Source organism: Camarhynchus parvulus, chromosome Z, assembly GCF_901933205.1.
Source record: "Camarhynchus parvulus chromosome Z, STF_HiC, whole genome shotgun sequence".
Lineage (NCBI taxonomy): Eukaryota > Metazoa > Chordata > Aves > Passeriformes > Thraupidae > Camarhynchus > Camarhynchus parvulus.
Window position 1 is genome coordinate 4,241,700 of NC_044601.1, and position 143,029 is coordinate 4,384,728.

The 143,029-nt window shown below is 42.0% G+C and overlaps 4 protein-coding genes across 9 annotated transcripts; 2 read left to right on the plus strand and 2 right to left on the minus strand.

The window, feature by feature from the left end:
- The first annotated feature begins 2,313 nt into the window (after positions 1-2,313).
- On the plus strand, positions 2,314-11,589 carry PHAX (phosphorylated adaptor for RNA export). Its single transcript, XM_030969121.1, has 5 exons — positions 2,314-2,443; positions 4,470-5,089; positions 6,870-6,990; positions 8,579-8,662; positions 9,695-11,589. Exons 1-5 carry the CDS (start codon positions 2,348-2,350, stop codon positions 9,962-9,964), a joined length of 1,191 nt encoding a protein of 396 aa, XP_030824981.1. The 5' UTR covers positions 2,314-2,347; the 3' UTR covers positions 9,965-11,589.
- Positions 11,590-30,374: 18,785 nt separating this feature from the next.
- LMNB1 (lamin B1) lies at positions 30,375-52,718 on the plus strand. Its single transcript, XM_030968715.1, has 11 exons — positions 30,375-30,917; positions 39,385-39,541; positions 40,260-40,385; positions 41,395-41,565; positions 42,940-43,065; positions 45,525-45,745; positions 47,112-47,337; positions 49,314-49,418; positions 49,851-49,970; positions 50,675-50,788; positions 51,933-52,718. Exons 1-11 carry the CDS (start codon positions 30,568-30,570, stop codon positions 51,972-51,974), a joined length of 1,758 nt encoding a protein of 585 aa, XP_030824575.1. The 5' UTR covers positions 30,375-30,567; the 3' UTR covers positions 51,975-52,718.
- A 5,624-nt stretch (positions 52,719-58,342) lies between these two features.
- MARCHF3 (membrane associated ring-CH-type finger 3) lies at positions 58,343-116,052 on the minus strand. Of its 3 annotated transcripts, none has more exons than XM_030968739.1 (6): positions 115,939-116,052; positions 114,563-114,712; positions 79,510-79,723; positions 77,742-77,949; positions 64,430-64,639; positions 58,343-59,393 (listed from the first exon to the last, which is right to left on the minus strand). In XM_030968739.1, the coding sequence occupies exons 3-6, from the start codon at positions 79,698-79,700 to the stop codon at positions 59,235-59,237; spliced, it is 768 nt and encodes a 255-aa protein (XP_030824599.1). In that variant the 5' UTR covers positions 79,701-79,723; positions 114,563-114,712; positions 115,939-116,052; the 3' UTR covers positions 58,343-59,234. The 3 variants fall into 3 exon arrangements, with proteins under 3 accessions (XP_030824599.1, XP_030824598.1, XP_030824600.1); XM_030968738.1 differs by having other exon boundaries at positions 79,510-79,769; XM_030968740.1 differs by lacking the exon at positions 58,343-59,393 and adding an exon at positions 64,097-64,254 and having other exon boundaries at positions 79,510-79,769.
- A 3,503-nt stretch (positions 116,053-119,555) lies between these two features.
- CZH5orf63 (chromosome Z C5orf63 homolog) lies at positions 119,556-130,363 on the minus strand. Of its 4 annotated transcripts, none has more exons than XM_030968885.1 (7): positions 130,303-130,363; positions 127,772-127,900; positions 127,060-127,149; positions 124,982-125,102; positions 122,228-122,284; positions 121,276-121,489; positions 119,556-119,989 (listed from the first exon to the last, which is right to left on the minus strand). In XM_030968885.1, exons 4-6 carry the CDS (start codon positions 125,099-125,101, stop codon positions 121,310-121,312), a joined length of 357 nt encoding a protein of 118 aa, XP_030824745.1. In that variant the 5' UTR covers position 125,102; positions 127,060-127,149; positions 127,772-127,900; positions 130,303-130,363; the 3' UTR covers positions 119,556-119,989; positions 121,276-121,309. The 4 variants fall into 4 exon arrangements, with proteins under 4 accessions (XP_030824745.1, XP_030824746.1, XP_030824743.1 ...); XM_030968886.1 differs by lacking the exon at positions 119,556-119,989 and adding an exon at positions 120,788-120,938; XM_030968883.1 differs by lacking the exon at positions 119,556-119,989 and having other exon boundaries at positions 120,788-121,489.
- Between the last annotated feature and the right edge of the window lie 12,666 nt (positions 130,364-143,029).

Consider the following 143,029-nt stretch of genomic DNA (forward strand, 5'->3'; position numbering starts at 1 on the left):
GAACTGCCTTGGACACATTTATACACACTAATTAATTCCTTCATAGCCTTGTCTTCTCCTCACCTTTATTTACCACACCCTTCAAGCTTGTCAGTTCCAGGATGCCCCTGACTACAGGATGCATCCTCTGCCCATGCCACTGACAAGAATGAACCTCCTTTCTTCTGATCTGGCTTGAAAGCACATTGATGTGACAAACGCCAATCACTTGCTGTTAAAATTTTAGAAGTTTAATAGTGTGAAAAACGCCAATCACTTGTTTTCAAAATTTTAAAAGTTTAATAGTAACAAAATGGTTATAAAAATAGTAATACAATTAGAGTAATAATAATTTGGACAATTTGAATTAGGACAATATGAGACAACAAAAACAAAGAGTTATGGACGTCCGGGTACCTTTTTCTGGGCAGCACGAGCCCGAAAAAGGACCCACGTTAACAGAGGATTAACCCTTAAAAACATTAGCCCGTTGCATATTCAATACAACTCATACATGATGCATAAATTCCATTCAAACACAGGATTCTGTCTGGTCATTGTCAGCTTCTTCCTCTGAATCCTAATGGCGTCATCCTGGCTGAGCGAGGTGGGAAGAAGTTTTTTCTTCTGATAATGGGGCAATAAATTCTCTTTCTCTGGAAGATTTAGGTGTCCTGTGGCTGCTATCTCAGTGCGAGTCCTTTCTTTAGAAAAAAAGTATTTTACATAGCACAGTTTCTATTTTAACCTTTTGTTATAAGCTAAATCTATATTTACCACACTATTTAAAGAGAATTAATACACCATTACTAACACAACACATACAATATTCATTTTAACATTAGCGAAAAGCCAATCACAAAATATGCGTTTTTCACACCGAGATTCCACCCCAAAGAACACTCGCCTTGAGGCAAACTCGCCACATCCCACACCCTGCAACACTTGTGCCAAGCACCCCAGAGCCCCACCAGCAGCCTGGGGTACGCCGTAAGGCTGATAACACCCTGCCTCCTTCCACCATGAGGTGTGGGAATCCACAAAATCAGAGGGTTTTGGGAAAGCTGCAGAAGGCAGGCCTCAGAGGCAGTAGAACTGTGATTGGAGCTAAGCAGCAGCCATGAGATAGGTCGGCAGAAAAATTATTTAAAAAGTACAACAGCAAGGACAAATAGAACAATGGTCTGTGTATTAACACTTGTCTAGAATAACTCCCTAAGCTACAGAAAAGTTTATCTAGCAAGGTATTAGGAAGTTCTAAGCTTAATAATGGAGCTCTGTGCATTGTGTTTTAAGGCTCACAAGCAGGTATTGTATTTGAAATAAGCAGACATTGTTTAACCAAAGGTACCTGTGCTTATAGTGGTTGGATAGAACTACTGTCAATGCGCTTTTGCTTTGTGTGATTGGTCAAAAAACTTTTAAAGTAAGTTGTAACATTAAGTTCTGGGTCTGCTGCCTGAGATGTGAGCTGCTGGCATCTTCCCATTGTCATAACCATGGAATGAGACTGATGCTGGAAAATAAAACAGCTCAAGGCACGTTCCACAGCAGCCCCATCCCGTTTGTGATTTGTACATAGACCCTGGTCGGTGATGAGGCACTTCTGTAAGAGCCAAAATGAGAGATGTGGGACTCCAGGGGCTCTCCAAAATGCAGTTTATTCCATCCAAGAGGTTACAGCAGTCCAGGGTGGTGGGTGACAGAGCTGTGCCCACAGCTGTCAGCTCCAGCTGCAGGCAGGCCTGGAGACCCTTTGGGTTTGGTTACAGTGCATTACAGACTTTTATTTTCTGAGCATCTTAATACAGTAGAACCAATCTATACCTTAACTTTTATCTCTAGCCTATCATAACTCCTATAATTACCATATTCATGTTACTGTTCTCCAATCACTAAAAGTCAGTACATTACAGTTTAAGCCAGAAGTTGTTTTTCAGTTTTCTTGCAGTGGGAAATTCTGAGACCTTTTTTCTACTTGCAACTTTGCTGACTTGTTTGTCTGTGCTATCTTTCTGCTTGGTAAAAAGATCTTCTTGTTTGAGGCGGGTTTATCCTTTGCTCTAAGCCATAAAAACCCCTTCTAACTAACACACCCTTTGCCTCCTTGGTTAGCCAGTAAGACTGGCTCAGCAATTCTTCTCTTCCATATCAAAACTTGCTTCCATCTCTATATTCCTTCATCAGACTCCACATTTAAAAATCTTTCTGCCAGGCATACATATCTGTGAGACTTTCTTGTCAAACTCTCATCCTTCCCAACACACTTCCACAGGGCAGGAGCCGGGCAGGAGGAGCCGCGGCCGGCCCGGCCCCGGATGGACGCGCTGTCCCGCCCCGCCGCCGCGCTCCTCCCTTCCGCCGGGATATGGCGCAGGAGCTGCGGGGCATGGACGGCGACGTGGAGGACGGCGAGCTCTCGGGCTCCGACTCGGACATGCCCGGCGCCGGCTCCCCTGGACAGGTGAGGGCGGGCAGCGGCCGGAGCGCCGGGCCGGGGAGCGCCGGGCCGGGGGGCTGCGGGGCGGGAAGGCCGCGGAGGCCGCGCCTCAGGGGGTTTTGCCGGCGTGGGGCGCTCGTTCCTGAGCCCGTGGCTTCTCCCGGGGCTTGGTGGCCTCTCCAGGAGCTGCTGGCTTGGCTGTCGCTGTGTTGGTGGCTGTCCCCGCGTTGGTGGCTGTCCCTCCCAGTACCGCCGGGGCCTCCCCGCGTGGTGCGCGGGAACAATGGGCGCAGCGGCGACCGTGAGGGCGAGCGGCCGGGTGACCGCGCAGCAGAGCCCCGAGAGCTGCCGGCTGCCAGCACCAGCACCCCGCGGCTCTCCGTGTCTGGGTAGAGAGGCCAGCGCTGTCCCCGTGTCTCTCTGTGTCCACTTATGTCCCCTCCCTCCGAAGTCCCCAGCCCAGCAAGGAGCTGGAGCTGCTGCAGCCAGGCCACAGGAGGCTCCAGCATGGGCACAGGCATGGAGCAGCTCTGCTGGCAGCAAAGGCTGCCACAGCTGCCATTGCTCACCTGGGCAGGAGAAGCTTTGGCCTGAGCTCAGGGTGGCCTTGCGGGGCCTCAAGGGGCTGCAGCAAAGATGGACACAGACAATTGCCAAGGGCTGCGGGGACAGCAGCCAGGGAATGGCTGCCAGTGCCAGAGGGCAGGGCTGGCTGGGATCTTGGCAATGAGGAATTGTTCCCTGGCAGGGTGGGCAGGCCCTGGCACAGGGTGCCCAGAACAGCTGGGGCTGCCCCTGCATCCCTGGCAGTGCCCAAGGCCAGGCTGCACACTGGCACAGTGGGAGGTGTCCCTGCCATGGCTGGGGTGACACTGAATGGGATTTAAGGTCCCTTCCCACCCAAACCCGTCTGTGATTCTCAGAGGATATGAGAAACTTATTCTGTGAGGAATTTGTAATGAGAGTATGAGGTATTCACAGACCAAGCAGTGTACAGACCAAGGAAGATTTCAAAGATCAGTGTGTGACACTGTATGTGTAACGAGTTTTATTTTCTCCAGTAATTTTGATCTTTGCAGTATAGTTCTGAGAAATGAAGCGCAAAAGAAGTTTTTTACAGAAATGTTCAGTCTTTTAGTATTTATACTGTGTTTGGGGTTTTTGCATTACACTTGAAGTTAAAAGTTTGTGTTTCATAATGTGGTAAGTTGAATACTTCCCTTTTCTGTGTGGAGAAAAGAAACAGCACCATGTCGATGAAAACAGTAAGACTAAAGAAAAAATTTTCATTTCACCTGAATGTGAAGGAAGAGACCTTATTTTTAAAGATAATGGGACAGCATATATGATAGGAAATCAGTCACAGAATAACTGGAATTAGGAGTAAAAACATTTCTTCAGTATTTGTATATCAGTGGAATGATTTTTTTGTGTGTGGGGGGGGTATTCTAATTCATTAGACATAGTTAATCCATGGTGTCTTGTTGGTTTAAAGGAGGGAAAATGGGTGGTTCTTTTAAGGTGATTCTGCTGTCCCCAAGCTGATCATGTGCTGTCCTGACTGAGCCAGGATCACAGTACACTCTTGGTCTGAGCACCGTCCCAGTTTTGTGGGTTTGGTTTTGGGGTTTATTTTTGGTCATTTGGTCTTCACACTTGAAACTGCAGAAAGATTATTAACTTCTCTGATGTTACACAAAGCTCCGGCAGGTTGCTGTGTTGTTCTGGTATTTTCCTGTTCTTAGAGCCTGCTGTGCATCTTGCCCAGTTCGTGCATATTTACCACTTTTCCACTTCTGTAATAATTTTTGCTCAGCAAAGGTTGCCCTAAGAGGAAGAGCACCTCCTGACATTTTTCTGTGTCAGCCATGCTCTACTTCATGCTCATACACTCAAAATGCAGGAGTTCCAAAGGTGCTGTGGCCCAGGAGATGCTCATGGAGATCTGCATGGGCACAAGGACCAGAATTATGTATTTTAGCTAATCAACGACTTGATAGCTCTTCTAATTTTCATTAATAATGGGTTTCAATTTGCTTTTTAATTGCAGAAGCTGCACGCTGGCAGTGATTCCTGCAGGCCCTTCCAGAGCAGCCTGTCATCCTGTGCTCCCAGTGTTCCTTACAGGACCACCAAGAGCCTGGACTCCAGCGAGGAGAGCTGCTCCGACTCCGACGACGACAGCTGCCTGTGGAAGAGAAAGAGGCAGAAATGCTTCAACTTCTCCCCTGCCAAACCTGAGCCCTTCCAGCTCAGCCAGAGCCACCAAAAACAGACTGCTGTGCGCGGGAAGAAGGTCAACAACATCTGGGGCGCCGTGCTCCAGGAGCAGAACCAGGATGCGGTGGCGACTGAGCTTGGGATTCTGGGCATGGACGGTTCAATTGACAGGAGCAGGCAGTCTGAGACTTACAACTACCTGCTGGCTAAAAAGCTGATGAAGGAGGCCCAGCAGAAGGAGGCAGAGACTTTGGACAAGGAGCTGGATGAATACATGCACGATGACAAGAAGACATGTCCAGCAGAGGAGGAGAACGGGCAGGGCTTCCTCAAACGGAAGCGGCCTGTGAAAGACAGACTGGGGGAAAGGCAGGAGATGAAATACAAGGGAAGGTATGAGATCACAGAGGAAGATTCAGAGGAAAAAGTGGCAGATGAAATTGCTTATCGGTGAGTTTAATAATAGTGCATCTTCACTAAGCATTGGTGGTTGCTAGAAAGAAGTGGGGGGAAAGTTCCCCTGCTGCTAAATGAGGTGTCAAACCAGATTGATGCCTCAGGTTTTAGCTTTTATATTTTTCAGATTCTGTACTGCTTTAGTGTGTTCTTCTGAGCCTCATATTATGGGATGGTGAGCTCTCTGCACAGAGCAGGGAGACAAAACAATTCCTGCTCCAGCCGGGCACCAAGGACAAATGATCCAAATCTCAGCCCCAAGAGCACAAACAACGTGGGCTGGAGAGAGAAAAACAAGGATGAGTCTTCATGGACTAAAGCTGTAATTGGACAATCGCCTCTAATGTGCAAATGGAGCAGAGCTTATAAAAGTGAGAGACCCCATGACTGGTTGTCCATTTTTGTGACCATTTTGGGTTCACCTGGGGTGTGGCCCTGGCTGGGCTCTTGTGCTGCCCAAGGTGGATCCATGGAGGCCTTTTAATAAATCCCTACTTTATTCTTTAGTTCTGTCTAGACTCTCTTCTAGGTCAGCCTTTTCAAGGCATAAAGATGACAAAACGCATTTCCAGAATCCTGGGATAAAAATGCATCACTGTGGCTGGTGATCTTGCAGAAACATCCCAAAAATACTGCCTGTTTCTTCGAATTTCTATGTTTTTATTTACAGAGCCACTAGGGTAGTTTGTTGTTTGGGAACAGGGCAAGGAAAAATAGTGCTTCTCGTTATACAGATTTAGTAGTGGCTTCTTTTGGGAAATACCCAGTGGTTGTTTTTAGTTTGACACTAATGCACACATGCTGTGGTCACCACAAAAATCTGTTCTAAACCTTTGAAACTGTAGATAACTTGGACAGTGCAGTGTTTTGGATGGAGTTAAACTGCCACACTCCTCTTTAAGTGGTGCAAGGAAAGAAAATTATGTTAAATGGGAAACAAGGCTTAGAAGACTTACTGGCACTTAGCTTGGCATTTAAATAAAACTTGAGTTTGTTGGTCATGGATGTTTTTACACGTGGTATTACTTCATAATCTGGTAATACTACAGCAATTGGTTATTAATGCTGCTAATAGTTCTGGGTACTTCCTCATTTGTTAATTTGAAAAGTTTAAACATATTTCTTGCAATAAACTCATTTTTGTTTTATTAAGCTTCATTGAAATAGACCAAAATTTTTCTTCTGCAAATAGAAAATTAGAATTGTTCTAATTGTAGCGGCAGTGGCACTGAGCTGTATCAGTAGGGTTCTGGTTGTAGTGTATAATTTTTTTGTTGTTTTGTTTGCTTTTTATAGACTATCATAGATCAGTCAATAAACCGATTTCTTCTTTTTTATGTAGGTTTGACTGAAATGGCACATGATACAGGGGAGCTTTTATACTTCCTGTTTTCTCCAGTTGCTGCTTTAACTGTAAAAAGTTAATATTAACTGTTAAATGCACAAGAAGCTTTTATATTTTGATTTCAGAGGTTTATGCAGGTCTTTGCAGTTTCGTATTTGGTTTGATATTTCACACACCAATAGAAGGAAAATAACCATTCAAGGCATTTTCATTGAAACAAGCTTTCAAAATGCATGCTTCAGGGAAAAAAAATGCTTCAGAAGCTCAGTATTTTGAAATCTGATTCAGTAAACCATTTAAACACATTTGAACGCATAGACTCTTCAGCACAAAATGAATTATTCATTGTGGAACTTCCACTCTCAGTTATACTCAAGGAATTATCCTGACAATAAATGTTCCTCTTTTTTTTCCCCCCTCTCTGTTCAGACTTTGTGAGCCAAAGAAAGACTTAATTGCTCGAGTAGTGAAAATAATTGGGAAGAGAAAAGCCATCGAGCTGCTGATGGAAACAGCTGAAGTAGAGCAGAATGGTGGACTGTTCATCGTGGTAAGGAAAATGTCATCCTGTGGGTTTGCCAGGGATGGGCAACTGCTCTTTTCTTGCAGAATTTTCACACAAGTCTCTCATGCTGGACTTGTTCTCCTGGAGTTTTATGGCCTTCCCTTGCTGTGAGACTCCCCTAATAAATATAAAAAAATAATCTGTGTAACCCCTAAAAAATGATCTGTGTAACCTTCCAGCAGGATAACTCCCAAAAGGAAAATTGTTAGCTTTATTAGGGAACCACTGGCTTGTGTACCAGCAGAGCAAAACTGAGCACTGATTTCTGTTAAAAATAACGTTAAAAAACCCTCTATTCCTTGGTTAGATTGTACATTTTTGGTCTGTTATTGTTCTTGTTAAATAATGATCCTCAGTGCAAAAAACTCAGTGGGTGAGGAAAAAGTGGGTGAGAATGAGGAATTGCTTTCACTTGATTACAATTTTTAAGTACCATCACCTGGAAGTAGAGAGTAGGCAAAAAACAAGTAGGGGAACACAATCTAAAATAAAAAAAAAACCCAAATAAATTAAAAAAACAAAACCCTCCTTCAAAGAAGAAAAGGCATCAAATTCCAGCTAGCTAGTTGTGTTAGAAGCATTCTGTTGTCTTGAAATTAAAAAGTGTTTAACAGAGGAGATGAAGAGACATAGCTGCTGGTGGCAGAGGTTGCTCTGGGAGCAGATCAGGGTACACTCTTTGAAAGAAGGCAGATCACAAAAGGCACCATGAAATGCAAGTGATAAAAAAATGTTCACATGTGCTGTTTCAAAAGCCTACTTAAAACCTGACCATCCCTCTTCTTGGAATTTTTAGATTATAAGTACATTATTTATCAGAAAAGTATCACACTTTGCACCAGTATCATCCAGTTTTTACTGGAGTAACAGTAGTGTTTTGTATACTGCAAATTTTAATTGAATAATAATAATAATAATTAGCACTTGTAATTTACAGAGGTTTCAAAGCTGAGTCCCTTCCATGCACTGCTGTTGGTGCACTGAAAACTTCTGGGTCAAACGTGGTGGGGTGGAATTTTAAAGTACAGGTTGTGTTTCCTGTCCTTTCAACAGAAATGCAAAATCCTGCAGAATTTTGAAAGTTGTAGCATTTCTGAGCACAGAAAATTATAAAAAAATTATAAAAAAAAAGGGATGAACATAATTTTGTTAGATTTGTTTTAGACATTTTATTGAGCTTATGTGTTAGGAATGCTCTTAGTGTTTAAACTAGTGCATAACTTGTTGCAGAGAGCTGTGAGAGTAGTTAAGATATTATTTGTATTTTGTTTCTTCTCTGCCAAAATCAGGTTTAGTGTGTAGTTTTAACAACTGAATATTATATTCTAAGGGAATTCTTTTTGTAACTTCATTATTTTCCTGTCCAGATTTAGCAGGCTGATTGTTGACCTTCATATGACTAATTCAGTCACAAATAAGAAACAGCCAAGGTTATTTTCATTTGGTATTTGACACACCAGAACTTAAATTGGCTTTATTTTGCCTCAACACTGAGTGTTGCCTTAGAGGCTATTTTTTTTCCTAACACTTAGCATTAAGCTTGCTATTCCTAATTTCCTCTCTCCCTGTTAAGAATGGCACCAGGAGAAGAACACCTGGGGGTGTTTATTTAAACCTGCTGAAGAACACACCGAGCATCAAAGAAGAAAAAATCAAGGTAAAAATGTCAGGAGTTCAAATGTACATTCTCATTTGGGTTTTTTCTTCCTACTAGAAATGTCATGACTGAAAGTCTCTAACTTCTAACAAATGTAACTGTGTATTCCATTAAAACCAGGCTTTCACATTCAAAAGACAGGCAAAAGACAAAAGACCTACCCAAAAATTATTGAATTGCCATTAACTCTAAGCAGAGAGAACTCACTTTTGCGTGTTGGCAGTCACAAAAACCTCTTGAGGAATATGAGGTTGTATAGTCTGGCAGAGGTAAATGTTAGATTTTCCTGGTTTGTTGATTTGTATTCTTCACAGCAAAGCTGTCCACATTGTGTTTCTCCCCTTGGAGCTTTGTGTCATTGTGCATGGATTGAATGCAGGTCTCCCAGTAGAATATTTTTGTCCTGTATAGCTCCAGCTATGGCACCAGGCAGAATTTCTCATTAAAGCAGCTGATGGTCTGCATCTAATCTGAATTGCTCACTGGGCTCATCTGTGGTGCTCTTTAAATCAGTTTTGTAAGCTTGTAAATATTATTTCTCTGAGATCTTTTAACTTAGTGAAGAAAATACCAACTTTTTTTTGATGTCATATGCTACTTTATTAAAAAAGTTTTCATTGGAGTTTTTATTTTGCTTATAGGTGGGTACAGGTAATTCTGTAAATCCTTCTAGATTCTGGTACTGGGAATTGAGAAGAAAGTCAACTTTGTGTCAACATTGAGATTGTTTGAAGAAAAAAAAGAGGAAAATAAAACTCCAACATCCTTTCATAGCTTGCAGTGGTCAGAAAAAATTTTTAAAAGTTGCAAGGCTGATCACTTTACACTATTAGAAAGTAAATTTTCTGTTCTATTCCTCTTTGTTAAGTGCAGTCTTTTCTCATGGTTCTGCTCTCAATAACAAGTAGCTTAGTTAAATATTGACAGTATTTGTAGTATTTTCTTTTTATTACTTCACTTTTTTTTTTTTAAGGAAATACCAGTAAAATGAATATGTAATAATGTTTTGTTGTTTACTTGTTTTCTTTCAAGGAAATATTCTATCTGGAAAACCAGAAGGAGTATGAAAACAAGAAAGCTGCCAAGAAGAGGAGGATACAAGTTCTGGGGAAGAAGATGAAGAAGGCCATCAAGGGGCTTAACCTGCAGGAATATGATGATGCATCTCGTGAGACTTTTGCCAGTGACACAAACGAGGCTCTGGCTTCCCTGGAGGACCTGCAGGAAGGGCACCACGAGGCAAAGATGGAACCTGAGGATACTATTGAAATTGATAATGCTCACGATTTGGAGATCTTTTAGTCACTAAATATTCTTGATAGCAGAGTCTCTATAAAAACATGTTAAATGAGCCTTTCTTGTAATCCCGTGGCTTCTTGTTTTCAGAGCATGGGGAATACTTGATGCTGAAGAACAGGAGGTAATTCTTAGCTAAATTTAACAGCATGAAAGACTTTTAATTGTCCTGTTACTTGTTTGCTGAGTCCTCAGAGACTGTTAAGATTTTTCTAGATAAGAGCCCTACGTCACCTTAGGAAGTGTTTTTAGTCACATGTTAGTTTTAGGAGTTAAGGCTATGTTTTAACCAAATACTTCTCTTTTAATTTGCTGAAGTACACAAAGTCATCAGGTGAGCAATGCTCTTTACTGCAGATGAACAGAAAAAACAGAATAATTTTAGTCTTAATATAGATGATCATATAGTCTTAATGTGGCAGTGTATTGACAAAAACAGTATTTATAGGATTAAGACCTGTAAAAACAGATTGGTTTGTGAAATAATTTGAGTGGTCAGTGACCTTTGAATAATGACCTTGAGCAATGTATGCTTCAGAATTCTGCATTATTTTTAATCTTTTATTCCAATAGTGACTTGAGCTTCCAATCTGTTCTGTCTAAACATTTTCTGTTATTAGACACACACCTAAGTTCCACAGATCTCTTTGTTTGCAGACAAATGTAACTGAAAGCCTTCAGAGTAGTGAGATTTTACTGAGTTTTGTTCCCTCCAAGGGTCTGTAGATTGTACATGCAGATATAAACCTTTTACCTTGCAGTTCTTGTTTCTGTCCTCCTGTGTGCAGTGAGATAATGTGCAGCTTGCAGAAGATCTGGAGTTTTTCTGTGCTGACTCTTGCAGGGGATATTTTTTTTTTATTATTATTTACTTGATGCCGGAGACTGTTGTGTAGTTTGTTAGTTCAGCTGAAAACAATTTTTATGTTGAGTATTGTTTTTAATATAGCCGAAGAACATGTGCAGCACTGATATCTATGTCTAAAGTATTTTGTCACTAATAAGTTGTGGCTTTTTTTGTGAGTAGACACTATTCAGCCCAATTTTTGCCCATAAATTTTGTTCACTTTTGAGTCCTTGAGTTTTAGAAGGAAGGTGTGTCACTAAAACGCATAATCTGTTTATAAGATTGAACAATTCAGTACTGCCAAGAGCTGGCATTTGAAGGATTGCAGCATTTGAAGGAACATTTCTTACACATAACAGCACATTCCATTACCTGCCTTACTAAACCTGGGTTTTGACTTTTCTGCTTTTATCTGTTCACACGTCAGAGCTCCTAATTGTTAAAAAGTTAATCAGATGTGCAGCATGCCTTTGCTGGTAGTAGTTGCTCGTGCTGAAGTAACAAAAATTCTTATTTTTTCATTAATTTTCCTAACCAGTGATGGTCAGAGTAAACTGGTAACTCCTGTATGGGAAACAGAATTTTGTGCTGTTTAATTGCTTTGGGACTGTACCATTTCATCCTGGTTTTGGGAACTGCTTGGGGATATGTCTTAACTCTTTTCTGGATAGAATCAGCAAATTGTAACACTGGTTTAAGCAACTTTTTTATCATTATGTAATTTGCACTGTGTATTTTTTTAATGTTAATATTTCTAACGTTGATTTCCCAGGCAAGGGGTACTGAAATGGTGTGTAAAGTGTTGTCTTTAACAAAAGGGTGATCAGGGCATTAAGCAATTGGAGAGGGCAGTGAGGATGGGGAGGGGTCTGGAGAGGGGGCCTAGGGTCTGAGGGCACTTTGAGGGTCTGTTCAGCTGGAGGAGACTGAGGGGAAACTCATTGGGGTCTTCAAAGTCTTCAGGAGGGGAAGAGGAGGGGCAGGCACTGATCTTTTCACTCTGCTGACCAGTGACAGGACCTGAAGCCTGAAGCTGGTCAGGGTTTTCAGGTTTAGTTTGGGTGTCAGGAAAAGGTTCTTCCCCCAGAGTGTGGTTGGGCACTGGAAGAGGTTTCCCAGGGCAGTGGTAACAACACCAAACCTGACAGAGTTCAGGGAGTGTTTGGACACTGCTCTGGTCAGGCACAGGGTGGGATTGTTGGGGTCAGGAGCTGGACTGGATGGTCCCTTCCAATTCAGTAGATTCCATGGTGCAGTCACTGTTACCACTACTACATCTGCAGTTTATTTTCATGAGAATGCTATATTGTTGTCAATAAGAACTACTTTGAAGGAACATCAGGTTCCAGGACAGATAGAGAGCAGGAGGTCTTTTCCATGTGCCTCTGAAGAAGAAAAACAGATACTTTTATAACAACCTTTATTTAATCTTCTAGTTTAATGCTTATCAAGATGTGTCCAAGAGACACATCCAAGTGGCGTGATCAGATAAGACTGTACTGCAGGCATTTCTCAGGAGAGAGCCTCCAGCCCAGCCATGGTATATTCCTCAGATCCATGGCACTTTTCCATACCTGATTCCCACTCTTTCCATGACTGTTAGAATCATTCCACAGTGGAGTCCTTCCAAAAGCCAAGCCAGTTCAGAATGATGAGTAGCCAGGCTTGGTCCACCAGCAGTCTTGTGTTTGGTATCAAACAGGTTGCATTAAACAGCACCAGTTTCTGTGTGGTGCTGCAGTTGAGACAGAATTGCTCTCTCAGCTCCTAATTAATCACCTTCAGTCTTCCTGGGCTGATCCCTGCACAGGGACCTTGTTTTTTGTCTGGGAGCAGATCTGTGTAGATTTTGGTAGCTGATGTTCTGCAGGCAAAAATGCAAGCAACATTTGGGTTGGGGTTTGAGCTCTTCAGGTTTCTCTGATGAGCACAAGGTTGAGGCATTATTTTTTCTGGAAATAAAGACTCTGTACTGCTGGTATAGACATCACCCTCCATCCCATAAACTATACCAGCATAATGAGCCATCTCTGTTATACCCAAAGAAGATGCTGAAAAAATGAGGGAAATGTGCTTTGGTCTGAAAACACAAAGCTTGTTTATAACCAAAGACCTTTTCCTACCTTGCATCCAAAATTCCAGTGATTTTTGGTACGACTGGAAAAAATAGTTTATTAATGATTCAGTTTAACTGTGGATCTTGAAAGGATCATTTGAAGTATAATTGCAATTTTACAGATTCTCCTTCCCCTTCCAATTAGGTGATCTCATTAAGATGTTCTTGTGCTCTCTGGGCTTATTAACTGCTGTTCACCAAAATTCTCAACCAAGCATGGAATGACACAGTTCAGGGTATAAAGGTGATGGGAAAAGGAGATGATTGTATTAATTATGACATTTTGAATTTCTTGTATTTTTTCAGAGTAAAGATGAAGTCATAGACTGAGTAATAAAGACAGTTCTTGAGGGTTTTTTTTTTAAATTGGAGTTTTTATCAGTCATAAAACTTTAGTATGACAATGTTCATTATTTATCCCCTTAACTCAGACCATCCTATGACTCAGGCAAGTCTGTCACAGGCAATATTTTTAAAAAATACAGTCATTTCAATGTACAGAGGAGAATTTATGGCTCCAGTGCATAGAGGCTTACTTGGTGCCCTGCTCCTGCAGCATCTCAGAGATCCAAGCCTTTTTCTGAACCACTCTGGGGCTTCAGTGGATCTGGGAATATCCATCCACTCTTGGAGCTTTGGCATCACAATTTCCTCAAGGGATTCCAGGAATGTGGCAGAGACAACGAGTGCAATTTCCTGGCACCACCTTCTGGATTCAGCAGGCAGCTGGAAAACATGAGGCAACCTTTGCAACAGCTGTGACCTCTTGGTGATTCTGCACCTCATGCATCTCACCTTACTCGTGACCTGCCAGACCTAAGAATTTCTTGCAGGATTTCTTCTTTTATTTAAAAATTACAGATTTGAAGGTTTCTTGTCTCCCCATCTGCAATGCTGATGGACGCCACTTTTTCAGAGCTCTGAGAGGAACACTCAGCTGTGATACATTTAATATTGCCCAGCCAAATGCATTTCTAGAATCACAAACATCTGGACCTAAATACTGACAAAAATGAGGAATGTGTATCTGAAGGGAGCCTCTACACACAATATAGCTATTCTAGACACCTCTCTTGTTGTTTGGGTTCTTATGTCTTTTTTTGTTTGACCAGAAAGATTTATTTAGTTATTTAAAGAAACAAAAAAACCAAACCAACAATTTTGTATCATTAAATACATAGAGAAAAAAATCTTTATTTTGTAAACTTTTCCCCAAAATAGAATGCTTTATTAATTGAAAACTTACTAGTGACTCAGTATATCAGCATTGTTGTTTAAGACATAATCCCTTTGAAAGGTATTTGCACGTTTCTGCGGAAGTTGCACTTTTTTAGTTTGCCATCTGAATTTTTCATTGTTCTATTGCTGATTAATGGTGTTTGGGTTTTGGTTTTTTCCCCCAATGGACAGTACAGCTATTTACAGTCATTCTTTTACATTTGATGTTTAGTTACCACTGATGAGTTTTGTACTGATACCATTTCAGCCACTAAGATATCTTTATTCAACAAGCAGAACTGGAGGAAATACATCCTGGAAGACCATTCTGTCTTGGAGCCCCAGGAGAGACCTTGCCATGGAGATGAAAGAAATACCTCAAAAAAAAAATTTGAGAAGTTTTAATTAATATCCTCACTCATTCCCATTTCCAGATGTTGGGCAACTGTGATTGCTTTTCCATTTGGAAAACTCATGAGCTGCTTTTTCCTCTTAGAAAACAAACTGGGACAGAATAGTATGTAATGTTTAAAAGGCATACAAAACTGCACCAAACTGTTGTGTGGACTGCTTTCTTTATAAAGAAAAATAATTTTAAAACCCCACCAATTTGCTGTTATGTTGACACGCTTTCCTTTGTAAAGAATATGACAACCTAAAATATTTAGTACTCAGGGGTTTGGTGGAAAATCAGAATGTCTGTGTAGATGTACAGGAGCTATGTAGTCTTATTTTTCCCTAAGTAGTATCAAATCTAAAAAACAAGTTGCATTTACATTTACTTAGGAAAATATATAAAATTTATCTTGGACTTTGTTGCTCCTCCGTTAAGAACCTCTGTCATGGTGGATGAAGATCTATGGTTGACACAACCTTCTTTTCTACAGAATTTACTTACAATACTATTTCCATGCTTTAAGAACAGGTACCACCTTCTGGTGAACCTTATTTAATATATCAGCATTATTTGGTTTTTATTTTTCATCTTATTCCTCTGAGCTGTTTTGTGCAAACTGCCTGGTTTCTTACCCAGATACTCCCCAGTGAAAGGCACTGAAGATGAGTTTCTGTGCCAGAACATCCCCACTACCTCTCAAAGGACTGGAGCTTTTTGCAGGCTTGGATGTCCCAATTAAGCCAAAAGAATGTAGAGCAGATGAATTCCTGAGCACCACAGCTGGAAAGTGCAAAAAGCTGCAGTTTGAAGAATGATGGAATGAAAAGATCAGGGAGCAAAGCAGGTAAAGAAGGGTCTGGTCGTCAGGATTCCTTACCTTGAAGATTTATTTTCCTGGGTTTTGCCTGCCCTGACTGACTGCCTGAGCTCTCAGGAACACCCTGCTGAGCAGCCAGCTCTGGCAGTGACCTTCACCAGGAGTTTCCTGTAGATAGGTCCAGAAGCATTTATGGGATAAGCTCTATGCCAAGGGCCCTGGCCCCTCGGGACACCACTTCCTCTCCTCTCTCCCTTCCTCCCTGCTGCAGGTTTGTTTACTCCCTTCACAAATGAAAAGAGGGAGTGAGATGTGAACCTGCTGCAATTTTCTCAGCACAGCAACCCCTGCAGAGAATGGAGGGGTGTGTGCATGTCAGACAAGACATAAGATAATTCTTAGAGTCATCTCAGCTGTTATATGAGAAGTTAAACAGATGAGATTAAAGCAGGCATGAAAGAGGTTGTTCATGTAATTAACACATCACTCTGCTGCTATCTACAAAACCAAAGTCCCTGTCCAAGAGATAGCTAAGAGAGAAATCAACAGGTCCCTCCAGCAAGCCCTTTAAAAATGGGGAATTAGAATAGAAATAGAAATAACAGAAATAGAAAGAAATAGAAATAGAAATAGAAATAGAAATAGAAATAGAAATAGAAATAGAAATAGAAATAGAAATAGAAATAGAAATAGAAATAGAAATAGAAATAGAAATATTCCTATGAAAATCATCTAGTTCAACTGCCTGACCATTCCAGAGCTGAGAAAATTTAAAATCTTTTATTAAGGCTATTGTCCAGATAATTTGTTTTAAGGCAGGGTATCCATCACCTCTGTAGGAATTCTGTTCCTGAGCCTCCTCTGAAACAGCTCTGAGCCATTCCCACCCATCCTGTCACTGGATCCCAGGGAGTTCTGTACTCCCCCTCCACATCCCCTCCTCAGGAAGCCTCGGAGAACCACGAGGCCATCCCTCCAAGCAGGACAAACCCAAATTCCTCAGCTGTTCTTCATGGGACATGGAACTCTGGATGCATTCCAGTACCTTAATATGCTGCTTAAACTGTGCCCAGCACTACACACAGAAAACCCCACAATGCTCCTTTGGACTTTTGGGAGTGTTTAAGAGCTGCCAGTTTTATGTAGGGAAATTTAAGCCTCCCAGCAGTGAACAGGAATTTATAACGATGCTAAACCACCTCTGTGAAATTACTTGATTTCAGATATAAAGTAATAAAATAATTAGGATGGTTTTATTTTTAAGAGGAAATGAGAAGTAATTTCACTTGAGATATTTCACCCCTACTCAGGGCACGGGAAGAGGGTTTTAAGAGCAACATGTCAGAAAGTGTCACCTGTAATTTCCCTAATCCTTGCAAAGGGATTTCTGCATGCCCACAACTCCCTCCAAAATATTTCTTTTTAGCTCTGTGATTGTCCATAATTCCTCTTCCCCACGGAAGTACAGCAGAGCATTTGCCCCAGTTGTCTCTAAGGATGATCAGACTTCACGAGCAGCATGCAGACCCCTGGGCTATCCTAAATATTTCAAGGCTATCAGAGCAATGGTTTCTACACTGTTTATTGTGCAGTATTTTGGAGAAAGAGAGTTAGACCTTCCAGGAGGTGGAACTCAGCCTCACCTGGGAGTGAGCTTCCTCCCCATTACTGGAAAAAAGGGAAATTTTTGAAAATTGGAAATTTTTCAGAGATAGTTCAGGAGAACTGAGAGAAATTGGCTGAAAAGACAAATAGGAAAGAGTTATGTTCAGTGACTGGTGGTTCAAGCTGAAGATGTGGGAATGGCACCAAACTGAGCAGTTGCACCCCTGAAGGAAATCCTGTGCAGGTGCTGGATAATGTCTGTGAATCAGGAATGTGAGGGGAGGAAATCTGGTGTGCGCTGGGAGGACAGGCTCCCCCAGAGGAAGAGTAAATGAAGGAAACAGCAGTTTGAGAAGTTAAGGAGGTGTTATCAGCAGGATCTGGAGCCAAACTCAGCAAGCCCCATCATCTTAAGTCCTAAAATCCAAATGAAGGCACCCACCATATCCTTGCCTCAGCATGGGCAGGAAAAATAATTTTATTTGTACATATTTATTTAGTTATATCAAAAACTAATTTTAAAAAATTCTGACAAAGTGTGCCCTCTCTGCCTTCCTCTAAGTGTCGCTCCTGCCCAAGCATTCCCTAGAGGAGGACAGGCACTAAAATAGCTTTTTGTCAAAAGGAGCTGGCTGTGGGGTTGTTTGTGCTGCTTGAATGTGCTTATCAGAGACCAACAGTAGTTACTCTTAAGAATAATGATAATAAAAATGATAACACGTTACCACTGCTTTCTGTTTCCAAGCCACTTTGAAGGTAGTTTTATTATGTTTGTCTGTAGAGCTACAGTTGTCACCTTTATAGCTCAGCCAGGTAATTACAAAGAATTACCAGGGGAGGAGGAAGGAATAATGAATTTTCTATCCTAAAGCATGCAAACACTACTTCCAAGTGAAAAAGTTTATAGCAAATAAATCAACTGATTATTAAAGGAAAATATTAATTAGATTTTTTGTGAGTAGGATAGTCCTTTTCTACTTGGACTTGGCAGTTGATTCAGAGTGAAGCATGAAGTTTATCATGCCGGCTGGATAAAAAAATAAATTACTTCCTTATTCTTTCTTGGTTATTTCTATACCCTATATTTCTCCAGCAAAATATCCTTCCTTATTGGTACACGCAAGAGGAAGTGGTATTTTGACAGGGCACATTTAGGGGAAATCACAGGCAAGAAAAATTAGTTACATCCTGAAAAGAAAGGCAGGGCAGAAATAAACAGATTTTGTTGCTTTAAGTCTTTATCCCAGAACTTTGGAGATGACATCTTGCAAGTCCACTATTGCCTATCTGCATGCATATTTTCAGAACTAAGTAATCTCTGCAAGATGTTCAAGCAATCTTTGGCACGAGGCCTGAAATAATTATTCAGATATCTTTAAACTTTGGAACCAGCAGAGTACTGTTTGAGCCTTCGAGAAGTCTGGGAGATGATGAACAGATTCTCAGAGTTCTAGAAAGCACAGGAGTTTTCTTTTGTAGCCAGCACATCAGAATCTTAGCTATTACCTTGTTTGCATTACATTACTTTCTTTGTAATATAGGAAGTGCATCATCCTTTAAAAGCACTGTTGTCAAAAGTTGTTTTTCCCACTCACAGGCTACTACAAGGCAGAGCACCTCTCATTCATGAGATAAGGTTTCTGTCTGCTAATTCCAAAGTGGTCTTTTATCAGGAAGAATATTAGCTCAAGGTCTTTTTGGTGCCCTTGGCAGCATTTAACATTGTTTGCCATTTCAACAGTGCCCAAGAGAAGCATAAAGTGTTCACTTTTGCAAATGGGTACAGAATCAAATAAGAGCCTTCTGTGAAATCCTGTCCTCTGCTGAGCAGAGCAGATCACATTAAAGTTGGCATGGATGAGCAGTCATGTATCCCTGGGTGGAATTTGGCCCTTTGTGAGATGCCATTTGGAATTAATACCTAAATCTCTTAAACCATGAGGAACTAAGCTTCAGGATTCCAAAAATTCTTCATATGCAAGGCAGCCAATTATCAGTGTAAAATAATTTTATGTATTACTGTAAAATAGTTTTACAATGATGCAATTTTAAAAATATGGCCCTGTCGAAAATTAACAGAAGGCCTGAAACTTACAAAGGTGCGACTTAACAATATTGATCCTCCTCTCATCCTCCTTAGAGAAATTTCTAAAGGTAGTGTGATTTTAAATGTGGTTTCTTGCAGTTTAAGCAAGAAGCACTGTAGTGATCAAGAAGCACATGTGCCCTCAATGCCCTCAGTGCAAAAATGAAGCTGATTTTGGGAAATTGCTGCAAACATTGTCCATCTGGCGACAGCTAAGGCCAAAATTCGCAATGAGACGCTCATAGATCATGGAAAATCATATATTTGGAGCCTTATCTGACAGAAAAAAAATGAAATAAAATAAAGGAGCATGAATCTACAAGTATACCTATAGAGCTGAAAATAGTTGCAGGTAAAAAAATAATAAAATAACAAAATTATTCTTGTTATAGAAAAAATAATCCTATCTTTAGTCCGTGCTTTGTTAATTTAGTAGCTGAGGGGACTGCTAAAGTTTTCCCCTCCCATCCCCACCACAGTAATTGTGGTCCTCAAGCTGAGAGATCAGATTTTGTGGTGTTGGACCTTAGTTTATCTCACCTTAATTCCTTAATTCATGCTGAGGCAGTGAGCTGATCTTTCAGAGAACTTGCTAGCTGAATATTAGAGGCAAACACAGCACATTACTTTAGCCACTGAAGCCAAGTGGAAATAAAAAACTTTTAATTTTCTGTAGTTAATTCCAGGGTGCTCTTGCACCATTTGTAACAGATGTAGGAGAACTTCAAGAAGTGTTGTTCTATCAGCAAATTTATTCTGTTAAAGGCAGTTATTAATGAAAATTATAGGGTGAAATCAGTTTTGCTGAAGTAGCCAGGATCTGTACAATAAAGCTGTGCACCCTGGTATAGATCCTTCTTTCTGAATAATTAATCTTGCACATACCTGTGCACTGAAAAATGCTTATAATGATGTTACTGGTAATTTAAAAGCTAAGAACCTGCCAGTAATGTGCATTTCCCTTCAGAAGTAAGAAGCAGCATGGCAAAATTAAATAGAACCATAGCTAAAAAGTAGTAAAAAATAAAATCATAAAAAAATAAAACCTCTTAAACTTGCAGAACTGAAATTCTCCTCTACTTGTGGATACAATGCTGTATTCATAAAGCCCAGAACTAGAAACTTATAACCAAATACACATTGAAACTTCCTTCTCAAGTTTTGGCAAATCTTTACATTTGTTCTCAAAGGATTTTTTTTCTGAAATGACTATTTTAGTGCTTGTACAGTTTTCTGGGGATCCACAGTCCCACCTAACCTAGGGCCACAAATAGCTGGGCTGTGAAAAGACACTGCTATGGCAGTTTTGAAATTGTAATGTTTTTCCTCTGCCAAACGAGATTTTGGACAGTTCGACAGATACAGCTAAAGCAACACTTAAAATGAAGAGTTTTCAACTATCAACGTCAGCAGGCTGAGCAAGTCTCCTTTATTCCGAATCTTCAGAGAACTCATAAAAAACACACACTGAATTTCCACTGGAGAGATACTGTAAGGCAGTCTTAAATATCTAAGAAATGAAGTTTTCTTCTGGGCTTAGGAGGAAGACTCGCCTTAATTGCACTGAAATTGCTTTGTGGCTTACAATATTTTCCTTATGTCAGTCCTCTGCATCAGAAATCCCTTGACAGGTTGAAGTCATCAAAGTTCCTAACTCTGAAACAACATTCACAAGGCTTCTTCAGGAACGTGACTTTTAAAGAACAACTCTGCAGCCAAGATGCCAAACTTTCAAATCATAATTAGTACGTTGCTAACTCATTTAACAAAACCGTAAGGCCTTTGTACGCCCCTGTGTCCTCAAAGTATGAAAACTGGTATTTCCAATGCCTGCAACACCCCTAGAACAAACTCTGACACTCCTTATCTTTGCAGCCATGTAGAAGAGGCTATTGGAATGAAACTAAATATAAGGGCATGCCTGGACCAGAAATCTGCTGCATGTTTATTGTATTTAATTTGCACTGCACCCACAGCAACTCCTGTAGGAGCAGACAGACTGTCCACATTCTAAGATTATAGTGTTTTCATGGTCTCAAAAAGCAGCCTAGCCTACCCCAGCTCATTCCAACAGCTCTGCAGGTGGGGTCTCACCTGAGCAGGGCAGAGGGGCAGAATCCTCCCCTCCCCTGCTGCCCACACTGGGGGATCAGTCCAAGGCACGTTTGGCCTTTTGGGCTGCCAAATAAATAATTTGTGTTACCTCTGTAAATAGAGTTGGTTTGCCAGCCTGAGTCCTGTGAGGCTCAATGACACCTGTGTGATGCTTTAGACGTAAATTGCTGACCAGCCCTGGGGCTGGGGTTGGACCGTCTCCTCTCTGAGAAGGATTCAGGAAGCCTGGAGGTAATTTTTGCTACTCATGACACTGCAGGTGTGTTGCCCTGATTTTTTCAGATTTTCTAAGCCTTCTGATGTTTACATTCTTGTAGAAAATTTTCTCACACAATTTCTGTAATTAACTTACTGTTTCACATTCTTTTATGGAGGAGAAATTTGATGACTGTTGGTTTGTCCAGTGTCATTGGAGAGGTGACGCTTTCACCGTCCAATCCACTGTCTCTTTTAGAAAACTATAAATGTTGGAATCAGAAAATAAACTTTCGTTTTTCTTCACCTTGAGAGCAGCGGTGTGTGCGCTGGTGTTGTTTCGTGTCCTACAGTGACACAGGTGGGTGTCTGATAAAGAAGGTTGTGGCTTTGATCCCTGTATGCGCCATTCACTTAAAAGCAGGATTCTGACAATGCTTCTGCATCCCTTTCAACTCAGAATTCGGTGCTTTCTGTGAAACCTTGTCCGAAGCTCCCACCCAGGTGCAGTGGCAGCAGCACAGCACCCACAGGGAGCGTCCTGGTCTGTGCTGCTTCCTTGGGCTCCGCAGGATCCGGGCAGTCCGAGCTGCCAGGCGAGACATGGTGGGATGGAGGTGCACCTCCAGGGGCGGGAGGGCTGTGACCCAAAGAAACAGAGCCCAGATCAGCCTCCGTGTTTGCAGAGCCGCCCTCAGCCCTCGCTCCGCACTCGGCTGCAGATCGGAGCCGGCTTCTCCTCAGCCGGGCCCCTCGGTTCGGTGCGGCCATCCCCGGGCTCGGAACTCCGTCAGCTCCCCCGGCTCTGCCCGCAGCTCCCCGGCTCTGCCCTCGCCCCTCGGCGGGCCTGGTCCCGGCGACCACCACCACCACCACCACCACCCGCAGCAGCCCGGGCGCGGCGCTGGCCCAGGTGCCCGCCGAGCCCGGCTGTGAGGGCAGGAGGGGCAGGGGGAGCCCCAGGCCCTGCCCAGTGCGTCCCCTGGGCCTGGGGGGACGGAGCCCGGCTGCCCAAGAGGGACCCCGGGAATGGCCTCACCAGCGAACCCGAGCCTCTCACATGGGCCCGAGGGCCCTGCAGGTACCCGGGGCTCTGTTCAGCCCTCCTCCCGTCCCTCGGCAGCCCAGAGAGCTCAGGGGCACGGGCACGTCCCAGAGGCCTCAGCCGGCCAGAGCAGTCCGTGCTGCCGGAGCTCCCCTGCCCCCGCCGCTGGCCGGAGACCTTCCCCTGCTCGGTGGGACAGGGCAGAGGGGCTCCGGACATGGCAGAAGGGTTCTGGACATGGCAGAGGGGCTCCAGACGGGGCAGAGGGGCTCTGGACAGGGCAGATGGGCTCTGGACAGGGCAGAGGGGCTCCGGACAGGGCAGATGGGCTCCGGACCTGGCAGAAGGGTTCTGGACAGGGCAGAGGGGCTCCGGACCTGGCAGAGGGGCTCCGGACGGGGCAGAGGAGCTCCGGACGGGGCAGAGGAGCTCCGGACATGACAGAGGGGCTCCGGACAGGGCAGAGGGGCTCCGGACGGGGCAGAGGGGCTCCGGACCTGGCAGAGGGGCTCCGGACATGGCAGAGGGGCTCCGGACCTGGCAGAAGGGTTCTGGACAGGGCAGAGGGGCTCCGGACAGGGCAGAGGGGCTCCGGACGGGGCAGAGGGGCTCCGGACCTGGCAGAGGGGCTCCGGACATGGCAGAGGGGCTCCGGACAGGGCAGAGGGGCTCCAGACCTGGCAGAAGGGTTCTGGACAGGGCAGAGGGGCTCCGGACAGGGCAGAGGGGCTCCGGACGGGGCAGAGGGGCTCCGGACCTGGCAGAGGGGCTCCGGACATGGCAGAGGGGCTCCGGACAGGGCAGAGGGGCTCCGGAGCCCTCGGGGGTTGTGCTGTCCAGGGCAGGACCGAGGGCACGGCTCTGCGGCTGCAGCAGGGCAGTGGGAGCAGAGGGAAGGGGCAGCCCTGGCCCAGCCTGGCCCTGGGGCTCATCCCCACCGAGCACCCGCCGATCCCCCCCGGCTGCCCCAGGAGCTCCGGCTCCTTCCACGTGAGGAGCTCTGCAGCAGCCGGGAGCGCTTCCCTGGAGAGCTGCGGCCCAGCAGAGGCTGGGAGACGGCGACAGGGCCCAGGGAAGGAGGGCTCGGGGCTTTGCTCCGGGCCGGTCCCGCCCTTACGGATCCCGGCTGCGCTGTGCTCCCACCCAAGTGTCTGGGGCTCTCTTGGGGACAGGGACTGAGGATCAAAGCCCTGACCTCCCACACCGGTGGGAACAGCGGGGAAGCCTCTGGGGACACCGGTGTTCAGCCTCTGTGGCCGGGGGCTGCTGCCAGGCCCTGGGCAGGTGCTGGAAATGGCCGTGCCAGCTTCTCTACCCCTGCTCGATCTGCAGGGACCGTTCTCTTGGGCTGGGCTGGGACAACACTGCCAGCAGCCCTTGCCCCAACACCTGGGACCACCAGGAGGTGTCAGTCCTCTCTCCTGAACCCCCACCCCATGCCCCCATGCATCCTTCTGGCATGTGTGAAAGGAAGCTTCTATTCTGTGAGAAGCTCCAAGACTGGCTCCAGGCAGGGAGGGTGTTTGGAGCAGTCACCCCAACTCCTGACTCCAGCTCAGGCCAAGCCGGCTCCTTCCCCGTGGCCACAGGGCCCGGCTGCCAGCACAGCTGCCCTGACACTGCCCTGCCCAACATCTCAGCTCTCTCCAACAGCATCATGAGGCCCCCGAGCAGCAGGGAGAGCAGACCACTGCTCTCAAGGCTTTGTACTGCAGAGTGGACTCCTCTTTCTCATGGTGAGAGGCCAGCAAGCGGACAGGACCCCAGCAGTGAGATCCCAGCAGAGCGAGGCTGCCTGCACTGTGCAGCTCCTGGTTCCCAGCACCACCTTTGGGGTCACTGAGGCTTCTCCTGCTGACTCACAGCCAAGGCGATGAGGTGTCCTCCTCCTTAGTGTGGAAGAGCCCTTTGTGCCCAAGCTGGATGTGCAGGACCTTCTCCAGAGTCTGAGGTGTGAAGAACATCCACTCCCACAGTCTGAGGCTGTCCCTGCTAAGGGATGTCCTGCACCATTCCTTGGGTCTGGCAGCCAGAGAGCCTCAGGATCCCTCTGCCCACAGGGAACAAGCCCTTGGGGCTGTTGGGGCTGATCGCTCTTATTTTCTGCCTCAAAGGTCAAAATTCTGTGGGCCAGTTTCCTGGGGTACTCGTGAGCCAGCATTACAGGCAGGGCACCCAGGCTCTCCCCAGCTGACACTGCATCGGTGTGCTCCAGGTTTTCTTGGCTGCTGTCCACAATTTCTGGGACCTGGAAGGGCCACAGATGAGGGTGGTGCAGCCTCTGGAGCGCAGCCTTGTCCTCAGCTGCCCTTGCCATCCCTGTCTGATGGTGTAAGGTGGTTTCAGGTGTACCTGGGCTTGGGAGACAGGCTGGGCTCATGGGCCCTGCAGACACCCAGGGCTTGCTGGTGGGCATGACTGGAGCTGTGCTGGGACACCAGAGGGTCCCCTGCTCAGGGACAGCAGGAATCCTCCAGGGACAGCCCTGCCCTGTTTAGATTGTGCTGGGTGGGAGCTCTCTGTGGGGGTGACACAGGTGACACTGCAGCACAGGGACACAAGGCCAGCCCCGTGTCCAGTGACCCCATGCAGGCAGCAGGGTGGGGAGAGGTGTGTGTGTAAACTGTCAGGGTTCCCTAAACCCTCTGGGTTCACCCCACAGCCATCCACTCTCCAAGACCTGCTGGAGAATGTTGGCTTTCCACCCCTACTACTATTTTTGGGTGTGCAAACATAACAAAAATAGTTGTGCTTAGTAATTATTTAGTAGTTGATAATGACAATCTTCCAGATGTGGGTGAGTGGAAATGAGATATTTTCACTCCAGAAAGCGCTAAATTATTTTCTAGAGGAGCAGCTGTGGAAGTTAAAACCCTCCAGAGCCCCAAACTCTCTATATCTCTGTGAAAACAGAAGAGAGGCTCCCTGACTGGCAGGCAAGCAGTATGTGTGAAAGACAATCAGGCTGCTAAAATCTGGTTTTCTGAAATTCTGTGTGCTACACTTGCCCAGAGATGTGGAGCACATCATCTTCACAAGCCCTCACCTTAACTCAGAGAATGTGGGAAACTCACCATGCCTGCTGTTACCTGTCACATGCCAGATTAGACTTAGGGCAAGTGTTTAATTTTCTTTAAGATGTTTAATTTTGCACTGACTCACACAACAGGTTTGCTTTTCTCCCCTGCCTCTAAGGGGTCAAGGATCTGTTAAGACTTTGAGTTGTGATTAATCTGACAAGTTCATATAACTAGCCTTTGAAAACAAAGCTGACAGTTTCATAAAACTAATTACAAAGTCTCAGAAGATGGCAATAATTGATGTCTTCCCTAACCATGCACTTACAATGTGAATTAAAGTTGTCCTGTCACATGACCAGCCACAGCAACACACTCTCATGTACTAGTAGGGTTAATACCTCTGTAACTTCATGGCAAAAACCTTTTTTTAACCAAAAACTAGTACTTCTCTATAAGCATTAGCCATCTGTGCTAACAACTGGGTTCTTCAGCAAGGAGATTCTGCATTTACACTAGCCTGTTCTGGAGAAATGCAACTTTTCCAGTTTTGCATGGTCTTTTTTAAAGTGAGCCTAACCTGACCTTCATGTGGCACTGTGCGATTACGAGTTTCTGCTTCTCCTTTACCTTCCACAGCTTCTCCCCCTCTCTCTCTCTCTCTCTCTCTCAGTGTTTTGCAATCACTGTGGGGAGTGATTCCAACCACAACTAACAGCCATATCACTGCTTCTCCCCTGTGGGTAGCTCTGCAGTGCGGGTATAAAACTCCCTGGGCCGTTCTCCAAACGCCCACCCCATGTGTTTATCTTTTCAAACACATATCCCTGCATGGCTCAGCATCTGCCTAGGCAAGGCAAGCTGGAGGGTGGTGGTTTAGATGATGATTTAGATGATGAAAATCAGAGCAGGGCAGTTCTTGTGATGGTTCTTTCTGCTTCTGTTTCTCCTGCTCTGCTTGCCCTGCCTCAGCACTCCTTGATCTTCCAGACTGTCACAGGCAAACGTTGTGTGTCCGTGTCCCAAATGTGTTTATTCATCTTATTTTGGCTTTTCCTGGAGAAAGGGACGCTGCAGAACACTAAACAAAGTTTTCTAAGAAAGTTTTCATTGTGAAAGATTCAGCAGAAATTAAAAACAGGCTTTCCATTCTACCTGAAACACCAGTTTAAAAAGTTGCAGATTTTTTTTTAAACGTCATTTGTTTGTTTTCATTTCATTTAGCTCAAACAATATTGATAGCTCTCTTTGAATCCTGGTAAGACACAGTGCTAAATTAATATTTTAAAGTGGTTTTTTTAGGAAAGGGTTCAAGTTCTGCACGAGGGAACCTACAAAGTGCAGTGTAGTCATACTTAAGTTATTGCTATACAGAGCAGCAATAAGAATTTGCACAGGGACCATGCAGCAGTCACAGTTATCATTTTCACATTGCTGAAGCCAAAAACCAGGGAGGAGTATTACTATTACACCATGTGCTTATGTGAGGAGTCTCCAGATTTTGCTCTCTTTCTAAACAGCTGCAGACACCCCCGTGCTCTCTCCTCCTGCCATGGCTGTTACAGAAAAAAAAAATTCTATTCATTTTTTTGTTGTTTTGCTTGGTTTCTTGAAAGCCCAGACTGAAGCAAATTCTCTTTCTGACTTTTCTTTAGCAGATATTCCCCAGGTGGAAACAAACAAATGGTATTTTCTCATAAGTACTCAGGTTAGGTGATATAAACTTTAATATTTTTATATTGTTCTTCTTTAGGAGAACAATATCTGAATCACTGAGGTAACCCTCAGACTATGGATACATATGCAGAATGTATTCACTGTGTCAACTTTAAAAGTAAATATGGTATAAATACAAATTATTATATATACATATAAAATCTGTTTAGCAATACAAAGTTGGCAACAGCAAAAATTGGCTCATTTACTAGGAATTACAGGATCTCTGCAAATTTCCCAAAACTTAAATCGGTGTACAGAGAAAACCTTTGCTACTAAATGGTGCATGTTGGAAGGCTTTTGTTTTGTAAAAATGTCTCAGATATTGAAATGCTTTCCACATTTTGAAGAGGTGAGTTCAAGAGGTGCAGTCTGTTGGATCTGTAAGTTGTGTACAAGCCCCATATACACAATTTATGCTGACTGCAAAAAAAAAAAAATTAAAATTAATAAATTGCAGCTGCAGTGGCATTTTGAACCTGTGTGGCAAGTACTTGTGATGTATTTTAGAGGTGTGTTTTAGAGGCAGGGCTGAGTCACACGGGTAAACCACATTCCTTTTTTTTTTGTTTGTTTGGAGCTGCCCTGAGTAGAGAGGAACAGTGCTGATATTCAGTTTCATCAGCCCAGGCACAGTGTGAAGACCCATCATTTACTCATTTCCCTTTTCAGACTAATCCGGCAGGAAAAATTCAATCACACAAGCACCAGAAAGAAATCTCAGATATAAAGAAAATTGCGGGGAAATCTGACAGCAGCAATGATTACTTATTTCTTTATGGAAGCTAGTCTTGCTGTTTAAACAAACACAAGTTTATAATTTTTTTGAATAATGAGATATTAATAGACTCAACTATTATAATTTTATGTGCATAGGAAGTGCTACATCTTTTTTTTTTTATTAGGTGGAAGCAGCAACCTGAAAACACAGACTGGTGAAAAATAAGCATGGAATAGGCAAGATCAACATTTAGTTTTTCCACTGGGTAAATACAACAAGAAGACTGATCTGGCCAGCTGCTTCCACTACAATATTTGTTTCCATTAATACTTTTTTATAGTATTAGCCAATCTTGTCTGCTAAATAAGCACGATTTATTTTAATCTCATGTGGTAGACCAGGAAGCTAAAATGCAGTGATTTCAACAACAAAAAGGAAAATCTTGTGGCTTCTGAGGGGGAAAGGAAGGCCTCCTTACAAATAGTTTGGATTTTTAATACATTCTTTTGATTTGGGAGGTGAAATAGAACACATCACACCCATACCTCCGTCAGGAGAGAAAAGTGCTTTGCTTCAGGCAGACAAATGTAGTGGGGTGGGGAAGGGATGATACCACAATTTTTTATAACAAACTGAAAACTCCTTGATTTCAAACCAAGCACCAAACTAAATTCTGGAAGTAGACAGAACCAAAGCCAGCACTAAACACCTGCAGAGGGCTCAGTTTGTCCAACAATAAAACCTCCCAAACTTTGTCTCTTGTACTGCCTGTGAACACAGATCCTTTCACAGCAGTGCCAGCTGCAGTGTAAAATTACCCTGGGTTATAATCCTACTGTGCTGACAATTTTATGTTCCAGCAGGTGCTGTAGAATTTTTTTACCAGCTGCTATCACTCTTGTACCCCAGCTTTTCTATTTTTCCAGTGGAAAAGGAGGAAATTCTAGTAAATGGCAGGGAAGGAAAAACCAGAGATAAACCAGGTTTGTGTCAGCGAAGGCACCATGTGGGAAAAGCAGGACCTCCCACCTATGACTTAATTACTGTAGCTATATACACCCCTGTGACTGGAATATATTCTTTTTGCAGTTTGAAGGGCTGACACCTAGCAGTGAAAATTTTCAAAAGGATTCCCGTTTTTCCTGAAGAATTAATGTTCAACCTGAAAGTGAGTGCCTCTCACTGGCAGCAAAACTTCAGGGAGCCACACTGACATCAGCCAAGGAAAACGAAAATGGAGACTCCAAAGTTGGGCTGACTCCACCTGAGGAATTGCATTCCGAGTCCTGAAACTTGCAGAATCTTGGAATCAGTTAGATGGGAAATGAGCTCTGAGATCATCAAGCCCAGCCCGTGACTGAACACCACCTTGTCACCCAGACCATGGCACTGAGCGCCACTTCCAGTCTTTCCTTAAACACCTCCCTGGACAGCTCCTTCTGCCCTCTCATCCTGTAGCTGGGAGATCCCTGGATACCAAATTCCTTCAAAGCAGCCCCACACTGGGTGCTCATGCAGCAGCAGGAGCCAACGTTGTGCTTTAAACCACAGCGAGCAGCCTGTGGGTGAGGGAGACATAAATTCTGGGTAGGAAACATTTGGCACAGCAAAAGTCCTTATTTATGAGGGGTTTATAGCTGCAGCTGGGCACAGCCCAGGGGTGCCCAGGGGGCCGAGAGGCCGATGGCCCCCGCGCTGTGCCAGCCGTGGGGCGGCGGCAGGAGCGGGGCAGGGCCCGGCCCTGTGCCGGCCCTGCTGAGGCCACACCTCGAGGGCTGCGGCACCTCTGGGCCCTCACACGGGGAATGGAGGGGCTGCAGCGTGGCCAGGGCAGGGAACGGAGCTGGGAAGGGAATGGAGCCCCGGGAGAGGCTGGGGGAGCTGGGAAGGGGCTCAGCCTGGAGCAAAGGAGGCTCAGGGGGCCCTTGTGGCTCTGCACAGCTCCTGCCAGGAGGGGACAGCTGGGGGTCGGGCTGTGCTCCAGGGAACAAGGGCAAGAGGAAATGGCTTGAATCTGTGCTGGGGGGAGTTAGGTTGGACATCAGAAGGAATTTCTTCGTAGAACGAGTGGCCAGGCACTGGAATGGGCTGTCCAGGGACGTACTGGAGTTAGTGTCCCCGGAGGTGCTGACGGAAAGCCTGCACGGCGCTCAGTGCCATGCTCTTGTTGACAGGGTGGTGTCCGGTCGTGCGCTGGGCTCCATCACCCCCGTCTGATTTATCCCGCCATTCTGTAATTTACAGCCACACCGCCAAACCACTGCCTCCCCCGGGAACGCTCGGCCAGCCGAGGGGCGCTGCGGGCGGCCCGTGCGGGGACCCCCGGGTGCGGCGGCGGGAGGGGACGCGGGGACCGGGTCCCTTTGTCCGGAGCCATGGGCGGGAACGGGGGGCGGGAATGAGGGGCGGGAACGCGCGAGGGGCGTGGGAGTGGCCCGGCGGGGCGTGGCCTCAGTGGCGCGCCCGCCAGCCGTTGGCGGGTTTTGAATTTAGCCCGCGGCAGAAGGCGGGTCGCGATTGGCTGGCGCGCGGTCACGTGGGCGGAGGGCCGCGAGCGCGGTCCGGCGGGGCGGGCGCGCGGCCATATTGGATCGGTGCGGAGCCGGCGGAGTAGGAGGCGACGGCGGTCGGTCTGTCCGTCCGCGCGTCTGCCTGTCCGTTGCTCCCCGCCCGCTTCTTGCCCTGCCGGTGTCCTCCCGCCCAGCCCGCGCTCCATGGCCGAGCCCACGCCGCCGCGGGCCCGCGGCCCAGCCGTCGCCGCGATGCCGCAGAGCCCGACGCGCATCTCCCGCCTGCAGGAGAAGGAGGAGCTGCGGCAGCTGAACGACCGCCTGGCCGTGTACATCGACAAGGTGCGGAGCCTGGAGACGGAGAACAGCGCGCTGCAGCTGCAGGTGACCCAGCGGGAGGAGGTGCGGGGCCGCGAGGTCACCGGGCTCAAGGCGATCTACGAGGCGGAGCTGGCGGACGCGCGGCGGGCGCTGGACGACACGGCGCGGGAGCGCGCCAAGCTGCAGATCGAGCTGGGCAAGCTGCGCGCCGAGCACGAGCAGCTGCTGGGCAGGTGCGGGAGAAAAGGGCCGGGAAGCACCGGTGTCACGGCGGGATGGAGATGGGGGTGCGGGCGGAGCGGCGGAGGAGGCACCGGCGGGGCGCACCCCGCCCGTCCCGCCGGCGCTCGGCCGGGGCTGCGCGGCCGGCGATGAATGGGGGAATGAATGAGGAGGCACGGGCAGCGCTGCCGCCGCTCCGCCCCGGCGGGAAGAGCCGGCCCCGAGCGCCGCCCATGCCGGGTGCGAGTGCCCCGGCCCCCGCAGCATCCGCGGGATGCTCCGGTGCGGACGGAAAAAGGGGGGAGTTTTGGTTAGACAGGTTGGATGTTAGGCAGGAGTTGCTTACTGTGCGCTGGAACAGGTTGTACAGGGAGACTGGCGCGTAAGAAATGAGGAGAAGTGCTCTGGCTGCTCGCCGGAGTAAAGGAGACCTTAGAGCACCTTCCTGTAACTAAAGGAGGCTGCGGAGAGATTTCTGACAAGGGCGCGGAGTGATAGGACAAGGTGGGAACGGCTTTAAACTGAAGAAGGGCAGGTTTACGTGGGATATCAGGCAGAAATGCTTGGCTGTGAGTGAGGTGATGTCCTGGCACAGGTTGCCCGGGGAGGTTGTGGATGCTCCTATCCCTGGAAGTGTTCCAGGCCAGGCTTGATGGAGCTCGGAGCGGTCTGCCTTAGTCTGGGAACTTGGGCCTGGAAGGGCTTTAGAGTCCATTCCAGTCCCTTAGCACTGTGGTTCCATGACTGTTCACCTCCCCCTGCACGGACAGAGGGGCTGTCTTTAAGGCTCAGGCTGCTTCGGGGTGAAAGAGGGAACCTTTCTGAAACAGATTAAATGCATAATATGGAAGTCCTGACTAGATAATAAATGGATCGTACATAAAACCAAAGGGGACTGTTATTTCTGTGTGCCCTCTTCAGATGTTACATGTTACAAAAGGTAGAATTTGTGTCCACACATCCCCCAGATTGACAGCTTTAGGGGCACAGTGCCAAAATCCCCGCTCTTGCCACGAACTGATTTTGTGACACTGGATTTTGCTTCTTAAACACTCGACTCGATTCATTTGTTTATTTGGTTCCTTGTTTGTGTTTACCTTCAATTTGATTTTTGTGACTGCTGCAGTTTTAGGCGTTCACTCTTTAGTCTTGGAATCACAAGGTGTGACAATATTGGGATGGGGGAAAACCTCCAGAGTTGTTATTCTTCCTCTGCTACTGTGTCTTAAATGCCCTCTCAGCCCTGTTTTTCCTGATTAGAAAGATACTTCATGTGTAATCCAGCATATTGATGTTCTCCCGCATCTGCAGACTGCTCTGATATCTTTTGGACTCTGTTATTTAAAAAAATCAAATCCGTGAGCTTCTAATTAGTGAGAGTGGTTGTTCTTGAGGTTCTCTCTTGGTGCCTTATGAAAGTCTTAAATCAAAGTAGTCATTGACAGTGATAGGGGAAAGCCAGGTGTGGCTGCTGACAGGCACCAACATTACTTGGCTCCGGGGTCAAGCCAGGAATTTCCATCTCTTAGTGATTTTATTGAGGAAGACACACTCTTGTGCCAGCTTCTCGCAGGACTCCATGTGTGGGGCTGGGATCTAAGTGCAGTCTGTGGTGGATTCCCTTTTTGTGGCTGGAGCTGAGGCTTTAATAACATGGACACGGGCATCTGCATATTCTGTCTTGCATTTGCCTGTGATACTTGGCAAAAACCTGTTTTGTCGGGGCTGGGGTGTTGGTTGCCAAGAACTCCTGGAGGTTTTAGTAAAACAAACACTCAGTGCTGTTTGGGGCTCCTGGGTTCCGCTTGTTTGTGGCTCTTTGGTGTTGTTTGGTGCTGCCAGACCTCACGATGGGCGTGCAGTTTCTTAGTCGTCTTTGAGTGCTAAGATGGTTATCTTGGGGATATCTAAGCTTATCTGTAATTCTGTTTGCAAAGCCTTAGAAAGGAGCAGAGGGGTTTTTCGCTTGAACTGGAGCGCGCTCCTTCATGGCTTCTTAAAGCTGTTAAATCACATTGTAACCTGACAAAAAATGCTCTTAAAAGCACTTTACACAAGTGTGCGCAGGAGTTCTGTAAAGGTTTGCAAGGTAAGATGAGGATGTGTGCTCTCAGCAGGATTTTCCCTTGCCCTCTCTGAAAGCTGAACTGCAGTGTGCTGTATGCACTGGCTTTAGATAAAATGTGAGTGTGTATTAGTTTGGATCTAACAGAGCTGGTTGGGGGCAAAAAAAAAAAAAAGAAAAGTTACCTGGCACATTTGGTTTGTGTGGTTTAGGCATTCTGGTAGCTATAAAATTCAAATTATTGATGGCTTTGTTTCCTTAGAGAGCCTAGTGGAGGAGAAATGGCTCTCCAGGTGTTCTGGGTCTGTGGAGGGAGCAAAGATGATTTGGCACTTGATTATCTGAAGCTGGGCAATACCATTCATGGTCTAGCTGGCCTTCTTGTGTTACTTGAATATTTTTGCAGGTGTTATTCTTGTGCAACTCTGTTTCCTCTGGTTAGCAGGGCATCCTTCTTAATTGCTTGGTCCATTTTATTCCAGTCATCTTTCAGTCACTCTTAGTGCCTCAAACTCAAGCTTCTGGTTACTCTCAAAGTGCTGTGGGACTTCTCTTTTCTTCACAAAAATTAAAGCTCCAGTCACCTGTTTGTTGGATTTGCTGACTTCAGTGCCTTCTGTATGGGGGGATGCACCAAAAACCTTGCTCTGCTCATGCTTCAAATCTCTCAAGAAAACTGCATTTTTTTACTATTTGTTTACACTCCTATATTTAGCAGAATTGTTGAATGCTCTCCTAGAGTGCTTGCCATGCAGCCATGGGTTCTGCTCTAGCAAAAATATGAAGGTTTCCCTTGATACTTAAAATCTCTGAAGAACTAAGCAGGGAAAAAGTGAGATTTAAAAAAATGAGCTTCCCTATTTTTGTCCTGGAGAGGGGATGGGAAAGTGATGCTCATAGTTGTGTAAGTAGGAAGCTTGTGGTGGGCAGAATGGAGATAAAGGAAAACAAATCTCTGTGTTTTAAGAGTTGGGGGAAAAAACATGTAATTTGAGTTTGGGTGTATAGAATTCTTGGAGGCCTCTTGGGAGTGGAGGAGAGGGAGATCTCTCTTCCATAGTTTGAGGAAGAGTTGAGAGACAGCACAAATTTCACAGTATTTCCAATTTATTTTCTCGTTAGTGATTAGACAAGACTCTACTCTATGCTTTGCCGTTGGTGTTGGCTGTTGTAGAGACTTCCTCTACTTCTATCCTTTAAATAAATAGTGTAATTAATTGTGACTGCTGCAGTTTTGCCAGTCAAGGGCTGTGGCAGACACCAGCAGTAGCTCCACAGAAAAAATGTCTGTGCATATTGATTTCCAGCTGCTGGGCTTGCTCATGAGCAATAAAGGTGAAAGGTTGCCTGTAGGTAGCGGCACCATGAGGTCTCAAAATGTGTGATGATACAATTAGCAACAAATTACTTTGGGGTAATAACTGTTACTTCTAGTTAAGAGCGTACTTCCTACAACAGAGCAGCGATGCCTGTTGGCTGGGAGTTCAGATTGCTGCAAGTTCCATGTTTCTTGAGAAAATAATTAAATAGACAAGACACTACAAATCAGTGAAGGATGTCATCCTTGGGCGTGTCATAATGCCATCATTTAAGCAGCAGGTCCCAATCGCTTCATCACGTCCTACAAGACAAAGCTTGTGCTTTTTTGAGGGGAAACGTGTCATGGGTTCATCATTTGCCACAAGCGCACACCAGGGAGAACTGCTGGGCCAGGATGGTCGGGGGGGAAAGGTCTCGTGTGTCACTGGAGGCAATTAACTTAACAAGGGTGCACATTGTGAATTTTGGCACAGCTGTGTCACCAAGTCCTGCTGAACAAGGGCTGTTCAGAAAGCCAAGGCTGGCTGCTGCGTTGTGTGGCTCTGCTGATGGCTCAGGTTTCAGCACAGTTTTCCACTGGTGGAAATGGTTTCCAAGATAAAGAAAATTTATTTCGAAGAATGTTTGCGACGGGGACTGAATTCAGCATTCAGCAGGTCAGAAATCCCCGGCTGGACTTGCCCATCTTGGTCGTGTGAGGAAACTGTGTTCTTTAGGAGGTGTAAGCTGGTGTTAACTCTAGTTAATTTAGGAAACCCATTGTTTGCATTTGTCTTTGGCAGGCTGGGGTTTCACTGTGGCAGTTTGCCAGTGTTGAGGGACATCTGCTCTCCTGGAAGAGGAGAGACAATGTGATTAAAGTAACTTTTAAGGAAATTGTGTGTTTTATTGAAGGTGCTGGTAAAGGACTTAAACTTCCTTTATTGTCTTCAGGTGTTTCATCGAGTGCATTAATAGCAAATGAAATTGTGGCAAGGAGCTAAACTTGAATTTTAAATATCAAAGAGATAATTTATCTGTCTGGCTGGCTTTGCATCTCCAGTTGGCCTTCCTTCCCATCTACACTCTGAAGTACCTTTCTGCACTGAGATTAGGCAGTAAAATAAATATCAGGAGCAGCTTCCCATCAGCCTGTGGCTTGAATTACTGTGCAAGTGTGTGGCACTCTGCAGCTGGTACCCTGAGCAGCTACACAGAACCGTGTGGTGTTGGTGCAGGCAAAGATGTGACACCTGTTCCAGGCTTTTCCAGGGTGCATATGTACTGTGAGGAGCTGGAAAGGAAGCTCACTTGAATTTTTTTTTAGGCATATTTTTTGTAATTATAGGTGATCTTGAAAAGTGAGGCAAAGATTGGAACTTCAGAGCTTTAATCTGAAATCTGCCGCTGTTTGGATATGTACCATGGAGCACCCAGAGGGGGGAGGAGTGGGGTGGTTGACTTGTTGCAAAATCATTCAAGCCACTGAATTGTAAGAATTTATGTTTTGAAGTCAGCATGTCTTCTGTGCAGTGTGGGACATAAATATTTGGTCTCAAATACATGGAAAAGTAGTGATGACAGGGTGGTGGGCAGTGGTTTGTGTGTGTAATTTCTGCTTAAAATGGAGTTATGGGGCTCACACAGATGACCATGAGCTTCAGGTTGGATTTGTGACTTCAAGCAAGATCACAGCCGAACAATATGTGACCAGAGATGATGTGTTGTTGGTTACAAATGCTGCATTTAAATAAAATGGGTGACATGAGACAAGGTTGAAACAACATTACGTATATTTATTTACAGGAAAGCCAAACTCGTCCAGTTACTCTTATTTTCATGTTGGTCTCCATTCAAAAATTTGAATGCTCTTAGGTGCTTCTTATGTCATTTTAAGTCACTTTCTTGCAAAATACAGCCTTGGCATTTTGCTTGCCATGGGGGCAAAATGTGGGAAACTGACTGCTAGCTGAATAAAACACAGAAAACTCATGGCTGTAGTTGGGGCTTTTTAAAATTATTTTCATATTTCTCTACAAGTGGAGTAGAAAACCAACCCACTGTGCAGTAAATGTAATTTTATATGGGTCTAAATATAGGTTGCATTATCAGGAATTGCAACACGTGTGTATCTATGTCACGACTTGGCTGAAAGCCCATGCTTTTCGAGGAGGGTTTGGTTAATGCTGGTAATGCTTAGCTTGGTGATCAGGCTCTTAAGTAGCTGCAGAAAGGAGTGAGTGGGGTGTGGGAGGTGAGAAGAATCTGCTGTAGGCTGGTGGCATCCTGCACTTGGTCAGTTTCGAACGAAGTTTTGAGTTACACCTCCCAAGGTCTGGCTGCTGACTGCTTGCCTTGCATTAGGTGTGTGGTTTGTCTGGCTCCAGATGGTCAGTTCATCTAGAAAATTATTTCTTTGGGGTTTTTGTTTAGTTGAGGGCTTTTTTGTATGGCTTTTCTATTAACTTAGCAAGAAGTTTAAGGAGATGACGGGAAGTTCTAGGTTGTTGTAAACAATTCCATGGATAAGAAGATCCACGTGCTTTGAAGTCAAAAGAGAGAAAACCAAACTGCTTCTTTGAAAAAGATGCAAGTCAGCAATTACTTGTTTGCTTTTATTTTCCTTTCATGAGTCAAACTACTTAAAAAGGAGCACAGTTCTAGGTAATTTCTGAACACTGCAACAGGAAGGTGTTTGAGGTTTTTTCATCTGCTGTATTCAGATGTAGCTTTGGCTCTCTGGGGAGGAAGAAGCCAGCTATTGTCAAGAGGCTGAAGATCTTCCTGGTCAAAAATTAATGGATGTAAGGGTGAAGTATGTGTTGTATACATTAGTGTTTGTTTTTATAAATTGCAGAGGCTTTTCTGATCTTTTCCTCCTTTCCTGAATTCCCTCTAGGGCTGGGTTGGCACTGTTGAGGTGCTGAGATTTCATCTGGCTTCCAGTGTTTGAAGTGTTGAGCTCCAGTTTCTGTTTTCTCTCTGAGAATGTGTTCAGATGAGCTGTCTCATAGTTAGACAGCTCATGTCACTAACAACTAATAGTGCTTAATTTTAATTTTCCACCTACCCACCACCCCCCTGCTGTGGCTTTTGTTGCATTAAATTATAGTGTGGCTTCACAGACAGTCTTGTTGCAAACAAGCCAGAAAGGGCTGATCTAACTGGTAATACTTTTTGTGGTACAGGTACTACACTGGGTTTTAGTCATGTTGTTGTTGTTAGTCTATTTTATTATATTAATGTTTTTTCTCTGGTGATGCATGGCAAGAATGCTCTTCTCAGCTGCCTTTCAGTCTGTAAATGCATTACAAAGGTATTTGTATTAAAATAATTTAAGATCCAAGCAGTTTTAGGTATCCACCCCCTTGGATAGTGGCACATTTTGGGGAATCTCTCTGTTTCAGAGTCCGGGATAATTTGGGGAGCAGCACACTGTTTGTAGTTCTGCAGCTTTCTCATTTCAGGGTCTGACTTGGTAGGCTTGGTTTCAGCATGGGAAAAGCAGTTTCTTCATGTTTTGATTAAAGCTTTTTTTCCCAGAAGTGATCAAGCAAGAAATGTATGCTGTGGACCCTCATACTTCCTCATAGGGGATGGAGAGATTGGGGTTTTCTTACAGATGTGTTTTTGTACAGATGTGCAACATCCCTTCCCTTCCTTCTTTTACCTCTTCTGCTGCGCACTTTCCTTGCATGCTGAAGTTCCCACAGGCCTGGGTGTAAGAGGAAGGACGGGACAGAACCTCTAGGGAGTAATGCAGAGAGCTGGAAGCAGGAATGCCCAAACCCTAAACCCTGTGTTTTTGTCTGAGCGCTGGATCTGGCTTTGGGTCTGAGGAGTGAAATACCACTAAGGCAGCTGAGCAGGAGGAAGCAGCTGAGTGCAGAAGAGAGTGTTTGTGTGTGTCTCAGGGGCTCCCAGCCTGGCCCTTGCATGCCGAGGGGGGAGCAGGTGCTAATCCCACGGGATGGGGATTAAGGAGCGCTAAGTCTGTTGCGTAAAGCCTGCCATGTGGTGTGGCTGTGGTGCTGAAACCCCCAGACAGGCATTCCATCCCTGCATCCCTCTGTGTGCATGCGCCTCTCCTGAGCGTGATAAGCGCAGGTAATCTTGGGGGAAAAAAAGGATTTTTTTAAAGCTGAGGGTGTCTCCTTTGAAAATTGTGTTGATTTTGTGTTAGGTCTCATTTTGTCGAGATGCATTGCAGTTGGTGTCTCATAAACCTTACAGTGACTAAAAAGAGCAGTGGATGTATTCTGAATCTATCAATTTTTAATTTAATTTCAATTTATCCAATTTTCTGCACATCATCTTGTTAATTCTGGGAGTTTTTTGTTGTGTTGTTTTTGGTTTTTTGGGTTTTTTTCACGTCTGGAAAGAAAAGCATAAGAACTGAAGAAGGATATGCCAGCTGTCGTGTTATTGAGCCTAAATCTGTCCATTCCTGTAAAACATTCATAAATTCAGTTAAAACTATCTAGGACTTCTGCATGCTGCTGCCCTTGATAGACAAATGTTGATGTCCCAGGCAGAAAATAATGAACTCCAAGGCTGAAGAACTACTTACACATTTAATGGCTGCTTGTGCCATCTAAGGACAAGAAACACTTTGATTTATGAATAGAGGTTTCCTTTCTCCTGTTTTTGATAGTAGCCTGTTACAGTATTATTTGTGGATTATAAACTTGTGTTTATGTGACATTACTTTCCCCCCCATTTGATTTCTCTGTTTGAATATGCTGGTTTAGGAGATAAACACCTAGAAAATGCTTGACTGCTTGTCTAGACACAAAAGCTAATTTGAAGGTAATTTGAAAATCTTCTGTGCTTGCCTTCATAAAGAAATCACCTCTGCACCAGTGTAATTTCTGTGATGGCAGATATTGTATAGACAGGATTTGGGTCTGTGGAGCTTTGCCATTTTTGAAGGTTGCTGCTAAGCCCAGTAAATTTAGCTAACACAAAACGTTTTTGAGAGGTGTTTCTCAAGGTCAAGATTCAGATTGCTTTATTGGCCTGCTGTCTATTTTGGGGGCATTTCTAGATTTTCTTGCAGCCTTTTCTAGGCATTTCTAGGTTTTCTTGCAACCACTTTCTCTGGTTTGTTCCAGCTATGCAAAAAAGGAATCTGACCTCAGTGGAGCCCAGGTCAAACTTCGTGAGTTTGAAGCAGCCCTGAATTCCAAAGAAGCTGCACTGGCCACAGCCCTTGGTGATAAGAAAAGTCTGGAGGGAGAAATTGAAGATTTGAAAGATCAAATTAGAGAGGTGAGAAGAAAAGAATATCTAACCATCAGGTTCTCTTAGCGAATGAGGTGCTTTTCTGTATTATGAGCTGCCAATCTGATGAAATACAACTTTGTAACCAAAAAAAAGGATGAAAACCTGTCAATTTTAAGAGCTGAGAGAGCTCTTAAAATTGAAGATGCTAAAATTATGAGGGATGTTACTTAGGGGGAAGAAAGCATGTCAAGATTCAAAGTACACTTGACACTTTTCAGAAGTGTTTTGGGGGGCAGATTGACTTCACAAGAACAGATAATAAGTGACAAATAACAATTTCTTTCTGCCCCCCTTTTGTTTCTGCCTCTGGTTCTGCATGTTCTGCTGGAACAATGAGGAGGAAAACCTCTTGTCCTAGTTTTGTTAGCCTTTAGATTTTTAATTTTGAGCATCACCACCTCAAGAAGACAAGTTGTGGAGGCAAGGAAACTGGTGTTTTCCATGTATTAAAAATTGATTTGTTAGGAAAATTATTAGGTAGCAGTTTTAATGCCAGTTACTAATGTGAAATATATAGGACTCACTTGTGTAAGCAACTGCAAGAGTGCCCATGTGTGATATGTAATATTAGTGGGGTAAATATTGGGATTTCATTGTGAAGTTAAACCTTAACTTGTGTGGTCAGCTGTAGTTCTTGTAAGGCTTTGGCCATCGTGTGAGTTCTGCTGCTTAATTTTTTGTTGATTCTTTTTATTTCTTAAAGCTTGAAGCTTCTTTAGCTGCTGCCAAGGACCAGCTTATAAACGAAACCTTGCAGAAAGTGGACCTTGAGAACCGTTGTCAGAGCCTCATTGAGGACCTGGAATTCCGTAAAAATATGTATGAGGAGGTAAATCTAGCCTCAAGAACTGACATTTTTAAAAAGAAGGCGGCAACTGGTGTGGGAAATTCTAGAACAGGAAAATAATTTAGGTTGGGAGGTACATCTGCAAGTTGTCTGAACTCCTACTCAGAATAGGGTTTACCTCTGTTCTAGCATGAAGATTTCTAACTTCCTTTTTCTAGGAAAAATTATTTTAACTCTGAATTCTTGTGGTAAAATAGCTTCATGTATCATATTGCTTCATCTTAAATTCTGATCATGGTATGCAATGCGCATGTCTTTTTTTATTAAGGAGAAAGTAGGTTAGTAATTTCCCACATCATCCCATTGTAAGAAATGGAGGGAGACTCAAACAGGTGCTCTGGACCTGCAATGTTATTAATTTCAAACCTTTCTAATAGGATGCTTTTGAATAATGGAAGCAAAAGTGGAGGAATAGTTGTCTCTTAGAACTTTATTTTGCCACCCTCCCTTTCACCTGTGGCATTTGAGTCTTTCCAGGAGGAACCTTAGGGCAGTAACAAATGTACTTGACCATACTGTCTTTTTTTCCATGTGTGCTTTTTCTTGCTAGAAAGAAATTATAATTAATTATATTATAATTAAACTTTGTTTCATATTGTTGGAATCCCTTTCTTTCCAGAGAAAGCACAGGCAAGCACACAAGTAAATGGGGAGAGTGGGATGACTGTTATTTCACAGCAATTTGGTTTGGTTGAAGCACAGAAGATACCTCAGGAAAGGAGGGATACATTTCCAAAATGTGATGATGCTGAGGTGTATTTGTTGAAAGTTTAGAGAACTCTCAGGAAAAAAAAATGCTGATGGTATCCTAGCTCTTATTTTAATGACTGGCTATTGCAAAATAAGACTGGGTACACCATTTCTACTAAAAGCTTCATGCCAAAATAATCTGATAGTAGAACCTGCATTACTCCCCACTCAGCAGGAGAGCCTCCTGAAACCTTTTGTCCTGTATTTCCCGAGTGTTAGCTTGTTTCTCTGGCTCTCGCAGGAGATCAATGAGACAAGAAGGAAGCATGAAACCCGCCTGGTGGAGGTTGATTCTGGGCGCCAGATTGAGTACGAGCACAAGCTGGCCCAGGCCCTGCACGAGATCAGAGAGCAGCACGATGCACAAGTGAAGCTCTACAAGGAAGAGCTCGAAGAGACTTACCATTCCAAAGTGAGGACAATGTTTTCACACAGCTGTTTGATGTTACTTTGTTTTTGTTTGGCTTAATGGCATAATTGCTGGCAGCTCGGAGGGGTTTATTAGGGAGCTGGGTTTGAAATTAGCATGTGTTTGGGTGTGGATTTGCATTTTCACATCTCGATTTGGGAGCAGGTTTAATCCTCATCAGGTACAGCAACAGAAGGGAAGGAAGCAATATGTGAAGGTGGTCTGGGGGGAAAAGTGATTAATGCTGGGATTGCTGTGAATTCAGGGAAAGTTTGTGCATTGTTTAGCGTGATACTGAGCAGTGATCATTAAGGTGTCCCATGTTTTGTATACAAATTCACAATGGGGCTTGCTGAGAAGAGAGGAAATAGAGTCCTCTGAGCCTGTACAAAACATGGGGAAGCTTTACAATGCCCTGTAACTTCTGTTTTTCGCTCATCTAGGCAGAAATCTGAAATCAGTTAGACTTCATCATTTCCTTCCTCTGCTGTTACTCAGCATTTATGTCAGGAGGCACTCTGATGTCTCAACTGAACCTGGTTTCTGTGGCTGTACTTGTTGCAGTTTTTTTCTGTCTGTACTTGTTGCAGTATTTTTTTAAAAGCAAATTTGGATTTTACATCAGAAAAGTTTATATAAACTGAATTTATTAGCATTGGTTTTGATCTTTTCAGCCTGCTTATCTCCAGGCCTTCAATCTGGTTTGGAAAAGATTATTTAAAATGTGATCTAGCCAAAAATGCAACCTCTCATTTCTTCCTTGGTCTTTATCATCAGGTATACTTCTCGGTATTTTTGGAAACTTTGTTAAAAAAAATTAGATTGCTTTGCATTGTCATCAAGTTCAATAAATCTACGGTGCAGCTCAAGTGTGTGTGGTAATGTTGAGCAGAAACAATTTAGTTACTTTATAAAAGTAAAACTGTTCAAGTTTGAAGTGATAGAATGAAACAATAGTGGTTTAGGACACTAGTACTGATTGCCTAAAAGTTAACAAGTTTGCCTGTTTTTAGAGAATGTAAACTAATTTCAGTTCAGCTTCTTCACTAAGAAGAAGCTAAAGCGTATTAAATAAACATTTAAGTGTATTAAATAAACTTCAGCCAGCATGAAAATGGAGCTCAGTAGCTCAATTTCAGTAATGTCTACAAGGGAAGGTTTTAATTCTAAAGCAAATATTCAGAGAATTGGAATTCCAGGCAGGGCAGTCCAACATGGCAACCACATTTTAGCCCTAAAGAAAGAAAAGTTTCAGCATGTTGGAGCTGCAGAGAGGAACTCGGGTGGCTTAGCGTGGCCTGTGGGTTTTTGGTGATTCATTCCCTCTTCTGGTGAAAGTTACTCTGAAAGTGATGTCTTCACTTTGGTGCCCTGCAGCTGGAGAGTGCCAGGCTGTCCTCAGAGATGAGCAGCTCTGCAGCCAACACCATCCGGGAGCAGCTGAACGAGAGCCGCATGCGCATCGACAGCCTGTCCTCCCACATCACCAGCCTCCAGAAAGAGGTATCCAGCTCTGCCTCCTTGCTCCTGCTATTTACACGTTGTCTTTTGTATTAAAGGGCTTTTCTTCCCGTTACATTTGTTGGTTTTTGTATTAAAGGTGTGGTTTTCACTAAGTTTGTTCAGTGTCGTGACCGGAGTTTGTCTTCTCTTCTCCTGCTCTGTGCTTTTTCAAATTCATTAATATCTCCTCTTGACAAACTTTATTTTCTTTTTCTGTGTGTAGTATTCTGCTGTAGAGCCAATGTTTGAAATGGGGTACTGTTAACTGGCTTTTGTGAAAATTTTTGTGGAGAGATGAGGCAATTTTAGACAAATGTTTATTCAATGTTCTTGACACTCTGAGCAGTTTAGTACTGACTGGACCGGCCTAGTGTAGAATTCTACAAAGCAACATTCAAAGCCAGAACTGGAATTTGGAGGCTCTTTTCATCCTAGATCCAGACATCTAAAAAAGCCAAAACTAATGACAAGATCTGGCCCAGATTAGGAATTTGAGATTGAGTAAAAACATCAAATAACTGTGCTTAAGCATCTGTAGGGCAGGACCTCGAGCAGAAATTGGTAATTCCTAGATCACAGAGGGCATAGATCAAACCCAGAGAAGTATGACATAATGTATGACAAGTGATATGTTCAGTACTGGCCTGTTTGTAACATTGTGTGCACTGTGGTGGGAAATCCACAGTGAAAATCAGAAGTATTAGGAGTAGGTTTTGCAGTAAGCTTTTCTAACTCTCCTGAAAATGCAACAAAACATTTAAACATTTTTATTAATATAAAATAGTAGTACTGTTCGATCCTTTCCGTGATACACTTTGAGTTTTATTCCTCTTGTACAGTAGACTCTAACATGACATCAAAATTTTGTGTATTTCCAGTGAAAAATATAAATGTGGGGGATATTATTTCCTAATTTTCCAAATAAATTGGCAGATACTAGTAAGAGTCTTCCTAGTTTTCCTTTTATCTAGACAGGTTAGTCTTTGGAAAAGATCAGGTGATGTAATGAATGTGCATGAGGTTCCACAGGAATTGGATGGAAAATTTTGGCCACTTGGATCTTATTTTTGCCTTTAGATTACCATAATCTTTTGGGGGTTCAGTCAACAGGTTTTTTAAGTTAATTGCCTCTGTTCTGTGACTTCAGGAGTGACAGCTTGGTTCAGAGGACTTGCTTCTGAACTGGCAGAAGAGTTCATTGCTAATTTCAGGGCATTCAGCTTCAGGGAAAATCAACTTCTGTCATTTTGACCATGATTTTCCACCAAAGAAACCATTTTGCTGTGGTTTTGGGGTGGTTTTTTATGGTAGCATTAGTGAAGTCAGCCAGGACACTTTTGTTTTCCACTTTACTAGCATTAAGTTAAGCTTTATTTTCTTGGAGATCTCTTTTCCCTGATGCTGGTCTGGTTTGAGTTGCCAGCACTGAGCTCTGTAGTAGACTCCACTGTGATCTTCCACGTGACACAAAACTCCATTTATTAAATTCCTTATCTGGCTCTTAGCATTGACAACCAGTTATACTGGTCCCTTGTGTCAGACATGGAGACTCCCTCTCCTCTCTGTCTCTGGAATATGTGGTGACTTCCTAAATTTGGATGCATGCATAATAAACTTTGTGATTATGGGGCATCGGTTCGTCTGTCTGCTCCTTAACTAAAAAAAAAAATTGAATCTCAAGGGGCTGTGAAACAGAAGAAAGCATGCAAACAGAAGAAAGCATCGTTTTGGGCTTTCTTTGATAAGCATTCCATTCTGGATGTACACTTTTAAGATCTGCTGACCTGATGGAATTTTTGAAGCAGGAGACAAATCAGATTTCTTCAAGGGGTGCTTATCACCACACTCTGAGCAAGCCTTGGAGGCTTTGGGGATAGGCAGGCAGGTTTGCACTGACAACAACCCCTGTTCCTTTAGGGGAGCTGCCTCCCAGAATTCAGGATTAGCCAGCACCAAGCCAAAGCACAAAGCAGACACCTGGAAACTACAGAGCACTGAAACACCTCCAGGGGTGGTGGTTCCTCCACTTGGGCAGCCCATTCCAATATCTAAGCACCCTTTTGGTGAAGAAATCTGTCCTAATGTCCAGATTAAACCTTCCATTGGTGCAGCTTAGGACTGCGTTCCCGTGTCCTGTCTAGAATGTGTTAAAGTCTTAAGCTCAATTTTTCTTTTCCTGAGTAAATCCAAGTGCTGTAGCATATTGTCAGACCTCAGAAAAACAGAGAAAAGTAGTTGTTTTCCCAAGGATGTTGCAAGTTTCACTGGAATTTGAGGTGTTTAGATTTGTAGTAGGTGAGCTGGAGAGGAAGAAGTTGAACACATGGGTGAGTTTGAACTCAGGGGAGGACGTAACTTCTGTGTTTTGAATTTCATGTTGCCTGAACAGCAGAGCACGTGGAAGCTTGGCTGGGCTTTCCTCTGCACCACCACTGATGTTTTCAATGCTTTTCCTCTAGTCCAGAGCGTGGCAGGACAGAGCACAGGAGCTGGAGAGCAGCTTGGCCCAGGAGCAGGAAAACTGCCGCAAAACGCTGGCGGAGAAGGAGAAGGAAATTGCAGAGATAAGAAATCAGATGCAGGAGCAGCTGACTGACTACGAGCAACTCCTGGATGTTAAACTGGCACTTGACATGGAGATCAATGCATACCGGAAATTGCTGGAGGGTGAAGAGGAGAGGTAGGGAAGGACATGGCACAGAGGTGGTGTCTCTGTTATCTCTGTGCTTTTCTTGTCTTTCTCTCTGTTAAAAAGCAGGTTTTAGTGGTGCTTGACTGCTTTCCAAGGCACTGGTTTTGCCCCCTCCTGTCTAACGCAGTTCTAAGTCACCCAGAGACCGAACACACTGATTATCAGATCAGCTCTCAAGGCAGCAAACACCCTTTTTCTTTTTATTTTTTTAACCTTTAAAAATCTTTTTTTAATCTTCTTTTTAATCTATCTTTTTTATCTTTTTCTATATTTTTAAATTTTTTCCTTTCCCTTCCCTTTTTTTTCTGTTAAGGTCCAGCAGAGAAGAAGTAATGAACTGTCATCTGTATGCCTGTTTGGTGTCGTGCTTAATAGTCTTCTTCAAAATTAATTGCCGGGTTAATTAATTGTTACCCAAATTCCTCTAAGTACAGAATAATTTTAATAAAGTCATAGCCATTGTGATTGCCCAGCTCATCAACCAGCTGCATTTTCCACATCTGGCCTCAGAGTTCTTCCAGTGCTGAGAATTTTCACCTCTGTCACAACTGTCATTTAAAGCAGTTTTGTTCTTCCCTGTGTTCTGAGCTGCTCTCTGCTGATTCCTCTCAACTGTGGGGATGGAGCAGCCAAAGCTTTTATGCCGCTGTGTTTTTGCATTAATTTCCCACAGTGGCTTAAGTCTCCCTCCCTAGGGTTTTTGTTTCTTTGTAGTCTCCAACAAATGCACAGAAATGCTTTTATGCTCTTAATGTAGTAATCCATCAGTATTCTGTGCTCCAGGAGCATTAATCATCTGTTTGACAACATTTTATTCGCCTCTTCAGTACTTCAGCCTTCACTTCTTCATGTAACTTACTTTGTTTACTAGCTGCTGTATAAATCTATGGGAAGAAGAGGAGATGGAAGGAAGTTTATTTTAGAAGAAAGGTGGAAAAAGTGAAACTAAATCATGGAATCATTAAGGCTGGGAAAGATTTGAAACCCTCTCTTGACCCAGCGCTGCCGTGGTCAGCGCTAAGCCCAAGTTCCCCAGTGTCCCCAAGTGCCACATCCACATGTTTCCGACACATGGATGTTGGATGTTTGGATGATGATTCCACCGTGTCCCTGGGCAAAGCCTGACTGCATTTTCAGTGAAGAAATTCCTCCTGATACCCAGTGCACACCATCCCATGTGTCCCAGCTCCAGCTGTTCCCTCTCACTCTGTCCTGCGTTCCCCACAAGCACAGCCCGACCCCCAACTCACTTCACCCTCCTGCCAGCAAGTTGTGGAGGGCAAGGAGGTCCCTCCCTGAGCCTCCTTTTCCCTGATGTGATGTGTGTGTGTGTTTTCTCCCTTGCCCACACCAGGCTGAAGCTGTCCCCCAGCCCCTCCTCCCGGGTGACCGTCTCGCGCGCCTCGTCCAGCCGCAGCGTCCGCACTGCCGGCGGCAAGAGGAAGAGGATTGATGTGGAGGAGTCCGAAGCCAGCAGCAGCGTGACCATTTCCCACTCTGCCTCTGCCACGGGGAACGTGTCCATCGAGGAGATAGACGTGGATGGGAAGTTCATCCGTTTGAAGAACACCTCTGAGCAGGTTTGGGAGTGACCACGTGTGTTCGTGAGTTGGGGCGCCCGGGGCATCCTTGGCACCCTCGCAGCTCCCAGGCTGCACTTTGACCCCAGAGCTTGTGGCATTAAGGAACTGGTGTGTCCCAAAGAAAGCTTTCACACACTGCTCTGGATTGATGGTGACTTTTCCCCAGGGATTTTTGGTGCTTTTGTTTTGCTGCAAGGTGGCCCGTCCATCAAATCATTACCTCGCACTTCTGCGTTCTGCCTTGCAAGTAATGCACCTGTAAAACTTTACAGATGACATTGTTCCTGATCAGAAATGCTGCAAGCAGACACCAGGCTGCTTTAGAAACCTTTCCATCATTTTCTCTGCCTTAAAAAGGCTCACAATAGATAAACAGATATGCAGAATAAAGGTCTAGGTGAAATTAACTGCCCATATCCCTTGTATCTGCATAGAGCTTTCCTAAATCATGGTTTTCCTTCTTCCTTGGCTGCACCCACAATTTTATGAGCCCTAAGTTTCCATGCCAAAGCCACTGTTACAGTGACCACTGAGATTATATGATTCAATGTGAATACATTGGAATTTATATTGGAAGGGTACACACATCTACCCAAATTAAGAACCCTTTGATAAATAATAACCACTTCCTTATTTTGCCCTCAAAATGATGCTGTTACATACAGCACATTTCCCTCCTTTATCTTCACTAAAAGGCAGCCTGTTGTGATGGGCTGGCCTGGTTCCAAGTGTCCCAGTCCCCTCTAATCAGTGAGGATATGGACAGGCTCCTCCAGACAGTGATAATGTGGGTTTTAATCACCTGTAATTACCACACCTGGGGAGCAATGGTTTTGTTTAGTGAATTCAAGAAACCTTGACATTTCTCTTGGTCTAGACACTGCATTATGTAGATGACTCAATTCAGCAAGGTGAAAAACTATTTCTGGTGAGTCAGAATCAGCCCTTTTGTTGCTTTTTTGAGGGTTTTTTTGAGTTTCCCCCCACACGTATACTTGTTTAACGCATAGATTTCCCCCCCACCTTTTATTTAATTTTATTTAACTTCCCTGCACATCCCTTGTTTCGTAAGGAAGGAGAAGCATCAGTTTTGTTCCCAGTAACCATGGGTGGTTCATGTTTTTAGCACTTTTCTAGGGGGTCTAGATATTTGAGCAACTCCCTGTAGTGCAGTGTAATAAACTGTACTTGAGGAATATTCATGAGTGTTTTGACAGTTTATATAAATAAATAGATTTTAAAGATTTATAAAATCCTGTCTAAGTATGCTATGTCGTGGTGCAATGACAAACTGAATGTCAGCATCCATTGAATTATATAAGATTGTTTATTTTAGATAATTTTAACTGACAGTGGGAGCTGTTGAATGATCAGAACCTGTGTTTGTGGGAGAGCTGAAAAAATGCTTGTTTTGAATTTAAAAAAATACTTACTCTTGTTTTGAAGCAGTCATTCTGTGAAGATGCCTGTATATGATTTGTTAATGCTTTTCAAGTAGTTGATAGGAAAAAAAGCAATATAGGGATTATGTGGTGGCAAGTGTGCATATGTAAAACTATTTCAAGAATACTAACAGAAATATTTTGTTTTCTAGGAAGCCTGCTTGCCATTCTGTGCTTCAAAAAACAATAAAAATTTGTAAGGGGACTTTAATATTTAATACCTATTACTAATATGTATTTCTCTGGACCAAGTGATAACAAAACTGATGCAAATCATAAACATTAGTTAACATCAGAACTTTAAAAGCAAACTTTAAAAGAATGTATTAAGCTTTAACTTCAAATAAGAGGTAAGATAAATTAACATAAAATTATCCTAATTCCATGCTGAAGATCAAGTGATAATAAACCCTTTCACTGAAGTTTTATGTGTGTCACAACCTTAAAGATAAAATACACTACATGCGTAGCAGAAAATGAATGCTGGTGGAACCACTAATTTTTTTTTCTTCTTCCTCTCTCTTTTTTTAGGATCAACCTATGGGAGGTTGGGAGATGATCCGAAAAATAGGAGACACTTCTGCAAGTTACAGATATACCTCAAGATATGTACTAAAGGCAGGCCAGACTGTTACAGTAAGTGGTCAAGTTTCACTTGAAATGGACTTCAGGCCAACTTCTGTGGGTGAAAAAGACAAAAGGATTTTTAGTTTTGTCCTTCCTCTGTGTGTTTTCAGGAAGTTGTCACCTGTGTTTGTGTTGGGCATTTGTTGTGTTAATTACTGGGATAATTAATGGAGATGTTTTTCAGAATTTTCTGCATGAAGCACTAATTTTCACCATGTACAGGTGAAAATTTTACATTATATTACATATTTTAAAGTCCCTGCATTAAAAACACATGTGTTTTATTGTACAAAAATTTGGGATTTGCTTGGTTTTCCTCACCGGAAGGATTCACAGTGAAACGAAATACATTGAAATACTGCTAAACAAAACACATTAGCTGAATTTGGAAACGTGGTAAGACTGGCAAAAAAAATGTTCCTGTGTGACTTCTGTTGTCAGATCTGGGCTGCAAATGCTGGAGTAACTGCGAGCCCTCCCACTGACCTCATCTGGAAGAACCAGAATTCCTGGGGCACCGGTGAAGATGTGAAAGTTGTGCTGAAAAATTCTCAGGGAGAGGTAAAGAGCCTCAGATCTGTGTGAGATTTTTTCTCTCTAGGTGGCAGCACCTGCAAGGATTCAGATAAGTGCTCCATACCGGAATGCCACTGCAGTGGTTTTTGGGTAAAGTTTTCTCCCTTTGGAGAGCTAGCTGCAGTTTAGAAATGCCTCTAGTGAACCCTGTGATTCTATTTTTTTTACTCTGTATTGAGTCTGAATAGTGAAAAAATTACATGTTCAGGCACCTTCCTCATGGCAGGAGCTGGGCAGTGCCTTAGAACACGCCTTGAAAATAAAGTTTTGGTAATTCTTGAGTGATTTGTCTTCTAAATCAGTTTTTCTTAAGCCTGTGAGCTTATGAGGAGTGGGGAATCACACAGTGAAATCCACGTGAAGCAATGAGGGTATGGTAAAACTTGGGGTGGGATAGTTGCTGTGACATGCTGCAAATGAAAGAAAATATTTAAATATATATGGAAAAAAATCAGATTTTGGAAGAACCTGATGACTGTGTTGTCAGAAACAGTCCTTCTAATCATTAAGACATTTAAAACTAAGCTGCTTATGATCAATACTTGAGAAGTGTACAAACAAAATGAGTACAAGTAGTTTTCCCAGCAGCTGGAGCTTTCATTTCTCAAAGTCTTGAGCAGGTGAGAAACAGGAGATTTTTTTTTGTTGTTGTTTTTTTGAAGAGTTCAAGTCTTAAAACTGTCTTGCAGGAGGTTGCTCAGAGAAGCACTGTGTTCAAAACAACAGCACGTAAAGGGGAAGATGAAGAAGTTGAGGAAGAAGCAGCTGAAGCTCTGGATGAGGAAGACATTTACCGTCAGCAGGTATTTTCTTTTAGGGCTAGCAAGATTGTTTATGTTGAAAAAAACTGAGATTTAAGTCATGAATTTTAAAAAAAAACTTAAAAATTGAGTGCAGATGTTCTTTTATTTTATTTTTTTTTAATCAGTAATTAATGAAAACATGGAGCTGTCTTTTTGAAAATATTGCCTAATATATCCTCTTGCAGGGAAGTACATTTTTTTTTAAGTTTAAGATATGGGGATTTTTTTTTCCCCCTTAAACTCCATTCCTCTTAAGATTCCCCCCCATGCCAATTTATAGTAAAGCTTGGCTTCAGCAGCTGAATTTACTGAAAGTTTTCAGAATTTAAATCTCTTTATCTCTGATAGAGAAAATCATGTTAGTGTCTTATATTCAAATATTTTCTCTGATAAAGAGAGATACTCGCATATTTTCTCTGATTGAGATAATGTGAGATTTGAAAACTTTTTGAGAGAAAATGTGCCTGGCATGATGAAAAAATGAAGTTCTGATGATCAAAATTAAAAAAAAAAAAAAAGGACTGTGGTGGAAATCAGCAATGTTATATTTATTGCATACAACTTCACAAGGTTCTTCTTCATGCTCCCTCTATCACATATAGCAATTATTTGTATTTTTCTGTTGCCTGGCCTCTGTTACTCCTCAATAGGAAAGGACCTGTAACATGTTTTAAATTCCAGGGTGAAACAGGTTGTACAGCTTTGCTGACTCTTGTTTGTACCATGCCAGGGCAATAATTTCATATATTAAAAAGTGTGTGTGTGTGTATATGTATATATATGTATATATGCGTGTATATATATGTATGTATGTGCATATATGTATATATACATTCAATTATATATTAAATATAATTAAATGTTTAAATATATAATTGATTGTATGTAAATAGATAATTAATGTATGTTTGATAGATAATTAATATATAATGAATATTAAATCAATATAGAATATGTATTATAATTAATGTATACTTCCTATAAAATTAATATATACTTATTTAATACTATATATTAAAAAGCACATTAGATTCTTTTGAGTAGAAAAGCATTTTGAGCATTTTGCTGCTGGGTGATTTGTTGGTTTTTTGGGTTTTTTTCTGGGCTTTTTTTTGTTTTAAATGGTTCTCCCTGTTCTCAACAGGCAGAGCAAAGGGCATCCAACAGAAGCTGTGTGGTCATGTGAAATTTCAGCCACTCCAGGCTCCTCCAGCCGTGGTAATCCCTGCCTGCAGAACAGAGCCTTCTGAGAAGCACAACGTTATTTTCCTGTCTGTGAATTTTTAAAGCTGCGAGTCTGATGGCCTTAAACTTCCTCTGCCACTGAAAAAAAAAAAAAGCAAAAACAAAAAAAAAAGGAAAAAAAAAAAACAACAGCAAAGGAAAAAGGAAGGTTTGTCACAAGCATCTCGACTTCCTCGCAGGATGTGAGCTGGTAGCTCCTGACAAGGAGAGTTCAGCTGATGCTCCTGTCTCTCTCTCAGATTTATACACCAGTCTCTCTTCATTGAAACCTTGCTGGAGTAGGAATATTCCAGTGTGTTTTGGGGATCGATTTTTTTTAGATTATACCACTCTAGACTAGTTGCTACGACCTCTTTGTATTTTAGGTGCTGTTGGGGATTGGTTTAGAGTTCTTAATTCTGGAAGAGGATTCATGTTACACCTTGTAGTTGTGTTGTTAAGATAGTGTTACCAGCTTAAATTTTCTTATGTGGTTTTTTTCTAACAAATTAGAAAGCTGTTTTAATACGAATTGCCTTACTTGTTTACAATTTTTAGTAACAAAACAAAGTCTCTAGAGGTCTAGTCTACATTTGTATGGGAAACAGTTGTAATTTTGCCAATGCTGAAAGTTTTTCTGTCCTTTTCACATTATTCCAATGTCTGAAAAACATTTTAATAAAGTATGTCTGTGCTGCAGAGTAAAGTTTTTGGAATTTGTTTCTTCCTAGAGCTGAGCTAAAAGTTGAATGAGCGTTGAATCCTTGAAATTTGATGGGCTTTGAAGCTGAAGAAACATCCATTAAATGGAACAGTGGCATTTGAGGTGCTAAGATTTCTTCTGAATAATGACTGATACTGCTTCACATTTGGAAAATCAATTCTTTAGGGCTTTATTCACACTCTGTTTCATTTGTGCTCATCTTGGCTCATGGTTCTGTTCTTACTGGACTGGCTTTTATTGCATCCTGCAAGTACCAGGTTAAGCAATGTGAGCAAGCACAGTAGCATAAAGAGAAATTCAGTAAAATACTAAAATAGTTGTCTTTGACACAGCCTGAATTTATTGTTTCAAATGCACAGCCAGAATTTTGGAAGTTGATTGGAATTTTTTTTTAATTGACTGGACTTTTTTTTCATGGCAAAATTAAGATTTTGTTTTTACATGTCTTTCACCTTGGATGAGCCCTTTTCTGGTGGAATTTCAACCATGTGCCAGCAGAAGGTAGAAAGGGATGAGTTGATGTACAAATCTTAAGTTATGGTAGGAACCTTCCTGCATGATCAGATTCTTGGTTACAGCTTTTGTAGAGCCTGTTCTTCGATGACAATGGGAGAAATGCGGATTTTAGAATAGTTCTTCCTTTTTTTCATTGCTGTGGCAGGAATTACTGTAAATTAGAAGAAGGGAGTGTTGGGGAACACCACTGTGAAACGTGCTGCCACAAGGTGGAGGTCTTGTTTTGCTTGGTTTTTTTAAATACTTGTACAGCAGCACTCCCTGCACTTCCCTGCAACTTCCACACCTCGATTATCATTGGTTCTGGCATTAGGTACAAATTGCATCCTCCTGCAGGTGAAAACTCTTTAGCAATTTACTGCTTGTAGCTGGATAAGCACTTTACCAGAAATGTTTCTGCTCAAATACACTCACTCCTGTAAGAGACAGATTAGGAATTTAGGAAACAAGTGGTTTGACCTGTGCAGCAAACCAGTGAACTGCATTCTTTTTTTCCAGTGTTCATTATAAAAGCCCCAGTGTAGTCAAAACTGGTGCAAATTAGTTTATGGTGCTGTTGACAGCAGTTTTGTGCTAAAAATTGGTTTTTGCTTTGTATTTCCTCGTTCATGATTTTACATCACATATGTCCAAGCAGACAGCAAAATATGGACAGAGGAATTAGTGAGTAAATTCTGTTCAACAGATGCTAATTATTCATTTCCTTCTATAAATTATGCAATTTTAAATGCTGGTCTTAGTTTAAATTTTTTCCATGAAAATTTATCTTATCAGTGTATCATTTTGGTACTAATTTGGGGGTTTCTGGATTGAAAAGGATGGGTTTTATCTCTGAAACACTGCATTTCATATTCATATTGCACTGTAAGCTGTATCTGTACTTCAAGTTAAATGCTGCTGCTTGTACAGGAATGGCCACGTGAAAACTATGAAGGATTTTTCTCTAGGCAAAGAAATCAAGTAGTTGATGGAGAATAAAAGCTCTTAAAGACCCTGTCCCAAAGAGGACAAGTGGTAATAGCTGGTGGTTTTTAGAAAGGGAGTGGAGGCTGAATGTGATGGATGTGAATGCTTATTCAGCCTTTCCTGGACATCAAGGAAAGGCTGGGACAGTTAATTATTTATAATACTCAACTAGCTCCATCACAGGATTATGGCAGAAGTTTGCTATTTTATCTCAGGTTTTGCTTGGTGTGCATTTATTGCTCAGAGCCTTTTGCTGATCTCCTGGTTTCTTTTTAGCAGGTTTGCATAAATACAGAATTCCTGTGTGATAAAAACACTGTGATTAACCCCAAAGAAAAGCTGCATTTGGGGCATCAATAAGGCACATTACAGCTTAAGATGATTGACTGATAGAATTTTTCTACGATTAAAAATTAACTCTTGGATGTGAGGTTTCATAGCTGTTCTGCACTTTCAGAACAAAAAAATATTCTTTTTGGCAAGCAAGTCTTACTTTCTGCATAATAATAGAAGCTATGGAGTTAAACTGTGACATTGATTTCCCCTGCAGCTGCAGCATCTTGTTTTTGAGGGTGGTGTGTTTTGTTGTTGCTCCTGAGGGCATTGTGTACATAGGATATCAACATTTGTCCTCTATTTTGACAAGTTTTATTGGGAAAGTATTTGGTACACTTAGATTAAAGAAAATTCCTTTTGGTTTTGTAACCTCTCAACACCAAAGGGAGGACAAGTGTTTTGTAGCCTTGCCACAAGTAAATGTGGAGGAGAGGCTGTCAGCAAAAGATGTAATACCTGAAAGCAGGTTAAGACATATAACCTGCTTTAAGATGTAACCCTTGATTTTTAAAAAAGCTGTTTCATTTGGAAATACTCATGAAACTAAGTTTGAAATGTGGAGTAACACAGTGGATCAGTGTGGTGTCACCATCAGTGTTGGGACGAGCTCTGGTTATTGTTTATCTTCATTGATCTGGAGTGTTCCCTAAGTAAATTTGGAGATAACACTAAACTGGAGTTCTGGATAACACTAAATTGCATCTGCTGGAGGGCAGGAGGGCTCTGCAGAGGGCTCTGGACAGGCTGGATCCATGGGATGAGGGACAGCCAGGGGAAATGCTGGGTCCTGCCCTTGGGTCACAACAATCCCCTGGAGCTCCAGGCAAGGTTCAAACAGGATATTAGGAAAAGTTTCTTCACTGAAGGGGTGGAATGGGCTGCCTAGGGAAGTGGTGGAATCATCATCCCTGTGAGTGTTCAACGAAACCTGTGGATGTGGCACCTGGGGACATGGTTTGTGGTCAGCATGGTGATGCTGGATCAGTGGTTGGGCTTAATGCATCATCTTTTCCAACCTTAAAAATTGTGTGGTTCTATGAGTTGGCATTGTAGTTTTAAAGATGCTTTTGAATTCCCTATAACTGGCAGTAAAGAGGCAGGGCACAGTTCTGCTTGCAAGGAAAATGCTTCTTTAATTAACCAGTTCTGTATTAAATGAAGCGCCATCTCACAAAAGGTAGCAAATAAAAATGTTTAATTATTAACAGGGTTTTTTTTTTTTTGTTTGTTTCAAAGGGAGAGCTTCTTTAGCTCTCTTAGTGCCTGAGTCTATCCCAGTATCTGTTCTCAAACCTCTTTCTGGTGGTACCCATTGCATCAAAGGCCAGTTGCATTTATTGGCTCTGGGTTCCTTTTTGCAGAGTTGTCACTTTGCCCTGTGTGACTTTGTACTGGTGCAAAGCTGGTTTAAATAAGTGAAATGTAAATGACATTTTGAGGTCTCAGTCTGGCAGAACTGTTCAGTTGAGTAACGAAAAAGAAAACCCCAAACAACACCAAAAACTGAAGTATCTTTAGCAACTGCTTCTGTTGTGACTTCCTTCCAGCTGAACAGAGAGCTGGGGTAATTCTCAATCTTTATGTAATGTGATAGGCAAGTCCTGCAGGGAAAAAACGATATTTAAAAAGTAAAACTTCCTCATTGTACATTGCATTCATCACACTGAATCAGAGCAGGCTGCTTTTATCATTTGCAACTGAAAATATTGGCTCAAATACTGTTGAATACTGTTCCTTCCATGTAACTTCTTATCTGGAAAAGGAATGTAAATGACAAGGTCCAGCTGCATGAGAAGAAAGCATAAAGTTGCTAAGAGAGAAGTTGAATGACATTTTTAAAATATAAACAGGTGGTCACTCATCCTGTCTTTAATTATGTTCTTTAATTAATTTTGTTTTCTAAGGAGGGCATAACACAGGTGTCATTGTACTGCCAGGAGATTTGCTGGCTGTGGCTTCTGCTGTGGTTAATTTTGTCTTTCACTTCTATCAAGACAGAAATGGGTGTTGCTGCTATTGTAGAAAATATTCTGTAATAATCTCTTTTTAGTAATCTGCTGTAATAGTCTAGTTTTTTATGGAAATTTGGGCTTGGTGTGACATCTACAGCATCAACTCGTGGAAGAAAAATCAGTTCCCATCTGGGAGATCCTTCTGTCTGTAAATCTCTAGAGCAGAAGTGAGATTAAGAAGTAGAATCTCTCACCTCCCAGCTCTTATGTTTTAGGAAAAACAAGGAAGAGTGCTTTTCCCCATGGGTTTAATGCAATGTTAAGTGTCTGACTGGATTTTTCCTGCCACTTTTTTTTGCCTCAAGAAAATCCATGGGACACTACTGTGACTTCACCAGGCAGTTCTGCTGTGCTGCTGCATCAAGCACAGAAACTGGGTTAATTTTTCCTCTCTGTCTGCTTCAATATGCCTTCTTCAGGTAAGTAAAGGTGTTTTTACACCAAAAAAAAAAATCCAAACAAAAAACCAAAACCAAAAAACTAATTAAAAAAAAAATTGAAATCACACAGATGAGCTGGCCCAACCCACTGTGCTGATCTCTGTGCATGGACCTTGCAGCTTCACTTGAATAGAAGTTTCCCTGAATGATTTGCCACTTAATTCCCTATCCACCCTGATTTTTGGTTTCATGAGGCAAAGCGAAGAATAGCACTCATTAAGAATAACAATTCTTTCAAAGAATTCGAGAGCAGTAATAAAGTTCTGAACAAAACTTACCTAAAGTGTGTGTTGTAGGCATCAAAACACTGACAGCATCCTGACCCAGCTAGATTTGCTTTATTTCTTTGCCCCTGGCCAGCAGATATTTATTTAAAATCTGGAATTCTGCATTAGTGTTCAGTCTTCATTCCAAATAATTTTTGCCATTGGGAAGAGGTATTAAAAAAGAATAAAATAAAGCACTACAGGTTTTAGGTTATCACAGAGACTGTGATATCCTTATCTTCAGAGCCTTGTTTAGTTTTCACAGGAAGAGAAGCATTTATTCACAGCCAAACATGAGCAGCCCCAGCCTTGTCAGACAGATGAGTACAGATCTGCAGGTTCATGGCTTTCCTACACATCTTGACTCGTTGTGTAAGTGCCTTTCTGTTGGAATGAGGCTGTTATTGCTTTATATCCCCATGATTCTCCTATCCCCATGACTGACAGTCACAAAGAACATTGTTAAATAACATGCTCACAGCTAGACTGGTCCACAGAGAGAATAAAGAAATTTAACAGATTTGGCTTTGTGTACTAAGCTTTTTCACCCCCACAGAGCACACACAAAACATCAAGTAACTTCTTGTCTGATGGTAAATACCCATAATACCTTGAACTTTATGAATAACAAATTATTAGCCTTCCTGCTATGTCCTCCTTTTGATTTTCAGTTCCTGCAGTTTTTGGAAAACAAAGCACATGGTGGTACTGCCATCCGTGCACAATTCTAAGAAATTCATCTGTTCAGAGGGGCTCTGTATCAATTTCTAATCCTAGCAGCATTTGGCAATGAGATTTTGTGTAGTTATTTAAAATAAGTGTGTCTCTTCTGGGAGTGAAGGATTGCTGAATGAATTAGGCATAAAACCAAGGGGAAGCAGATAAAGTCACCCAGGAATAAGGTCTGATTTTACACTCCAAATTCAACTTGGTCACCACAGAAAACTGTGTATTAAATATTTTTAATTTTTTTTTGTCTCAGTGCTACCATGAGAGGTCAGGGTTTGCATACACTCTGCAAAATCCTACCTGTCAAGCTGGAGTTTCTGCTGCTTTAAAATAATGCTGTTCTTCATGCAAGATGAGTGCCTGCTTCCTAAAACTTATCTGATGATCTCATTCATTATGTATGCAGAGCTTTCCCTACACAAAAGTAAGCTGTAGAGTTAAATTCAGCCTGGTATAAATGCAGGATATGTTCGCTAAGTTTGAATTCACACCAGCAGAATGTGCACTTCACTGAAGAATATGGTGGTGCTTCTTCATGGAAAAGTAGAATATCTTTTTTTTTTCCTGAGTGCTATGTACTATAATATTTTTGACAGGAAGATTATTGCAATTTGTGTAATTTTTCTCTTGCGCATGCTAGAGTCATAACTGAAGAATCTTCCTGTCAGACCTTCCCTGCCAAATAGGAAACGGGTAATACAATTTTCCAATCACTTTGTAGCATTTAAATAATGTGCCAATTTGTAGAGCTCGTTGCACACAGATTTTAATAATCAAAACATTGGTATAATGGACCTGGAGATAAAATCAAATGAGGAAATGCCATTGCTGCGCTTTAGGAAGCAGAAATAAATACTGGTTACTGTCCAGCTGCCTAAAGAAACAGTACTGCAGGAGCGAGAAATCATAAAAACAAAGCACTTTTAAAACCTGTTTTGCATTGTTAATTACCATAGTTTAATACTTTAAACAATAAAAAAAGTTTGCATCACTCGATGACGCAACAATTAACATATTTGCAGAATCCATAGGGTCCCTGCTCACTGAACACGTTTGGCAGCTTAGCAAATGCCACAGGATGATTGCAGCATCCATGACTTAGAATTCTGACTGTGGTTTATCCCTCTGCACTCAGTCTGTAAATCCAAATTGCACATTCCTGGGTGCTGGGTGCCCGACCCCGATGGGTCTGAGGAAAAACAAACCTCCTGTAGTGTGCAGCTGCACCCCAAATCACACGATTGTCTCCTTGGAGCTCCTTTTGAGGGGCTGCAGGCCCAGCAGGGACTGCTGGGTGGAGGGGACGTTGGCAGATTTTGGGATGAGGAGCATCACCCGCTGATTGTTCCGACGCCACTCGTGGTACAGCCGGCAGTGGTACCTGAAGGACACCTGGGGACACAAGGGACACGAGCTGCCTTCAGTGACTGGCACCCTGCAAGGGCCCAGCTGGGGCTCCAAAGGCCTCCCAGTGGGACAAAATGGGTGAGAACTGGTGAAAAGAGAGACCCACCATGCCCCAAGCTACCAAAGCACATGAGAAAAACAGCCTGTGACTGTTTTACCTGTCATTCCCCTTTTTTCACAGCCTGAAAAATCAGACATCCTGCCTCTGCCTTTCCCAAGAGATGTTGGCACTGATGGAATAAGAATTGGGGATATCTTCTCTTGCTTCAGGTTGTTAAATTGACAAAGAATGTTTGCAGGCAGACGAACACAGGTATGTTCTACCTTGTAATATTTTACCGCTGAATGCCTCAAAGTTGGGCTTGCACAGAGTCAATGAGCTGGCAACGTGTGTGTCTCAATTTAAATTGTCTCTGGAATTTTGTTGTTGTTGTTGTTGTTGTTATCAGGTGTTTCAACCTTTATGTGGAAATGTGATTGCTGTGGAGATGCAAGACAGCTCGGCCTCATGTTTTTAAAAAATGGTTTACAACTTGTTTTAGTGGCAGCCAAGCATTGTGGGAGTTGAAGCTGTGTAAGAGGATGTGTATGTGCAGTTATAAAAAAAACCACACACACAAAAAAACCCCCAAAAACCAAAAAACAAAACCAAAAACCAAACCAAACCAAAACAAAAAGAACAAACTGTAAATTTTGAGAGAAATGTGTCAAGTGATGATTGTTTTCTTCTTGAGCTGTGGGCAGGAGTTGACCTATGCACTGTAACCTTTCCATACCGCAAAAAGAACTAAAGAAATGTACCTTCTAACTAAAGAAATGTACCTTTCAATGATGTCCTACAAGGGCTAAAAAATACTTCTTTTTTTCTTTTTCTTTTTTTAATTAGACCTTTTCACAGCTGTCTGAGGAAAACCTATAAAGCTTTGGTTTACTGAGCAGTTTTTTTTGCAAAGACATCTCTTCAGATTGATCCCCCCAACTTTCAACCTCCTTTCCCTGAAGGAAAGCATCCTGCATCTTCTGTTTCTGTGGAGCAGTGTGTGTGAAGGAATATGAGAAATCTCTTCTCAAAAGACACCGCAGGAGGAGCAGAAATCACTTGGAGTAGTGAGAAGGGTGAAAACACCCGAACACCTGCAAAGGAATGCCCGGTAAAATTCAGTGACAGGTTCAGGAAAGTGAGCTGGAGTTCAGGTTGGGTTTTCAAGCAGCACAACATGAGGTTCTTTGACTAATAGCTGCAGTGTTAAACTAGGTCTGTATGTTATACAAGCGAAAGCAAAGTTTTAAAATTAAAACTAAAATTTATATTTAAATTAAATTAGTTTTTAGATTTAGATTTAAATTTAAATTTAAATTCTTAGTTTAAGTAACAATCCCCTTTTTGTGTCTGGAGCTTTCTTCTTGTGAGGACCAAGTGCCTTTTTTGGTGTGCATGTGTGTGTTAAAAATACAGAGTAAAAAGCAACAGTGTTTTATGGATAACTTGTCTGTTTTAGAGGGAGGGATAAAACAGCTTCTGGGATGCTAAAAATAACATCCCTGCTGCTCACTGCTCACTGGGATAACTGTGGTGTGTAAATAATCTGTATGCCAGCCTTTGCCTCCAGAGAAGGAAGGCTGATTTACTGGAATTAAAGCAAAGTTTCAGTTCTCTTCATTTCCCCAGGACCTAAAGGAATATTGTGTCATCCTGTGTGTCATTTACCCTGCAGCTCTGAACCTATTCCCTGCACAGCCATAGCTATGTAACAGGATTCTCCCACTCCTGAAAATGACAAGGCATGTGCTGCTGAAGAATTCAATGAAATTTACACTTCTGTGTGTGTGGGACCATTCCTTCCTGCACACAAGGGGAGTCTGGAGCCCTCCCCGAGGCAAACCCAGGCTGGGGCTTTCCTTCCTCACTGAAAGGAGGGTTATTTTGCCTCCCAGCTTCAATCATTTGGTGATTCACTCCCCTAAAGACCTTCCTGCCTTGCCCTTCTCGAGTGAACACAGTGCTCCCCTAGCCCATCCATCTCCTACTGCCCCAAATGACAATTTAAAATGGAATTACAGCTGTCCACAACTGAGCGAGCATCAAAGATACTGAATTTTGATTAAATCAACCAAGGTATGCATTTATATAAGGTTCATTACCACTAGCATGTTCTCCAAGAGCCAATAGCACATTTCCCTGTGTGCTTTGGAAGGGGTAAAATTTATAAAGTGAATATAAGGGATTTTTGCCTCTTACTCTGTAAATGCAACACCCAGGGATAAGCACCAAAGTTGGGATGCTGCAGTAGTCTTAATAAACAAGATTGTGTCATGGCTAATTAAATCCACCTGAAAAAAATGCCTTTTACCCCTTCCAGCAATTTGGTGATGGTGAATTAAGTATGTTAGGTAAATTGTTCAGCATTTTGGTTTCCAAGACAGCCACACACAAAGCAAATTTGAACAATATTTGCTAGCATACCTGCCAGGCACATCGACACCCAGCACAGCAGGAAAAACAAGTGTGGCCTCACTGCTGGAGTACATGGCCTGTCTCAGGAGACTGCTGCTGCCTCACAGAAAAGCAGAAAACAACAAAAAAGATGAACTGCACGAGGCTGAGGCAAAACTCTGAGCTTTTCCTCCTGCCTGCATCCCTCAGGGTTCACAAATGTGCAGATGAGATTTCCCTTTCACAGCTTTCTTGGAGATACTCGTGAGGAAGTATGGGGGTTTTTGTGCTCTCCTCACACCCCCTTTTCCTCAGGGCTCAGCACAAGGGGGAGTTTCTCACTCCACCAATGCAGTTTTTTTTAAAAGTGCCACCTCCTCAGCAGCTTACACAGGCCCAAATCTTCTTGAAGGGGTCTGGGATAGAGTGTGGCCATAACCAGAGGGGGCAGAGCTGTGTGCTGGCCCTGTGGGATGTGGCCATGCCACAGAGTCCTGGCTTGACTATATGATGCTTTTATCGCCAGTTGTCTCATTTTGTTTATGCTGAATAACAAGTTTTGCACCTTTAAGACTTGTTCCAAGAGTGAAGGGACGGAGAGAAGAAGCACGGAGTTTCTTTTCAGGCACTGCACTCACTCCTCCACATTCCTGCTCCTGGACTGTGCTGTCTGTGGATGGACAGACAGCGGGACAGAGCTCTCCTTTGCTTTTAGTTAGTTTTAGCTAGCTGAGGCAAAGAAGTTCCCTGGACTGTGGGTTTTCCCCCTTTCTCTGGACCTGTTCAGACCTTCTCCAGACTGAACACTAGAAGACCATTGGCAGCTCACACCTGTGGCCCACCGGGCCGGGCCCGGCCTGTGACATTTCCAGCACCACAGGGACTGATCAGAGACTGCGTGAGCTGAGCTGCAGCCCGGGGAGGGCACTTTGTGAGTTTGTCTCTCTTTTGAAGCATCAAGAAGTTTTATTGTTTAATATTGTTTAACTTTTATTGCTTAATAAATAGTTTTTTTTACTTTTCTCCAAGGGGGTGTTTTCTCCTGGCTCGGCTGGGAGACAGGCCACTGTGATTCTGCTTTCCTAGAGGAGGCCCTTTGAGGGGTTCTCTCCCAAATTTGCCCTCAAACAGGACACACACATGGGCAGGTTGGGCTTTTCCTGCCCCAGCAGCACAGCCTGGCACCATCTGAGTGCATTGCTGTGAGTGCTACCCCTCTGCACCCACCCTGCTCTTCCCACGGCACAAAAAGAGGTGTGAAATGTCAAATACAGCATTACACTGGGCTTCTCAGTGAGCTGCTACACCATGGCTTGATGAACACCCATTTTGGCGGCTGTCCCCTGTGTTCCTCTCATTTCTGCTGGGCCAGCTGGCTGCCAGTGCACTGGGGCCACTAAATTATCTCAATTCAACAACTTGAGAGCACAAGTGGCTCTCAGGATGGATTGCCATGAGAGTGACTCGTGCTGGGGTGCAGGATGCAATTTAACCTGCACTGGAAAAGCAGCTCTGTTTTTACAGACCTGGGCACGTGTGCGTTCTGACTTCCCCCACATCCAATACTTTTGAATTGTAAAATTGGCAAGACGGTGCATTAGAATAAAATCTGAATCCTCTGTGGCAGCCAAGTTGTTCACCTAAATCTTTTTTTGTGTGTATGTGTGCTGTGTCTTCACCCTTTGCACATCACATTTGGTGAAACTCCCTCCTGTAGTGTGGATTCTTTGGGGTTTTAATGTTAAGGTTGGCATTAAATGTGCCACACAGTATTTTTTGTTCAGACTCAGATGTTTATTAGTTTTTTTCTATATTACAGTTCCACAAATTGAGAGTTCTACAGTACTTCACTCTAACAAACTAAAAGTGGAGCTGTATCTCTCTCTTTACAAGGTTTTTTTAAGGATAAACTCTCTAATTATGAAATGACATTTATATTATTTTTACTTTTAACTTAATAGCTAACTACTTGTGGCCCGCAATGTGGACTTTTTTATCTAATTACACAATACTACCTGAACTCATGAAGAAGAAGGTGAAGAGGAAGGACAAGTCTTCACCCTAAAATCTCTATCTGGTTTTATATATATATTACTATATTCTAAAACTTTACGTTTTCTGCTATGAGATATTACACACTTTTATTCATATTATACACACATAATCCCAGTTCTATCATTCCATTTTGGAAGCCTTTTCCATGGTCTCAGGTCAAACGCGGTGTGCTCCTGGGGGTCAGTGCCTGTCAGCACAGAAAGTCCAAAATTCTCAGCATCCAGGGTCCCAGCACTGCAGCATCTGTCTTGAACTCCCCCGTGCTGCTTCCCTGCCTCCCTCCTGCTGTCCCCACTGGTGTTTGGGATTTGGGAATCCTTACCCCGGAGCAAACTGCCTTTCTGGTGTCCCAGGGAGCTTGAATGGTGTGGAAATAAGAGGTTTCTTGCAGGTGCACTCTGCCCTCACCAGCACAGGAGGCAAACAGAAGCAAAGCTCTGTGCCATCACCTAGAGCGCTCTGTGCGATTCATTTTCCCGTTTCTGCCCTTTCCCTTTCCCCCTGTGATTTACACAAAACCCCTGACACTTACCAGGGTCCAAAAGAGGTAAATAGTGAAGAGTGCCACAGTGAGTGCAATGAGGCCAACAGCTTCCAGCCTACTGCTAAAGTGCAGGTGGTCCACAGCTCCTCGCAGGCACAGCCAGCCGGAGACGGTGGCCAGCGGGGTGATGAACAAGAAGCACACCATGTCCCCAAAGAGAGTCCTCTTCTCGTGCTGGGGGCCTGGGTTCCTCAGCCACTGCACAGGCACAACACAGCCAAGGCAGGTGTCAGCACAGGGAGGATTTTTTTACCCCCAGCTCAAAGCACAAACCCACCCCTTGTAGGACTGAACGCGGACGTGGCTTTTGTTGTTCCCCTGGGATGCCTCTCATGGATCTGTAGGTTTTTAATGTATAGCTCTATAGTACTTTTCTATAGCTCCTCCAGAACTTCACACTGATATATATACTAAGAATTTAGAAAGCAAATCAAATTGCATCAAATTTGATCCCTTGCCCTCCTGAACCACCCTTGGAACCCCAAGAACTGGAGTTCCTGCGTTCTCTGGAATTGGATTTTTATGTTAATTTTATATACAGTGGAAGAAATCAGTCTAAAACTTTTTAACTTTTTAAAACTTTCTCCCTATCACCCTGTGTAAAAGAATCAAACCTTTTGGTACAATTACACTTCTGGCAGCCTTTCAAAATCCAGTAATCCTGCCATCAGGAATGTTTTTAGTTTATAAAGATCTAGCCTGAGCCTTTCAGTGGCTGGAGTTTTTAACTAAAAGATTCTTTTCAGGATAGGTATGTATGTGATAATTGTATTAATCATTATACCTTTCAATCTGTGCATACATTAATGAATAAGGCAATTAAAGGAGTGGTTTTGGTTGAAAAGGAAGGGGGAGATGTTGAGGGACATAGACAGATGATGGACTTTGGACCTGGTTAACATAAGAGATTTGATAACATCATGCTTTGGCAAAAGCAAACAGAACTTTGAGGATTGCAAGAGGATTCAATCAGATGGGTTTACCAGAAAAAGAAAATTATACCAAACTTCTGCAAGCAAGACATGTTTAAAATGCGTAAGTTTTTTAATGTGATTTTTGACCCAATCATTACTAGCCTCCTTAAAATAGTATATAAGTGTTTGTATCCCACAATAAATCAGATTCTGATCACCAAATCACTCTTTCTCGTCTTTCTCCGTCACTGACACTTTTTCTGCCCTCTCTCACATTTCAGAATAAGAAGCCAACCCTTTCTAACAGGTTCTTGGAATTCTGTTTAGCCTCACTCTCAAGAAGAGGACTTCTAACCAGGAAACCTTGTTTTTCACCAGAATTTGAGAAGCATAACAAAATGTAGGGCAAACAACATCCTGGACCAACTCCAAGGGACAGACCCTGGGGAAACAAGTCCCTTACTGCATGTACCTGCTAAATATACTAATTAATCAACATTATTATAATTAATACTAATTAATTTTTTAAATTGTAGAAATCCCATATCACTCACTTGCATACCTACACTTTGTGCACCTGAAAGCTTTAATTAAAGAACTGTTTTTTACCTTACCACTCTTAATATTAAGGTTTTCCTTTGTTTTTTAGGCAACACAAGAGATCTGAATTTCTCCCCCTTGCCTCTTGCTGGTGTCCACCTTTATCTGTACCCACCATGACATTTATTCAGCTATGGTAAAGGCTGCCTTGAGAAATGTTTTATGTAGTGCTGCCCCTACTTTTTGCCCACTGGCTTCTTTGAAAAACTCCCTTCTTAATATGTAAACGTGCAGAAAATATTTTAACATTTTCCATGCTATTTTAGGGATTTCTTTTTTAGCATTCTGCTAATAACATTTGCAGAGCCATTTTCAACTTGTTTTCAGATACCCCCACGTTTGAGCAGAGTTCAATGCACACAAGGTTATTTTTATTAAGAGGGTATTAATCTTGAGAAACAGAGTGCCTGAAAGTCAGCTGCTGAAGCAAAGGTTAGGGTTGAACAGCTATCAAACCCACACACCCACATTTCTATAAACAGGATTTGAGATAGCAGAGGTGAAAGAAGTTCCTACAACAGCACATTGAGGTTTTTTAATTAAAAAAAAATAAAGTAAACCAAGCCAAACCTCATCACACAAGTCAATATTTGAACAGGAAAACTACCCAGCCCTGTACTTTTTGCCAATGTGGGCTGTAGGGTTTGGTCAAACCTGTTCTGCAGCATCATTTTATGAGTTTTTGGGGCCAGTAGAACCAGATGAGGCTCATGCACCCCTAAACACTTTGGTCCTCTTAATTCTGCAAGTGTGTTACACATTGGCAGTAGAAATCCTGTCTCATGTACAACTCAGGAATTTACAACACAAAAAATATGTTAATAAACTTTTTTTTTTTCAGGATGTAGGCTTTTAACTTGCTTGAACACTTCTGAAATGCTAAGGAAGTGCAAAGCACTTTAAACCAGCTACATATTACTGTAAGCAAGAAGTTGTAAGGGAAGATGCCAATTAAAGAGGGAGGCTCAAAACTGGTTTTTTCCCTCTCCCTAACCAGGAAAGATGGTAACCAACTGTGGTCAGTTTACCCCAAGAAGCAGCTAAGCCCCAACACAGCCATTTCCTCACCCTCCATCCCATCAATATGAGGGGGAGAACAGCAAAAAGCTGCAAGCAGAGTTTTTTTCAGCAGAGCTTGTGCAAAATAAGGGGACACATATTCATATTTGAACATATTTTTCTTTTACTGTAGCTTTAAAGGGAATGCTAAAAAGTGAGTAAAATTCTCTCACTACTTTCCTAGGAGTTTTCAATCCATTTATTTAAAAACAGCCCCAAGGGTTTATGCACAACAGCTCCAGGTTATATCTGGTTGCTTCTGAAAAGACTGCAGCCTTCCCCTTGTTTTCCATTTCCTGTAGTCCCTGCAATTTCCAGGAGTCCCTGAAACCACCAAAAAACCAAGAGGAGCTGAAAACACTTGATAACAGAGATTGTGCTTTTAAAGGTTTTAAAGAAAGACGGCAAAAAAAAAAAAAAAAAAAAGGGTTTGTGAAAAGCACTTGTTTGAAAGGTGACCTGGAAGAGAAATGGTGGTCAATCGTACACTTCTCCTCGACCTCTACAGGAACTGCAGATGTTCACCACTTTCCCAGGACAGACTTCAAAGTTTTGACACCCGTGCAGCTCAGATAGTGCAAGAAATAGTTCCCAGTTCAGAGCAAGGAGGAAGAACATCAGGAATGCAGGGAGGGAGCACAAATGTCAAGGTATGTGCTGTTATCCCCACCCTGTGACTGTCACTACACACAGTGCAGTGCACCTGAATTAAGACAGCATTTCTCACTGTGCCATCAAACCTGACTGAAAGTTTGAGCAGATTAAAAAGGTGTGGAGCTGCTTCACAGGCTGATGGCTGCCTGCTCCCAATGCCCTGTGGCACACGAACAAAGAGTCAAACCCAAGCAATTCAAATATTAGATGAGGTTGTGACAGGCAAGAGTAGTATTAAATAATAAATAAAGCCATCACAATTCTACAGTCTAACCTCAAAAAGCCGGAAGGATTTTGTTAGCTAGCTCTGAAGTACAAGTCAAAAGCACAGATTAAGCAATTTCAGTGGTTGTACAGATTTCAGTCACAGCACTTATTTTTCTCCTGAAGCAGTGCACACCTGCTTCTAAATCTGCTTCTGTTTCTAGGTCTCAGTCATTTGTTTTTGGAATGGAATGGGCACTGTCAAGCTACTTTATAGCTAAAAAGCCAAGTCAGCAGATCCTTTTGTGAAACTCATACCCACACAGGGATCCTAACAAAGCCCTGAGCTGATTAATTACTGTGGCAGTATGGTATGGACTACCCTGCTGGCCAAGAACGAGATGTAAGGCCAGATGAAGCTGTCAGATCTGCACTGTGACACCCTGAAATCTGTCTTATTAAAATGTGTCAACGTGCCCAATTATTTCTGCAATAAATCCAGACTCTCAGAGTGATAATTTCCATTTAGGGGAGCAGGGGAAGGAAAAAAAAAAAAGGAGGTAGAAAAAGGGTCGTGTTTGAAGTAAAATGCTGGCCTGCCTGGATTTTTGTGAAGAGAAATCTTAAAGTGATCATTGTTCCCTGCTCCTGATCCACTGGTAACTGGAGCTGGAGTAACAACACATGAAATGACTTCAGCTATGGCAGGAAAAATTATTTCAAGAACTTAAAGCAGAGTGCCTGATGCAAAACCCAATCTTGTCTTGTGACTGAGACAAGCCAAGAAACTCTTTGAGACTCCAGAACCTCAGAGAGATGGGGGTTAACATTCATCTCAACAAAGTTACTCTCTAAATGCATCTTGGGGAAAGCCAGAAGGGAGAACTGAAGGGGGCCATCAGTGAAGTTAAAGTGCTGCTTAAGGTGAGGGACAAGGTTGGCCTAAGAATAGATGGATAACTGTTGTCCCCAAATAAATTTAGGATAAGAATCAAAAAAAGCATCCTCATCCTTCAGAGTATCCTGCTCTACAGCAGCCTCCCAGGAAGAGCAGCTTAGGCTAAAACCCTTAAAAGCTGACAGAGTTCTGAGAAGGAGGTTGCTTACATACAGAAAGAGATTTTTGTTGTACTGCATCTGACTTGACAAAACGCTGTGAACACACCTGGGGCTCCACCACCCCACACACAGAAAGATTTGCTGCAGTCACTTCACAAAGCAGGGTTGGAATTGGAGGAGGAAATCATTGGAGCAAGCAGCAGCCAAGGACCAGAACACCTGGAGAGGCTCAGGCTCCCTGAATTTATCTATCCTAACAAAAACGAGCTGCCAGCAGAGTGCTGCTGTAAAACACCTCCACCATTCTGAGCTGCCTCAACACTGCCAAAGGCCAAATCCTGGAAGTACTCATCTCTGCAGGTCTAACTTCAATTAGATGACTCACAAATGTGAAAGCAAAGTGTGTGCGCAGTGTTTTTCCTGATCAGGTCCTAGGGCTACCATCTCTTTCTGCTGGAGAGCCCCTTCTGGTTCAGGATTTTTAAACATTTCTGGAGTTTCTGGGTGCAGAGGAAGGAATTATCTCTCCTAAATGCATTGTCCTTTGAGCCAAAAATAACTTGTTGCACATCAAAACTTATCAGTTCATTTTGTCGTTTTCATGCTGATGGCTCAGCAGTGAGTCCTGGTGGAAGCAGGCTGTACACAAGCTGAAGAGATGGAAATTACTGTGTTTTCTGGTTTCTGCCACCAATGGGACCATTTTGCCTTGGGCTTTGAGCAGAGAAAGGCTGATATTCCCTCTTATTTTCAAAGAATAGTTCTCTGGAATGAAGAACATTTTTAAAGACCAGGAGGACCATTTATTGCTCCTCCTCCTCCCATTTATTGCCCATTCCCAAATACTGCATCTGAGTATTTTTTTTTTTCTGACACTATTTTTACTTGAAATATCCATTTTAACATTTTTTCAGTGAAATGTTTTGAAACCTGGCTTAACTACATGCAACTGAAAAATAAAAGGTCCCAGACTAGAATGGTATATATGCTTGTTTTCAGTGTCATGAAAGATTTTGTGTGGCTTGAAACTTTCCTAGGTTAATGTTTTGCCTAGGAAAACACACATTTGACAGTTACTCTTTGGTAGAAAAAATATTTTTCTCCAGTTTTTTTGTCTCCTCATATCAAACATTCTGTTACTGACAGTGATATTGTCTCTAGTAGGTGCCTTTAGAAAGCTCACAGAGGTGTTTCTTCGGTCTTAAAGAGTGTACTTGAGAGTTGGAATCAAAATTATTTGATCTCTGTAATGTTATTGCGCCAATATTGTGGCCTCTTTGCAAATGAGTCTGCTCTTATTTATGTTTAACCCCTACTTTAACTCAAATTGCAGAAAATATTTTAAATGTGGATATCTCAATGAGCCAATGCTTCTTTTTGAAATAGCAAATAAATTTTGCATTAATCTGCGTGTTTCTGAAAGGGGAACGATTACATTTTCTGTTGTAAGGATGGTTTATGATAAAACTTTAATTTTTGTTTTGTTTTGTTTTCTGGAAAGGGTAAATCACAGCACAGACAGCTACACCTGGGGTTGGTTCCTCAGAGTGAGGACATCACCACAGGCTGTGGCTGCTGTCACACCACAACTCAATTTTCAATTTAGACCTGGGGTCACTTGTCCTGAAAAACAGGAGCAAGAAATTGGGCAGGGAAGGCAAGAGACCAGCATGGGTCAGTGGGGACCTGCTGGCCAAAGGAAAGAAGCAAATAAATGCACAGGCAGTGAGAGCAAGGACAGGTTTCCTGGGAAGAGTTCAGAGATTAAATTCTCTAAGAGGTTGTGGAGGGTTGGGGTCAGGAGGGCCAAGGTGAAGCTGGAACTGAAGCTGGAAAGGGAGAAAGAATACCAGGACATTCTAGAGCTTCATTAAACACAACAGGAAGGTTACAGGGGGTGGTTTCCCCACTCCAAGCAGCACTGGCAGACGTGTGACAGGGATGGGGAGAAGCCTGAGGTACCCAACAGCTTTTCTGCCCCAGCCTCCAAAGGGAGCCTCTCCTCCCAGCCCTCCAGGTGATGGAGAGCAGGATGGGCCCTGGGGAGCAAAGGCTCTGCCCTGGGAGGGAAGATCCTGCTCAGGGCCAGCTGAGGAACCTGGAAATGCTCAGCTCTGTGGGATGTGATGGGATGGAGCCCAGGGTCCCCAGGGAATTGGCTGGGGGAGCTGCCAAGCACTGTCCATGACACTGGAAATGTCCTGGCAGTCAGGTGAGACCCCAGGGGGCTGGGAAAGGGGAAATATTGCACCTGTCTTCAGAAAGAGTGGGAAGGAAGAGCCTGGGAGCACCCAGCTGAATTCCCCTCTGTGCCTAGGGAGCTGATGGGACAGACTCTCTGGAAGCTCTGCTGAGGCTCCTGGAGCTCAGGGAGGGGAACTGGGGCAGCCAGCCCAGCCTCACCAGGGGCAAGTCCTGCTTGACCAGCCCAGTGACCTTTTCTGATGGGGTGGCCACACCAGTGGATAAGGGAAGGGCTACAGATGGAATTTACCCGGATTTCTGCAAAAAGAGTCTCCCAGAACAGCCTTCTGTCCAAACTGGGGAGGGATGGATTTGATCATGGGCTGCTGGAAGTGTTCCAGGCCAGGACTGATGGGGCTGGGAGCAGCCTGGGACAGTGGAAGGTGGCCCTGCCATGGCAGGGGTGGCACTGGATGAGCTTTAAGGTCCCTTCCAGCCCAAACCACCCCAGGATTCTGATACACAAAGCCCCACCAAGCAGCATTAATACAGTAGTTCATAGATGTGGTTTCATGTTTCTGGATTACACACACTCAGCTTCTTAAAAGGGTTAGTAATTCTCTGGCAGTGAAAACAAATAGCAGAGCTTGCTAAATGGCACTGTAGAAATCTATGGAATGTCTTGCAGGGCCAATTACACAATAGTATATATTTTTAACATTAGTCTGGCTTGCTGCTGTTCTGTTTTCCTACTAACCACTTTTAATTTACAGTTCTGGAGATGGTTGTATCAGTTAAACGATTTCGGGATGTGTCAAGAAGGAAAAGATTTTGTGGAACTATGGGAAAAGCTGTGTGTCCTTCTATCTGTGTTTGCAATGCTCTCATTCTGTTTTGGATGACTGTATTCCCAGTTAGGCATTCAAGAAAGTCAACAAAAATCACATTTCACATTTTAAAATAAAAGCAAAGCAGATTTGCTACTGGCAAAACTTATGTCAAGAAATTGTAAATGTCCTGATCTACAAGCTCAAATATATGAGAAGCAAAGACATGATAGGTAATAAACACTTGATAGGTCTACAAATAAAGACAGATGCAGTAAATCTTACCACTTCTATTTTCCTAGAAAATGTAAACTTTGACTGGCTCCTGTCAGGGCTGGGAAATGCTGCTGGTAGGAAGGACAGAGATAGATGACAACTGGGCAGTTCAGGACTGTTTTACAGGACCATGATGTCCAAAGAAAAGTCACCAAACCCATTATCTGAAACAAAAGAAGCTGTGCCTTTGGAAACTCCAGCATCTTTCCCCCATCTTGCTCATTCTTGAAGGAAATATGATTGTTCGGTTACTTTCTCCTGGGAACTTTCCTCGAGTATTTTTTGCCCTTGACTGTTATAAATTTAGGGATGAGCAGTTACAGATGTGATGGTTTGAACTAGTCTGTTCACTGACAAATAGTTTAAATTTTTATTTTTTTACGGGGAGTGGGTTGCTGTTATTTGCGCTCTTGCTGCCAGTACTATAAGAAAGATTTGTGCATTGTAGCAAATCCTTGCTGCAGGGAACATAAAACAGCTACCTAATTTCTCTTTAAAGGAGAAAGAGCATTCTGGTTTGGTCTCTGGATTTTGCTCCATTAGGAATAAATAGATCAAAAAAAAAAGCATCTTGGAGAGTTTATGGTTTTAAATCCATGCTGGGGAGTTTATTCCTTTTTTTTTTTTTAAATACCTGCTTTAACTCAGACATACTTCTACTGAAAATCTACATGGCTGCTTCCAATTCTCCCTGTGTGCGTTGGTCTTATGGGGATTATTTTCACAGCCAAAGATAACTAGGTACAAAAATGTCTCTATCACCTTGCCCTTTTAATCTGCCCTTTTTGGGTCAAGAAAGGAAGGAGGACAGACACACCTTAATTATCTGCTCCCAGCCCTAATATGCTTATGGACAGCTGCAGTTCCTCCAAACTTTGATTTATGAAAGTTTTCCTGGTAGGTAACTGTGCTGAGGAACCATTTATCCTCCTTCTGGCTTTAGGTGTGATCCTTTTATAAACTACCTGCATCAAATCTGGTGTCTGTTCATTACAGTAATTTAATGCTAATGGCTTGCTTCACTGAACAGTGGAGAGGAAAAAAAGTAAAAATAATCCAAACAGATAAAAATGTCGTGACTCAAAGTCTTGCACAGGAAATGAATTCATATTTCAGTGTAAGGCTTCGTGAGGTTTTAATTTATAATGTAAGCTCATCTTAAATACCTCATGCATAGGTGTACATTTTAGAGGGTTTTTTAATTTATTTTACCTTACTCATGTAGGCTCTATAGCCAGCAACACAGCAGGGAAAAACTGAAGTTAATTTCTGCCCAATATTGCTGTAATTATCCTGACTTTATTTTTTCTCCTAGTCATGCTGTTTTGCTTATGAGCTTTGTATTGTTAATTAAGTGCTTTCTGTTTGTTTGCAAAAAAAAAAAGTCAACCAACAGATACCAAATCCTGGCTGGTTTAAAACACGTAAGTAACTTACAAGCAATACAAGCCTGACTTATATGGTCACATAATACTCTTATACCATTTTTATTTTGTAGCTGGCTGTTCCCTAACATTTTATTATTGCACATAAATATATTTGTACTGCTGCATTTCGTGCCTGCTTCTGCACTGAGCCAAGTGGAAGCAACACAGATGCAATGTGGAAATTGAAAATGAAGATGATACATAATACTTACATAAAGCTTGACTAATCTTTATGCTGAAACACAGCAAAAGCAGCCACATGAATAATACCACACATTCCTAATGCAGATTTTTTTTTCTGTGGATTGGCTGCATTAAAAAGGCAGCTTATATAGAGCTGGAAGGTCCATAAAAGTCAGTAATGGAATTACTGCAGTTTGAGATTTCACTGTGCTGGTTTTGAGGTCCCTGGCTGGCTTGTCACAAGGAATATCAGCTCTGTGCATATCAGCCACCATATTATAGATTTCTCTTTCCTTTGTCGCAGGGTGGGAGGGCTGGGTTCAGAGACCTTGACTCCTTTCACTGAATTCTGCACCACTGTGAACGCTGAAGGAGGGTTTTAATCACCACCATAGTCCCTGATTCACATTCCCAGTGTGAAAACACAATTTTTGGGGAGAATAATGTGAGTTCACAAAAAGAAATGAACAAAGAAGCATCACAAAATCATTGTTGAGGGGCTGGATCTGCCTGACAGGCTGCACCACCATTGCCTGCTGCTCTGGTTGGGTTTTGGGCATCAAATTGTGCATTTCCAGAGAGAAGATTCTCCCTCAAGACAAAAATACACATCCTGTGGCAGAGACAAAGCAGAAGCACAGAGTTGTGTCTGGTCAACTCCTCTGCTGCTCCCACAAGGTTGGACAAAAGGAAAGAAGGAATTTGGCTGAGCCACCAACCACACCACTTGTTCCATTCCAATCTCACTGCTGCTGCAGCCTCTCCTGCTAACAGCAGGAATAAATTCACATATGACATTTCTGGATACAACTAGGAAAGTGCATCAATTTGTTCACACTGAAACAGGTTTTTTCCACACCCATGCCTAAGCCACCAGGAGACAGTGATCAATATAGTGAAAGGCTGAGGAGAAAACATAATAGCATGGTTAATTTTTGTTTTGTTGGGGTTGTTTTGTTCTGCTGCTTTTTTTGGGGGGCTTTTAGGTGGAGTTTTTGGTGTCTGTTTTATTTTGTTTTGTTTTAGTTTGATTTTGTGGTTTTGTTGGTTTCGTGTCTTTTGGTTTGTTTTTTTTTTTTTGGGGGGTGGTTTTGGAAGTTTTTTTGGTTGTTATTTTGGGGTGGGTTTTTTTTTTTTTTGTTTTGTTTTGGGGGTTTTTTTGGGTTTTTGTGGTTTGTTTGTTTGTTTGTTTGTTGTTTTTTTTTTTTTTTTTTTTTTTTTTGTTTGGTTTTGGGTTTGGTGGTTTTTTTGGTTTTTGTTTTGTTTTGTTTTGTTTTGGGTTTTTTTTTGTTTTGTTTTGTTTTCTTGATGTGGTTTTTTTTTTGGCCCTTTGAAAAAGAGTATAATACATTTTGGAATAGTCAAAAATACATTTTTTCCCCTCCTGGTGGAAGACCCCTTGCAGAAAAGATCAATATGGTGACTGATTGCTTTGAGCATTTCTTCGCTACCTGTCACTGATCCCTGGATGGGATGCATTCACTCTGTGAGACAGGGCCTGTTGAGGAGTTACTGGATAGGTTTTTTAGAGTCTGTGCTCTATAAATCACTTTATGAGCACAATAGCCCCTCTTGGTAAAACTCATCATTCACCTCTAGTGAGAGGAGGACCATTTTACTCCTTCCATTATCTAGGTCAGGGGAATCTTTGGAGAGCTAATCACCTCACTGCTAAATGAAGAGAGCTTTGACTCCCCACCCCAAAACCTACATGCCCTGTGGTGTTAAAAGCAGGTGGCCACTTTGGCTTGTCATTCATCCAAATTTTACAGCAGGGTTTTTGTGAGGAAAGGTCCTACTACACTTGATAAACCTCCTGCCATGTCCTTACACCTTAGGTAACAGAGAGACAGGCAGGAAGGTGCTTCTAGGACACAGAAGATGAGGGAATCTGGCAACTTGCATCTGCTTTAGTCCTGCTTTGGGAAGTTTCAGATTTTTGCTGCAATTTATTTTTATTTATTTATTATTTGCATGGGGAGGTCACTGCATTTCAAAACACTGTGTATTAAATAAGTAGAAATGTCCAGGACAAACTTAAATTACACTGACAGAAATCAAGAAGTTTGATTATCTTTCTGCCTTATTTTCCCCCTGGCATACAGCTCATTTTATTTACTCTTTGTCTCTGCGGCTCTCAGCTTTGAAAGTACATCTTCATTTTCCTTCTAAACTGAAAACATATTCCCTTTATAAGATCACAAAGGACTGGGGGTTTTTATGACCTTTCCTGCAACTGCACCCAACTGTTGATTTCCTCACTAAAATACTGTGGGTGTAAGCAGCTGAAAATAATGAGTAATAAAGATAAAAACACTTCACTATGTTTCAAAAATTTTCTTGCTCAGGGTTTTCGTTTGTCCTCAGCAAACAGAAACAACTGGCAGGTTTACCATTATTACTCTAACTATCACTGCTGCAGTTTCTACTACTTATTACTGCTTTTGCCAAAAAGAAGCCTCATTTTATCAAGGAACAACCAAGCAACCACCGTGCCCCATCCCACACAGGATCAGCTTTGCTTTCAGCTCCTTCCATCATCAGCAGCTCTGAGCAGTACCACATCCAATTTGTGCAGCACAAACGTCACCAGGAGCCATCACAAAGGGAACAATTTCCAGAAGCTGGGCTCTAAAATCAAACTGTGATGCCTCAGCATTGCTTGTCTTTCTTCTCAGAGGGCGTATTCAGAGTGGCATCGCTCTTGCACCAAAAACTGAGAGGAGATCCAGAAGCAACCCAGAGGGACCCAATCCCAGCTGGCCAGGACCTGCTGTGGGTGTAGGACTTGTGCTAAAAGCCATGTCATGTACCTTTTGTGGGGGGATCCTGATGAAGAAGGAAGATATCCTTAGGCTCAGGCACAAAATGGGCATGCCCATCTCAATTAAAGCAATTTTGGTAATGTTGAACTGCTCATCCCCTGACCCACCTCCCAGCAGTCAATTCTGTCCTGTCCGCTCTTATCTGTGAGCAATAGAGAGACAAAATGCTGCTTCCCCCTACCCATTTTTAATACTCTACCTCCCTCCACCAGTTCTGACACAGTTTAAAGGAACAATTAAGATGCACAGGAAAGACATTTTGTCCTGAAGCCAAGCTCTGCATGTAGGTGCCTGTGTGACCAACAGATACAAAATGCTTCTTCTCATTCATTTTGCCAAAATGTTGCTTGTATTTCACTTTTGATTTGAAAAGAAACCCTACCTTTGCTTCACCTTTTCCCAAAATTAAATAAAGGAGGAAAAAGGCCATTAGCAGGGTCAAGAGATTGAACTTGTTTTGGTTTCTTTTCCTGAGGACCAAAAGCACCCTAAAACCCAGAAAACTTAATGAAGCTGCTATCTATATGTGGCAGAAACTGAATTTTCATTGATAAGGGAGAAACAATTGTCCAGTTCACTTTTGAGTCTGGCGCATTGGCAAGAATAGGCCAAAAGGTGACTCACAAATGTCTAAACACGTCAGATGCTCAACGAGAACCATTCCTTCTTGTGGGCTTGACAGGTAAACTGGGTTTCCAAGGCTCCTAAGATTGTTACCTCTCAAAAACAGGAAGAAATAGATAAATTTCTGACCTATATTTAATGTTCTGAGTCCAGAGACTTTCTCCACCTTCCACAGAAACTTCAACTTACCTCTCTTCCACCCGCAGCCGAGCTGGCTGGCATCCCAGGAATTTGCTGCAAAAAAACCCCCGCTCATGTTTGCAGTGAAGCAAACCCACTGATCCTAAAAATTTGCATTTGATTCCCTCCAAAATCAGAGGTTCTGCCCCATCCCACCCTTTCCCTGAGCTCCCACCCTCACATTGCCCAGCCCCACTGGAACCACAGAGCCTTTGTGATGCCTGCATGGAAGCAGGCAGGATTTTTTTTTCCGGCCGAAATGAAGATTTCAGGGTTGCACTGACCTCCACCAGGGGCCTGGGCTTGCGCTCCACCGCAAACCTGAAGTGGCAGAGCTCACAGTAGCTGGTGTTGGAGGAGGACAGCCAGCGCTCCAGGCAGCTGCGGTGAATGGTCCCCAAGGTCCCCGTGCACTCACAGGGGGACAGCAGCTCCTCGTGGCTGCTGCCCTCGTGGCAGATCCTGCAGATGGGCCGGTCATTGAAGGGGCTGCTGCAGGACAGGGAGGGAAAAATGCTGGTCAGTGCTGGAGGGTTGTGGTGACAGGTTAGGGGGAAGGGCCAATTGAATCTGCTTTCCTAGAGGAGCCCCTTTGGGAGGTTCTCTCCAAAATGTACCCTGAACCAGGACGAATACATCCAGTGGCTCCCAACATGAGGCTTCTCTGTCGTGAGCTAGAAATATTTGCATTGCTTTGCCCTCTAATTAGTAATCCAAGCTAGTGGACTAGTGATTTAAGGCATTTTGGTTTTCTTGCTTAAAATGCCTATTTTATTGGGGGTGGGGGGAAGTTTAAACTGAAAAACATCAGAGTGGCAAATGAGAGGTGGAAGACCAAGTCCTTTCGTATTTTGTATTTTCCAGCTCTTCACAAAGCAGCAGCGCAGTCACCTCAGGAAGTCCCAAAATCCATCAGGGACGTTGTAAATCTGCCTCAGCTGGGCACTTCTTGGTGATCCTCTGGCATAAATGTAGCGACATTTCTCCTCACAGAGAAAAGCAAGGCACAATTTTTCCCAAGAATATTTCTGGGTTTCACATTCTCTGAACCTCAGAGAAATAATTCTTATCTTATTTACTGTGCCTGTGTTTGTGCTAAAGTTGAATGCGATATGGAGATTGTTTACCCAGAGGGATGGTGTTTTGTTTCCTTGGCCTATCAGGGCCAAGTGTGTGTGTGTGTTGGGGCTGTTGGGTGACAGCCAGGAAATTTTGTGGAGTTAGAGTGCAGTGGTGTGCAGAGCCGAATGCTTAGCAGATTCAGTTTAGATGTAATGTAACATGATGTAATATAGTATAGAATAATATAGTATAATAAAGTAATTAATTAGCCTTCTGATGAGCTGGAAGTGACCTCATCATTCCTCCCTGCCACAGGGATTGTCCTGTTTCGATACATAAATGTTATTTTCACTGGCCAACAGTAAAGGACTGCTGAAAGAGCAGCACCTTGCCCTGTAGCCCCCAAAGGCAGGGCCATGACTTCAGAAAAGCACATGGAGGCAGAAACATCCTCTCCCTGGAAAGGGTTTCCCTCTCTCTGGGACAGCCCACAGGCAGGTCAAGGAGGGATACAAACAGATGTGTGCCAAACACATCCCTGCTGTGGGGCTGCAGGTGGGTATTTCTTCTGCAGCGCTTTAAGATCCATGAAGTCTTTCCAGCTCACCACCACCAGCAAAGACAAATTTGATTTTGACCCAAGCATCAAGCCTGGATAAGGCCAAGCACATCAGAATGCCCTTTCTTGCTTCTAATGAGAACAAAGCCAGCCTGAAGCACACTTCAAAGGCATAGATTAACAATATATTTCACCTCTAATCCGCCTCTCTAAACCAGCAGCAAGAAGGAAGGTCAATCCCTCGGACAACGACAGAAGCTGCAACACTGGTGCTAGAAACAGCTTGTGTGGCTGCTCAGCACACCAGGGGCTGGTGAAGTGTTTAGGAAGCATGATGCCTTCTGCAGCATGATCCTTGTGATGATGGAGTGGGGGTTTAACCACACACCACATGGGAAGGGAGCCTGTCCCTCCCTCTGCCCAGCACCTACCTCTGCACGGCCAGGGTCCGCACCACGGAGGAGAGCAGCTGCCCATCCTTGGAGGACACCTGCATGACATACTGGGGACAGCTGGTGGCCAGGCCCCCGCTGCTGCCAGGCAGGCTCTTTCCATCGGGGGCTGGAGGGTGTGGATGGGCTGGAGGCACTCCAGGCAGGTGGCTGCAGCGGTTGGTCCTCATGGCGCTGGGCAGCGGGTCCCCATCTAGGCAGGAACGGGGACAGGGAGGTGCTGTGGGGCACATCCCTCCCTGTCTGACCAACAGCAGGCGTGAGAAGGAGCATCCCTCACTGCCCACCCCAGGTTTATGAAGCCCACTCAGCAGGGAAAGGGGGTTTGCAACATGGGGTGTCACAGAATAAAACAGTCTGCACATCCCACAAGCAGCAAGGCAGCAACCTTGCCTTCTTCTCTCTGCAGACTCCTGAAGTCATGAGTGATAAACAGAGAGGCTGAAGCTTTTGTCACTCCCCCTCCAAGTGTTTCAAAGGTATATACAGTCTGTGCACTTTCAAATTTAAAGGCTGCCACTCTCCGCCAAGGGGGAAAGTTATGTTCTGGAGGAGAAAATGCTTGATTGGCTTCAAATCCCCTTTGAAAACACTTCCATGCTGCTTAGTGTCTTCTATCACCACCCACAGCAGAGCACAGACCTGGCAATTAATCCTGTACAGGGTTTTAGTCACACAAACCTGCTTAATCACAGCCTGCACAGCAGTAATTTATGCCACAAGGTGAGGCAGAAATCACAGCCTGCCCGTGCCTCCCTCCTCTGCTTTGCTCTCTCTCACATCACTGTGAGTGTGTTCTGCACAGGGCTTTCACACATGGCACTTGGGAAGGAAGGGTTGTGCTGGGAACAAGTGTGATAATCCACTTGTGGGGAATTTTGTAAGGAATTTGAGATGGGACTTTTGAGTTTGTTTTGATGATGGGATTTATTTTTCTTATCTTCTGCATAGGTAAGAAGGGTGAATTTGGCTCACATCTTCACCCTACGGTTCAGAAGGTTACAAGACTCCTAATTACAAGACCTTTTAAGGAGTTGTTGACAAATAAAACACTGCCAACAAGGGTATTTATGTTTTTGACCCAATCCTTAAATATTTCATCTTCTGGACCCAGCTACAGTGTAAGCTTTCTTAGCCAATCATGTTATGACACACAAACCCACCGCACTGCATTCTAAACTCCTTGTTTACCTCTGAAACTACTTTAATTTTTATATCTTAAACTCTAAAACTCTAAACTTTCTTCCACTTAACGAAGTCTGCTCTAAACTACAAATCCACATTCTCACTTCTAGCAGCTCAGTTTGGAAGCCTTTTCCAAGGCCTCTGATCAAATTTTTGTTGAATTCTAAGCATTGGCTTACAGGCCCAAAGTTCTGAGAGTTCCCTGCATTTTGGATCCCAACCAGAAGGATCCAAAGTGTGTGTGCCTGAGTGTGTAAATTCCTGATGCCTCTCCAAGGATTTTGGAGAAACCCCGTGTTTTGGCTCTGTTGGATTTGAGGAAGAGCAGCACCAACCTTGGGAAGCCCCCTGAAGGGATGGCCTTGGCAGTAAGATTTTGGGGCATGTGAAGACTGGTGTGGGTGCTGGACCACTTGCACCACACAAGTTTTCTCGCAGGGACTCATATTCTTAGAAAGGCGTCTAAAATAGGAAAATAGGTTTGTTTTGCAGGGTGACTTCAGCTGTTTTCAGACCACACATCCCCCAGGGAAAGAGCTGGAGGCTGATGAGACAGCTTACAGGGCAGAGAGTGTCCAGGGAATGGGGCAGGGAATTGGACTCTGGGCCCCATTTACAATGAAAATGGAGCAAATGGCTGATGTCAAAACCATTAACATATAAAAGATGCAGACATTTCAAGAGAATAAGAGCCACAGACTCTCCAAGGAGACCATGGTGTTCAGTTTTAGTTTTAAAATCCATGCTGAGACTGTTTAACAAGAACGTTCAGCTGCTGAGTAGCTGCTTCATTAAACTTAAAAAGCCTAAGAAGTATCATGCTTACAGACTCACGCTGCAGAATTATGTATTTTTATCCTGATTGCTTCACTGACCCCATTTTGTACAACAGTGGTTTTATAATTTCATATATAATGGCCATCCAGGCCTTTACAAAACACATCCCTCAGTCACTTGATGAGTTTGGAGCATCAGAAGATGCAACTAAATGCAAAGCTTTAAAGCACACAGGAAATTATCTGGCTGTATCTCAGGAATGTTAATTCAAATTTCTGCCTACAGCACTGCATTGATATCCCACTTTGGCAGAGCAGATGCAGGTAATCCCTTTTCTACTTTTTTTTAAAAAAAGAAGGAAGGTTCAGGTAATCGCTTTCTGCTTTTTTTAAAAGGAAGCTGAAAGCTGCAACACATTTTTCTGAATTCAGAAGGACCGTTTTCACACAAAATCAGTGCATGTGCCTGAAAAGTGATACAATTTTAGAATTAAATGATGTGTGCTTTAATACTGAACCCCATGGTAAATAATGGAGATTAGTTGTCCTGAGAAGCACAGAGATCCTAAGCAAATCCTAAGGTAAAGCTGGCATTAGGGAATTGTAAATTTTAACAGCCACAAACCCCCAAAGTCAGTATTTTCCATATGTATGCATTATGTAAAGAAGTTTTTTACCTGAAACAAGCGGAAATCTATCAAAAACTCCACAATAAAAGAGAAAATAAAGAACAAATCCAGGAAGATGTATTTAGGTGGTATTTATGAAGAGAAGCAATATTACCTTGGGGAAGACAGAATATCAATATTTATTCCAGACACCAGAAAATTCTGAGAAAAGTGGCTGAATGGGGCATGGTGAATGTATGGTAGTATTTAGCTCTTTGTTTTTTCTTTTCTGTGTTGTCACTAGTTGTAGTTTTTCATTTATATATACATATATATAAAATATATTAAAAATATATATATTTATATATTTATATAAATGATATATATATATGATATATATCATTTATATATACATATATAAATATAAAATTAGATATCTTTTTATATATATGTACATATCTATATATATGTATGTATGTATGTATATGGTTTTATGGGTATCAGAGTAAAAGTAAAGGTGTTGCAGATATTTTCTTTATGCAGTAAGTGTAAAAAACAACGACAAACCAACCAATAAACTCAAGCAAAGTATCTGAGAGCTTGTTGAAGCTAGGTAGAAGATCCAAGTGCAGAAGACATCCTATGCCCCATAATAACTTACAGGATGGTATATTCCTATTTAAGAGATTTATACCTTCTGAAGCAAAAAATCTACAAGGCTCAACAAGCGAGCAAGGCACTGCCACTCCAATTTAGTTGCACTCAAATAAGAAGTTAAAAACCAGAATCACTGCCCTGAAATGGAATTCAAAGGCAAAGCCACCTGCAGACCTGGAAGCACAGCTGGAATCCCTGCTGCACTCTCTCTGACATGAGTTCACCCCAGTTCTGAGACCCACAAAGCATCATCAGGGTGACGAGTCAAATTATCACAGCTGAGCTTTTTAAAGCAGCGCTGTTTCCCTGCTGGAGCTGTGAGTGGCTGGGATTGACACAAGCCAAAATGATCTTTACACTTCGAGCAGTGGGTTGCAAATGTTGAACAAATACTCGTGGAGTTGCTCCCTTTTCTTTTTTTTTTTTTTTTTTTTCCCCAGCACTTCTGCTAAGAATAGCACTTATTCCACCTCTCAGTCATGGTTTCAAACTTGGAAACCCTTTCAACTTTCTTATTCCACGTTCCCACAAGTTCACCCTACTAGCTTCAAGAAATGCGACGTGTGCTTGCATCAATCAGTTTCAACGCTTAAAAATATGCATGAAAAGCCACCAGCACCCCATCTGGAGACATTTTCCCAAGAAATACTGGGTTATTTTAAAAAGACAGCCAAAATACTGATGCTAATATTAATAATAATTATAACAAAAACAGCAAACCAAGCCAAAACCAAACAAACTGTCACACCAGCAGAAAAATCCCAAATACATACCCACAAAGAGAAATAATTTTTTAAGAATTGCAAAGAAATAAAAAAACCACTATGAACAATACTAAAAAACCAAAAAATTGCCCTCCAGTTTTCAGAAGCTTTCAGAGATCTTTTTTCTTCATTTATTATTTATTTCTATTTATATTAATATTATTATAATATTATACTATATTATAATATTAGAATTACATATACGTATATAAAATTATATAAAATATATAATTATAGTATAATATTATAATTATATTATAATATTATACTATACTATATTATAATATATATTATATTAAATAATATTATAATTTATATTATTTATTTATATACTGATTGTTATTTATTATTTATTTCTTTATACTATTTATGTAATTTCACATAATTTTGTGCAGTTTACTCGAGATTTTTGGATCCCAGTGATGTGTGTACAGTTTTTTACCTGGGACAGGTCAGCAGATCTGGAGCACACACAGAATTCTCCACCTCACTGCAAACTGGAAGAATGGTGCAAATCGTGGAGGAGCATCTCCCAACTTCTTTTCTGCTATCAATCCTGGCTGGCTGCTCAGAATGCAAATTGCTGCATTCTAAGTAATAAATAAACGTTTCAAATAAATGTTTCAAAATTTCAAAATGTTTTTGCCAGCAAAGCAGTTGTCAGAGGCTGGGTAAAAAAGGTGTTCAGTGTTCTCCACTGGCTCAAGTGTTACCTTTGTTTCTAGAAAAAGGGAACAGCAACTCACCTTTCCCTCACTGAGGTTTAGACAATAATTTTATGCCACACTTCAGGATGGCCCAGAGACCAAAGCAGGCATTGCACTTGCTGGATCACACACAGCTGCTGGGTGATCCCTGTTTCCCCTTCCCACCAAAAAAATGCAGAAGAAGAACAAAAATTCTCCACTCCAGAGCACTCTGGAACCTCCTAGATTTTTGCCCACTAACAAACAAGGCAGGGTACTGTGAAGGTGGAACGGACAGATCACTTCTTTAAAAATAAGAACCCCTGGGACACCTGAAAATCGTATTTTAGTGTAAAAAAACCGAGTTTTATGCATGTCCTTTCTTGGAAACTCACATCTGGAATAGTTTGAAATGTTTCTTGGCTCCACCACAGAGCTTCAAGGGCGCCCTCCTGGTTTCAAACACACAAATATTGAGTGAAGAAGTTGGTGGGGTAACTGGCAATTCCAGTTGAAGCACCACAACACGCCTCAAGTCCCCCAGAGTGAAAAATTAATCTCTCTAAATTGAGAAGACCAATTCCTATATTTGATAATGACATGTGGCTCAGCACGAGGAGAGGGAAAAAAAAAACAAACCAAAAAATGCTGCCTGACCTGTTCATTTTGGAGCTCTAAAGGCATCGGGGAGAGAGGACACGGCAGTTCTGGGACACGGTGGCAGGAGAGCAAGGCTGGAGAAAATTTTGTTTTGGTCAACAGCATCCAGTTTGCTGCATCACACACCACCTTTTAAGGAGCTCTGAGAGACCACTGAAAGGTGCAAGAGGAAGATGTGGCAATTGTTCCCCAGCTGAGGAGGGCAGATTTCAAACTAAGGTGTTTCGACACACAGAAAGTGGGACAGCACAAACCCAGATGACATTGGGCAATTTTACTCTGTTTCAGCCCAAGTTTTACTGATTTTTTCAAAGCTGTAAACAGCATTTCCCATTCTTCTGGTCTGACTGCAGGGAGCTGCAGGGGCTTTTAAAAGCTGCCACACTGTAGGCTGCATTGAAAGTGCAATTTTATAAACAAGCACTTCAAAAAAAACCCGAGTGCTCATTTGAGGCAGCAGCACAAAGCAGTTCAGCATAAGCAGTCCTTAAGAGTCTGACCATGCATTTAAAACCTCAGTGCCCACCCATAAATCATTGTTATTTTGTTAGGTACTGAACCTTGAGCCACTTTCCATGAGAGCAACACACTCCCTCCTTGGCACTGTGAACTTTTTAATAAATTGCTTTATATGCCTGCACAGCCAGGCTTGGGTCATTTGCTTAGATTTGTATCCTTGTGTTGGTTGTTGAAATGCAATTTTTCAGATGACAATAAATACCAGAAGTACTTGTGGTGGGTGGTGGCATTTTAGCTTTGCATTACTAAGAAAAAAAAAGCCAGAAGACAAAAATTCAGTTTACAACTGATCTGGAAATAGAATTTTTTTCCCCCAAGGTATAAGAAAATATGTATGTTTTCTTTCCTTGTACTACTTTTTTTCTAGCAGAAATGTCTTTCCTCGCAGGTTACAAAGACACCTATTTTAACATGTTCCTAAATTCCCTTTTCTTTCATTGCCACATCTGATTCAGACCCCCACTCCCCTATTTCCTGTCCACAAAATTCCTTCTTATACCCCAGAAAATGGCTTAAACCACAATTGTTTACACACTTAGGCACCAAAATGCAGTGAAAGAATTAGTATTTGCTCATATACTCAAAGATTGCATAATAAAAGCCCCAGAAGTTTGGGGTTTTTTGCACTAGAAAGCTCTGGAATCTCTTTCCTCTTCCAAATTAGGTCACCTTATACAAATGAGTCAAGCATTTCTTGGCCTAAAACGTGAAAGATGAGAATTTAATTTGCTCTCAGCAGCTATCAAAGGCCAAAGAACTCCATGTCAGTCCTTAAAGCTGGGCTTCATCTCTAAAAATCACTTTATCCTGGAGAGTGACTGTATTTTTTTGCACGCTGTGTTTTACTGCCGAGGCACTTCGTTCGTCATGGGAACTGCAAAACTTTCAGCCAAATTCTCTGCAAGCACCTCGGATTTCATCAGAAAACCTGTCTTTTGCAATTTCCAAATTTTATTATTTTGTTTTTTCAGTTTTAACTGCATCATCCAGTGCCTCTGCACTCTGACCTCTGCTCCCTTTAGGTGCTTCATTCCTGCTGCTTGTCCTGTCAGAAAAATGAAAATCTGAGAGCGCAGGATGCTCACCCCACCCCTGAGACTCACACAGCACCAAAAAATTGAACAGAAATCACACCCTGATGTTTTCAACTATTCCTTCAGCAGATGGGGAGGATGGGGACAGCGTGAGGACCAGTGTTTCTGTCAAATATGAAGTCTTGAAGTCTTTCTTAAATACAAGGTCTTAGGAGAGAAAATTGAGTCAGATCTGATCCAAATGTGCTGCATTTGATGGAACTGCCACTATTGACCTCCCCCACATTTAGGCAGGACTCAGAGCTACTGTCCCACGGTTCTGGGATGGAGCTCAGGGGAAAACACTCAAAAGTTAAATATTCATGTACTCCCAAGGCCACGTTTTCACATTTAAAAATAGCTCTCCCCATTTCCACTGCAAGGCTGAAAGGGGGGCTGCCAGCATCACACAGATCATTGCCCTGCCCCATGTAAAAAATCACTAATTTGGCTTCTTTTGTGTGCTCACACAGGTAAACATCAGCTGAATCCAACTGATTTCGCCTGGCCAGGCAAGGCCAAGCTGAAAATTACTCATTTAAACTGCAAATGGTGTAAATAGTTAATACCTGAGGGTTTGGTAATGAACTCCAGTTCATGTAAATCTTGTGTAAATTAACTCTTTGACAAATAACTCTTAAATTATGATTTTACCTGGCTCACAGCGGCCAAATCCACACAGATTTTGAAGCTGTGACCAAGAAATTAAGAAATTTGTTTGCAGAAGAGTTTGAGCAACAGAGAGCACAGAGGGTGCTGGCAGGTGATGGAGGCAAGAGCTTGAAAACTGCGGGGCAAAAAGAGCCAGCAAAAGAACAAAATGTTTTTAACTACTTATGGGGGATACTTGGAGAAATGTGGTCATGGTAATTCTACAGACAGCTTAAGAAAAATGCTAATTCTTCTGTTCATCATTGCTAAGTTAATTATTTGACTGATTTTAGTACATTTCATTCTTCCAGCTCCTGCAGTCAATACTGCACACGAATATGATCCTATTTCAATTATTGCATTTATACTTCTCACTATTGATGGCAAAACATCTCAATGAATGAGACTTAGAAAAGATACTAAACCCTCTTTCAAATTAAAGTAAGTAGAAAATTGAAAACATTTCTCTTTTTAATAGCTTTATATTTTAATTCCAGAGTTGGGCAATATTGGCTGCATCAGTCTTGCATTTGAGAAAAGCTTCATTAGAAGCTCAATGAGCACAACTTGTCTTTGAGACTCCAGTTTTGAGACAAAGATTATTATCATACCCTGCATACCTCAGTCTTGATGCATTGTAATTTAACCTGAAATCGTTCTGGTGCCTTCATATTAATTTCTTTTCTTTCTTAGTCTTCACCTGCATAAAAATTTAATATTTAGTTCCTCCACAGAGGACTTCTCTCCTTTCCATATGATGCATCCCTAACATCTCACTGCTTGCAAGGTACCTGCATTACTAGAAATCTTGTCTGGTGCTCTGCACTGAAGCCCACATGCACCAAGTACATTCAGAAGACCTTTTCCTTCTTCCCTAGGCACTGTGTCTGTCACTTCTACAACAAGACTGAAAACCCCACGGGGTGGATTAAATTCTCATGTTTTATTCAGCAATGAATCACCTGGATGGCAGTCTGCAAATACCTGAAATTTGGCTTCTGTGTGATGCTTTGCAAAGCGTGTCCCAAACTAATATATTTACACATGGAATATGTGCTTTCGCTTGTTCTCTGGCTGTGGGATCACCCCAGCTGTTTCTGGAGGTGCCATCCAACAAGCCACTTTCCTTCCCTGAAGAGAATTTACTCTGCATGATTTTATCTTGCTGTGTTTCAGCTGGCGGCAGCAGCTGAGTGTTTGATGTTTAGCAATGGGGGGAATTATTCTTCCAAACATCTTGTTTGAAAAAAGAGGAAAACACTTTAAAAAGCAAAATGCCTCCAAACGCAGGTCTATTCCTCTCCCTTTTCCCTTTCTACCCTTCAGTCAGAAGCAGCTAAAAATATTCTTGCTGCATTTTCCTTCACATGGGAAGATAAACCCTCCCTGTTCCCATATCAGTCTATTTCTCTCAGCAGGAGCGAAGTGTGGACTCCATGGGTTCCTGCAATATTTACATAAAAGATTTCCCTCTGAACTTCAGTTTGGGGGAGGGAAAAGAGTTTTTCACCAAACTCCAAGACTTGCACTGCAGTCCAGAATGAGACAAACACATGGGGATAGTGTGAGTTAGTTAAAATCACTGATAATTCCCTACAGCAGCTGGTTTTACATGGGTTTGTGGTGTGTTATATAAAACTCTATGCTGTGGGGACTGAACAGCTCCATTTCTTTTCCAGTAACAAGCACACCAAGAATGCTTTTAGTCGTTGTCGCATGAAGTTGGCATTGGTCAAACAAATCAGATCTGACGTGCAGACCTGGAAAGGAAAAGTTATTGCTGCAAAATAAAGCACAGAAAATTCAATTTCTCTTCAGTAATCTTCAAGTCAATTACTGAAATGCTGCACTAGTGAATCAAAACTACAAGACAGAACTAAATCAAAATGGCAGAGGTGAAATTTTACTGGACAACATTATTGTCCTTATCAAATCCAAGAGAAATATCAACAAGAGAAATAACAAGAGTTAGAAGTGAACTAGCTATTAGCCTTATTTCTATGAGAAATAAAGTCAGTGGAAGCCTGGAGTGGGTTAGAGCTGATCTCAGCTGGGATTTTACTCTGTGTGTTATTGTGACTTCTTCTGAAATCAACCCTGACATGCAGCTTTGCTTGCATACCCAAGACAAGCTTGGTATAGGACTATTAGAACTTTGCAGAGCAGCAGTGAGCCAGACTAATGTTAAAAATATATACTATTGTGTAATTGGCCCTGCAAGACATTTCATAGATTTCTATAGTGCCATTTAGCAAGCTCTGCTATTTGTTTTCCCTGCCAGAGAATTACTAACCCTTTCTAAGAAGCTGAGTGTGTGTAACTCAGAAACATGAAACCTCATCTATGAACTACTGTATTAATGCTGCTTGGTGGGGCTTTGTGTATTAGAATCCTGGGATGGTTTGGGCAGGAAGGGATCTTAAAGACCATTTTGTTCCACCCCTGCCATGGCAGGGACACCTCCCACTGTCCCAGTGTCCAGCCTGGCCTTGGGCACTGCCAGGGATCCAGGGCAGCCCCTGTGGGAATTCTATTCCAGGGCCTGCCCACCCTCACAGGGAAGAATTTATCCCTAATATCTGATTTAAACCTACTCTCTGTTAGTTTGAAGCCATTAACCCTTGTCCTGCCACTGCAGACCCTTACAAACAGTCTCCATCTCTCCTGCAGCCTCCCTCCTGCATCAAAATGGTCACAATCAGGTCCTGAAACCTTCCCTTCCCCAGGCTGATATCCCTGGAGCTGCCCCAAACACTCCCAAGAGGCCTGAGAACATGATGATCGTGATTTTCTTTCAACCACACTTTTAAAGCATTCATTAAAGATTCACTTGTATCTCACCAAAATGTTTGCGCGTCTTTGTGCCGCCTTGCACATCCTCAGACATCAATGATGGCACAAAAATCATCCAGAAGCGTGGAAATTCTAAAACTTGGCTGGACACTTTGGCTCTGTTGCAGAAGAATCTGTGTGAAGTTAGCTGTTGCCAAAGGGCAAAGCAATTAAACATCTCCAAGATGTACCCTGGGGGCTGCAAAATCCTGGAGTTTCTGGAGATGTTGTGAACAGCCAGAAGTAAGGAGGAAGATAAAACACTTATTTGCTTTCAGCAATGTGTTTTACCAGCCTACTTCATCCTCCAAAAAAACTATTTTTTCTTAGTAAACAAGCAAGTAAAATATTTCTCCTCCAAGACTTGCCTTCCTGCTGCTGAGGCAGGTGAAAAGGGAAACCCTGCTGGAAGTTTAGCACACAGGTTTTCCACAAACTCTTGATTGAGTGATTTATACCTTACACACTGCAAGGATTTGTGGGTCTCTCTCCTCTCCACTACTTTAAACTTTTAGGGTCAGGCAGCTTTATCTCACTGTAGTGCTGTGGAAATTTCTAGAATCTGCTCGCCTTCCTTCTTGATCCTTGTGGTGCAACGGCTGCAACAGCAACTGAGGAGAGTTCAGGTAGAAGCAATCACCAATGAAACCTAAAAATGGAAACTTTAACAACCCTAAAAACCAGCCCTAGTACTCCAGCTCCATCTCTTAATCAAGAGCAATTTATATTTACACAGCCCATGAAATGTAAAGTTTGAGGATCCTCTGCTATTTAGTAGAATAAGTCAGCACGGCACGTTTTTCACAAGGAGCACTTCCCTTGGTTCAGCTGGTGCTCAGGACTTTCAAAGCACACTTCAGGGCAATCCAGGCCTGGTGAGCAAACCCACAGGACCAAATGCCCAGCTCCCAACTCTGCCTGCCTGTTTGGCCCCTGATGAGCGCAGAGTTCTGCTCCGTGCGACAGAGGGAAGATGGCACTCCTCCTCCCTCGAGGCCTCCACGCAGAGATGTCTCACAACACGGTGGTAAATTGAGTATACAGGTGATTCTGCTGCTTCTGGCAACCAGAAAGAAAGCAGAAATACTATTTTTAGCATGGCACTTCATTACCAGTTTAATGGTATCCCAAGGTTTAGCAGCCTGTCAGGTCAGGAAGAAATTACACCTTGTTAGAGAAAAGCACTGAAACAAATTTCCTCATTAAGTGCCATGTCTCCCAGCTTTTGCCTGTTGCTGGAAACATAATTTTTCACCCTGTAAAAAATTGGATAAGTAATATTCAATCATTTTTTTGTTTTATGTTGGGCTATCTCCATCACTTTTATCTTCCTTGCCATTGACTAGTGAGATTTTAAGTGGGTTTTCTGGCTCTTTAATTAAAAATTATTAGAATACCTCCACAAGTATTTTATAATAACATTGATGCTGAAGTTGAAAAACTGATCCCTTTATGTACAAACACCTTAATAAACTAGTGGATCTCAGTGAATTTCTTTATCATCATTTTGAGAACTGCTGCATTTGCCAAAGGTTAATTACATTTCCCATGCCATCTGGGCATTGTTCTCAGCTGGTCATACTAGTCCTAAAGTTTGTTCATTTTTGCCATCAAATGAATCCCCAGTGTTTTTCTGAGGAAGCTGACATCCTCCAAAGGCTCTTCTTCCTTTCTAACTCCTGGTTTATCTCCTACCACAGCTACAGTGGAAGCAGAATGAATCCCTGATATCCCATCATTCTATAAAATATATCTTAATAGTCTTGCCTATGTAACATCCTGCAGGCACACAACGAATTTGTAGCCCTAATGAAGAACAGTGAGTTAAAAGAGTGACAAGAAATTAGCTTAAAGTGAGCCAAAGCCTTGTTCAAACCCCTCCTCAGTGCAGCCCATCTCCAAAGCTGAACAGCCCATATAATAACTGCAATTATTTTCTTCCAATATTTGTGACATCTGTCCTTTCTGGCAGTCACTATCTGTTTCAAGCACATTACACTCCTGGCTGCTGATACATGTAGAGGATAAATTAATTATGGATAGGAATTTGTGACCAAGTGTTTCCAGAAACTCGGACTATCTGTCTCACTGCACACAGCCATCGGCTCTCAGCTGCCAAGCAGGACTGAAATAAGCAAAACAGAGACAGGAAATTCACTGCCTCAGCCCCAAAATACTCAACAATCTTGGCCCAGGCCAGAGCACGCTCATCTTTTGTCAAAAGCAAAACAACAGAAGCCTAATGATCAACAAAGGCAATTCATTGCAACAGGCCAGCACTGGAGGAGGTGAGGGAGTCCAGGTGGTAAAAAATTTCACTTGGATTTTTGGGGATGGATTTTTTTGTGTGTCCAGATGGGAGGTGGCAACAGATTCATTGCCTTTTGAGCTTTCAGGGAGGAGAGACAAAAATTACACGTTGCACACCCCTGAGCAGGTTGTGCACAGGCAAAGGGTGAAGGTCTGGCAGCCACAACCCAAGTGAGCTGGGATGGAATTGCTCTTGTGGCTTCAACACAGATTTATACAAAACGTGGGGGAACTGAGCCGTAGTTGCTCTCATTTTTTCATTTTTCCATCTGACATTTCATTATTTAATATGATTTAGTTGATAGAAGCTTTTAAATCAAACTCTGTCTGGAATCTGTTTGAGTGGGTCGAGAGCCAAGCAAGCACAAGCAACCTGTACATATATAAAATATTTCAGACTGAGAGACTTGTCTCTAATTTCTAAACCTCAGTGGCAGCAGAGCCTGATTGCAGCAGCAACGTCCAGTGAAGGACTCTCAGTTGTTCTTCTCCATTGCAGTTTTTTCAGTCTTTATAAACCCCTGGCAGTGTCAAGCAGCACAAACGGAATAGCAGGCAGTCCATCAGCAGCCAGAAATTAACTCTGAGCTGTGTGTCACAGCTGAGAGCCCACACCAGCCTGGCAGCTGCCAATTCCTGCCAGCCCAAGACGTGTCCTTAAAAGCAGGATTGTCACAGAACACTGAAGTCACAAAAACAGAGCCACCAACCTCTGCTGCACAATGAAATCAGCTTACAGGCAAGGAGCTGGCTTTGAGGGCTCCATCAGGGATGAGTTCCTCTTGTGCTGGTGGGAATACCCTGATCTCCTGGGTTTCAGAACATGTCTAAATTTAAAATAAGCTGCTGCGAGGGGAAACTCTGTTTTTATGCTGCACGGATTGGAAAGTTATGGGCACAAGTAGGAGGGCAGGAATGGGCAGGTTAGGGCTGCCACGTTCATTTTCCTGCCTGTCCTGGCACTAAGTCAGAGAAACCACCACTTCCAGCAGCTGTGAAAAAGTGGAGCTGCAGTTTGAGAGGAGGAGAAAAGAGAGGTGGGATTCGGTTTCCAGCTCCTGATGGTCTTCAGGGAGTGGTCCCTGAAAACAAAGCTTAAACAAAGTGTGTTATTGATACTCCCATGTGAATTAATCACTCCTCCCTCAGGCCCCTCAGACATGGCTTGGCACCTCAGGAAGGAGCAGCCTGAGGATTTCTGAAACACAAAGTTCATAACTTTATGTTACAGAACATGAAGTGGCACCCAGTGGCATCCACAGGAGCTATTTCATTCCGTTTCACAGAGATCTTAAGGACTAAAATGGGGGGCAAAAATCCCAGAAGATGAAGGTGTAAACCTGTCCTCATGTGGAGATACCAAGAGTTTAAACCAGGCCTTTATGTTCCAGCTACAGCCATGAAATGCTACACGGTTTTATTTCCAAGCATTTTAGAGATAAATGCATTTGATGCCTCTCATAAACAGCCTGGAGCAGATAAGCAAAGAACCAACACTGACCTCGTGTCAGATTTACAATTTTTATTTTTTAAGCCCTCGGAAAACCAATTACCTCAACCATAAGCTAGTTTTGGAGAAAACTAATCTCCCCAGTGCTCAGCCCAGCGAGGCTTGTAAAGCACCCAGCTCACACGGAGGTAGGAAAAAAACAGGTGGGAAAAAAATAAGAAAGGGTTGCAGACTCTGACCCTGCCTCATGCTTCTCATGCTCTCTCTCTTTTTGAGGTAAAGCAGTGATTGCAATGAGAGCTGGGGCAGCAGAGACCAGACTTGATGATGAAAAAATCCCCCCCAAAAAAATAACAAAAAAAAGGAACACAAACAAAACAAACAAAAAACCTAACAACCAATCAACCAAACAAAAAAAAAAACAAACAAACAAAAAAAAACAAACAAAAAACCCCCAAAAAACCCCCGAAAACAAAAAAACCCCAAAAACTAAAACACAAAGCAAACAAAAAAACCCCACACAATAAACCCCAAAAAACAAAACAAAACAAAACAAACAAAAACAAAACAAAAAACAAAACAAAAAACCCCACAAAAAACCCAAAACTAAACAAAAAAAAAACCCACACAAGAATCCCCTTTTAATAAAGCACCAACTCTAAAAAGCTTCAGACTGCCTGGGTTGTAACAGCTTCACAACAGTATTTATTCATTTGTGTTTACTGTCACATCCCAATAAATATCACAGTCAGTAAAAGCTTTATGCCAGTTGCCTGTATCCTTTGGTTAACCTTCTGCAAAATTCACCTATTCATCATGACTCTCATCATCAAACCAGAGAGAGAGTTTTCTTCTGCTAGTGTTGTTTTGGGTTTATTTTTTTCCCCTGTGTGCTTTAACACAGACATGCCTTTGCAAATTTTATGTGTTAATTTTTTAATAGTTTGCTTAGTACAATTATATACTTACAACACTTGCTGTAATGTTTAGGCAGCCTAATATAAGTGTGTGACAGAATAATAAAAAAACCAAATAATTAAAATCATAATAATTTTAATAATAATATAATAAATAAATTGTTTATTATATTTGTTATATTATATATAATATAATATATATTATATATATCTATTATATATATCTGTTATCTATTATCTATATATATCTATATATATTTATATATATCTATTTTATATATATATAAAATGGAATATATTTATTATATATAATATATATTTATTATATTTATTATATATATATAATTTTTATTTAATAATATAATAGATAAATAAACAAATAAATAATAAAAAACCCCCATCTCTATCTAGCAGGGTTTTACCTAAATTTCAAGTGGCCATCTCCACTGCTCTTTTATGCCAGGAAGAAAAGCATGGCTTCTACCTTCTTAAAATTATTCCTTCTGAAAAGACACCCAACATTTGAGCAGCAGTTTGTCAAGGTCCTCTGGCAAGCTTCGTGAACCACAGATTTATTTCGTGGCTTTGACTATTTCCCCTCATTCTAGCAATCCCCAGTCTTGCAGAGACTGCCCTGAGGGCATGACATGTCTCCACATCCCCCACAGAACACCCAAATTAAAAAAAAAAAAACAGTAAAACTGAGTGGAAGTAAAAGAGTTTTGTCCCAGTCAGTGTGCTCTATCCAAGCCAATGTGCTTCTCTGCGTGAAGCCATAACAGTCAGAAAAGAAAATTTTGTCCTCAAAATTCAGCAGTTTTGTGTTACAAGTAGAACCATTAAATACTAAAAAAAATATGAATAGAACCATTGAATATTAAAAAAAAAATAAAAGCAAAAGATGTTAAAAGAAAAACCTTCTCACTCCACTTTCACTCAGTACAAGCTGCAACAGGGGACATTTAGGTGGGACTAGAGGAGGAATTTCTTCACACAGGTGAAGAAATTGATTGATGATTGGTGAAATTGATTGGAAATTGACTGGTGATTGGTGATTGGAAGGGAGGTGGTGGAGTCTCAGTCCCTGGAGGGGTTTAAGGAATTAAACCAGGCACCGAGTGCTCTGCTCTGGTTGACAGGTTGGACCCAGAGCTCTTTTCCAACCTAATTGATTCTGTGGTTCCGTGTGATTTCCACAAAACAAAACTTAGTAAAGATCTGCACAAATCAAAGGAAAAGCATCCAAGATCTGTCTTGAGCATTTAGAGGGTTTTTTTTTACAGTGTTAGACTAAATATTTTGTCTCTGCTTTAGCAGTGCCAGCAATGATTCATCCCTACAAAATACTGTTGAATAATTAAAAGTAGATGATATCTCTGTTCTCTCTTAATAACATTTTTTCCCCTACTCCCAATTTTTTTCCTTTGAAACAAATGTCTACCAGTCAGTTAATTAACATTCATTTTTCTAGGATCTGCTCAGCACAGGAATACACTAACTCTTCAGGTGAAAGTCATTTATAGACTACATTATCCAAAGTTATTTGCCATTCCTTTGTCCTTGGCAGAGCAGCGTTGCAAAGACAACCAGCATCTTAGAGCAGAACACATTAACAAGATTGTTAATTTCCTGATCCTGCTAATGAAAAAAAAAACACCCTCACCACTCCATTAAATAAAAATGAATGGCAATTATTACCAATTTTATTATTTTTCCACAAAGAACAGAGGGCGAAATCCTCAGTCCAGCAAGATGTTAATTACTCCAAAAGGATAAATCCCAGATCCATGAAGCTTCTTATTCTCTGTATTGTGGGGCTTTTTTAGATAATGCTGCTGTGAAAAAAAAAAAGAAACCTCTATTCTGAGGCAGATTAAGAGGGCACCTCAGCCACTCATCATAATTATCAGGGAGCTCCTTGGCCATGCAACCACAGAAAAAAAAACATTTACAGAGGGAAAATGTTGGGTCCCTCCCATAAAATTTAAGATTTTCTCACCAGCTGACACAACCTGTTACCCATTTCTGGGGCCCAGCACACACTGTCCAAGCTGATTATCCCATTGGTTTTGGGGTGCAATGAGCTGCATTTGGGACTTCACCACAGCCAGGGGGATTTTCTGGACCTCTCTGTGCAGCACAGCCACCCCCAGTGCCTTGTGCCTCACTTGGTGGAAATTAACATTGTGTTCCAGCTACAGGAGGAGCAGAGTGAGAAAGGCAGTTTTCTCAAGTTGTTTTTTTCTCGAGTTTTCCCAAACTGTCATGCTTAATTTTCAGGACTTCTTAAAAGCACTTACAGCTAAATTGCGAGGAAAAACGTGATGCAAAACTACGAGTTTTGGTCACGTTGAAGTGATGCCTATGTTGATGCTATTTTTTTTTTTTTTAAAGGTAGGCTTTTCTGGAAAACTTGGGATAATCTGGGAGAGCTGGGGACGCGACTGTTTCACCAAGTTTAGAAGACTTTCCTGGAATTATTTTGTGTTAGGTTTTATGAAACCATGAAGCATTTTGGGTTTGCATGCCTGTCTGCATGCTTAAAAAGCAGAAAAAGCAGTTGGGCTGTAACTGATCACATATTTTCCTTTTATACCTGATAAGGAGTAACAGGATTTATTCCACCAGCGGTAAGCATGGCACCTTAGTGGTCATTCTTATTAAGAAGGATTTTATCTTTTCAAGGAGTTTACTTCCTCCTCTTTTGGGAGGCTTTCAATGTGTACAAGGAGTTTGAGTGGATTTTAGGGTGTGTTGAGATTCAAATTGGCTGTGGGTAAAGTAAAAGTGGCTGTGAGTGAGATCTGGGCAGCTGCTCGCTGCTCCAAAATTCACCCAGTCACTCACGATGCCACAGGCACAAGGGACAATATTTCAAGGCTCTGGGAATTAATGTTTTGTTGTAGCTTAATGCACCATCAGACCTGCAGATGGAAAAGAGGTTTCCGCGAGATGCATCGCCCTGGCAAGCTCCAAGTGACTTCAGCACGAGGCTGATCTCTGGCTCAGCTGGCCACCCTTTTCCTGTCGAAGCTTTAATGCAAGATGTGAAAAATGGGTATTTTATGGTTGGCTTTTCACAAATATTACAATGAATATAATATGTGTTGTGTCAGAAAGTAATGCTGCGTTAATTTTCTTAAGTAGTGTGCTAAATAGAGTTTTAGGTTACAACATAAGGTTAAAATAGAAACTATGCTATGTAGGATACTTTTTTTCCTAAAGAAAAGATTCACTGCAAGATAGCAGCCACAGGACATCTAAATCTTTCAGAGAAAAAGGATTTACTGTCCCATTATCAGAAGAAATGAACTTATTCCTGCCTTGCTCAGCCATGAAGACACCTTAGGATTCAGAGGAAGAAGTTGACGATGACCAGACAGAATCCTGTATTTAAATAGAATTTATGCATCATGTATGAGGTGTATGAATATGCAACAGGCTATTGTTTTTAAGGGTTAATCCTCTGTTAACAGGTGTCCTTTTTCAGGCTTCTATTGCCCAGAAAAAGGTACCCAGACCATCCGTAACTCTCTGTCTTTATTGTCTCATATTGTCCTAATCCAAATTGTCCAAAATATTATTACTCTAATTATATTGCTATTTGTATAACCATTTTATTACTATTAAACTTTTAAAATTTTAGAACACAGGTGATTGGCATTTTTCACACAAGAAAAGCTGGCATGCAGGTCCATTACAGCCAGGTTGGCTTGGGAACTGTAACCCAGCTCCAGAACAGCATCAGCATCTCTGGGCAGCATGGTTTTTTGAGCCACAGCCCAGGTAAAAGGCAGAGATGACTTTAAGCTTTTCAGTGCCCCTCTCTAGGGATGTTCTGCTTTACCAGGACTCAGTTCTGCAGACGCAGGAGGGCATTCAGGTGTGTGATGCCAAAGGAAGCACCAGGTGCTCACAGCCCATTTGATTGCTCCTTGCCCTGATCAGCAGCTTCTCTATAAACTTGTGGCAGTAAAAATCAAAAGATTATTTGTTCAGGGAGATCTTGCTGGCTAAACATAGCCAAGCTGCTTGACAATTCCCTGTGGACAGGGGCTGCCTTCCAAGGGCTGCTGCTCCCACCAGCTGAGTTCCAAGCACTCACACAGAGCTTTTAGTCCCACAATATGTGTTTAATTATTTACCAAAACCGATTACAATGCATTTGTGAGACTTTTATGGCCATCCCAAACATATTCAGAAGCACTGAGTTTGTATCTTTAGCCAGTCATTCACACTAACACTGAACAAACACTTCCTTTGGTTTTCCATAACTTTGAAGACACCCCACATGCCCCCAATCTTGTTTTCTTGAGATTTTAGGGACAAATAAAGAGTTCTATTTCTGTCATGAACACATAAATAATTGTTCACTGTACAAAGTTCAAACCCATCTTCTCCTAACTTTTCTCCCGATTTCTTATGGGAGAAAAGCTTCAGGAGCCTTTAAAACACAATAATTAGATTGCATATCTTTAAAACACAATAATTAGATTATATATCCAAATGTACCCCAGGTTATCCATCCTCTTTGATTTGTGTACCTGGTCTTCAACTCTCAGTTTCAAAATCACATCTCAAATGTCGTACAGTTATCCATGACTGTGATTTCTGCCTTTTAAAGCTACTATAGTTACTTCCACGTTATTTTGTCACACCTGGCAGAAAAACTTCACAAGAAGATTCCAAAGCTTAGCTTGCCCAAAAAAGGAGCATTTTCCACTCCCAGAAACATATTCCTGTTCTCTCCCACATATCTTAGTAGACTGTGTGAAAGTAATTTTCTTTGATATGGGGAAGTTTTTAAAAGAACAAAAATACAAATCCTGTGTACAAATCCCTTCCTCTCCAAACCACAGTCACAAATATCAACATCTGAAGACCAAGGTGTGCAGAGAAAATGAAGAAGCAGGCTTCATTTCCCTGGATATATTTTCCTTCCTCTCCTCCAAACCCAGAATGACAATTCCAGGGCTCCAACTCCCTGTGCACCTTTGGATGGCACTTCCGAAGCAAACAGATAATTTTTCTTTATTTTTAAAATTTCTCCACGCTGATTTGTAGATTAACCACTTTAAAAACTTGGGGAAATGTACCCATGAAACCTCTGCAATGCCTAATTTTGCATGTGCACCATCCAAACTTTTCTCCACACGGGTATTCAACTGGAGAAAAACTAATTAATTGTGAAACGCATCACTCTTCAAAAAAAATCCTCAGGATTTTGGAAGAGCTGACTGCCAGGTAACTTCTAGCTCACAGATACATTAACAGCTCAGTGGTTAAAAGTGGTTAAAAGTGGTTAAAATGGTTTAAAAGGTGACCATGGAAGGACAGAACTGACAGAGCCGAGCCCTTCCACTCCTCTTTATTCTACTTTGCGCTTGGATTTAAAAAATAAATAAATCAAATAAGAACCCACACTTACGGCAAAAGGAGCACAAGTTCCTTTTACACAATACAATCTCGTTGTATTTCATTAAATGCTTTAAAATTTTGTTTTCCTTTCCCACCCTTGCAGACTTCCCATCCTTTCAGCAGAGGCACAGCCGCCTGGGCAGTGCAGCTGCCTCCCCCAGGGTTCCTGAGTCCTCTCCTCCTCTCCCTGACTCCTTCCTTAGTCATTAATGCTGAAATGCTTCTTTCAGCTAAAAGGATCAGGCACGTGGCTCCATTAAGGAAACTGCATGGCCAGGAGGAGTGCTATAAAAAGGCCAAAGGCAAATGCAGCATTCTTTGTCCTAGAGAGAGTAAGTGCGCCTCTGACAGCTCTTTCTGTAGAGACGGGTTATCTTCCTTCCTACCAAGAAACAGAATAATGAAAGGAAAAAAAAATAATTTAAAAGTTTAAAAAAGAAAGCCCTTCCACCACTGGTTGTTCTGCACAGTCATCCCACACCCAAAATATGACACCAGAACTGTGCATGTCACACCGCCCCAACGGAGCAGGCCATGCTGGACAGTCCAAAGGCAAACTAAAACTGGTCCTCTCTGCTTTGTCTCACAGTGGGGTTTTTTTAGCTGTTCATAATTCACCCCCAAAGCCTCACAACCCGTGATACCCTCCTGTTTATGTTTACCTTCTCTGTTCCTGAAGCAGCAAGCAAGGGGTTCTCTCATGCCATGTGCGTGCCACACAGAGGGCTGCACGTCAGCTCCAAGATACAAAATTAAAAGCAATGTGAAGCTATTTGGCTCTTTTAATAATAATATTACTATTATTGTTGTTATTTTTATTTTTATTTTATTTTTATTTTATTATTTTATTATTTCATTATTTTATTATTCCTTTAACTGAGGCCACAGAAGATGCATTCCAGCAGACAGAGAGACTTCCTGGGGTGTGGAGTTCACCTGAACATGCACGGCAGCATCACATCCAGAGAATGATGTTTTTAAACACGCGGGATATGATGGATGGTGAGAGGAATTATGGCAGTTTTACCAGAAATAGTCACTTTGCCAGGTCACTTAAAAAAACAAACTCAAACAAACCACACAAAACAGTGAGCGGTTACTGTTGTGGGACAAAGACTTTTTCCCCATAGCAGTTTTTAAATTTTCATATTATTTTTAATCTGTAATTTAGACAGAAATTTTACATGCCACAGTTTGTCTTGAGGACTACAGCAGGTATAGCACACTTTTAAATTTCCTACCCACTGCCAAGAATTGCAAAAGCTGCTCATGAGCAAGTAGCAATGGCTTTCTCTGAGATGGCTACTTCATTTAAAAAATGTACAGAGGGTAAGTGAACAGGATGTTATACCTTCTTATGAGAAGACTATACCATAAAACAAGATATAATCCTCATTTGTGTCTCTCTGTTCTTTCCCCTCCTTTAAAAAGGAGAGAAAAGTCCCAGCTATGAAGCAAAAAAAGGTTTTTGCTTTTATTTTTAATGTGCTAAGCAGGCACAGCTTTATCTTCCCTGATTTTGACAGGCCAGCATCTGGTAAGGGGAAAGGACTTAAAACCAACCAAAATTGTTGTCAGCAATAAAATACAGAGGATTAGCTGGCACTGGGGCCAATGAATGACTTGTGGACTCGTGACCCCTTTTCCAACCTGCTGTAAAATTATCTCAGCTGGGGCAGCCCCTGCTGCCCTTCCTATCAGCACCTTCCCTGCTCTGCATTTAACAGCCAAAAGCCTGTGAAAGAATTTCAGGTTTAACATGTTCTTTGGAAGCATGCAGATCAAATCACTTCTTCCTTGAAATAAGAGAGAGATAAGTAATTTATACTGTGACTCCTGGGGTTGTTTTTTTCTTCTTTTTTTTTTTTTTTTTTTTTTTTTTTAATTTAAATTTTGTTTGAGTTTGCAGTGCCTTTTCCTCAGTGGAATTCATTGTGTTTAATCTTTTCCTTTCAGATATACACACTTTTCTCCCTTCAACTCCTGCATCTCAGCCTTAAGCTTTGTCTCCCTGTGCTAAAACTCCTTTTTGCTGGGTAAATTCTCTTTCCCCTCTTCACCCAGCTGCTCTCTCCTCCTACATCTGTACAAGATGTAAACAGAAGGCCTGCAATGAGTGGCATCTAAAAATTAAGGAGGCCAATGGACAAAACTAATGAGAAAACAGAGGTTTGCAAATGTTTGTAAAGCTAAGTCTCTTTCCCAGCCCTCTGGGAAAAGAGCAGGACACTGCATTTTCACTGCATGCATTTTTTTGTTATTATTATTTCTGCAGAAACCTCTTTCACATAAGCCTCCAGCTAGGAGGAAACATTTCCTAGGATGTAAAAAAAAATAAAATTAAACCTCTTCATTTATTGTTGCTGAGTTAATGTCTTACAGAGGGGCTGGGGAGAAATGAGCTGGGCTCAGAGGCTGCCTGACCTTGTCACACGAGAGGAGCAGCCTCTGCAAACACAGAAAGCAAATATTCTGGCAAATATTTGTGTGTTGGAACGTTAAATTACGCACACAACCTCTGCTTTCCTGTTGCAAAAGCTGCCTGGGAAAGTCAGAAAATTTTTTAACAGCACTGAAAGACTCTGTTCCTTTTCACAATGATGAGAAATGGTAATTCTTCCAAGGAAAACAGAGTTTAGGCAAGATTGAAATTACACAGGCTTAGGGCTGACACACAAGGCTGCCAATATGGATTTTTGCCCATTAAAAAGATCCACAAATGACAGGAAAATGTGTTGGTGCTCTCAGTCTCCCTTTTCACATGAAGACACAGCTTTATCACCCTGAAAGTATTTCTCTCTGCTTTTAGGAGTATAATAGATATAATATTTAGGAATATAAGAGATCTGACTTCTCTGTTTCTGAAGCAGGAGACTTCATCAGACTAAAAAAATCCCTCTATTTTGACTGTAATATTTTAAAGCAAGAGATGAAACAAGTAAGAGAGGAAATATTTAAAACACTGGGTGTGGGTTTGTTAAATCTGACTGGCTTCTAATAAGAAGTAAAGGACAGAGAGAACTCTGTGAAAGACTCTGCTCTTTTATTGCAAGCAGAGCCTGACCAAACTCTCACTCCAATTTATGTATATTCCAATGAACCCTCAAGCAAGAAGAAAAAGCAGAAGAGGAACTTGGAACAGCACATCTACAACCCAAAGGTTTAGTCAAAATATTTCCAGGCAGAGAACTTGAGGACACACAAAACACATGGGTTTATTTCTCTTTTGAGCGCTGTGTCTCTGCGTAAGGAAAATCCTAATTTATTTTTGGTAGCATGTACTCAAAAGCTGCTGCTCTCTCCCACCCAGCTGCTTCCCCCACCCTCCACCCCTACCCCCAGAAAAGGCTGAATGTTTTTTCAATACTCTGAAAATGTGGGATTTTTTAATGCCTTTTTTTTTCCCAGTACTCTGAAGGCATCCTGTAAATCAGCTTCAAGTGTTTTAATGCCTGTCTTAAATATAAATATGTGTGTGTGTGTGTACACACAAAGTTTATAGTGACATCCTAGAGTACTGGGAGGAAATTGGGCTACTGATTCTTCCCAAACACAAGAAACATGAGCTATTAAAAGGTAACCTGTTAAAAAAAAATTAAAAAAAAATCAAAGTTTTCCCTTAAAAAAGCAGTAAAAACCAAATTAACAGAGTAGATTCCAGCTCAGATCATATCTAAGTTATGTGTAGTACTAAGTCCCAAGACCCTGCTTTAGGCTTTTCATGACTTTTTATGACTAATATAATTATTTTTTATTTAATAACAAGACACTGAGAAACTCAGCCACTGCTGCAAATGTCAGGAAATGACTGCTCGCTAAATACTGTAATTTGTGCAAAAAGAACAAATCAACAGCACAGTAGCTGTGGTTTGGCACAGCTTAATTTTGGCTGCTTCTCCTGGATGGAGCCCAGAGTTTAAGGACCTGCCAGGAGCCCTTAAAAAGTGAACCAAGCTATAAAATGTAACACACTGGGGAAGAAAAAGAAATTATTCTGGCCAGGAAAATGCTGCTGGCAAGAGCACAACATCCTTGCGCTCACTTTTAAACGCCCCTGTATTGTTGCATGACACTTTGAAAATCTTTAAAGTGGTGTAAAAATGTCTTTCAGAAATAACAGGATTAAACTCCCAGCCAGAGATCCACAATCAGGTGTAACCATCCCATAAACTCTCCTGGTCATCCCAAAAGCCCAGGAATTTGTGGATTTTATTCTTGTTCCTGCGAACAACTTGCAGAAATTCAAGAGTGTTCTTGCCTCCCCCTTTTGGTAATCTGCAAAATACTTCAATGATTTGTGCTGAGTGGCCATAAATCATAAATCCAGAGGCAAGTAGGAGCCAAAAGGCTTCTGGTCACGCCTGCTTGGGCAGGAAAGTGAGGGCAGAGGGTTCTGCCCCCGTGCCCTCTGCACTGGAGTCAGCACCACCACAGTGGCACGAGACAAGGGGCACACAAGGGTTGAAACCCAGGGCTTGGTTCATCGCCTAAAAAAGTCTTATTTTCATTGATCTGCGTCCAAAAAGCAGTGAGGAAGTACTGCCCTTGAAAAGGTGATAAATAATAAACCAGTATTTCCATTTGCTGTTTACAGCTGGGTGATGAATTTAATAGAAGCAACCTCCTGCAGGTGGCTGGAGTTTTACACATGGAATTCGTGGATCCACAGGGAATTCTCCGTGGATCCAGGACCAAATGAAGCAGACATTGTGCTTTATCTTTCTACCGCTCTATCTGGGAAGGATCCCCAAATCCATAAATGGAGTTTAGCAGAAGCAGACATCTGCAGAGGATAATTATTTCCCCCAGTGGTTAATGAAATAGATTTTGCTGCTTCTGATGGGACGAGGCACCAGCACACAGTGCAAAAAAGGTTTGGTCATCAACTTTGGAATGTCTCAGTGGGTGAGTGCCATGTTCACCTGGAAAACATCCTTGTCAGCATGGAAAATGCAGTGCAAAGGGACTTTTGTCCCAGAAATTGTGCAGCCAACACAAATAACAACAGGAATTACAGGATTTGGAACTGAGAGGTGCTGGTGGCTCCTGCTGCTGGGAAGCCCTGAGGGGTGGGGGGACCACCAAGGATAAGAGAGAAGAAAGAGACGAGGGGAAGCGGAAGAGAAAGGCAACAAACCAAGGCAGAGGGAAAATGAAGACAGAGAAATGGTAATCAACCAGCAGTAACTCATCAATGGCACAACACAACACAAAAATTCAGGCAAAAAAAAACAACCCCTAAACAAAAAATCCCGGCCACAACAAACCCAACCAATAAACAAAATTCAAAGCTTTTCCTGGAAGGGGGAATACATCTGTGCAGCTACAAAAAATGAACTGACTGGCAAGGTTTAAAAGTTAAGAAATGCTATTCTGTCCTTTTTAAATGACCTCTTCAAGCTCCTTTCTGAAGTGTAGCCTTGATCACAATCATTTCGTGCAGAAGGCTGAGCCAACCTTGGAGCAGAATGAACCACGTAACTTCTTCAGCACAGGGAAGGGAAATGCAAAGCTGAGGAAAGACAAATCACTCCTGCCTTTGGCTATCACTCATTCCCTACCATTACGGAAAACCCAGTGATTGATGAGCACTGCTGAAAGGGGTAATAATCTCCAAACAGAAGGAAGACAGCGTGTCTGGCTGGTGCTGCTTTAGAAGATGTCCTGAAGGGTTTGACCACTACAGATAAACAAATCCTGCTATTGTCACTTTGCTGAAGTTATGGGCAGCATGCAAGGCCGCTACAACCCTTCTAAGCCAAGTGGACCCATATTGAAATATGAAACCGTCACTTTCAGGCAGCCATATTCATCCTACAAATAATAAAACCGAGGTGGAAGGCCTGGATTTCTCCCACTTGCCGTGGCAGGAATAGGCTGGCAAATTTCCCTTTTCTCTCTCCAGAGGCCACGGCAGCAATATCCACTACAAACGAAGTGTAAAAGGTGGTGAGTTTACAGAATAGCAGGGTTCTGTGGGACAATTTTCCGTCACTTTCTCAAAGCACCACGCAGCCTGAGATGTGCTCTGAGCAACACAGCCACAAGTGAGCACATTAAGGTCAGCTGTGGAGCAAATGCCACACAAATTCCAAAGCACCTCCAGGCAGAGCCTTGTTTTCCACCTTGCGCTGAGCACAGTCCACGCTCCCATTCCAGTCTGCCCGTACACGCTCCCTCAGATTCCATTTTGGGGATGAAGCTATTGGTTTGGCCCTGAAAACTGCCAGATGTTCATTCTGAGAAGGTCTGTGTGACCACACAGAGATTCATTCAGACATGAGAAATGCCAGAAAATATCAGAAACCACCCAAAGCTCTCGTCTACAAGGGAGGTGCAGTTTCGGAGCCGAGAGAGGAACAGAAAGGGGAAAACACCTCTGTGGAGGAGGAGATTTGCAAAGATTTATATTCAGTCCTGCTAAATTCATTTGCCACTGAGAGAGGAAGGGAGAGACGTTGAGAATATTTGTGTTTACCAGAAGTTAGTGGAGAAACACTAAGCTTTGTTGATCCCCACAAAACATTTATACAGCCACAACAAATCATGGGGATGATCAGAGCGAGCCAGAATTTAACTTTTCCTTAAAGAAGACAGCATTTTGTTCACAGCATCTCTTCCTGTACTAATTTACAGTTTTCTGAAAGACTGTTCCCATTCAAGGTTTTGTGTCCTGCTTTAAAACCCCACGTTTTCTCTGCTCTTAGACTCTCTGCTGGCTGCTCCATCATGATGCAGAGAAACTAAGAAACATGAAAAGGGAGGAATTTCAGCTTTTGCTTAGTAGACCAACTGGATCACACAACAGACAAAACTGCTTTTTTTTAAAAAATTAGGTCAGACACACAGGTCTGTTTGCATTGCAGTTTGTGGTTGCTGTGTCTGTAAATCCAATTTATCTGTAACTCTGGCCTTAAACTGGTCCTTCCACAGATTCAAGGGTGCTGCTGAAATTTTTTTTCCCTGAAATTCTTATGTATGTCTCCACTGCAAACTGCCTAAGTGAGATGAAAGAGCACTCTGCTCTGCCCAATTTACAAATGCCCAGAAAACCCTTGAACAAAACCCTTGGCAACACTGATTGCAGTCTGGCAAAGGTGAAGCTCTAGAAGTTGTCTGGGATCGACTGTTCGAACAAGAGCCAGAGGATAATCCAAGTTTCCTTTAGCTTCGTGCCTGCAACTGAGAAATGTGTTAAATCCTAGCACCGTTACTAAGATTTTATTCTTAAGGATTCCCTTAAAAAATTAATTTAGTCACAAGCAGCATCCAGACAGAATTGGTTTTGATTTTACTTGTTAAGTTCAGAAAGGAAGGGAGATAGATTTTCAAAAAAAGTTGTGTTCACATAATTACAGATTAATATGTAATTATTGCACAGGATATGCACAGGATAGAGAATATTCACACTACAACTGATCACCTACAGACACCATGAGTCTATAAACTCCCTCAGTGAACACATTTAAAGTATCCCCACCCTTTTGAAGGGCAGTTATTGAACACAGACTCCTGGGAAGGTCAACAGCACAGCCTTCAAATCTGTATTTCTAAGCACTGCTGTGCTTCTATTGTTGTTCTGTGCTGTTTAAATACCTTGAACACTACAGGGACTAATCAGCAGCTCAGAGATAGATAAATAATTCCTTTTTTTTTTTTTGGTTGAATGAGACCCCACCATTTCTACAATCAAAAACCTTAAGGTAGGACTTACACATTTACCACATCCTCATTACAACAACAATTTTTCATATATCCAGAGAGCAAAGAGCAAACCACCACTTGCAAAAGTGCACATCAGCCTTTGTCAGCTCTGGAAATCCTCTTGGGTTTGGTGAAGACAGAGTCTCAAAATGCCCCCGTGGTCTGGGGCAGCCTGTTTGGTGACAGCAGGATGGGTGAGAGTGCATGTGCTGTGGAATTTCAGCCTCAGTTAGGGCTGAGGTTTCATTTTGGCTCTCCAGAATCTCATGGACAGATGGACACCACGTGCAGACTTGCAGCAACACTCCTGTGGAAGGCCACAGCCATGAAGTGGTAGTTTCACTGCACCCAAAAAATCATTTTCCGCTAATTTCTTAATGGTTGTGTTAATAGATAAAATATTTTCCAAACAGGAACAATAAGTAAAGTCCTCAGCCTAGAGCACTTGTAATCCAAACACAATGAAGCAGCAGGGTGTAAATTAGAGGGGAATGTGACAGCTTATTTAGGCAAATGGTGCTCACATCTAGATAATTCCCCTTTTGTAGTGCTACAGGAATTAATGATGAGATAGGTCTGGAGCTTAACTAAAATGGACAGTCAGCTCTAATGATACATATCTAATATATTAAATGTCTATCTATCTAATACATATACCTAATGCTGAAAACTACAGAGTGAGGGGTCGAGGACAGCTCTTCACAGGAAGGCTGAGGTTGGAAGGGACCTCCAGAACTCCCCTTGTCCATCTCCACTGCACCAGCAAGAACGTTCAGGTGACAGCACCATCAACAGCTTCCCCCGTGTGGCAGCACAAATGAAAACACAGAGATGGTGAAAAGAGACTCAAAGGATAAAGTGAGGCAGGCCTGAGTGGTCAGAGAGATGATTCAAGTGGACACAACACGCTGCAGAAGAGAGGGGTCAAGCAGGCAGAGTCATGTGGGACTTTGAAGAGGATTTTAATTCAGTTCCGTGGAGGAATCCAGGGAGAAGGTGACAAATCAGTGTCAAGGACTGCTGTGGCCAGTGGGAAAAACAAGGTTGGAGCAACCTGCAGTTAATTGCCTGTAGGGCAGCGTTCAAATTCACTGCTGGTTATCCATTACCTCACTTAACAGAACAGAAACAGGCCTCAGCTTTAGTGGTGGCACTCACAGCAAAGGAAAAAACAAGGATTTGTTTTGCCACCACATTCCCAGGGTGACCCTCAGCTCTGTGGGCAGGACTCAGCAGTTTAATAGGTGAAACATGAAGATAATCTGGAGCGGGAGCTTCAGGGAGAAGCAAAAGGAATGATGGAGATGGTCCCAGTGGGGACTGGCAGCAAATGCACGGTGCCATAACCTGATCACTGGATAAAAGGTAAAATGTTGGATGAAATATGGTACAGCTCTTTTTCTATACAAGCTTTTTACAAATGATCAATTCTAAAATGCTTCAGACTGCCTGGGTGGTAACAGCTTCACAACAGTATTTATTTATGCGTTTGTGTTTATAAATATCACAGCCAATGAAAGCTTTATGCCAGCTGTGGGGCAGGACCCCCAGTCCCCCTCCCCCTACCCAAGGTTTCATTGCTGGGCATGACAACACATTCTGTGGAAAACCCTTTGGCCACCCCCCAAAAACCTGCAACGTGCTCTCTGTGGGGGCAGGGGAGGCACCGAGCGCAAAAACCTTGACAACACAGTCCAGGAAAACCCAAAATCTCAGCAATTTATGGGCTTCCACTAAAGGGAATTATCTCCACCCAGCCAGACCCAGCCCAGCCTGGCTGGGCAGCCACAGATGTGTTTGCAGCTGCCTCTCCCAGGATGAATCTGGACAGCCAGACCACAAACTCCTTCCAGCATTCAGAACACAAACCCACAGCTTCCAAATCCATTCCTTCCCTTGAAAAGGGAGGGAGTCCCAGGTCGTGCCCACAGGACCTCGTGATCAGATCCATAACAAAATGAAGATTATGGATCTGAAACTTTATTAAAACCTCCCCTTCTGGCTCACATGTCAGTTTGTAATCCTTTATTGATACTAAATACACGAATACCTTTTAGCAAGGATTTCCGCTGAAAATATTAATATAAAATATTCATTTAAAATTTTAATCTTAGAGAAAAAAAAATCTGAATAGCCACTGGTGTGTTCTGTGACTACACTGAGAGCAAACAAAACACTGGCAAATTACTTGAAGTGATCAAATTCAATTTAAACAGGAGCCAAATATTTGGATTGGGCAACAGACACCTAACAGCCAAGATTAACTAAGTAAAACAGAATGTAAATAGAAATTTCAGTAAAAGTAGCTACCTATGTTTCACATGATTGCATGTAAGTGTTTTTCCCCTTGAGGCTGTATTTCTCCCTTTTCATTAGGAGTAGATTAAATTAAAAACTGTTCCTAACAGAGGCACTGAGTTATTTCAGATTATAATGCTATGCATTTCAAAAGTGTCTTGCCTCCCATGCCTCAGCGAATCCCCCCTAAATGTATTTTCAGATGAGAATACCAAGACTCAGCCACTCCACGAGGAAACAGAGGCAGAGATGAGGAGACTCAAAAATCAGAGAAGGCCCAGTGAAGATCCTGCTGCAAAGATTTGGTCAGCAGCAGAAAAACCCACAGCACTCTCAATTTTCCCCACTATGGAAATAACTCCTCTGCAGAAAATGGGGAATGACTAAAGAAAAAGTTCTTCTGAAGCAGAAAAAATCATGGTTGATTTCAGATGAGCGCCAAAGGACAACAGCAAAGGTCACAAAATGCACTGGTTTGGCTTCCAAAGGCTGTGACATTTCCTCTCCCATTTCATACCACTAAATCACCTCCTCATTCCATTTTTTGGTAGGATTTTCAAAGCTTAAATAGCAGGTATTAAATGTGAAAACTGCATTTTTCATCTTTCTAGCCAGAAACTCACCATGACTAATATGAGCAGAATAAAATAAATGAGATATTGGAAGTTCTCCAGTAATTTGCTTTTGCATTACTGAAACTTTGGGGATATAAATTATGCTCAATAATCACATTGAATATTATTTCTTATTGTTTACAGTTTTCTTTTAAGACATAGAATGAATGATCCTTTGCCATTAATAAAAGTTTTATAGGATGGGAGAGGAAAATAACTCGTTAGTGATAAAATTTTTCAACAGCAGGGAAAAAAAAACCTTTTCAAAAAGACAATTTCCTCAACTTATTATTCAAGTTTTTTACAGTGGCTTAGAAACATAGAAACCAATTAGTTTTAATCTCCATTTAATTTTATGGAATGCCTCCAGAAGAGCTCTTAACACAAAGCTAAGACTCCAGTAAGGACAGTGCAAAGATGATGAGAACTCTGCTAATATTATCCTCACAGAGATAGCAGAATTGCAGTTCTTATGTGTTTGTGATAAAAAGTATTATGGCCATAGTGTTCAAAACTCTCCAGAAATTGCTCTTTGAATTTACATTGGCAGTGGCTGCACGAGAGCAAATTTCCTCACTGAGGTGCCGGCAGCAGAATTCAATCCAAAAAGGGGCAGAAGTACAAGGAAAAGTCACTTGCAAGGCTGGAAAGCAAAATGAAAACATAAAACCTCATTTTGAATAATCACTAAGACTAAAATACTGTGTTAAAGTGTCATTACTTTAAAATCATAGGTACAAGAATTTAGAAATATCTCTCTCCTTTTAAATACCTGTTTAAATGAAAATTACCTGTCTGAAGACTGGCTGGAGTTATACTGATTATTTATCTTATTATTTATAATACTTATAGTTTATAAGTATTATATTTTATATATATATATATGTATGTATATATATATATATATATATAACTTATATATATAAGTTATACTTATTATTTATCATTATTAAAGCCCATTGAAATCTCTGGTGTTTTTTGCTACCTCTGACCTGTAAGTGACCTGAGAAAGGAAATTCTCTGTGAATTAGTAACAGCTCTGCGCCTCCCCTGCCACTGCTGCCCAAAACCCTGCTCTCCCAAACCTCCAAAATGAGGTGAAAGCAGCTTTACACCCACTTAGGGGTGGTTCAGAAACTCTTAGGAAATGACATTTTAAAAACTGTTTACGCAACACATTTAATAAGTGGAGATTGTTAAAAATTGATGGAGGCAATCTTTAAAATTTAATACAGATACCTTACACTGGTAGCTTCAGTGCTGGGGACCAAATAATAATTTACAAAAAAAAAAAAACCAGAAGAGCATTTCAAACGAGACAAAAGATAAACAGGTATTCATGCATATTACCACATTGTAATATCAGGGATAGATTTGTTCATCATTTCAATTAAATATTGAATTTAAAGACAGGTAATTTGTAGGCTCCACTGCCATCACTTCTTTCAAGTAGTGCCTCATTTTCTTCATCACTTCATACAGGCTACAAGCTTTTTGCCTGTTTTAGAAATAGTCCCCTCATCCTTTCTGTGTATTTTGAGATACCAGGGTGTCAAGCACTGGGTTTCACCAGCAGGAATCATTCTGATATTGCTAATCTGTGGCATAAAAATCAAACTGAGTGACAACTCCAAGAGGAAGCTGGTTGTTAGGAAAGAAGTGTGCTAGTGATCATCGTTTCTCAGAACAGAGCATAACAAATGCACTGCTGTTAGATGGGAATTCCTTACAACATCCACGTACCAAGAAAAATAAGGATGGGAAGGTGCAGCTTTCAGTTCAGGGAGGGTCCAAAGATCAGGAATTTATGAGGTGATATTCAGCCCACATTAGTCAAATTTCATCAGTGTCACTGCTACATTCCCTTTAATCCTGGTGCTGGTCCTTGTTCCCTCCTTTCCCCTGGTAACTCCCAGATCTGGGTGCTGAATTATCCCCCAGACTGGTCCCATATAAATCCATATAAACCCAACGAGCAGTTTTCCATTGGCACGCCTCTCTGAGACATGATCAAAGAAATACCACTGTGATCACCACGCCGGTGTCCAAGCATGGGGGGCAAACACAGAAGGGAAAACCTGACTGAAATCCTCGTCCTGAGCTGCTCAGAGCGCCCAGGCTGACGCCGAACAGAGAGAACACAAAATGCAGAGTGAAGATGCTGGAAAATCCACTGGTTCTGCCAGCTGCATTTTAGCAGGGAAAGGCCGTCGTGGAGAGAAAAACTCTGAGGTGAATACTGGCAAAAATTGTGGGGAAAAAAGGGAAAGTGCAAGAGCTTAATGCAAAAAAAGGTGAAGACAAGGAAGTGTGGAAGGATGGTAAAGTGCCAAGGCATGGACACACTCCAGGTTAGAAACAGACATGTCTGAGGCAGATCTAACAGAAATTTTATTATAATTAATAAAAATAGAATAAATATGTTATACATTTCAATATTTAACATATTGCTATAATTACTATATTAATCATATTAATATAATTATATTAAAAAGGCCTTCTAAAACTGTCTGGAATGAATGAGTGTCACACAAAACCCAGAGGGTTTTTATTTCAGGGTGAAAACGAGTACCAAGACACCAGAATTTTTATCACACAAGAATCCCCATTTGGAAGGTTTACCCAGAAGAGCTTGGCCAAGTTGTGTAAGGCTTCAGGAATAAACAGCTTCTTCCCTTCTCCCCCCTCTCTCCTCTTCCCTCAAAACCATGAAAAAAAATCACAACAATTTCGGCTGCCATCAGGAAAGAGAGAATTTTATATCAAACAATTGCCCTGGGCCACCCTGGGCACTCAGCTGAATTAAGTCAAAGGGACTGCTGGCAGGCTTAAAATAGGCTTGTGTTTAAGAGCTTTCCTGGCTTTGTTGCTGCAGTGGAAAATAAAAAAAAAAATGAAGCTGCAATGCATAAATTTGAAATTGAAAATATCATCAATATCTCCAAGACACAAAGTATAATTAGAATTAGTAATTAATTCTGGTCTACACTGCCTTGCACGAAGCTTAAATGAGAGCAAAGTGAGAGAGAGTATGCCAGATACTCTCTTTCCCTCCCTGTTGCTTTGTATTGCTCTGAAAACAGGTTCAGTCATCACCAGAAAGAGAGATGTGGGATTCTTTGCTGTGTGGAGGGGTGCACCATAGCAAGGACACTAAAAAATATATTTAGCACATCACCAAGGGGGCTGGCACAGCGAGGGTGGCACAGGAGCAGTGCAGGAACCCCTTGATAGGTGTTCACATGATCACTTTGGTGGTTCTCAGCAATTTGATTTTGTGACAAATCTTCCTGCTCTGTGTCACAAATTATTCCCCTCCCTTTCAGGCTGTGGTTTTTAAGCAGCAGCAGCAACATTTCTTCCTGCCAGGTTCCATAAGGAAAGCAGGACACACTCCTGGCAGCAGAAATCTGCTGTGACCACTTTTATGATGTTCACAGATACTTTTCACTGGTCTGTAGTCTGCTTTATTTTAAGGGAAGGATGCCCACAGTGGCTCTTCTGGGCCTGCTCCAACCAGCTGGAGTCATCTTTAGGGTAATATTGTTTTCTGGGCAATGCTGGTCTGAGGATGAATCCGTTCAGAACACCATTCAGAAACAGCCCCCCCCCCTAAAATTTGTGCCAAGAGACCCTGCAGGATTGCAAAGAACATGCTAGGCAGGCGTGTTTGCAAATGCAGGTGAAGTTTCTGCTACTACAGAAAGTACACACATCCCTTTGCATCTGCTGCAGAGAAGGAGGATATATACAAATCCAAAGTGGCTCTGCCAACGCCAGCGCCACAACAACCACAGCTACCCTGACGTGTTTTAACAGGCATTATTTGCAAAAACATGCATCTTGATAGATCAAAACAGCTCTCTCAGCCCAGTTACAGCCATTTTAGGCGGACGATGGTGTTACTCACCCTTTCAGAGCTCAAGCCTGTGAGCCCCCAGGCAGTGGCTCAGACATCCTTGGAGCCCTGGCATGGATGGAGCCTGTCCATAGGGGCTCGTGGAGACCTCACAGAAGCCGTGGGCTCGATGCAGAACTTATCTGTGAAATCCTGCGCAGCCTGTGATAAGCAAGAGATCAGGAAAGGTATCGGGAAAAGTCCCTTCAGAGCGGGAAATCCGCTGCTCCCAGGTGAGTCTGGCGCCCCACACACGAGCGCCCCACACCTGGGAGTTTCAGGGCAGACGCCGCACACCCCGAGGTGCCGCCACAAATAAATAATTACTGCAGAAGGACGGGCTGCAATTTGCCTCATCAGCCGCACAAACAGCAGCAGGCTCAGCCATTAGCAATTAATTAAAGATCAATGGCATGTAAAACCCCAGGGAGCACACGTGCAATTAGCAAATGTATTTAAAGCGAGACACAAACCCGCAGGTTTTTTTGTCTGACACCACTCACCGAGACCATTATTGTCTTTTTTTTTTTTGTTAAAAACCTCATCCCACTCCCTTTCACAAGCCAAGGGGGCTGAGGGAGGGTTACCCACAGAGTTGCACTTGGCAAAGCACATGTCCAACACCCTGCGCTGGTCCAAAGCCCATGAGTCATCCTCGGTGAGTTTTCCTGTTTATTCCCACGGACCTCGGATGGCCTGTAAACATCCTTGCCGAAACAAGTGATCTCTAACAGACAAATTAATTCATTTACATGCTCTGCTTTCACTGGTTTGATGGCTCGGGGATGCCCTGCACCGTCCAAAGTTGAGACAGGACTTGGTAAAACATCCTGCACGCATCACCAGCAGCCCCAGAAGGGACAACACAGGGTTAAATTTAAGTTTAAACAATTGCTTTGCGTTGAAAGTTAAACTCGTCTGACAGGGGCAGGTACATTGCTGAGTAGTTTCATAACCCTTTGTATCTGCAAAGAGCCCTATGATACCCGGCAATTAGAAGGAAAAATAATTTTAAAAAAATAACAAAAAGGAAAAAGGATTTGTAATTCCTAGGCTGAATCCCAGAAATGGCTACAGTTTGTCACAGCCTCTGGAACAGACAGAAACTGTATTTCTCTCCTCCCCGAAGTCCCGAAGGTAATTCTGCCCCAAAGAGCCTCCAGCCAGATCGCTCCACGCTGGGCATTACCACTCCCCACACGGATTTCCTTCCTTTTCTTTAATGAAAGAGTTAAACCCCAAACCCCAGCTGAACCGCTGGAGAACGCTGATGACGATGACAATAATATTAGGAAGAAGAAGAACAACCAGAAGAAGAAAGAAGCAGCAATTTACCGCCGCACAGAAAACGCAAGGACGGCGGATTTTCACTCCCGTCTCACACTCACCTCCTCCTCCCGGACCCTGAAGCCGTTCCTTCCAAAAACAGGGATGGAGCGGCCAAACCCACGGCAGAGAGCCGGGAGCAGCAGCCTCCGGCTCGGCTGTCGCCACAGGACCTCTCTCCATCAACCCCTCCTTCTTCTCCTCCTTCTTCTCCTCCTCCTCCTCCTCCCCTGGCGGTACCCGCGGAGCAGCAGCGACACAAAGGAGCGCCCGGGTAGCGACAGCTCCGTGCCAGCCTGGAACAGCACGAGGAATCAAGGAATTTCTTCTTGTCATCTTGTTTCCTTGTCTTTTTTTTTTTTTTTTTTTTTGGTGTTCAAAACCTCACAAGAGCCCTGTTGTCCAGGGTCCGAGAAGGGGAGAAGCTTTCCCGGAGCTGCCTCGGTGCTGAAAGCTCTAGAGTTGCTGACACTCAGCTGAAGCTGCATCCAAAAATGATGCTGCCCCAAGTTCCAAAGATAAACCACCCCCAGGCTAATGTTTTTGCTTGCCCAACCACGGTTCTCCATTCCGCTGCCTCTGTCACTCTTGCTTTGTTCGGAAATAAAAGGATTCTTGCAGAGCTGAGACGGTGTTTCATGACATTGCTGGGTTCCCTGAATACAGCTGTTAAAGCTGCAAGATGCACTAAAATTTTACTAGAAGGCAAAATTTTCACAGGGGCAGGGAGGAGCTGTCCTTGGCTGGCTTTCCAAAAAAATGCCCACCAATATTTGCACCTGCATGTTCACCTCCCCAGCAGCACAGCTGCACCTCCAGGTGGAGCTGGAAACAGCACACAGGTGATACCTGTGTGTATTAAAATAAAAAGGGAGAGCCTGGCATGCCCAAGTTACTCAGCCCACCTCAGCAGGAAAGGTAAATTAAGTAGAAATTTAGGTGTTCAATGCAGTGGGGACATCAGTGAGGTTGCCTGGATCCCAGCCTTGCAAACAGATTTGCAGCTTCAGCTCCTGGCAACGTGGAGATCCTGGAGAAATGGATGTCTCACCTGCTGGAGAAGAAGCTTGAATTGGTGCCTGATGTACAAATCAGACCTGTGTGTGGTTTGGTGGTTTGATTCACTGTGCTTTTCTCCACTGGATGGAGAGGTAGGTGCCACCTTTCTGGGGGCAGATCTCCAGGGAATGTACAGGGAATGTCATACTGAAGAAGGAAGCCCAACCTAATTCAAAACAAAACAAAAACCAAACCCAAAACCAAACATAAAAAAAAACAAATAAAAAACCAAAACCACCAAAACAAAAAAACCCAAACAAACAAAAAACCCCCAAAACTAACAAACAAACAAAAAAACCACAAAAAACCAAAACCCACCAAACAAAAAAAAATGCAGCACCAGAACCCTCAAGGAAAGAACCCATCTGTATCACCTTGTATCAGTTCCTGGGGTAAATATTCCTGGGAAGGACTCAGGAAGGGGAGAAAAGAAAGGAAAGGTTTGGACTGACTGACAATTACGTGGTCCAAGTCTCATTTCTTCATGTGGCAGGCTGAAACTACCTGGGCTGCAGCAAGACCCTGAATTTTGCACACCCTGACCTCGTGTCTAGGTGCGTTCCAGCGATCCACATCACACAGTCCACATCTTCTGCCTTCCCCCCAGGAGAAGGGAGTGGATGCAGGGAGTGTCTCATTTCAGTGAGATTTGTGTATGACTGGCAGGGATTCAGTTTTTATCCTTGTAATCAACCATATGTGCCCCAGAAAGCAGCACTGGGGGAAAATGAGGAAGGTCTGGAGTGCCCTCAGTCCCTGCAGCCCATTCCATGGACAAGCAAAGAGTATTTTTCTCCTGCAGGAACTCATTTTACTCTTTGGATGGCCTGGTCATATGTCATTTATCTCTGGAAGATCCAGACCAAGAACCAGCTTTTGATCTCAAATGCTACAAGAGGTGAGGAGAGAGGAAAGAGAACAAATTTTGTTGTTCTTACCATGATTTTTTTGCCAAAGCAGCTGAAGCTATTACTCAGAGGGAGTTCCCTAACTGGAAACTGTTCTGTTCTCACAGCTCCAGCCATGACTTTCAAGAAACTCAGGTTTGGGTCTACAAGGCAAAGCAGTTCCACAGGAATGGGATGCAGCCTTCTTGCCAGCAGGGCATGATGGAAAAGGAGAGAGAAGAGAGATGTTATTGGTAGACTATAAAGCAAAACTGCCTGGAAAGTGACATTGCCACTGAAATTAAAAAAAAAAAAAAAAGAAGAAGAAGAAGAAAAAAAGAAAGAAAACAGATCTTGTAAACACTTGCACATTGGGCTGTGTTTACTTCCATGTGCAGTTAATCCAGATGGCCATGTGATTACAGCTAAATATGAGATTATGTACCACAGGGCACTTTGAACAGGAAGACACTGTGCCTGGAGTGCTGTGCCTAAAAGAAAACGAGACATTTTCTTCCATGTCTTGCATACAATTTAAAGACACAAAGAAAGAGTCAGAGAAGCAGAACACAGAAGAAAGTAAGCCCAGTGGGTGTTTGGCTTTTTATAGTTACTGGAAGAAGATGGGACATTGTCTGTGTGCTTTTTAATTGGCCGGGAATAGAAAATAAATCCATCTTGTATTCATTTTCCTTTTACTACAGAGATAGTGCATTACAAGGTTTTGCACTCCTGCCAATACTCACTGCCAAAAGAGTAAACTGCCAGTTTTCACAAAGTTGCACATTGCTCCATAAATACATATTCAGCAGGGGAAAATACCTTCTCCTTTTAATACCTGCGTTATACTTAAACACATTTGATTAGAGAGACGCATGTGCTGAGAGACAGCTCCATTTCTTACATTCAAGAAGAAGGGGAAAAAAACCCCTCAAATTTATGTAGGACGCATCATTTCTTGCTTTTGGAAAATGAAGGTGAGGCTGTGCCACCAACACTCCCTGTTGACACATTCCCACCTCCTATCCCTGTGTCCAAACTGATGAGAAGAGGGTTCCCACTCTCTTAAAAGTGCACAACAGTAAAGCCACTGGAAGGTTTTTGGCAGCACAGCCCTAATGGAAAAGCTCAATCTCGCTCATAAAAGCTATGCAATGGACAGAAGCTATTATGGAAACACTGTTATCATTAACTTTACAAAATAAATGGGGGAAAAAGCATCTGGCAGTGGCTACAGAGGAAACTCTCCACAGTCTGACACAAAAAGGAACAAGGGATTCATCAACTCTAAAATTATTAAGAAGTTTGGTTTTGGCTTCCTCTTTTCTTTTTTCCTTCCCAAAACAGACCTTACTAAAATAAAACAAAGGCAAAAACCTCTCTGAGAGCTCTGCCAGTCTCTGTCAGTTATGTATTTTGGGAAGTGGGGTGAGTCCACATGAATTCTGCTGTCCCTATCTTTGAGATAATGCTGTTGGATTTTAGAAGAGCACTTGAGCTATGGTTGACAAGTGCTCTGAGTTTTCTTATCACAAAACCTCAGTAAGGAAAAAACCTGGGCCCTCTGAAACCATCTCAAATCATAAAAGAAAGGCAAGTGGCACTTGCTGATACGGAAATAATTAAAACCTTTTATTTAACAAATAAAAATATCTTTTATTTTCCATGGAACAGTCATAATTTTGACTGTAGCATCATGAAACTGCAGAAAGTATAGGAGATTTTGTCTCTAGAGCCCTGTTCTTCTGCTAATGGCGATGAAAACCTCTGTGGATCCATGATCTGGCTGAACTTACCTCGAGTTCTCTGCTATCAAAATGTCACAGCTCTCCCTCCTGGGAAACCTTGGATAGTTTCAGACCCCAGCCTGAGTGGACTGAAGCTGCTAAGCTGGAGGAAAGTTTTAATTTCTTACTCCCTCCTCCCCAGAAATTTTTAATCTTGGGGAATACATCAAAACTAGACTGCAAATTATTTGTCAAATGCTAAAGACACTGCAGGATGAGGCCATGAAGCCCATTTTCACATCAGCTGACTTCTTATTAAACCACACTCTAAAACTTAAGAGTCTTTCTTGAATCCTGCTGTATTTCAGCTTGCTGTTCCAGCCAGGCCTGGATTCTTCCCTCTGTGAAGATACATCTGTCAAGTGAACCTGCTTGAATTCCTAGTGAGAAGAAAAGAGTGAGTATCACCATAAGAAGAACAAAAATGCAGCAGGTAGGGATTAGTCTCTGTGTTAAAGAATCTATTAAATACATCAAAAATGCCAGCAACTTTCTGCAGTCTGTTACAGATTATTTAACTTAAAATGGTTGTCTTTTCCCGAATCTGTCATTCTCTACTTCCTGAATATATGTTTAAGTTGGGCATTCTGTCTCCTTCACAGGCCTGCATTGCCTATGTAACCAATGTAGCTGCAGCAATCCTTGAAAAAATGGCCACATTCTTGCCACATGATAAATGGATTTGCAGCTGTGCGGCAGAACTGAAACGTTAAAAAAAACAATTCAGTGTGAGGTGTTGGCAATAACTGTATCAAATTGTGATGATCATTTTACAGACACAATTCCACGAGAGTGCGTGGTCTTTAATCAAGTGCCCTTTTAACTTAACATAAATGCCCTACTTTCTATTTTGAATTACCATTTAGGATGGGCTCCTGGACTTCCTCAAGGCATTCTCCTACACATCTACAGTCTAATCTACATCTACACGGGCGAATCATCTTTTAAACACTGATCCTGGCTGGGCGCCACACACCCACAGAAGTCACCCCATAGTCCCTTCACCAGCTGGAAAATACAATAAAAGGCTCATGGGTTGAGATGAGAACACAGAAAGAGGAGACTTAGGGAAATTAGTTTATTACCAATCAAATCACAGCAGGATAAAGACAAAGGAAAATAAATCTTTAAAACTCCTTTATCCCACCCTTCCCTTCTTCCCAGGCTTAACTTCACTCCCAATTTTCTCTTCCTCCTTCCCCTCAGTGGTTCAGGGAGATGGAGAACAGGGTTTGTGGTCATTTTATTAAACATTCTCCCCTTCCTCCTCCTCACCGCTGATGGTCTCAGACGTGGCCAGAGGATCCATCCTGGAGCTGGTTGGCTCATCTGGACACAGGGGAAGCTTCCAGCTGCTTCTCAGAGAAAACACCCCTGTACCACCCCCCACTACCCAAACCTGGCCATGCCCACCCCACACAAACAGAGTTTACTTTATCTGCTGTTGTGGAGCAGCTTTTATTCTGTCAGTGAAAAAAAAAAACGCCCATGAAAGCAGCAAATGAACAGCACAGAAAAGGTGGCTCCTGGTGCAGCTGGGCTGGGTGATTAATACAAAACTGAACACAAGCCACTCAAGTTTTTCACACTTGTATGTCCTAAGAAATTTAAGGCCAGTTAATGAATATGAGGTTGTTTTTTTTTTTCCCCACAAAGTTCTTTTCACCTTTGAGACCTGCCTCAGAGCAGCTGCATTCTCTTCATTGGTTTCCCTCACTTTGCAGCTCCAGCTTCCTAAGCCGGTCCTCAAACTTTGGAATGTCGACTCGGTGCTTCATTAGGAACTTCCCATTTAAGTGAAAAACAGGTATGTCATATTTGTATTTATCATACCAGGCCGAGTTCTCTGGAAGGGTAATATCCACCTCCTGCAGAATGAACTGTGGCAGAGAAGAGACATGTCAGTTCCTACTGGACACTGTAAAACAAAACCTGCTTGTCTTCTGATCAGTGCTTTCCTCAGAAATGCAAGGCTGTTTTCCTGAAGCTTGTGGGTTTATTCTTTGCATTGTAGCCTGGTTTTTTTGAGTACAAAATTTATGTAGCCACAACTCTTGGCTGCCTCTCCACAAGGGATTCCCTCCTTAGAACAGAATATTCTTGTTCCACTCTCCTATGGGCAGCAACCTCAACAAACACACAGCTGGGACCAAAACAGGCAGCAGAGTGCAACAGCTCTCAATCCTTCCATTAAAAGTTTCATCCTTCAACAGAGACATCAAAACCTGGTTGAAAAACTGCAAAAATTGCAGCCACATAGTTCAAACATTCAAAACCCCACTTAGTTACATCCTTCCCAAATTACATCCTGGCTCATAAAAGTTGCAAACCCCTCCTTCAGACAAGGCAACAGTATTTGCAAAAGGAGTATTTTCAAGAACTCGTCTAACAAGGTTTATATTGGTTTAGTTTGCTAATACTTATTTGAGTAGCATTATCACAAAATGCTTTTGGATAATGAGTTTTATGTAAATTGGTGCTGAAATTGTCTTGAAGAGGTCATCCATGAAAGAATAACAGATGCAAATAAATCCAAGCAATTTTCTTTTTACAAAGAAAGAATCCTGATTAACTGTTCCTTCCACATAGAAAACATATACAGAATTTCCATACATTACCCTTCTCTTGTATGGCTCAAGAACTTCTTTTGCTTCATCACACAGAGGGCATGGTTTCTAAATGAAAACATTCAGAGTAGCTTAAAGCATGCAGTATAACACAAAAGTTGTTTGTACTGTGAAATAACACACACAGACATTACATTCATTACTGTAAATTCAGGTTCCCTTCCCTGCACCAAGCACCCTGTCTTAGGGCTTTCTAAAAATTTACTTATCAGTGCAGTATGGATGAAAAAAAAAAAAAACCAACAGACTATCCAGCCACTGAATTTAATTATTTTACATTTGCTATTGCATTTCTCATGGGGCAAATTTTACAGTTTTCTACAAGTTGATCCAAGGGAATGATCAGAAAGCACTGTCATCACCCAATGAAGACAGCTGCAGGTACCACTCCTGCTAAAAGAGGAATGAGAAAGCCACACAAGTAACTTCCAGCCTGTCTCAGATCAAGACACATGCCTCAGCTCAAATGGGAAAAGAAGGCAATTTAAGATTGGGTGGCTTCCCTGGAAGAAATTAAGCAGGATCCTCCAAACTGCAGAGCTGGAAGGAGAGTAACCTCCAGCAGGGAGAACTGGCAAACAGCTTCAATGTCTTAACCTGTGATGAGGTCAAAAAACCCTCACATTTCTGAAAACTCCCCCGAGTTCTGCTGACCACCCAGGCTGTAACTGGAGAAGTAATTCATATGAAAGCAAGCTGCTCCAATGTTTGCAACAGCAGAATTTGGCCCATAATTCATGTGGCAAAGTATATGGAGAGAACATGACTGCTCTGTCCCTCTGCCCCAAAACACCTTCCACAGCTGGAAAAGACCTTCTTCTCTTTCTCCCACTGAAAAGTCTTCCTTGAGCCTGCTTAAATGTGAAGTTAACCTGCAACAACTACTTTTTATTTCCTGCAATGTGAAATTTCCAGTAATGTGAATTACTTCGAGTGAAACACCCAGTTTTTATTTAGATCTAACCTAAACTGCCTTTCCCACATGGACAAATCCTTGTGCTCTGAAAACCTATGCAGGACACTGAAGTGCTGTGTTCTTCACAGTCCTGGTGGCTTTTGGTTTAGCAGATACTGGTGACTGAAAGGAACTGACCCAGAACCCTGCACATCAGTTTTGTAACACACACAAAAAAAAACCCAAAAACAACTCCACCCCTTTAAACCAGGACACACTTGGCTCCTCTAGGCCTGTGGAGAGCTTCCCAACATACCAGGCACATAAATGCTTTTGGTAAAGATGGCTAAACTAATTTTTTTTAGGAAAAAATATAGTTTTATTCTCGTGGCAAACTTAAGCACTAGGTGGTACTGGCTTAAAATCAGAAGTGAATTATTTTAACAAACAGTGAAATCTTTTCTAAAAGTAGATTTATATAAGCAAATGTTGCTGGGGTGGTCAGAAAAGGGGACTGCAAGGGGAAACCCATTGGGTAGTTTCTACCAGTTTGATCCAGAAGTCATAACTCCCTTCTGCTTTCTACTCCTCTTTTCTCCTTATTAAAAATAAGAAGGAGGCAAACAAGGGATCATTTAGCATAAGATAACAGTGTAGATTAGATTTTTTTCAATAGACTGCACCTTTCTTTGCAATTGCCAGTGAACATTTAAAGTTAACAGTAAACATTTAGAGTCAAAAAACACCTTCAACAAATGGCCATTTTAGAGAAGTGCTGGAAATCTGCTACTAAAAACTTTGATTTCACACAGTGCCTTACTAGTAAGGAATTTTAAGACACACTTTAATTTTAAAAAGTTAAATTTTTTCCAATTTTTAACCCAAAGGTAAGAGCATTATTCCCTACTTTATCCCATTTGAATTATGAATTAGTTGAGGCTGAACTGGGCATGGGGAGAGAAAGCTGCAACTTTAAAGTATAGTTCTGATTATTAAATGGATGCTGACCTATTATTTTTAACCTATTCATTTGTCACACAGTTTCAACACTCCTGTATGGATACAGATGGAATGAAAAAACACTGTGCAGGAGGAGGAAATTATTTTAATCAAATCTAAAACCACCACACTGATGTCAGCACTCTCAGTGCTTTGCATTTGTAGTTATTCCCCTCTTAAAAGCTGCAACAACCACATAGATTCAGCATAACCCACCCTGTGCCATCCTTTATAAAACTGCAGAACTGTGCAGGTAATAATTGAAAACAATTCATGGAAAGTGACACTCCACAAATTACCCTTCGTGCTCATCTCATCTGTTTTTTAAATAAGCCTAGGAATTCTACACCCATTTTTCTGCTGCCAATAAAGTAAAAAAGAGGGTAAAAGAAAATCTACTTTTCCCTCACGTGCTCCCAACACTAATTGGATACATTTTACAGTCTCACAGGTGGTGCTGAAATTAAACATGAGCACTTTGAAGAGCTTGCTTTGACTGCTGATGCTTGTGGTTGGCAGATTGTGTATAACATTTCATCTCTGCTCTCCATTTCAGGGTGAAACTCTGGCAGCTGGGCCAAATCTTCAACTAGTAAATGAACCATAGAGTCACAGAGGCAAAACTGTGCTGAAATATTTGCTGATTGCTAATCGTTGATTGCTAATTCTTACAACGAGAGCAGGACTGTGCAGGAAAGCCTTGTGTGCAGAAACCCACTAAGTAAAAGGCCCAACACTACTTTGGAGGGCGGAAAATAAAGGGCAAGGACAAGCCATTTAATCTGTAATTCTGTGTTTCAGAGTGGCAAACATACAGTCTTGCCCAGCTTTATTGTGTGAACAGTTCTTACCTTGGTGAATAAAGTCAAGATTGGTTTATTCGTGCTGGCTGAACAGAGTTGTCTCCCCAGTGGGCTGGGTGAATGCCTGGCTCGTGGAAGGGCTCTGCTCAGGAAACAGAGCACCATCATCCTGTTTCAAGCAGAAAAAAAATTAAAAACCTCTGAGTTGTTCCAAGTTATAGCTCATGAAATTTAATGTCAGGATAAACGCAACGCTTCTGTGGCGGCTCTAAATCACACACAGCCAAAACATTCATCCCAGGGTTTTTATGCTCACACTATCAACACATTCATCAGGGAGGTGGGTTTACTGTGTGACAGGCCAGAAACATTGTGCAGCTCAAAAACCAGCAGTTCCATTAAAAAAAAAGAAGAAAAGAACAACAAAACACCTACGTTTTCTTGTTGAAATGCCTCTTTTAAATTCCCTAACACAAATGCTGACATAAATGCACTGTGCTGTTCCAGCTCCACAGATGCCAGCTGGAATTACATATTTAAAAATGCAAAGTGCTGTGCTTTGAACCTCTGTAATCTTGCTGCAGCGTTTGACATAGTCTACTTACCCGAATTATTCCATCAAAAAAACTAATCTGTGCCTAATCAGAATATTAATACAATGCGTTCTGCAGTGAGTAAAAAGCTGTAGCCAAGATGATTTAACTTGGTAATATTAAAAGCATTCACAGCGCCCAAAGTCCTCCCTGCAACAGCAGATTAATTGATGGGTTTGTGATTCCTTTGAGAGAGTTTGAATAAGTTAAGTGTTATTGAACGGTGCCACGTTGGCGTCTTGAAGTCACCTGTTCATAATGTCATTAACAGCAACACTGCTTTCTCCAAAATTTTTGTCTTAATGTGACCTCTACAAGACTGAGGGACAAAGAAGGAAGCCAAAGGGAGTCTGCATGGTCATTATCAGCAGACATGACACCTGATACCAGAATTTACACTGGGAAAACCAAACTGAATCCCTTTTACCCAAAGCCAAACTGCTTCTGCTCAGTTTCAGGCCTGACTTACCTGTAGCTCTATTATCTAAAGCTAAACACACAACGTGATGTCACAATTTCAAGCAGCTAAAGAGTGAGGAGGATCTCATTGCAGCTTCTAGGCACAGTTTGGGATATTTAGTCAAAAAGAACCCAGTGCTCTTCTGCTTCACTGGATCCCTCAGTACTGATATCACAAAGCTTTTTTCTAAGAGGAAAGTTTATCCAGAATAACCACTAAGGAAGAAGAGTCCACTGAGGTGGACTCTAAACTTCAAATGCTGTATTTCTAAGCCACAACCACAAGAAAAAAAATCAAATGGGTGACAGGGCACTGCTCCACCAATCTTCCTGCACAGCCAAAAGACAGCAGCTATTAGTAAGAGTCAGCTGCAAGGGGCAGAACAGTAAAATCCCTGTCACTGAGCAGCGACTGGCACAGCACACACTGCCAAAGGTCACAGTCCTTGGCAGCTACTGCATTTGTTTCACTAAGCAAGGTGGAAATGGAACTGCCTGGGATTTTTCATGTTAAATGCATGGGCAAGCTGGAACCTTTTGGAAATATGCAGATCTGGATGGCAGGAAGAGCCTCAGTCAGTTGTGGAAAATTTTTAAAGCCACAACAAATGGAAGACCAGAACAGATGCAGTTTTGGCATGAGGTGTTTACAGCATGTTGGCCTGCTCACATGCAAGATAAAAAATGGGGGCAAAGAAAAGGGTCTGCTTGCTGACAAGTTTTTTAAGAATACTTTTGTTGCCAGCCTAGCAAGCCTTCCAAATGAGGAAGATGCTCTCAAACTGTTTTGTGGATAGTAGAATGAAAAAAGCACAGATTTCCATAGATCACATTCTCCTTTCCACACATATATGTGCACAAAACAGCTCCAGTTCAGTCCTACATAGCCCCTTTTTGATCCCTTCATGCTCTGCTGTCCTGAGGACAACAACTACCAAAACATCAGCTGAAGAGGAACGAATAAAACAGTTTCAGTACCCAAGCTTTGATACCCCACAAAAACAAACAAAACAAAAATCAGCCAGCAGTGCCTTAATTTCTTTATCAATTTTATGTAATTACAAGAAATTCTACCTTCAGAATCCAGCAGCAAATCTTCACTGACCAGAAGAATCTGCTGTTTCCAGGGCTAACACGAGTCTGGCTGGCTGTTTTTACAATAACCTGAAAAAAACAGAGTTCTGTCTGTCTATTTATTCACCTAAGCAAAATGATACCAAAGACACTAAAATGCACAAAACTTCCCATATCATTATTCTGGATCTCTCTCTAGACTACACCCAATTACAAAGATTTGCTTGAGGGAAAAAAATGAATACATAAATGCAAAGAAGGATGCTTGCAAACTTGAGAATTTACCCTCCCCTGAACCACATTGCTACAGATTTAACAAATTATTCTTTTGAGTCTGGGCTTGGCCCAAGCTTTATTTTGCAAAGCCAAGTTGGACTCAATTCCCATTAACAGAATTTACATCACCCAATAAATCCTCATCTGCAGGAAAAGTAAGTTGTGACACTAAAACCATCCATTATTTAGATGAGGTAAGTATCTGTATAAACTTAATCTCAGCATCAATCAAGGAAAGACAAGCATGGATTTTTTTTTTTCCTTGAAGTATTTGTCTTTTGAGTAACAGCTGAAAGAGAATGGGGGGAGAAAGTAGGCGCAAATAACAGAATGCATGTTGATGGCATTTAAAACACCTATCTCCTCTTGTCCCTCATTCAAAACCGGCTATGGTCATCAAGGAAACTAAATTTTCTGGCAGTCTGCATTTGATTACCTATGAAGGAGACGCTGAACAGGAAAACAGGTGACACAGACCAGGGAGCCCACATGAGTGGGGACAGCAAACCCTGCAGCTGTGGAGATCCCCACGCAGCTTTTACCCCATCAGACATTCAAAGGAGGCCTGCAAAACACAAGCAAATATTTTAAATATTTTTGCATGTGCTCATAACTCTAGAAGTCTTTTGGGGAGAATCAGGTTCTTGCAGCAGCTCGAAATTCAAAGGTATCATCAGCAATACCAGCTGTGTCTGTTGGGTCATGCTATGCATCAATCAGTGCATGTTTCCATGCATTTTCTCCTACAGTAACCTGGGGAAAATGCCACAAAGACACTGCATTCCATCCCAGAAAAGATGGAAGTGTCAGATTTGTCAACACATTTTGCTCAGTAAGCCCTCCAGCAGCGTGCATCCTAGAATCTGGTCCAGGGCCACACTCCAAACCCCAGACAATTTAAATTACACCCAACAGGTTGCTGTAATGGCCTGTTCTAAATACTGTGCAGAACTTGCACAAAACAACTCGCTGCTACGATAATGTAAAGTTTGTGAAGGAGCTTAAAAGATAATAGTAATAATCACAAAATAGAGGATAATATATACGCCATATATATTATAGAACACAGCATGGAATATTTTATATATAACCGTGTATCTCATGAAATTATATTAATATCTTAGATGCTACACATCCTATAACGTCATCATATTAACAAATATAGCAATAATATTAAAATATTAGGATAATGCTGATATAATACATATTAATATTTATATAGGTCATATTAAGGTCATATTAATATGTCATTAATACACAATTAATATTGGTTTGGTGTATTGTATGAATAATTATATTAATGCCACTGTATAATAGATATAATATTTATATAATGATACTGTATATTATGTATATAATGATATTGTATAATATATTGATATATATCAACATATTGATATGTATATATTTTATTTATATGTAAAGCTTGTATGTTTTAAGTATACACATATATACCCATATAAGTACATACCTATATATACATATTCATACAAATATACAAATATTTTCATGAGTATATATATGTATACAAATTTATATATATGTATACAAATTTATGTTAATATATGTGTACATAAAATATACACATATATTAACATAAATTGTATATATATATAATTCTGACACTATACATATATGCATATATGTATACATTATGCATTATATATACACATATATGCATACATCCATATACACATACACATATAGATATATACCTACAGATATGCATATAAATATGTAAAATAGACAATAATATGAAATATAGTATAAATAATGTTTACATATAAGATAGACATTTGTGTGCCTATACATATAACAATACATACATATAAGATATGTATTTTTGTGTGTGTATATGTGAAAAATAAATCTGAAAATATATTATAGATATAAATGAGTATAAAAATTATAAAATAAATGATAATTTATACATATGTATATATATGTGTGTGTGTATATATAGATGTATATGTATATGTACAGTCTGGTGGGGCTTGGATGGTTTCGCTCAAAAGTTTCCAAATAGAAATGTTTAAAAGTGTTATTATGTTATATATCTATAATGTATATAATGCCTACATATATGTATATGTGCCTATAATGTATATGCATATAATGCATATATGTATATAATGTATATATGCCTATATATATACACATATATATGTATGTGTATATATATGTGTGTATATATATACATATACATATATATACATAGATTCATGTATGTATATACACTCATATATATACATATACACATATTAATAGATACATATATGTATATATACACACATATATATACACATTTACATACATATATATATGCATATATACACACATATATATTCATATATACATATACATACATACACATATATGTGCATGTATATACATATATATGCACATATATACGTATATATACACATATATACACATATATGCGTATATATACACATATATACATTTACACACATACATATATGTATATACACTCACATATATATACATATACATACATACATATATGTATATAGACACATATATATACATATACATACGCCCATATATATGTGTGTGTGTGTATATATATATATGTAGCTGCATGTATATGTAGGAATTTCATACATTATAGACATGTAACATAATAAGACTTTTAAACATTTCCTTTTGGAAACTTCTGAGCGAAACACCCCGCCCGCCCAGCAGGGTACAGTGTATCCAGAGTCCTCCTCCCTCTCTCCCGCAAGAAGCCGGCCCGGCAGGGGATGCCGACACTCGCAAACCTGTACCCGGACCCTCCGCGGCCACACGGAGCCGGGGCACCGCATCCCGGGGGAGCCGCATCCCGGGGGAGCTGCATCCCGGGGGAGCCGCATCCCGGGGGAGCCGCATCCCGAAAAGCCGCACCCCGAGGAAGCAAACCCCGAGGCAGGAAGCCCCGAGAAGCCAAGCCGGTCCTGCACGCACCTGCGGGCGCTCGGCCGGGCCGCGGGCGGGGCGGCAGCGCCGGCTGTGACGTGCCCGCGCCACGGGAAGGAAGCGGCACCGGCTCGGGAAGCGCTCCCGGGGCACACAGGGAGCGGCCGAGGTCCGCAAGAGAAAGCAAAATGCGAATAAGTAGTAAGAATGGGGATAGTAGTGTGAAAAAGGGCAAATCGCTTGGTTTTAGAATTTTAGAAGTTTAATAGCGATTAAATGGTCATTAAAATAGTAATATATTTGGAGTAATTAAAATTTGGATAATTAGGATTTAGGACGATAGGAGACAATAAAAACAAAGAGTTGCGGATGGTCCGGGTACCTTTTTCTGGGCAACATAAACCCGAAAAAGGACTCCCGTTAGCAGAGTAAGATTAACCCTTAAAAGCAACAGCCTGTTGCATATTCATACACCTCATAAATGATGCATAAATTCCATTCAAACACAGGATTCTGTCTGGTCAGTGTCAACTTCTTCCTCTGAATCCTGACGGCATCTTCAGGGCTGAGCGAGGCGGGAAGAACTCAAAAAGAGACCAATAAATTCTTTTTCTCTGAAAGATTTAGGTGTCCTGCGGCTGCTATCTCAGTGTGAGTCCTCTTTTTTTTCAAAAAAGGTATCTTACTTAGCATAGTTTCTATTTTAACCTTATGTTATAATCTAAAACTATGTTTAACACACTACTTCAGAAAATTAACACAGCATAACTTTCTAACATAACACACATAATATTCATTTTAATATTTGTGAAAAACCAATCATAAAATATGCATTTTTCACAATAGTAATGCAATAGCAATAATAGCAATGCAATAAAAATAACAGTAATGTAGAATAGAAATAGCAAGAGTAATAGTAGTAATTACTCTATTGCGAAGTTTTGTTAGTAAGTTGGAGACTATCCATAAAAATTGGTGTGTTAGTCCCTGAGGTACTGCTGTGAGTGCATGGAGGTTTTGGGTTTGGATAAAAGGGGTAGGGTGAAAGGTAGGGGAGAAAAATAAGGGAAATTAAAGATGGAAAAAAAGCAGGGGGAGGGCGGGAAGTTCAGGAAAGTTCAGGGAAGGGGAAGTTCAGGGAAGTTCAGGGAAGTTCAGGGAAGTTCAGGGAAGGGAAGGGAAGGGAAGGGAAGGGAAGGGAAGGGAAGGGAAGGGAATTCAGTCCAGATGATGACCCCCAGGGTCCTGGGGGCTCTCAGGGTCTTCCATGGTCCTTATCCCCCCTGCAAATCAACTTTTGGCTATCACTTCACACCCACTTCCATGATGATGCTGCCTTTCATTTGTTGTGTCCTAGAACAAGGATTTTTGTCCCAAAAAAGTGCTGCCTTGCCTTTACATGGTCCCTTTTCCGTTCACATCTTGCTTTTTCTCAGTGTGTTGGGAACAAGCCTTGGTTGGCTCCACAGCCATCAGGCTGCCCACAGCCAGCACTGCTCCAGTTCTGCCCCCAGAGCACAATCCTGGCTGGTAGCTCCCCACATTCTCTTCACTTCACTTTGATATGTACCAGAAAGTGGGCAGCAGCCTCAAAATCTTCTCCTCCATCCTCCTGAAACATGGAATTTGGGCACTCTCTCAGGTGGGTATACTGTGTAATGGGAAAAAATCAACATTATTGGAGGGTATCACTGGAGCACAAAGGGTCACAACAACGAAAGCACTCAGGGAAAGAGCTGGGCCTTTCTAGAGGTGACTGAGATGGGATCTTATTAGTGCATATAAAATCTCCAGGACTGGTGCTAGGAGGATGCCCTTGATGCTCCATTTGACTACTCTGAGGTGTTTCAGTCATCAGGTGCGTTAATTTTGCTTTCCCCAGAAAAGTTTTAAGTAAAAAATAGCAAATGTCCACTGCTGGGCAGCTAAAGCTGCAGGCTCATGTTTACATACTGTAAATGCCTACTGTATTTCTGTCAGGATTTTGGTTTTGCTGTAGTAGCTTGTTGGGAAGGATGAAAGTTTGACCAGAAAGTCTCACAGATATGTGTGCTTAGCAGAAAGATTTTTAAATGTAGAGTCTGATGAAGGAATAGAGATGGAAGCACGTTTATGATATAGAAGAAAAGAATTGCTCAGCCAGTCTTATTGGCTAACCAAGGAGGCAAAGGATGTGTCAGTTAGAAGGGGTTTTTATGGCTTAGAGCAAAGGATAAACCCACCTCAAACAAGGAGATGTTTTTACCAAGTAGAAAGAGAGCACAGGCAAACAAGTCAGCAAAGTTGCAAGTAGAAAAAAGGTCTCAGAATTTCCCACTGCAAGAAAACTGAAAAACAGCTTCTAGCTTAAACTGTAATGTACTGACTTTTAGTGATTGGAGAACAGTAACGTGAATATGGTAATTACAGTAGTTATGATAGGCTAGAGATAAAAGTTAAGGTATAGATTGGTTCTACTGTATTAAGATGCTCAGCAAAGAAAAGTCTGTAATGCACTGTAACCAAACCCAAAGGGTCTCCAGGCCTGCCTGCAGCTGGAGCTGACAGCTGTGGGCACAGCTCTGTCACCCACCACCCTGGGCTGCTGTAACCTCTTGGATGGAATAAACTGCATTTTGGAGAGCTGCCTGGAGTCCCACATCTCCCATTTAGGCTCTTACAGCAGTCCCTAGGCCAAGAGTAGGAGACAAATCTTTAGGGTAGAGGCTCAAGTCAGCTTCTTCTCTTCATCTGTGCTTTGAGAAGCACAACAGCACTCAGGGGAAAGGCTCTCCAGGGCTGTAATCCTACCCTGCTGGTGTGATACGTGTAATTAACCAGCATTTAAATTAACACGAGGGAGAGTCAGCTCTGGATCTTAGTGACTCCTTTTCAGACACTCTCTTAATCCCTGCTGCTGAACAAGAGATACAATGCTGGCAAGCTGGCACTTGCTGCTCTCTTTTTTTTGTTGTTGTTTCCCAGCATCACAAAATCCAGTGTCAGGGTTTGGTGTTTGGCACTGCTATAGGACAGACCTGACAAGCCTCACACAAGGGAAATGCTGAGCTGGCTCTCACCTAGATTTTACTTTCTCAGAAAAGGTGGGAGGCTATCCAAAAAGAGGGCAGAGGCAGGTTGGAAAGCAGGTTTAAATAAAGAGAGCAGCATGCTCTTGACATCTCAGGTCTCAGATTAATTTTATCCCTCTTGCTCCCAAAGCAAGTCTATCCTTCTCTGGGACATGTGTCTAAAATTCCCAGAGGAACCTGGAGGACAGAATTCCCAAAACTGGTCAGTTTATTTAAACAAAATTGCTGCTGAAGGCAAGAAGTGATCTGGCTGTTTTCCTTTCCTGGTTTCAGCAGGATTGTCATGTTGCCTAACACAGTTCAATTAACCAAACCACTGACTGGTCCTGCCAAATCAGAATTTCTTACACTGCCAGATATGTTTATTACTGTACACTCAGGTATAGACAGGTTTTACCCTTAAATCAGATTGTTTATAATACAGTATATAAGTAAGGGGAAAAAAAAGGTTGTAAAAAGATGTAAAAAGATGGAAAAAACATTTTTTTAAAAAAAGGTTTTCTTATGCTGCAAACATCTGCTTTGCAATTAACCAGTTTTGCTTTGGCAGGTTTTTGATACACCACTGTAGATATCTCAGCACAAAATTAGCTTTGGTCTTAATCCAGTATTTATGAGATGAATCTTCTTAATCTTCATAGTGACAGATGCAGAAAGAATTATTACTTAGAGTATGTCTCACTATCACAGTGCCTAGGAACGAGATGGATTGCTGTAAAGTTTGGTATTTAAAAATGTGTTCTGACATCTGAAAGAAGTGCAACTCCACTCTATTCTTCATTATGGCACAAAGGACATCTTTAAATTTCAAGGGCAGCTAGGACTCAATGGTTAAATTTGCTGCATAGGTACCATGCTATGATGCACAAGTCTTCCTTTTTATTTTTTCTTTATATCTTTCAATAAAGTGTGGACATGGTTTCACAATCTGAACTAAAAAGAACTCATGCTCTGATGGATCTCATTCAATCTGGTTCTCCTCCAGATTTCTATTCTATTTCTCTATGTTATTTTGATTTGGAATCACAGAAGGATTTGGGTTGGAAGGGACCTTTAAGCTCACCCAGTGTCACCCCTGCCATGGCAGGGACACCTCCCACTGTCCCAGGCTGCTCCAGCCCCAGTGTCCAGCCTGGCCTTGGGCACTGCCAGGGATCCAGGGGCAGCCCCAGCTGCTCTGGGCACCCTGTGCCAGGGCTGCCCACCCTGCCAGGGAAAGATTTGTTCCTAATAACTGGGCTAAATATACCCTTTTTCACCTTAAAGCCATTCCACACCTCAAATACTGGGGACAGTTTTGAGCACTTCACTCCAAGTAGTCTCATGGCTACTGCTTAGCTCTAATCACAGTTCCGCTGTCTCTGAGGCCTGCCTTCTGCAGCTTTCCCAAACCCCTCTGATTGTATGGATTCCCACAGGAAAGGGCCCTGGGGTGCTGTGCCAGCAGCTGGGCACAGCCCAGGGGTGCCCAGGGGGCCGAGAGGCCGATGGCCCCCGCGCTGTGCCAGCCGTGGGGCGGCGGCAGGAGCGGGGCAGGGCCCGGCCCTGTGCCGGCCCTGCTGAGGCCACACCTCGAGGGCTGCGGCACCTCTGGGCCCTCACACGGGGAATGGAGGGGCTGCAGCGTGGCCAGGGCAGGGAACGGAGCTGGGAAGGGAATGGAGCCCCGGGAGAGGCTGGGGGAGCTGGGAAGGGGCTCAGCCTGGAGCAAAGGAGGCTCAGGGGGCCCCTTGTGGCTCTGCACAGCTCCTGCCAGGAGGGCACAGCCGGGGGGTCGGGCTGTGCTCCAGGGAACGGGGACAGGAGCAGAGGGAACGGCCTCAGGCTGGGCCAGGGCAGGTTTAGGATATTAAGTTTAAAAAAACTCTTCACTGAAAGGATTACCAAGCATTGGAACAGGCTGCCCGGGGGAAGGAGCCATTTTGTGAAAAGTGAAATTCTTAATGCTCAAGTAAGTTGAGTATGGAAAAGGTGACAAATCGAAAAAATAATCACAGCATCACATATTCAGTAACTTCAATAAGGAGCAGAGGCACATCAGGAAAATGTATTAGAGAATTTGATTCTAATATAAGACAAATTTTTTTTTTCTGTAAAAAAACCAGCTTTTAGAGATCCTAGCCTGAGGAAAAGCACCTTGAGGAATATGCTTTTAAAAAAACCTCCTAATGTGTTCTTTACTGCTGAATGCCAGTGGAGGAGCATTTTCATTTGCCTAAATGACCTGCAGAAGGGAGGGGACTGCCTGCCCATGAACTTTTCACTGTCTGCCAGTCCAAGGATCATCTAAGCACTGAACATGGTGACACGTTAATTGACACACTGTGTAACAGCAATTTGAGCAGCATTTTGAATTTAATTTTGTATCTTATGTTTTCAATTGGACCATTGCCATGGTGACACATGGTATCCAAAAATTAATTTACTGAGCACCAAGAGAGCACTGGGTTCCAGGCTAAGGCAGAGCCTATTGGAAATCAATGCTGTTCTTTCTCTTCCCTTTAAAAAGCCTTGGGTCAGGCCATTCTTTTGCATGCAGCATAGAAAATAATTTGTGGTATGTTTGCTCTCAGTGCTAGGACCAAGTTGTGTTTAGCAGCTTTTTTAATAGTGGAATTTACTTTACATAAATTCCACCTCCAGTGGAGAGTATTTGAGGGAGAAGATCGGCGTTTTTATGGGATCTGGGATAAACACTAATTTCCAAACAAGTTAAGGCTGCTCTGGTAGCAGTGTCAAACACCAAACCCTGACACTGGATTTTGTGATGCTGGGAAACAAATGCCCTACTCCCCTCATCTCTGAGATGATACAGTTAAGAATAACAGGACAGTGAAATAATGTGTATAACTTCGGGCCATGTAAATTATGTGAGTGTTGCAGCAGTCCCTTTGCTGACCAAAATTTTCCCATCACATGCTCACTATCCCTTTGCTCATAAGTGACACGTGAACCAACAGCATTTGTTTGGCATTACAAAGTGAACAGCAGAAATTTCATTTTACTCCTATATATTCATACCTTCTTCCTGCAAGTATCTCCCTGTGCTTTGTCTCTCAAGGCAAAAAGAGCTTCTCCTTGTAACATCCTGCAAGCCTCATCACTTGAAAAAACATTTACAAACATTTAGTTTGAAAGAAAATGAGGGAAAAGACTGAGTGTGAGGCTCTGCTGCGGTCTTCAAATAAAGAACTTTTTCAGGCTAACAATGCAATGATGTGTTAAGTAATGAAGTACTACATTAACTAATTAATATAAAAAGTAGGGTTTTTTATTTTCTCTCACATAATATGGGTTATTTAAGGAAATGGATCTTATTCTAATACCTTACATTCTTAACATTTTTTTTCAAATTAACACAAAATGTAGTTACTATCATGCAAAAGTTGATTTTTGCTGTTATTCCTAATTGATTACTTTACAGTGAAACACAAGTCATATTCTGCCCCTTTGCTAAAAAGCTAACAAGAAGTGTTAAAATGTTAAAACCCTATATTTTGAAGTCCACCAGAATAGAAAAGCTGTGTCTTTACGTTTGAAATTACAGTTGTTTTAAACTTAGCTATCTGATTAAAGTCAGCAGGTGGCACAAAAATTCTATTCACATGAATTTTTTTTTTTTTTTTTTTTGTGGGCATATTTTGTTTCTTTCTGCTGTTTCCCCATTTGCTACCTAGTAAATAACTGACTGACATAACAGCATAATCTGTTATAACCCGTTCCCTTTAATGCCATGGTCATTTTTTGCTAAGTGTTTTGTGTTTTGCTAATTGTAACAGCAGCAGTGTTGCATTTTGTGTTGATTTGAAATCAGTTATAAAATTATTTCAAAGTTAAAACTGAGAGGTGCATTTGACTCTGATATAAGAAAATGCTCACAGTGGTTCAGCTGCAGAGGATTTTCCAGGCCTAGGGATGTGACGAGTGATTTGTATGATAAAATTTTTCTTATATCAGTGAGATGGAAGATGAACAAAGGCAAATGGGTGCAGCCTCAAAATTCATATAGAGCCTGTCTCCTGAAGAGGACTTTTCCAAAGCAAAGCATGGGAATTACTTCCTTGTGGATTGACTGTTCTTTTCTTAAACAAGAACCTAAAGTCATGAAAAAATATCTTCATTTGCTGACAGACCTTTACCTGGGTTGTTTTTCTGCCCAGAATGAGATATAGCACAATGTGATGTTAATATGACTCTTTTTTCCCCCACAAATGAGCTGATTTTCAGTATAAAACATTTTATTACCGAAAAAAAAAAAAAAAAGTATTGAGCTATAGATTATCCTTGCCTAAACATCTCAAGAACTTCATTTGACAGCAGTAAAAATCAACTGTGGAGTGGAGTGTGGATCTCTGAGTGGGGCTGATCTCAAGCCCTATTCAGAGCTAAGCTTCTAATAATGATTTTTTTTTTACTGCGGAGAGATACATGATGGGCTAACTCCTGCCTGGGGTGCTGCTGTAATTATGATCCCACAGCAGAAAAGTTGTAACAGACAATGATATAAAGTGTCTCATCATACTTTATCGACTGCTCTGAGATCTACGTGAAATAAACAGCCGGAAAGGATGGCAACTTTATTGCAGCAGCATTTCCAATTAAAGCGATCCTGTTGTAACTTGCGCACAGGTGCTATAAAATATGAACTCTTCATTTTATTCCTAATCAATGCAGCTACATCACCCTACTCACCCCCTCTGCTCCTTCTGTTTGATTTAATTTCAGGATATTTCATTCAGTACTTCACTGAAGATTCAACAATTTCCTGCAGAGGTTACACTGGAGTTCCCACAATTTAAATAAGCAGGATGCGGGCGTTTTGTTCTTTCTACCCAAAAGTCAATTTTTAATCTGGAAGAAACATTTAACAACACTGTGTAGCTTTCAGTAGGCATACATCAGAAAGAATTTATTGTTTTCTAATGACTCCTTTATTTCCTGATCAGCTCTCTCTCTGTGCAGGTGTGTGGATTACTGGGTTGAAAACAGCTAAAAGGAGGGAGGATTCCAGAATATTCACCTCTTTTCTTTCTCAGAACTTCCTCTGTCAGTGAATGAATCCTCAAACGCGGGTTCAGCTGCTGGTATAAGCTGAAAATTCCATAGTCTACACATTTCTACTGCCCAAATGAAAATGTAGTTAAGTACCTTTTTTCCTTCTTCTTCTCTTTTTTCCTCCTGTTTGTTTAGTTTCCAGTTCTGCCTCCCTTTGGGTTCTCCATTGCCACCTTGTTTTATTCTGTCACTGTGGAGTATCACCGCAGAGTGTCTTGTCATGCTCGCAACTGGGCAAACCCTTAAACTCATCCCCATTTTTCACTGGTTTCTTCTTTGGTCTACCTAGATCTTGTCATACTACATTTCTAAACAATTTTTAATGTTTTTTTTATCACTGATTTATTTATAAATAAATGTATTGACTATATATTTATGCATCTAAGATTCTTGTCTGCAATGCTTCAGCTCATTAGAAAGACTTTCTGCTACTTTCTGTTTGTGTTGGAGACAGCTATTTTCAGTATTTCAGAAACTGAAATGGGACACAGAACAGGCAGTCAGTTGGTACCTTTACTGTTTACTATATATATTCACCCGACTTTCTGTGATTTTCTTCTACTTCCACTGTTGTTTCATATTCAAGAAAAGAAAAAAGACCCTGCTGTCTGGCAGCCTGTAGCTTCAAGAGAAGTTATTGTTCATGAAACATATCTGGAATGTGACTGCATGCTGCCCAGGCATTGAAATAATACAGAAGATACTCAACAAAATGGATTTTTGACAACACCTGCAGAGGCTTTTTTGCAGTTACACTTCAACGTTTTGTGTCAGTGTCGTGTGATGCACGAATTTGTTTCTTTGGTGAGATAAAGAGAAAGACACTGAGACAGTTGTTCTGAACAAGGTAAAAAGATATCTAAGTAGGCAAGAATATTTAATGAACTCTGGGTTAGTACTGCCATGCAAAGGATGAGGTAACTTTTATCTGAGAAATACAAGCAGAAAGTTTTAGAAGAAAAGGAAGAACTCATATTTTGGGTTCACTGGAATTCTGTGAGTCAGCCTACATGGAAAAGGAGCCCCATCATAGCTTCCTTGTAAAGAAATTATTTTCTTTTCCTGATTTATGTGATTTATTAATATCTCAGTCTTGCTGCAAAACTTATTCCTTAGGGTGCAATCTTGGGCAAAAGGTGAAGAACTACAGTCCTATTTTTTACTGCCTTTCTGTTTACTAGTACAAAACTATTATTTTTGGGAAAACGGTGTTAAGAGTTCATGCGGCTTTACAGATTTTTAATTCAGAGCTGGGTGCTAAGAAAAGTGCATAAGCACTTCATCAATGCAATATTACTGTAAACAATATAACAGATAAGGTAATAAATCTGCATTGATGCTGATGATGATAAAGTGCAGTGTTAGCAGTAATTTATTTATTTTAACTGGAGAACAAAATTAAACTGGCATGACTGAGATACAGCATTTGGGGTCTCTTTTTACAAGTTTTTCCTTAGATTTCATAGAAGTCCAGTTTCAAAGCTGTGATGTCCCTTTGGTTTGAGCTAAGTGGAGTCTTGTCAGGAGACAAAACTGAGGCTCAAAAATTGCGTGTAATTATCTGTTCAAGGACTTAGGGTTTGTCACAAGAGAACAATAACCACAACTCAAAGTTTATATGCAGTATAGGTCTAATTCTTTAAAATGTGCCTAGAATTCTTCAGCCAAACAGCATAAATCTATCAAGGAATCACACTTTGTAGTTGTAATATGTAATTTTATTTAGCAGATCATCAGTCTAATGAGCATCCAAATGTTCCTTGCATTTGCTGAGTTTTCATATAACCATGTGAAGTTTTAAGTACCTTAAATTTTAGGTTTAATCATAACCATGGTGCTCTAGCATGGGTACAGAATGACATCAGGCTTGCAGACATTTTCCTTGGTTGTAAATTAACATTGTCTGAAAAACTGGTTAATTAAATAATTGGAAAAACATTTTTCTCACTGTCTTTTCATCTCTGATTACTTTCAGTGGCTGAAATTGTGTGCCCATAGAATCTATAATGGCCTGTTATTGCTACATTTTTTATTTTTAGTAGTACTGCTCTAACATTTGCCTACAAGTTTTGGAGGGGTGGGGGATTTTGCATAATTTTATGGAATTATACAAGAAATACTGCATGTTATTGAATACAAACAAAATCTTTCTTAATGATATTTATGTTTAATTGTGCAGACAGGTGGGAAGTTCACCAAGAAGATAATTATATATTTAAATAGGAATAAGTGTAAGATTAAAGTAATTTTATCTGTTTATGCTTCAATTCTTATTCTAGTGTTTGCCACTCCTCAAGTTTTAACTCCCAAATACCACATAGGTGGTTCTGGTATGTTTTAGCCCAGGTAATCCCAGTCCCTTGCACTCTATGACTTCTTCCTAGCAGCTGTTTTGGAAGTAAATATTGCAGTGTTTTACCCATAGTAAAGTTACTTGAAATGTAATTTTTTAAATTCAAAAATAAAAAAAAATGCCATGATGAGGTGCTGAGGCCTGATTTCCATTCCTATTTTAGAGCCTCAGTAAAAGGTATGGGAGGTAGGTTCCAGTTCTTATCTGAGAAGTGTAAACAACAGAAATTAATAAATCAAAAAAATTTAGCTGAACTGCAGTGAGCTGAGGTAGGACACTCTTCTATTTGTCATATTTTTACAGCGGATTATGGAAAAGTAATTACACTCTCCTCAGCAAGGTAGCTATTAAAAAGCAGGAGAATCTGCAATTCCTGAAAATTATCACTGCAAGGCATTACAAAATCAGTATAAAGATGAGGAAGCACTTCATCACTTCAGGGTTACTACAAGAAGCAACTGCAAGGCAGCACAATTTCCCTAACAGGTACTTGCAACTTTTGGTTATAGAGCAATAGAATAAATAATTTCTGTTGACCAAGGAGAGTCAATCTCTGCCAAGGCCATTTCAATACAGATTTACTTAGTCAGTGCAGACCAGTTTTTCTTGAAGCAATGCTGGGAAGAGTCATTTACTACTTAACCTCATCTCTGTCCCAGGTACAGAAGGACAAGGGTGCCAAAAAAGGCATTTGCATCTCAGGAATTAGGCAGATTTTAAATTAGGAACTCTCTGCAAAACACCAGAACAGGTGGAGCTTCAAGATTTTGGGGGGGTCGACTTCAAAATGTGAGGAGCCTGTCTAAATACAGCACACACTAATTAAACCGCAGACTAAAGCGTCTGATCAGAATTTTGTGTGGTGTTAAGAGCAGAAAGGAAGAGTTGTTTGGAGCTTGTCTGGCTCTGCCTCTGCGTTTTACTCCCTTCTGTCGTTCTGCTCACGCCGAATTTCACTCCTCATTTTAATCATTTCACTGATTGCACTGAAGCAGCCGTACTACACCCCGTAATTACTCGAGGGGAGTCATCGGGATGCAAAAATCGCCCCTCAGCTCTTCCGAGGTTATCACCGCAACTCTTCTGTTGTCCCAAATTCACCGGGCAAGTAAAATGCAGGAAATGTTCGTTATTTGGCAGAATAGCGGCACCCTGTGGCTCGCGCTCGACTTTGCTTTGAAATACTTAAAATCCTTCCAACTTCCTCTCTTGCATGCTGCTTATTATTGTAACACAAGCTAGAAGTTATTTTAGCCCACGAAAGGTAGCAGATTTCTCTTTAGAGATCTTGATGCCCTACATATGAGATAAGAAAGAGTGCACTGGGGGCAAGAATATGATTCTATCTTCAAAATGCTATTAAAACCAAATTTTGTGCGTATTTATTTTCATTATTCACAGAACACCACAAAGCCATCTCTGAGGTATTTACAGGCAATTATATGTCCTACAGTATGGAGTGAAATAAGTCAAACTGACCTGGACCTCAAGTGGTGCCTTGGGAAGGGCTTTGTGAACTTGATACCCTAATGTTTAGAAATCTGTTATTTCAATTTATTTCTCAAATAAGTAGCCTGCTGCTAATTTATGCAGGCCCTGTGTTCTGCTGGTGCAAAGGACTCTCAAAAATGAGGCAGTGATCCGACCACCTTCCAGCATCACACCTCCTGTGCCCCCTGGACACCTCTGAGTGTCACTGTCACTCACAGCATCTTCAAAAAATCCTGCCACACCTGCCAAAAAAAGTGAGGCAGTGACACAAAATAAGCCACAAAAGAAGTTTGAACTCTTATTGCTCTACGGTTTAATTAATTCTTTGTTAAGCAACCCTAATATCACTATAATTTCTTCCACAGCCTCTGTGATTAAACTTCTTTAATAATAAATCTCTGCAGAGGTTAGTGCTCTACTTGGAAAGAAGTGAAAATAATGTTGATGTGTTTCTGTTTTTTGCTGGCCACCAAATTTTCAGCACTCAGCAGGGCTCAGCAGAAGTCCCAGGTGATGGGTTTTGCTCCAGCAGCACAGACATGTGCCTTGGCCGTGCAATAAAAGCAATAATCAGCACTTCTAGAAGAGTAAATTACAACTAAACCACACGGAGAAGTATAAAGGATTTCTACTGCATTTTGGGTGGAATTTCAGTGGTGTAGGGCAAAACAGGGCTTTACTAAGGCCATGCTGCCCAGAACCAGACCAGCCTGTGAATCTCTTCTATCTGCAGGTTGTTACGTAACTTATATGTGCTCATTTCATGTGCTCCATCCTGATTTTGCACCTGTATTTCAGGGTTTTG

What these genes read in the sequence shown, in the direction of transcription:
- LMNB1 (XM_030968715.1), top strand. Translation starts at nt 30,568, where the DNA reads ATGGCCGAGCCCACGCCGCCGCGGGCCCGCGGCCCAGCCGTCGCCGCG. An exon ending in TCACCAGCCTCCAGAAAGAG is followed by an intron (nt 43,066 to 45,524) that starts GTATCCAGCTCT and finishes CTTTTCCTCTAG; the next exon opens with TCCAGAGCGTGGCAGGACAG. An exon ending in TGAAAAATTCTCAGGGAGAG is followed by an intron (nt 49,971 to 50,674) that starts GTAAAGAGCCTC and finishes ACTGTCTTGCAG; the next exon opens with GAGGTTGCTCAGAGAAGCAC.
- MARCHF3 (XM_030968738.1), bottom strand. Translation starts at nt 79,763, where the DNA reads ATGTGCCCCACAGCACCTCCCTGTCCCCGTTCCTGCCTAGATGGGGAC. An exon ending in CGGACCCTGGCCGTGCAGAG is followed by an intron (nt 77,950 to 79,509) that starts GTAGGTGCTGGG and finishes CCTGTCCTGCAG; the next exon opens with CAGCCCCTTCAATGACCGGC. An exon ending in TTTACCTCTTTTGGACCCTG is followed by an intron (nt 59,394 to 64,429) that starts GTAAGTGTCAGG and finishes TTGTGTCCCCAG; the next exon opens with GTGTCCTTCAGGTACCACTG.
- PHAX (XM_030969121.1), top strand. Translation starts at nt 2,348, where the DNA reads ATGGCGCAGGAGCTGCGGGGCATGGACGGCGACGTGGAGGACGGCGAG. An exon ending in ATGGTGGACTGTTCATCGTG is followed by an intron (nt 6,991 to 8,578) that starts GTAAGGAAAATG and finishes CTCCCTGTTAAG; the next exon opens with AATGGCACCAGGAGAAGAAC. An exon ending in TCAAAGAAGAAAAAATCAAG is followed by an intron (nt 8,663 to 9,694) that starts GTAAAAATGTCA and finishes TTTTCTTTCAAG; the next exon opens with GAAATATTCTATCTGGAAAA.
- CZH5orf63 (XM_030968885.1), bottom strand. Translation starts at nt 125,101, where the DNA reads ATGATGGTGCTCTGTTTCCTGAGCAGAGCCCTTCCACGAGCCAGGCAT. An exon ending in TCTTGACTTTATTCACCAAG is followed by an intron (nt 122,285 to 124,981) that starts GTAAGAACTGTT and finishes GTTTTCATTTAG; the next exon opens with AAACCATGCCCTCTGTGTGA. An exon ending in TTGAGCCATACAAGAGAAGG is followed by an intron (nt 121,490 to 122,227) that starts GTAATGTATGGA and finishes TCTCTGCCACAG; the next exon opens with TTCATTCTGCAGGAGGTGGA.